Source organism: Alligator mississippiensis, chromosome 2 (assembly GCF_030867095.1).
Source record: "Alligator mississippiensis isolate rAllMis1 chromosome 2, rAllMis1, whole genome shotgun sequence".
Taxonomy (NCBI): domain Eukaryota; kingdom Metazoa; phylum Chordata; order Crocodylia; family Alligatoridae; genus Alligator; species Alligator mississippiensis.
This window is the reverse complement of record NC_081825.1, coordinates 41,096,513-41,240,691: the sequence shown is the minus strand read 5'-3', so window position 1 is coordinate 41,240,691 and position 144,179 is coordinate 41,096,513. Positions and strand designations below refer to the sequence as shown.

The following is a 144,179-nucleotide window of genomic DNA, read 5'->3' as shown; positions in this document are numbered from 1 at the left end:
AGATGCATGCTACTGCAGCAACTACTGAAGTCAAGTCAAGTTCAAAGTTTCACCTAAATGTAACAGCCCATTGGGCAAGTGGAATTAAGGTCCACCAATTTCTATAACCAAAGGCAAAATGTGAGAGATGTGAAGATATTTACAGCTAGATTAACTAGGCCTAGTATTTCACACAAGTCTGAAGTGTGGCTCAAATTCCTGCCACTGGCCATAGCAAGATGCTATAACTGCTCTGTCATGACTGTTTCCAGGGAATTTTCCTCCTAAACCCTCAGAGTTAGGTTGGATTATGCCCTCCACAAATGTAGCTTATAGTAAAACAGCTATACTGAAACTGTGTGTGTTTCCACTATAAATCTGGATGTCCTGAATGCTGTCAGTGCACAGTCATGATGGGTGACTTCAATCACCCTTGCATCTTATTGGAATATCATTCAGCCAAATCTGATTGGTTGTGAAGCTTCCTCACTTGCACTGATGAGCTCTATTTAACTCAAGAAGTTTACGGGCCAACAAGGGGTAAGGCACTGCTGGACCCCTGCTGAACCAAATGGGGCAGCTGACAACCAACACCCAGGAGAAAGCTAATCTCCTCAATAATTACTTGTGTCCATTTTCCATCAGCCCAAGTGGATCACCCTGTGTGACAGGACACAGGATTACCAGCGTAAGGGCAACCATATGCCTACCATTGGTGAAGACCTTATGAGGGAACACATTGAAAGGCTGGACACCCACAAGTCAGCTGTCCCAGATGGAATGCACCCAAGAGTGCTAAAAGAGTTGGCTGATTTCATAGCACTGCCAATGGCAAGGATATTTGAGAACTCATGCTGCTCAGGAGTGCCCATCTTCAAGAAGGGAAGGCAAAAAGACTCAGGAAACTACAGGCCAATTAGTCTGACCTCAACCCCTAGAAAGATCCTGGAAAAATGTATTAAACAATCCATCAACAACAGGCTAACAGAAGGCATAATTCTGAGAGATAGCCAGCACAGCTTTATTATGGGTAGGTCATGCCTGACCAACCTCATTTCTTTCTATGACCAGGTGACACCTCACCTGTACAGGGGATGAGAAGCTTATGGCATTTACTTGGATTTCAAAAAAGCCTTTGACTTGGTCTCCCATCATATCCTCATGGTAAAATTGGGGAGCTGAGGCCTCAACAACCTTACCATCTGACAGCTGGGGAACTGGCTCCATGGTCAGACCCAGAGAGTGATTATCAATGGAACTGAATCAACGTGGTGCATGGTGACCACTGGCGTCCCCCAGGGTTCAGTTCTTGGACCAGTACTCTTTAATATATTCATAAGTGATCTGAATTTGTGTGTCAGAAATGGACTGGCTAAGTGCACAGACAATAGGATTCAAGCCGACTTGGAGAGGCTTGCAAGGTGGGCAGTTCAAAACCAGATGACATTCAACATAGAGAAATTCAAGGTGCTCTACCTCAGGAGAAAGAACCCACATCATACCTATAGGCTTGGCAGTGTTTCACTCAATAGCACCATGACCAAAAGACACTCGGGGGTCATGATTGACCACAAAATGAATATGAGCCACCAATGTGATGCCGCAGCTAGAAAAACAAATAAAATCCTGGTTTGCATCTAGTAATGCATCTCGAGCAAAACCCAAGATATCATCCTCCCACTTTACTCAGCCTTGGTAAGGCCACAGCTGGAGTACTGCATCCAATTCTGGGCTCCACACTTTAAAAAGGACATGGAGAAGCCATGAGGACTGAGGGAGTCCAGAGGAGACCCACGCTCATGATCAGAGGTCAAGAGAGCAGGCCTTATGAGGAGAGGCTGAGAGGCATGGGACTCTTCAGCCTGGAAAAGCATAGGCTCAGGGGGGATTTGGTGGCAGCCTCTAAGTACATAAGGGGTATACATCAGGATCTGGGAGAACATCTGTTCCCCAGGGCACCCCAAGGGAAGACAAAATCAAAAGGTCACAAACTGCTGGACTGATCAAATGGTCACAAAACGGTTACACTGGACATAAGAAAAAACGTCTTTACCATCCGAGGCTCCAGAGTCTGGAATGCAAGCACCTACTCTGGACACATTCAAGAAGTTTTTGGATGATTATCTTGCTGGGGTCATCTGATCCCAGCTGACTTCCTGCCCTTTAGGCAGGGGTCTGGACCCGATGATATCACAAGGTCCCTTTCCACCCCAATATCTATGAAATCTATATGTCTAAGGTCTGGTGTTTGGAAGAAATAAATGGAGAAAGAAAGATCTTGTGGGGAAAAAAAAGAAAAGCATGTTAAGTCAACATTGGAACTGATGTAAGTAGGTGAAAAATAAATTATTATACCCATGTATTAGTCTAAATTAGTAGTAAATTATTCTAATAAAATTTCCTATTCTGTTCATTTATTATCTGTGATGATTAGAAAGAGGAAGGCATTAAAAATCCTCTGCAGTTGCAAAACTTACACTTTATTAGTCTTACTGGTTTTATTGCTAATTATGATCACTTATATGCCAGTGTTATTAACTGTCTCACTTCCAAGCAACTTTCATTTAGAGAATGATTTTGCCCTCGTTTCTGCCTTGTATTATAAAACACAGCCAACATTTTACTCACTGGAATAAGCAAATTCTACCTAAGACAGATCTGTGCAAGAATAGTAAATACCAATAAAATAATATATTAAGGAAGATAAAAACAAATAAACAAATAAATAAAAGCCAGTTGGTCCAGCCAATGCCATCAGCCTCTTGCCAGTGCAGGTTTATTCAGAAGAGTACATTCTCCATTACAGACCATTCTGAAGCACTGAGTACAGGCAGTCTTCAGACTTACGACATAATTGGTTCCATGTCTTAAGTCAAAATGTTGTAACTCAGAACCAATTTACGAATGGGGGATTGGTTCCTGAACCAAAGCCCGATACCCTATTTTCACCAAAAATAACCCAGAATTTTGTACTCAATCAATTATCGATGAGTAATATAGCTACATTAATGTATTTATATTGTAAATAGCAATCATATTGATTTAGAAGGAGTTCTTTGAGGAGACTTTACTGGGCTTTTTGAAGGGCTCTTGGTTGAGCTTTTTGAAGGGTTCTTGGCTGGAGTCGTCTCAGGAGTCTTGGCTGCAGGCAGATGGGTGACGCAGCGAACTTGTTTGCTGGCGTGTCTTGGCATCAGATCAAGTGTTATAAGTCGAAACTGACATCAGAAAGTTGAAACAGGGTGTCAATTTATAAACTTTGTAAGTGCAAAGTTTGTAACTCGAAACGTTGTAAGTTGAGGACTGCCTGTACTATAAGCATTAATTAGAATGTATCTTCTAATAAGTTATACTTAGACCATAATAAAGACACTTAAAATGTTAGCATCTGCACATTACAGCTCATTAATTTGTGCTAAGTGTCCTCTGAGCATCTCAAAGATACACCACTTCAGGCAAGAGTTAAGTTCAGGCTTACTACCTAGCTTGTGTTCGAGTTGCACCCCTTCCAACCCCCACCCACCCAGAACAGGGATAGAGCTCAAATGTCCTGGCTCCTGCTCCACCTATGCTCACCAGCCTTCCAGTGGCAGGAAATAGTGTTAATCCTTAATGTGTGACAGCTCACAGCAAATTCTAATGTTAACATGGCTTAACACTCCACAGGTTTGGTATGGTCTAAATGTAACATGTAACTTCACCCACACAAAGATTTTGCTAAGGCATTGACTACAGTAGGTCTCACCAGAGCTGTAACTGATGCTGAGCTGCTTACAGAAAGTTAACGTGGAATATTTATACATAAGGCTCGTACAAGATGACAGAGAATGACACAAGATGTACAGTACTTTCAGGTAAGGAAGCTACACAGGTTAAGGGAAAAGAAAGCACCATGTGTTGCAGACAGTTACATCTCTGAGACTTTGCCAGTGAACCCTGAGTTCCTTCTTTGGGTGTTCTGTGATCTATCCACAAGAGACGAGCAGACACTGACCACACATGAGAGAGAAATTTTCCATCACTTAATCTAGTCTAGTATTAATTCTCTTAGGTGACAGGGTTCACTTTTCTAGCCATGGAATAATATCAATAGAAGTGAAAAGAAAAAAAAAAATAGACAAGTGCATGCTGTGAGGAGGGAGCAATGGACCCACCTCCTTATACAGTCCATTCAAGGATTTCCTATCCCTGCCCCCCCACCCCATTGGCCATGGGAACTAGATGTGAAGATAAGGAAGCAAGGCCATCTCTGCTTGTTCTTCTCCCTGCAAAAAGTACATCTGGTAAGCAATTTTTTTCCTTGCAATTATTTTTGTTACTTTTTCTCATTTGTTTTAGCTTTTGGGGTTTTTGTAGCAACTGTAAACCACTTTTCCTGGAAAAGCTTTCAAATGTTCTATATTCATTCACATTTTGGTAAAGATTTCCATGCATAAAAAAGCCATGTTTTCATTTTGAGAGTTTTAATCTGAAAATATTATCCGCTGCACTATAGAACAGGTGAAAGTGCAGAGTGGAATATAAACAGCAGCTTCCTTATAGAGTCCCAATGGTATACCCTCCTAGTTCTCTCCAGATTGGAGCTCTGTGGCATTGCATATTATCCCTATTATACTACATCCTATCACACAGAAATTGGTCCTATAGATGCCCCTTATTTGTCCATGTCTAAACAATGGTAAATATGTAATTTCAAAACTTGGGGTGGGTTATTTGTGAACAAGAGCAACAATATCTTAATAGTATAAGCGAGGCTGCCCACAACTTAGAGAGAGGGGGGAACTATGGGTCTAAATGTTAGAAGTATTTAAAAATAAAAATAAAACTGTTTTCCATATTATCGCTGGCACAAGTTAAAATTGATACCTTTGAGCTACTAGGACTGAAAATGCATGTCTTATCCTAATGCAACTGAGAATTGATAACACCGTGACCTTATTTCTAGAGTTAGTGAGTTGATAGATATTGGATATTAAGATTGTCTCTAGTCTGGGACTGAATATTGATAGTCCAGGACTTTCTGCTAGCTTAATTTGTAGGAGAGAGTCCCATTTGGGAGGGAAGTAAGAAACATTTGTCACAACATTTGTCGGGTTGTTAAAATGGCAGTCATTTGAAACTGCTCAGAAATTTGCATGACAGATTAAATTTCTAACCTTTTCCAGAGTTTTATTAAATATATTATCTAAATTAGTATGCCTGTTCACTCATCCATATTGTACTAATACATTTTATAATAATTAATTTTCTTCCTTCAGAGAAAGTGAAGAAATTTTAAATTTTCTCCCTATTCTGTCTTAATTTAAATTGCTTATACCTAGTCGATATTTTTAGTTTGTATGATATGACTATTTTCCTTTAACCAAAAACCTAAAGAACTAGATAAAAACAAGCAATAACAGCTGTTCTTTAAAGGGTATGAATGATATATTTGTTTTATCATGTTTCAATATATACTAAATCATTCATTGTACATTTGTGTTTCTTTATGGAACATTACACATTGGTGTCCCAAATTGTAAATTTTTCTGCATGTTTTACAAGTATCAGAAAGTACAAAATTGAGCCTTGGAAAGCAAACATACGTTGAGATGAAAGTCAATGTGAAAACCTAAGCTTTCCAGCCAAAGTGAACTTTTAATTTTCTTGCTCTCCCAGCAGCTAATGTTCATTATAAATTGACTGCATAAATTTATCCTCAAATGCTATTCCACATGTGTACAATGAAGAGATGGGGATATTTGGGATAAAAATGTTAATATCATGTTTTAAAAAATAGCCTTGACATATGGCATTAAGCAGTCATATTTAAGTCATAATAAGAAGTCCCTGACCTTTCAGAGATCCTTCTATTCATGTTAGACGCCCAGGATTCATTTGCAGTTTATTACTCCTTTGAAAGCAACAACTACATTTAAGACTTTCACTCCACCTTCAGTTCATAACCTATTTCACTTATGAATCATCTCTTGTTGCACTGTAATAAACCTAGATAAAAAGAAGCTGTAATTGCCAATCAAATGCTGTCAGTCTTTAATGGCCATTTTTCTGGTTAAATCTCAAGTACAAACAGAATAATTAACATCTGAGTACATTAGCCATTTACTAATAAACAATTTTAAGAGGAACTGTACTGCACTGATAAACCTCATATGAATAAATGTAACAACAACAGCAGCAGGTTTTATAAATGGATTTTATATTAGACATTTTAGAATGAACCAGTCATTTATTAATTTTCTCTTTCACTATTGTGCTCCAAATCCTGTTTTTTCATGGCTTAAAATATGGCCCATAATAGAGTCTACATGGGGTGAGAGCTGCAGCTCTTCTGTAAGAGAAAGGATGTGGGCTTGGAAGGGACATTGTGGGAAGATTGGAGGATCCCCCCTGGGGTGGATGTGGGGTGGTGGGAAAAGGCGAGCAGGGAGTGGGATTGGTATAGGGAAAGATTTTTTGTAATTGGATGAGAGCGGTGGAGGTATCATTGGGATTGCAGGGTGGTAGCAATCAGGCAGGGAGGCTGAAGTTGGGGGGAAGTGGGGAATTAGAGTTCTTGGGTTTGGGGCTGTTTGGTAAATCCTGTCTGTAAGTTGTTTGTTTATTATAAGCTGCTCTGAGCCTTTTTGATAGGGACATAAAACTAATAAATAAATGGTTTTATGGCTTTATCTTATGACACCTGGATGATGGTGGTAGTGATGATTATATTGATGGTTTATTTACTATATAAAGGCTTACCCAGACAATAAAGACTATGAGGTGTATATACAAAATAAGCAGTAAAACTATAGGAAGAAAGGGTTGAGACCATAGGTAGAGATGGAAGCAGTGGTTGATGAACACATTTTCTATGCCAGAAGCAGCCCTAAAAAGATTACCACTTCAAAGGCACTGATTACCACTTTTCCTGCTTCCATCCATGCTCAGACAATTTGCTGCAAACACATTATGCCAGAAAAAAGCCATATATGTGGTAAAGCAACCCAGTTGTCCAGGCAGGCACACAGTAAGGTATAATCCAGATATCAACCATTCTCCAATTCCCTACTCCCTTCCCCCCACTTCTCCCTCCCTATTCCCTGCCAACTTTTTTCTGAAGGGTACATTAATGTATGCAGTATTTCGCACTGTATGCTGGCACCCAGGGCCTAGATAGCCTGCATGTGAATATTGTGAAGGTCTGATTCCCACAGCTCCCTTGTCTGAGCACATATTGCAACTGATAACCTAATCCTAGTTATTTATTAATGAATCTTCTGGGATTCTGCCATTGTGCTAAGTTTGCAGACTTACATGCAGACTGATAAGCTTTACAAAATTCATTATTTTGTTTTTCTCGAAGACGGATTCAGTATCGAAAACAATGTTTTCAAACAAATGAAGGCTAAGCAGGTGGGCAGACTGCCGGAACAGACAACAAATCCAAGCTATTGCAAACTGGGATGGTTATTCCAGAAGAAAAGAAACCTGATGAAGAGTTGAAAAGGATCCAAGGTTTTGGAACTACTAATACTTTTCATTGTTACAATCTGGTTCAGAGATTGAGGCATTTTCTCAAGATAAAAACTTCAGAGTAATATGTTAAAACTAATATGGTGAACTGTAATTATTTGGTCCTTTCCAGTGTTGGAGTCAGCTCTGTGACCTAAAGCTCCAGAGTATACTGACTTATGGTTGTGTCACATGTTACATTTAGTGGGTGCATCTACTCATGCAATTATAGATTTCATAGATTTCATAGATTTCATAGACATTAGGGCTGGAAGGGACCTAGGAAGATCATCCAGTCCAGCCCCCTGCCCAAAGGGCAGGAAGTCAGCTGGGGTCATAGGATCCCAGCAAGATAAGCATCCAGTTTGCTCTTGAATGTGTTTAATGTAGGTGCTTGAACCACCTCCGGTGGCAGGCTGTTCCAGACCTTGGGGGCTCGGACAATAAAGAAATTCTTCCTTATGTCCAGCCTGAAACAGTCTTGTAGTAGTTTATGCCCAGGACAGCAGCAATTTGTGTGAGGGCAGAGGAGTTTGCACCAGGGCCTGGGCCATGGAGGGGGTCAGCCCCAGGCTCTGGGTGGTGGCATTGTGTAGTAGAGGGGCTGGCTGAGGCACAAGGGAGCTGAAAGTATGAAGCTGTGTGGATAGGTGAGAAGCAGGCTGGGCTGACAGGGCACAATTTACACTTGCAGTCAGCATTTACACATGCGTTTAATCACAGTTAATTACCCCAACATAAGCTAGAACTCTCCTCTATAGTAAGTAGTTTACTTCAGTCTAGTAACATCATACATGTAGATAGTGATGCTTTACTCAGCAGCTAATTAGTCTACTGTGCAGTTAAGCACACATGTAGATATGGCCAGTATGTGTTAAGTGCACTTAAAATGCAACCAACCAAACTGTGGTGGAGTACCAATGGGGTTCTCACAACTGAAGGGCTGTTGCAGGTAGTGAGGGAGCCTGCTTTGTGAGCATCAGGGAAAGCCTCCCCCAGGAACCATTTTAAGGGGGGAGGTGGATGGCAGAGCACCTTTGGTGTCTACCACTTCAAGGAGGAGAGCAGGCAGCAGACAGGTTCCTGCCAGCCCTGATGAGGTGGCCATTTTAAGATCCTGGCTTTCAGGGCTGGGGCAGCAGGTTGCTGCCAGCAGCCAAGGAAGGAGCAACACCTGGCTGCACTGCTGCTCAAAGAACTTCTTGGAGGAAAGGGCAGGAGCTATTGGGGATGGCACGAGGCTTCTGGTTCTGGGCATGACTTGAAACTGCAACCTGCTGGGGTTGGGTGGCTGGGTGGGGCTGGTTGTGGTGGGACAGTCCCCCAGAAATGCCAGGACAGTTCTCTCCCTGGTGAAAGGTGAGGAGGGATGCCATCAAACCCCAGCCCCGCACCAGTCTGGTGGGTTATAATACCAGAGGGAAGTAGGACCAGGCACACCCAGGGAGGGACACTTGAGCCCAGAGTAGGTAGTAGAGACAGGCACCTCCATGGGTGGCACATGAGCCCATAGGGGTGTAAGGCCCCAGGGATTAGTGGGGCCAGGCACACCCATGGGTGTGGCACCTGATCTAGTGGAGATGTAAGACAATGAAGAGTAGAGGGCCCAGGCATGCCCATGGGAGGCACCTGAGCTCAGGGGGGTATAAGACCCGAGAACTCAAGAGAGGGGGCAAGTTGGGGCCCCAGGAAGGGACCGAGCACATGTAGCCCTGAAGAGGGGGCAAGTCTGTTAAGGCCCAATGAGGAAAGGGACAGGGAGGCCCACGTAGGCCTTTGGGCACCTGAGGCCATAAGTGAGCCTGAGGCTGAGTGAGGTGGCAAGTGAAAGGGGCAAGTCTCTAGTCCCAAATTGAGAACAAGCAGGCTGTGTTACATGATGAAGGGTGGAGTTAGCCCAGTGTTTAGCTAATTGGCTAATTGCCTGGCCACCGCATAGATGAGGGTCACAGGAAAGGCCCAAAAGGCTGCACCAGGCCTGGCCAAGGAGTAGAGAGATGAGCCTGATGGCCTATGTAGTCACTTGAGGGAGCAGGTTGGAGTGAATATGGCCCAGCAAGGGGCATGAGTGCAAGAGGCCTGGTGAGAGCAGGTGGAGTGATAGAGGCCCCAGTGAGAGGGGGGCTGTATGTGTGAGGCCCAGAGCAGGGAAGTATGACAGGCCTAACAACATGCTGAGTTGGGCCTAGCCTCAAGCTGGAGCATAGCATAACTCACGGAAGTCATCTGCAAGGCATGGGACGTGATAAGGGAAGGTCAGAGTGGTGTATGTACCACCCTTTGACAACAGAGTGCTCGAAGGGCAGTCTTCTGCCTAATTGACATCTTAATTACTTTACAACAAGGCGTAGCAAGAAGTACGGTGGGCGGCATGCCTGAAGACAGGTGGTGGGCTGGCACTATGACTGGGCCTGTGGGTTTGCCTCCTGTCACATACATTCAAGAATTAAAAACACAGGGTAAGTGTACTAGTATCCTAGCAAAGATATGACTTCTCATGTGAGGAGTATCTCCAGATTGTATTAAGTAACACATGTTCAGCTATTATTGAGTTCTCCATGGAGATAATATGAGCAATTTGTGGTCCTTACCCAGGGATCCATTTGCTGTACCAATCCTCCTGGTGGGATGAGGAAAACCACATGACAGGAGGAAAGATCCAAGATCTTTCACTTGTCAGGTTCCTCCAGGATCAAGTTACATGGTATTGTTGACTACAGCCTCTAATATGCACAGTTCACTGATTGTTGGTCCCAGCCCCGGCACCGCATCAAGGCTGGTTCAAGACTGGTGTGGTTTTGGGTCTGGGACCAACAGTCAGTGAGCGGCGCACATTAGAGATCATAATAAACATAAATGTGCAATTGTTCAGAACATATTCTAAATGTAATACTGGACAGATTTATCACAAGCTAAGTATCACATGAGACAAGGCCCTTAGAGCTTTCTGATCCCACTGTTTGGTGAAACAGGGAGATGAACAGCTACTGAGTTGCTTCATCTGCATAAACTATTTACTCAGATTCCAGAAGGACACTTTCTTTGCAGGGGAAGTTGCTCTATGTTTCACCTATTAGTGTACAGTGCAGAGTACAACTACAGAATGGGCTTCATGTATATAAGCTTTCTACCTTAAATTCCTCCAGTGTCACTTTTGGAGTTACCATAACTGCACAAAATTTGAGATTTGATTGGGTAATGGAACTGGTGTGCACCAGAAAGATTTCTATTGTTTAGGAATAATTCTGTTTAAGTATTTTATATCATATAATACCAGTTCTCCCTTGCTAGGATGCCTGGTCTTCACTATAGGAAATGATACAGAGGTGGTTCTTTGCTGAAGCTGTAGAAAACAGTATGAGAACAGTGCTCTCCACTGAAGTGCCTGTTACCCAGCAGCTAACTAAAGCTGAAATTTCTATAATTGTATGTAGTGGATCCTTAGGATGGGAACAGACCTTAAGATCCAAGAGATAGTCATGCTCAAGTGTTCCTCAGAACTCAGACTCCACTACATGCTGACAATAAATTGAGGGGGTGGAGAGGTGATGTAGCTATTGGACATTCACCCTGTGTGCAGGAAGCTGAGTTAAGGGATTCTGAAAAAAAAATTCTACACGAGAAAGTGCTTTTTAAACACACATCCCCTCCCAAATTGATACTGTTTCTGAGTTCCCTAATACATTACACCTTATTTCAAACACAGAATCAGTGCTCAGGGCATGGGAAAGTAGTTCATTCTGAGACCATTAGAGAGAGAATTTAGATATTAAGGTAAGGATCTGGGAGCATTTGTTAGTTTTAAGCTGGATGCTAATCATTGCCATTAACCACTATGGAGAAAAAATATTATTATGTACAAATGCTGGTATAGTATTGTGCAGTAATTTCTCAAAAGTACAGACTTGTTAGAATGATGTGTCAAAGATTAATCAAATATATCAAATGTACATGTGAAAAAAAATAAACTTAATTCAACCATGTATTGTAGACTGACTCTCAGATCTGAATAATAATAGCAATAATTCAAATAGCAAAATGTTATATTTTCCTGAAGAAGATATTTGTTGATTGGAAGAATTCCGTTGAGAATCAGTTCAGGGGTTAGGTAAGCACAGGGGCTTCTTATGCTTCTTACGGAATAAGTCAAGATATAAAATAAAATATGAAGAAAGTAGGAGGTTTGAGGGCAGCAGTAGTTGGGGATGGCAAAATTAGATTGTAGCATTAGAGTTAGGGGGAACAAGCGGGAATAATTTTTTGTGGTAAAGTTTGTGGTTTATCAGTGTAACTGGGTTAAACTACAATCATACCACATGCTGAAAAGTGAAAACAATAGTGCTTAATATTTTATTAACTGGAAAAACAACAATAAATAAAAGAAGAATCTGAACCACAGCAACCATAGATGGAACTATATTTGCAGAGGTGCTGAGCACTGGAAACCCCCATTAAAATCAGAGGAAATTGTCAATGTTTCACGCCAGCGAGGGGCAAGTCATTCAAAATTACTTGCCATGGTCCTTCAAGAAATTTGTGGCAAAGTAGGAAATAAAATCCAAGTGTCCAGAGTACCTATCCTTCATGTTAATTTTCAGACTATCCTTTTCCTCCTGCTTCTTACAGTATCCTATAGTTGAGAGCAGTCAATTTGAGAATATATTTAAATGGTTTTAATTCCATGAAGTCAAGTCATTCTTTCAATGAAACTTTGTTCCATTAAAGAAATCTGCATGACTGATCAAAAATAATTCATTTGGAATGCCAAACACTTTGGTTGAACTCATTGGAATAAACGATTGAATCAAACTATAAATTCATTTGGTGTTCCTCACTTATCTGCATTTCAATAAAGAAGTTGTAATATTTCAATTTTTTGCTGATACTTTTAGACCCATTTCAATTAATCAGCTAAATATCATCCAAAAATTACTTGAAAGGTTTCCAGTTAAGCTGAACAAATTCCTATTTAATCACAAATGCTGGAAAATGCTTTCTTCCCATCTTCCCATCAGGGACCTAACAGACATACATTTAAAATAATCTAACCAGTCTGCTGCATCCACTAATATCATGCAGCAGTATAAATATGAAGATTATTAATATTTTAAGAATCTAATTTTCTCTACATTATAGTTTTAATGAATTTTGATATTACTTAGGTTTCTCCAACTACCAGTTGTGACATTTCAAACTCTGAGGAATCAGCACTGCTGATTAGGCATCTTCTAAGTTTGACTTTATCTGGAATAGATTACTTAAATTATATGTAGTTCCTCCTGTAAGTACTGCAATATAACAATTGATCACAAACTGTATAGAGATTCACACGCAAAAAGATCTTCCCTTCTCTGCAATGCAAGTGTTCAGTCATCCCCTTCTTGAGCCATCACAGACAGCTCTCTCTGTAGTGCTGGATGAATACCAGAGTGGGCAGAGACGAGGCAAAAGAGAGACACAGCACACAATATCCTGCCCCATAAAAATTAGGGAGTTATATCTTAGCTGAATATATTCCCTCTCTCCTGAAGTAGTAAATCTCATTTATAAGATTTCCTGGGAGGGAAAAAGTGAAAGTGTCCCTGTCTTTACAATTAAAGCAGAGAAGAATTACAAGGCATGTGGTGATAGGGTCTGGTTTCTAGAAACTGTGCAGAGGTATGAAACATCTGAGTGGCCATCCTTTGTTCCTGAAGGATCTTTAAGCACATATGCAAAACTGAAGATATGTGTAGGGCTTGGGGACAGATCTGCAGCTCATTAACATGAAGGATTTAGGAGAAACTCTATGCAGAGAGTATGTGGAGGTTTACTCCTCTGGCCACGTCCAGATGAGTGCAGCTGTGCAGTATGTGGTGCTGCAAATTTGTCTGTAGAGCCGCATACCACACATTTAGATGTTCTTCAGGCTGCAAGGGTGCACTTCCAATGCTGCTCTTTTTTTTCTGTGGGTTTTTTTGACCCCTAGATATACAAGGGTCAAAAGCCCCTCAAAAAAAAAAACAAAAAAAAAACTCAGCAGCACAAATACAGACAGCACACAATGCTCAAAGGCAGAGCTGAGCAGAGAATCGCCACTGCTGCAGCCTCAGGAGAACCCCCACAACTCCTGGTAAAGTTACTGGGGCCAGCCCAGTGCTGGCCCCAGCCACCCCTATCCCACCCAGGGTAGCTTGCTGCACGCCAAAGTGCGCGTGGCACAGGTGTTCCCCGGGGACAAGTAGCAGTGGTGCTAGGTGCATTGACTACTTGTCCTTGGGGAACCAAACATCCATACTTGTCTGGATGCACCCTCTGTGTCTCTTTGCATGGTCCTTCTGCCTCATCATGCCCTCCCTTCCCCCACCAAAAACAAAAAAAGGAAGACAGAATGCTCTGATATATACCTACCAGAAAGGGGGGAGGGGGGAAAGGAATTTTCATCTTGGAAAAAAAACACTTTGCAATTGTAGCAGGCTTGCCCTTTGGAGCTTGGGTTCAGTCCCAGGCTTGACATTTTGCCATTTTGATTGGTGGAGCTCATCCACCAATCAGGAGGAAGCAAGAGGAGTTAAGTCATGCCCCTTTCCTGAGGGGAAGGGGAGAGGATCCCCCCCGCCCCCCGGACCTCATTGAAGACTGCAACATTCAAGTCTGGAAGACTTCAGGGGCGGAGCCCTGGAGTATATAAAAGGAGCTGTGTGCCCACCATGAGGAGAACACATCCGGGACAGAGAAGAGAGAAGAGCCCTGTGAGAGGGCTTTATTGCAGAGATGGCCCCAGAGAGAGAGAGGGCCACGGAGGGCCTGAGCGCCAGAGCGGTGTAGGCCAAGATATTGTTGTACACGCATAGCCCACAAGGCTTGGGTACACAGAACACCCGAAGCAAGAGAACTGTAGCCAAGCAGAAGAAAGGTAGCCTCCCTATAAAAAAACTCATATACCATCAAAGTCGTGGCGGACGAGAATAGGAGGGTGCAAGTCAGAAGCTTGGAACAGTAAAGGAGGTGACAGGGGAGAGCACAGCATCCCTGACGTCACTCCTGCCACAGTCAGCAAAACAAAGATGCTAGATTTCAACAAGGCAGATTTCATTTCACATCAGGGCGTTAATAGAACTATGGGTACTATGGGAAGACAGACTGAAGGATCAAGGTGGTCAGGAGGGTTGGGAGCTTCAAAAGGGCACAGTATTGGAAGCTCAAAAAGAAGCTGTTCTGACATGGTAGAATCACAAGAATGGCAAGAGACTATTGTGGCTGCACAAGGAGCTTTTAGGATGCCTCAAATGCAAAAGAAAAGCATTCAAACAATGGAAAAATGGGTAGGTCACCAAGGAAGCATACCGGGAAATAACAAGAACCTGCAGGGACACAATCAGGAACACAAAAGTAAAGAATAAGATGCACATGGCAAGAGAGGTTAAAGATAACAAGAAGAGGTTCTGTAAGTAAATTGGTAAAAAAATAAAGACCCAAGAAAGCTGTGAGTCCACCACTAAGTAGGCTAGGTGAAGTCTTAGAAGATGCAAAGAAGGTAGAGCTATTCAACAGCTACTTTGCCTCAGTCTTCACAAAAACTGGGCTGCAATCAAACAGCAAACAAAGATTATTTGGATAAGGAAAGGGACAAGGTGATAGCTTAAATAAAAAGAGACATTCAGATAGCTTTTTCTGGGTCTGAATGAATTCAAATCAGCAGGGCTTGTCCCATGGTACTGAAGGAATTAGCAGATGTGATCTGGAAGCTCTTGGCAATAATATTTAAGAAGTTGGAGGAAGACTAGAAACAGGGCAATATAGCTCCCCTCTTTTAAAAATACAAAAAAGGAGGACCTGGAGGACTACAGAATGGTAGTCCTCGATAATCACCGTGATACCCAAGAAGTTACTGGAGCATATCCTACGTAAATCCTTTGGCAAGCATATGAAGGAAAGATTGCTTGCAAGCACCCAGCATGGATTTACTAAAAACAGCAGTCAAACAAATTTGATCTCCTCCTTTAACAGAGTAATTACTTGGGTGGAAGAAGGGAATATTGTGGATATAGTGTATCTGGACTTGAGCAAGTCTTTAAACAAGGTCCTGCATAACTTTTTCATAAACATATTGAAGAAAGGTGGGGTGGACAAAACTACTATGTGCTGGATAAACAATTGGCTTAATTGGGTATTTATAAATGTAAGTAGGTCACAATGGCAGGAGGTTTCAAGTGGAGTCCCACAGGGGTCTGCCCTGGGCCTAGTGATGTTCAATGCATTTATTAATGGTTTGGATTCTGGCACAGAAAGCTTCTTGAGCATATTTGCAGGTGACACAAAACTGGGAAGGATTGTGAACACATGGGAGGACAGGAGCACAATTCAGAAGGACCCTGACAGATTGGAAAGCTGGGCTAATGTTAACAGGATGAAGTTCAGTGCTGACATATACAAGGCGTAACACCTTGGGCAGAATAATCAAAAGTAAAAATACAAAATGGGAGACACCTGGTTGGATGTCAGCGTTATAGAGAAGGATCAGAGATTCTTGGTCGATCACACACTCAGTATGAGTCTCGAGCATGAGGTAGCTGCATAAAAGGTGAATGTGTTGTTGGGATACATCAACAGAAGCACTGGGTGCAAGACACAGGAAGAGACAATGCCTCTACTCAACACTCTCTGGTTAGGCTTCATCTAGAGTATTATGTGCAGCTTTGGGCTTCACTTCTTAAAAAGCATGTGGGGAAGTTAGAGAGGGCCCAGGGCAGGCAACCGAGATGATAAAGGGCTGAGAAAGCAAGTCATACAAGGAGAAGCTAAAGGAGTTAGGCATGTTCAGCAGGCAGAAAAGGCACTCTCGAGGAGCTGCAGAGGACCAATGACTTGAAGTTGTAGCAAAGTAGGTTTAGATTAGATATCTAGAAACATTTCTTCACTGTTAGAACAGTGAGGCAGTGGAACAGACTCCCTAGGAAAGCTGTAGACCCTCCATAACTGGAGGTGTTCAAGAAGAGGTTGGATAGCCACTGATCAGGGATGATCTAGGCATAGCTATGGCTATGTTTTACAATTGGTATTTCTTATGCTTCTGGACTTTTTTGTATGCTTCAGGAGCTTAATTAGGCTTAATAAGTAATAAATCCTCCTCCCCACCCCAGATCCTTCCCCCCGCTCCTCCTGGACTGCTATGTGTGTTGGTGGGGGGGAAGGGGGTGTTAAACCTTCCTCAGAGACATTGGGTGTTGGCTGCAGCCAAGACTGGGGATTTTGACTGCGGTGCGCCAGTGCTGCTTCTGGGACTTAAACCCAGAGGTTCCCGGCTAGAGGGTCTTGCCTCTCCACTCAGTTTCAGACCAATCAACATATATGAGGTCAGAAAGAAAATTCATGGTCAGATTGGTATGGACTGAGGGGGGTTTACCTTCCTCTCTTACAAGAGGATTTCTTGAGCATATATTAACCGTCTTTTACAGAAGCAAGATATTGGCTGCCATGGTCCCCCTACTTTATCTGTGGCAGGTTTTTATGTCTTTATGTAGTGTGAGATTTGACTGTAGATGTACTAAGAGGTTAGGTTACAGATTTGTATAGGATGGTTAAAGTATGGGATAATCCTGCCTCTGGGACAGTGGGGGGCAGGATTGTACAATTGTACTAGATGACCTATGGAGATCTCTTCCAGACTTACTCCTCTATGATTCTATGATAATGAAATTCTGTAAACCTGTAGAATTCTTGTTTTAACTTCAGCATACGTTATACTGAGATAAGGATGTTAGAACTTGTAGATTTTAAACAAAACAATTAAGAGCTTTTATTTGATTAAGAGGATAGAAACTATCTTAGGTTTGATTAAGTAACCTGTAAGAAAAATGAGTCTTTTTTCTATATCAGGGAGAGACAAGAAAACACAATGAAAAGTTTGATATTACTATGGACAAGTATCAGGGATATGGGTTGTAGCTATGTTGGTCTCTACAACCAATATCTCTGAAACATGGAAGATATCGTATTGTGCCATTTTGAAATGGAAACTGCACAACATGAAAAAGAAAGAAGTCAAATTCTACACTCTGCCAACCATCTGATACCTTCAGGTAATGTAACTGCTTCAACCACTGACTGCTCCTAATTTGCATTCTCACAGAGCAGCTTTTTATGAACTGGCTTTTCTACCTAGGAGAAATCCCACCATGGCCATGTCCAGATGAGCATAGCCGTGCATTATGCGGCACCGCAGACCCATCTGCAGTGCCACATACCACACATTCAGTTGTTCTGCATGCTGTAAGGGAGCAGCACAGAGGGTTTTTTAGCCCCTGTATTTCCAAGGGTCAAAACCCCATGGAGAAAAAAAGGGGAACAGTGCACACACAGGCAGTTCATACTGTGCACAAGTGGAGCCAAGGTGCCCAGACCCATGTTGCGGCTGCTGGCCAGGCTCTGCATGGCAGAATCACCACTACTGCAGCCCCAGGAGGCCACCAGGACCCCTGGGTAAGGCTTCTGGGTCAAGCCCAGTGCTGGCCCAGATGGTGCATGGCCTGGGGACAACTAGCAGTGGTGCAGTGTGCCACCAGCTCCCCTCCCTGCTCTAGGCAGGAAGATAACTGAGGTTAGGTGGCCTCAGCAAGGTGACTGTCTAGTCTCCTCTTTACAAGATGAAGTTTCTTTTCTACTTGGGAGAATTCCTAACATCTGTGATTTATTCTTTGACTGATGAAGGGTGAGTGTACACAAACGCTTTCAAAGAATTTTTATTTATTTTTTTTTGCAACTATTTAGTTGGTCAAATAAAAGATATCACCTCTGCCCCAAGAGTTTTGTATGCCTATGAACAAGTATATAACTACAGGTTTAAATCTGTCAGTGCCACACTAATGAGACAAAAGCCTGTTTGTAGTGAAGATGCTGTTAAAAGCAAAATAAAGATTTTAGTAGTGTTTTTGCTCTAATTGTATTCTATAGAAACTTAGCGTAATTCACTATAATTCAGTATACTTTTATTTTTAGGCCACTTAAAGAAATTCCAGAAAAAAGTTGCAGTAGTGCTGTGTTTTCATGTGGAATCAATCAGTTTATTTTACCCCACTCCTGGAATTCAGTTGGAAAAATCTAAAATCCAATATTTTTCATAATCTGGTTCACTTGTTCAGTCCCCTTCAGCAATACCAATTAGAATTTTATCAGTCATTCTTATAGCAATAATGATAATCCTTTAGCATCTATCTGGATTAGGGCTCTATTTTATTCCACTAATGAATACTCTGGAGAGGTCTGGGCAATTTTATAGAACAAATTAACCTTAGAGCATAGCCGTTTAAATGTTCATTATACTGGACACCTGCACAGTGTACTGGACTTAAATTCAGTTTAATAGACCCTCCTAGGCCTGCTTTAAAGCATACAGAAGATAATATGAATATGCTGATAATTAAATTAAGATTGTTAGAATATTCTAGAGTTATGGATAAACAGATGTGGCATAAATTAAATATAAGTTATGGAATATATCAAATAGAAACATTTAGGATAGGGACAGATATTACACAAACACTGGTTTAAGTAATCAAAAACTGATTTAAACCTGTAACACAACAGAAATTCAGTGCACATGAACCAGTTTCAAAATGACCCAAACTGGTTTAATATAGACCTGCATGCATGTAATATCAAAGTTAACTAATTTAGGTTAAACTGGCCTTTCTAACCTCTGTCCGGATCCCCTCCTGAATTAAGTTGACTCATACACCCCCAGTATCCCAGAATGTGTTGCACCTTCCCTACAATGCCACCACCACCCTGCCCCTCACTCACTGGGTGGGCAAGCTAGCCTTATAGATGTTAGGGTCGGAAGGGACCTCAATAGATCATCAAGTCCAACCCCCTGCATAGGCAGGAAAGAGTGCTGGGTCTAGTTGACCCCAGCTAGATGCATATCCAACCTCCTCTTGAAGACCCCCAGGGTAGGGGAGAGCACCACCTCCCTTGGGAGCCCATTCCAGACCTTGGCCACTCGAACTGTGAAGAAGTTCTTCCTAATGTCTAGTCTAAATCTGCTCTCTGCTAGCTTGTGGCCATTATTTCTTGTAACCCCCGGGGGCGCCTTGGTGAATAAATCCTCACCAAATCCCTTCTGTGCTCCCGTGATGAACTTATAGGTAGCCACAAGGTTGCCTCTCAACCTTCTCTTGCGGAGGCTGAAAAGGTCCAGGTGCCCCAGTCTCTCCTCACAGGGATTGGTCTGCAAACCCTTAACCATACGAGTGGCCCTTCTCTGGACCCTCTCCAGGTTATCCTCATCCCTCTTGAAGTGCGGTGCCCAGAACTGCATGCAGTACTCTAACTGCAGTCTGACCAGCGCCCGATAGAGGGGAAGTATCACCTCTTTGGATCTATTCGTCATGCATCTGCTGATGCATGATAAAGTGCCATTGGCTTTTCTGATGGCTTCGTCACACTGCCGACTCATGTTCATCTTGGAGTCCACTAGGACTCCAAGATCCCTTTCCACTTCCGTGCCACCAAGCAGGTCATTTCCTAGGCAGTAGGTATGCTGGACATTTTTCCTCCCTAGGTGCAGCACTTTGCATTTCTCCTTGTTGAACTGCATTCTGTTGTTTTCTGCCCACTTGTCCAACCTGTCCAGATCTGCTTGAAGCTGTTCCCTGCCCTCCGGCGTGTCCACTTCTCCCCATAGCTGTGTGTCATCCGCAAACTTGGACAGAGTACACTTCACTCCCTCGTCCAAGTCGCTGATGAAGACATTAAAGAGTATCGGTCCAAGGACCGAGCCCTGCGGGACCCCACTGCCCACATCCTTCCAGGTCGAAACCGACCCATCCACCACGACTTTCTGGGTGCGACCCTCTGTCCAATTCGCCACCCATCGAACTGTGTAGTCATCCAAGTCACAGCCTCTTAACTTGTTCACCAGTATGGGGTGGGATACCGTATCGAAGGCCTTCCTGAAGTCTAAGTATACGACATCTACCCCTCCTCCTGTGTCCAGGCGTTTCGTAACCTGGTCATAAAAAGAGACTAGATTAGTCCGGCACAATCTGCCTGCTACGAACCCGTGCTGGTTTCCCCTCAGCATAATTAGTCCTGCCGGGCTCTTGCATATGTGAGCCTTGATAATTTTTTCAAAGACTTTGCCAAGAATGGAGGTGAGACTGACTCACCTATAGTTGCCCGGGTCCTCCTTCCTCCCCTTCTTGAAAATGGGGACCACATTGGCCCTTTTCCAGTCCTCCAGGACTTGGCCCATGCACCACGAGCGTTCAAATATTCCCGCCAGTGGCTGTGCAATGACGTTGGCCAGTGCCTTCAGTACCCTCGGATGGAGCCCATCCGGGCCTGCAGACTTAAAGGCAACCAGTTCTTCCAAGAAACTCTGCACCATCTCGGGGTCTATGCATGGTAGTCTGGTGCCTTGCTGCTACCTCTCTACAACCCCAGTGAGAGACTTTTCATGCCCCTCTCTTAGGAACACTGAGGCAAAGAACTCATTGAGGAGTTCAGCCTTGTCTCCCCTGTCCGTCACCAGTTGCTTCTGCCCATTTAGCACGGATCCTATTCCTCCCTGGACCTTCCTTTTACTCCCTATATATCTAAAGAACAATTTCTTATTGTTCTTTACTTGGGATGCCATCCTCAGCTCCATGGTAGCTTTGGCCTGTCTAACTGCCTCCCTACAAGCACGAGCAGAGGAGGTATATTCATCTTTGGTGATCTCTCCCTGTTTCCACTTTTTATGTGCTCCCCTTTTGGCCCTTAGGCTGCCCTGGATTTCTCTGGTCAGCCAAGGAAGCCTCCTGGCCCCTTTCCCTCTTTTTCCTTGCATCGGGATCATCTCCCTTTGTGCCCGAAGGATCATTTCCTTAAGGCACAGCCACCCTTCTTGGGCTCCCATCACTTAAAAACTCCTACTCTGCAGTGGGTCCTTGACTAATCGCCTGAGTTCATTGAAATCAGCTTTCCTGAAATCTAGCACTTTCACCCTACTAGTTACCTTACCTACTCAATGTTTTATGGTGAATTCTATTATTAGGTGATCACTGTCCCCCAGATGGCTACCGATCTGTAGGTCTCCTACCATGTCATCCCCCGTTGCCAATACCAGATCCAGTAAGGCATTCCCTCTAGTGGGACTGTGTACCTCCTGTGTCAGGTGGAGGTCCTGTACACAGGTAAGAAACCTGCGTGAACAGTGGGACTTTGCCGTCTGTGTCTCCCAGCAGATGTCTGGGTAGTTTAGGTCCCCCATGACTACTGCCTCTTTAGCTTTTATGGTCTCCGAGAGCTGCCTCAGGAGCCCCAAATCTAGTTCTTCCCCTTGGTGTGGGGGTCTGTAGCAGACCCCTACCACCAAATCCCTTTCTCCTTGCCCCCCATGTAACCTAACCCACAATCCTTCTACTCCCTTATCCTTCGATTCCGTCTTGATGAGGGTCGATGTATATTGCTCATTGACATAAAATGCAACCCCTCCCCCTTTCTTCCCCATGGTATCCTTTCTGTATAGCCTATAACCCTCAATATGTACCGCCCAGTCATGGGATGAATCCCACCAGGTTTCCGTTAGCCCTACTAAGTCATAGGTGTTTTCTGCAAGCAGGAGCGCTAGTTCATCCTGCTTGTTCCCCATGCTCCTAGCATTAGTATATAGGCACTTGAGCCCTGTGACTGGTGCCTTTGCTGCCCCCCCACTCCGAATCCCAAGGGGCCCCTTATTTCTTACCTTTTTGTTGCTTACCTGTGCTGTACTGCTGGCTGCCCCATGGCTTGCAGGTTCCCAATGTTCTCCTTCTTCCGGCTGGGCTGTCCTTGTGGGTGCCACATAGTTTGGTGGTCCACAGCTTCCCCTGCCCTCATCTTCCCCTCCCCCCGACGAGGGTCCATGCTGTCTGTTCCAGCTGAGCAGTGCTAACCCTGCCCTACCCACAGGCTCTCACAGATCTGAGGCAGCAAAGCCTTTGTTCTGTAGCCCTGGTCCTATGTGCACCTCTCATCCTGGTGGGGGAATGGGGTGGGGAAGGCAGGGGAACAGAGCCCTCCTCCCCAGCTCCAGTATAGGGCCCTGGTGGGCAAGGGTTCCTGCCCCCCCAACTCCATACAAGTCACTAAGGCACAGGTTGGGAGTGGGCAGTCCCTCTAGACAGGGGCTGGCCCACATCCCCAAGCCTCAGTGGGAGTTTTGCCACCCCAGGCAGAGTCCCCTAAGCACTGGTACAGAGGTAGAATTCTCCCCCACACCCCTCAGCATGGTCTGACACTGGCTCAGCCCTGCCTCCACAGGTGTAAGCAGGGAACAGTTTCTCTAGCCCAGGGCCAAGCCAGAGATGGACCATGCAGAGGGGTTGTTGGTAGGAATTCCCCCTCTGCACCAGCAGCAGGGCTCAGGGAACCCTGCCTGGGGTGTGGGACCCCCCACTAAGGTGCAGTGATTACCCCATTTGGGCTGAAGAAAGGCACTGGCTAGGTCCTGGGCTGGAGGAACTGTTCCCTCCCCTGAGGGAGAGCAACAGGGGTTGGGGGCCATGTGCTGGGCAGCCAGTTAAGGAAGGATCCCACTCAGGTGCATTTCGATGCCCTCAGCAGTGGGGCCAGCAGGCTGGAAGTCATGCTCTCATGCCCCCATCCTGGGCCACTTCAAGCATTTGGCTGCCTTTCCAGATTCAAAAGTGAGCATCAGACCACTTCATTATTGGTTCAATTTATGCAGCTTAGAGTAACCTGTGCAAATTGAATCGATTCAGCTTCAGGCTTTTTGACTGTCTGTACTTAGCCTTAATTTTCCGATTTAGTAAAATTTAAAATGGAGACAATTTCAAAGGTACTATTTACAATACTGAAAACTGTTAGCTTCCAGTAGCTAATTTGTTTCTGCACTGACAGTTTTATGTATGTGTTCAACGTGAATGTCGTACATGTGGTATGTTTCGTTCCTTCTACACAGGCTCAAATCATTGCAAAATATGCTAATTGTAACTCTGAAATAGGTCTGTTAATGGAAGTGAGGATGGTAGAAATAGAGAAACTAATTGGTATTCTCTGTTTTCAAATATTTGTATCCCCAAGCTTCTCTACATTAAGGAAAAAAAAAAATCTGACAGAGTCTCTTCATTATCTCATTATGCTACAATTATAGCATACTCCAGTGCCAAGGCCCAAGAGTAATTCATTTACATTGTTCATCAGTCTAAACTTTTGCCGCTAGAACTAAATGCAAACCAATTCTAAAAACATCAGGCACTGATGGCATGGCTATTAGTCTCATCCTAATTCAGCAAGCAAATAATGTGGTCTTTATTAAGAGAAATAAGAGTTAAAATGGATATACTTTGTATCTGAATATTTTAAAACAGTTTATATAATTACGAAGAATTTTCTCCATATAAGACCAAATTCTGGTGTATTCATGTCAGGTCGTGCTGTACTAGGGTCAGGCTAGATTCAAGGCCAGGACAGAATGCTACAAGCAACAGCCACAAGTGGAATGCTTTCTTCCCACTGTGAGCGCTAATACATCTCCCACTTCAACATAGTACAAGCAGACCTTAAGTCTCACATGACAAAGCTCAAACCCATGATTTTAAGCATATGCTAAGTTGCATAGAAATCTAAGCAAAACTTATATTTGAAAGTTTTGATTGATCTGAGCTTCAGTAATTGTTTCTAGAGGACAATGATGAGGTTTGTTCTTGGGCGGAGCCTTCATTATACAAATTAATAGTAGTGCTGCAGGTGAGACTTAGGACTGAAAAAAATTAGTCCAGACTCTATGCCTGGGGCATTGACTTGGTTCTGAAAAATATGTTTTGACCATACCAGTATGAACCTCTGCCCTGGCTAGTCATGAAATCTCAAACCTCATAGCTTGGATACCACATACTTTATTGCATTCCTTTTTCAGTGAGTCTATTACGTTAATTATGTATATGTTAACAGTGAACTTAATATCTGTCACTTAGCTGGTTCATGTTCTTGAAATTTTAAGAAGCTCTGTGCTACTGTTTCTACCATCAGAAAGTTGACCCTGGTTCTTTGTCTAAGAGGAGTAATAATGACTCAAGGTCCCTAAACATCCAAAGCAAGCAAAAGTAAAAATGATTTCCTAGAGAGGCTGAACATCTCAAGAGTATGCCTGCAGGCCACAGAATAATAAAGAGCTTAGTGTTCCATAGTCCCAATAGGAATACCATGTACCATACGAGTACTTGATAAGGCTTAAGCAGAATTGAATCATGTGCTCCAAGGAGATTTTCTGGAGGCTGACGTAGTAAACCCCAGGGCTACGGTGCTGATTGCATTTGTGTGTGAGAGAATAGAAAAAAAGAAACTCCAGACACAATGAGAACAAGCATAGACAGCATGGCACTGAAGGTATGGGCATGCAAATGAGTCACTGAGATATGTTAGGATATGGTTTCCAATGCGTCAACTACTCTTGCAGTCTAACATGCACACTTCTACCCTGCTGTAAATCTGAGGACAGTGTTGAGGATAACTGCCATGGACAGTGTTCTCATACTCTGTGGAAAAGCTAATTGAAAGAGGTTTGTTCTAAGTGCTGGTCAGAAAGGGAAATGAAACTATAGGCAAAGAAACTGCTTTCTGTTTGATTCCTGCTATGATAAGGGAAATACAATTTTGAACATTCTTTTAGATTTAAAAAAAAATGGTATATATCATGATTCCCCCCCTCCCCCCCTCTCTGAATGGAAATAACCTTCAGAACCCTGATGCTGACTAGATGTACAGGATGAAAATGGGTAACAGACATACCTATGGCCCCTGCAGGAGATAGGGGTTTCTTTCTTGCCATAATTTGCTTTGTATCTAATGAAATTACAAATTAACACCTGTTTCACATTTCCATCAATTCTCCACTTTCCTATGCCCCGGGGGAGAGCGGGGGAAAGAACCCCAAACAATGAACGGGGAACCCCTGGGGTGCATGCATCACAAGAGAAAAAGTTACAAAAATAACTCAAAGAAAATACTTACCAGCAGCAGGACCCGTGGCACAGCTGGAGCAAGAAAGGAAATCTGCGCAGGTCATAAGCTGCGCCTTTATCCAGCTGAAACTGGCTGGTGACATCATCGACAATCACCAGCCACCGGGGAAGATAGTGGGGGGAGCAGAGCAGAGTCAGGGAAGACTCCGACACCAGACACCATCCGGGATATCCCAAGGGAGAGAGAGCGGGCAGGGGCTCTCTACGCCAGTGGGGAACAGCGTGGTGAGGAGACAGGGAAGCCAAAAGAGGCTTTCCGCACCGACAAAGACAGAATCAGCAGTGGGACAGGAGAGCCAGAAGAGGCTCTCTTACTCCAACAGTGGTGGGAGCATTGGGGGAATGCGGGAGGCAAAGGAGGCTCCCCCTCTGGGTGGAGACAGAAGGGAGCAGCAAGGAGAGCTGAGGAGCAAAACGGCCAGAGGCTGGGTGTCAGCCCATAACATAAGAAGTAGCTGGGTACGTGAGGAGATGCCACAGGACACCAGAAGCTGGACATTTCCAACAGTGGAGAAGGATGCCACACGGGGAAGAGTGAGAGCTGAAACGACCCGGGGTGAAGGGCCACGGTCTACGCTGACCATACGATGGGCCAAGCCCCAGCAGGATCATAGGGAGTGAAGGTTGCTCTGTTACCCTAACAGAAGAGCAGGGGAAAGGACCGGACATGTCCTTCCACACTTAGTTTGTGTTTGGTTTTTCCTTTTTTTACTTTCCCCCTTTTGTAGGGGCTGAGAGGTAGGGCGAGGTGATGCAGGCAAGATAGCACTGTATTGTATTTTCTTTGGTCCTCCATCTTTTATTTGAGTCAGGGTAAATTTAGAGTCCCAGGCAGGGACTGCTGGGAGACAGGAGGGAGTGATTTTTCAAAGCCCTACTTCTGTCTGAGTTAGTTATCCCGGGAGGCAGGAACTAGAACGTGATAGGGCTACGAAGGCCATCGAGTTCTGGGGATACAGCATCATTAGGGGTACCAAGAAGATCTGGTGACCCGCAGGAGATTGGCATGAGGTTGGGGTATAGGGGAGGTGGAGCCCCACGGACGACCACTGGCCGGACTCCCTGCTACAGCAGAGCCCTGGATGGTTTGCCCCCCCACTAGTATAACAATCAAAGTCATGGCAGGAAAGATTGGGGGAGGCCACCCAGGTGATATATGGTTGCCCACCGGCCTACAGGAGACCATAGGACGCCCTCTACTGGCCACCCAGACCAAGGCCGCATGCAACTGAATGTTCAAAGCCTGGTGGGTACACCCTAAAAACTTGAGTCTGTTGGTGCTTGTGGGCTATCTTTGCTGGCTGTGGCATGTATAGCTCAGGCACATAGAATTACTCTGAAAATTCTTTCTGCTTTCTCTTATATCTGTTAGTTCCTAATACTATCTTGCATCCTTCATATTAAGATGTGGAGAGCTTGTATTGAACACATAAATTATGTGCAATTAAATATGCCATGACTAAGACATAACAGAAAACAGCCTGGCATTGAATTCTAGCTTACAGGTCCTTACAGAAGCAATCTTTGCCTTCCAAAATGGGGGATACTTTTTGTTAAGTAAGTTCCATAACTTTACATAAAAATTGCAGCTACTCCTGCTACCACTCCCTTTATTCCTATGAAAACCAAGGTAGAATGTGGCCCTTGCTGAACAAGGTTCCTTCTTTTGAAAAAGAGCAATGAATTATGGTTATGCACAAGTCCATGAAGAATAAAAATTAGAAACTCAAATGTACTAGAACTGGATTTTACCTTTTTTTACACTTTGAGGTTGTGATTCAGTAAATTTTCTAGCTAGCATTTGTGTCAAGAACCTGCAGGTCCAAGCTATTCGGTGTCAATTTCTTTTGTGGAAAGTGGTCTGCTGAGGCACTCAGCCAAGAAATAGAAGGCTTTGTATGTGACTCTCAAAGAGCTCATAAGAATGGTGAATTGGATTTAGCCCTCTAGGAAGAGGCATTCAGGAGTTGTCACTTGGCTTAGTGTTCTTATTGAAAGTCAGTATCTGAAAACAGAAATCAGAGTTTCCAGTGCTATTTTGTCTTTTAGTAGATAGTATTTGTATCCACAAGATATGATACTAGAAATATTTTGAGGATTGCTCTTAAGAATGGTGTAGGCATTTCCACTTTTAAGTACCTGGGCCCTGGAGTGGAATTCAAAACCCTGAGTAAGGGGCTTAGACTTCCTGTATAGCTCATGGAAAGAGTTAGGTGCCTGAGAAAGGTAATGCAGACTTGCAGATAGACATGCTATGAGCATTTCTGCCAGATCTGGCCTCTCAGACTGGTGGTGGTACTATTTATAGTTTCTGATTCCAAATGGATTTTAAAAAAGAGTAATGAACCTAGCTGATAAGTCCATGGTAGTTCTCGACATGCATAGAAAATAAAACGGAAGGATCCTAGAGAGTTTTTAGGTCAAGAAAAGGTGCATGCCTAGTGAATTTAAGCACCTCCTTTGTTTGTCATTTGTTGAGCTGGGGTATTTTAGATCATAATTATTAATTTAAGTACTTAAAATCCACCTAAGTCCCATTACAGGTACCTAAATCCTTTTTCTGGATCTGGTCTTTGTTCCTGTATGTCACAATCTAAACGTATAGTCATAGCATAATTACCTTAAAATATTACATAACAATAGGGGTGCCACTATATGGCTGGTGCTCACCTTAAATACTTGTCACCAAACAGGAATGCCAGAAATCCTCTACCAAAATTATGGAAAAGGAGACTAAAAATCTCTCACATTTATTGAAAGCAAACATAAAAGAAGATAACTGTTGGGAGTATAGTAAAGTCCCGGATTTGTAGATATATATGCTCAAAGATTAAAGAGCTTTTGAAATGGAGTGTGCACTAGAATGAATTTTACTTTAAATGTGAATACTCATCTTAAAAACTAAAGCATGTATAGTAGGATTGATACAAATAAAATACAACATTCCAACATCATTTATGTTCCAGTTCCTTTGGGGTGCATTTCAGGTCAAATAGCATATTTTACAAAACTGAAAATCTTGTTCACATCCAGAGATGAAAGAATGCTATAACAATTGATTTTCAAGATTCTTTTTTTTTTTTCTGGCCAGTAGCAAATATGCTAAAAAGGTAGATTTATGTGGACCAAAAGTTTGCTAATTTGATTCTAACTTGGAAAAAACTTTGATGACAATACAGGAAACATTGATAAGGTTTGTTTTTTTTCCAATTTTTAAGATAAATATTTAAACTTTTCGTTTTCAAGATGATTTTCATTTTTAAATTACCTTTTTAAAAAGTTTAAAAGGGGTTAAATTATCTGAAAAGAAAAAAAATAAATTTCATACTGAGTAAAAAAAGAAAAAAGTGTCAGGTTATCCGAAATAAAATTTTTCAGGTTTTCATTTTGCCAAAAAACCCTGAAATGCTATTGTTGTTGCTATTTAGCCACTGAACTAAAACATTATTTGTCTAGCTCTATGTAACATTTTATTGGAAATAAAAATGTATAAATGAAAACATGAGCTAAAACATATTTAATACATAGGCCTGGATTTTCCACAAGTGTGAAGGGGACATAGATAGAGACAGCTGCTATTTTTTTGTTTCTGGTCTATAAGACCTTAGTATATGGTGGGGTAGGACCAGACCTTTTATGCTATTGTCATAATGACCATAATGCTAGTGTAGGATCGGTTTTAAATGTATTGCTATTTACTCTGTTCCTAGACCACCTCTATCATAAAAAGTAGCCTTAATGGACAATAGAAAACTCTGTACTCTTGATTGTAGCGTTGTAATTGTTTTCTTTTGTTTGAAATTCAGTTGATCCCTTGCTTCTGGGTTTTTTGAGTAGGGATTATGTTTCCTTGAATGTCTGGAAAGTGCACATTATGCTTTGAAGAGTCTTTCCCTCTCCAAATAATAATAATATATTTGGAGAGCCTACATTTTCAAAATGGAGTAGTTATAGTCCATGCCTCAATTTTTCTTTTGAGACATGGTAAAAATGACTGAGTTTTAGATAATTAACACTCTAGAGTTTTCTAAAAATGAGATAAGATAAATAAGATACGTGTAACCCATCTCAAACTTGAGCAGCTGAAACTGGGGAATACTAAACACTGATTATATAGGACAGGAATGAAGTTTTGTTTGCTTTCATCTGTCTATAAATATATAAAAGAATAAAATATCTAGGATACTGCAGACAATTAAACTGCCTATAAATTAATTATTTCAAAATGCTAGTCTTTGGACCCATATCCTCCATTAAAAAACAAAAAACACTCCAGGTGCTGAGCTAAGATCCTATATCACTGTGCTTCATTATAGATTTATGAAATAATCCCCATCTGCCCAAAGCAATAAATGCATTTGGAATAAAGTGATTACCCATTATTGCCTGATTTGTGATTCCTCAAAATCTAATAGATTTAAATACTCTACTACTGGTATGAAATATCACCGTAACATTACATTGCTGTCATTTAAATATGTTCAAATGGTATCTACCACACAAACTAACACACATAATATAAAATATGACTATTTATGGAGCACAGGAAGAGCTACTTGAACTAAAATGTGCAAAAATATTAAAACATATTGATTCTTAACAGATGGGAAGGCACAAGGGATTGGCTATAAATGACAATACACTCTCCACAGCTTTACATGGTGTTTTATATTATGCATTTGTAATGAAGAGCAATCTGAACTGCCAGCAGAGTTCACATTAATGTTATATGGCATAAATAGTAAGATAGATTGTAGGTTTTAAGCCATAGCTTGGGGTAGTGGGCAATGTAGATCCTCAAGAAGAACAACAGAGAATTTGTGTCTCAGCTGACCAATATCTGCTAACTTTTTTTGCACAAAGGTTGAGAACTGAGTAACCTGTTCTGTGCATTAGATTTCATACTCCTTTCCTCAATAGCCTGGATCCACTCCATAGGTCATTAAGGAGGAGGACAAGGGTCAAGGCCCATTCTCCATTCTCTCCCATTTTTACTTCCTGACGGATAGTAGGGACTACTTCCTGTGTTCCCCAGAGTATGGGGTGTTTAGTAGGGGTGCGCAAAGTGGGTCCTATTCGATTCAGATTCAGCCTGAATCAGAGACAGTGATTCGATTAGTTGATTCAGATCACTGTCCCCAATTCAATTCAGCCACATCCAAATCTGAAGATTCAATGCTGATTCAGAGAATCAGCGATTCAGACATGGATAGAGCTTTAAATGTTTATTCTATGTTCCTCAAGGTACCAACATGGCTTGTGAATGCTGTGATGTTGGGGCGCCTGGAGCATCCCACGGGAGTGCTGGGGAGGCCTCCACATGCTTGGCAGCAAACCCAGAAGTGGACCAGAAGTACTTCCAATCCACTTCTGGGTCTGCTGGGGAGCATGCTGGGGGGGGGGGGGGGCCCTGCACCCCTTCAGCTCAGAGATTGGTTGCAGGGCGAGCCCAGGTAACCCACCCAGACCCAGGAGGCACCAGTTGCCAAGTTGGGAGGGTGCGGGGAGGGGGGCTATGTGCTCCCTGCCACACCCAGGAGTGGACTGGAAGTGCTTCCAGTCCACTTCCAGGTCTGCTGCTGAGTACACTGGGGAGCCCTCCATGCTTCTGTGGGACAGTCCATGCATGCCAGCATTGCAGCATTCATGAGCCACTGCTACATAGAGGTATGTAGAAAAAAACATTTAAAGCTGTCTCTATGTCCAAATCTCTGAATCTTTCTGAATCTCTCCGAATCGATTCGGAGGGTTCTGATTCAATTTGGAGATATTAAAGGGTCCTCTGATTCAATTCAGATATTCAGCCACCAAATCAGGCCAAATTTCCACTGAATTGAATCAGGGACCAAAGCTTCACACAACCATACTGTGTAGGCTTTGCTATTATGCATGACCCTTGTTTCATACTAGGGCAGGGGAAGCTTCTTCCTCACTCCCCAGCCATTTGTGCTTTTTCAAGGATCACTATCTAGTTCCATTAGTAATGTTACAAAAGGAAGATGCCTAAAGCAATACTTGACAAAAGATATACAATTTACTGTGTTATTAAATAATGCTGAGTTACAGTTATACCTGACCCCGGATTCCATGTAATTGGCAAGAACTGGGATAGTGATAAGACCTAAGAAATGAAATCTCCTTCCAAAGTGTTTGCTGAGCTAAGATATTAAAGAAGGACAAAGTATCTGTGCTGTGCCTTGAACACACAGCATGCTGCTTTGCACATGCTACCTGTCTCAACTGCAAGCAGCAGTGGTAATGAGAAACTTGGCACCGTGACTCAACAGTGTTATTTAGCCAGCCCTTTGTGCCCTATGGATTTGGCAATATTGTTTCCAATACAGGGTGGAAAGGAATGGCATGTGCAAAACAGACAATAGGTGTCCATTCTAATTTTGCAATCTAGATATGGCCTAATTTATGCACCCAATTCCCAACATCTTTCACATAATATTTTTATCAGGAAATATATAAGCATCCAATACTGCAAAGGTAAAAAATCAGTGCAGACAATACAGTTAGTATCTGGAACTAAGGGCCATCATAGACCTCACTACCATCTACCACAAGTGCAAGGCGCAGGTCTCTGATTCTGCCTTCTCTACCATAAATATAATGACAGGTATACTATTAATTTTAAAAAGCCTACAAAACAAGATGCTCCTCTGCACACTTTTCCCTCTAGAGGGAAGACAAAGAAACATCTGACAGACGTATTAATCACTTGGCCAAATGCTCCCATGGAAAGTGTTCAGATTCTATGTTGATAAACATGGTATAAGGACCTAAATTAAACTGTTAATTAGACGTGTACAAATTTGTATCTAAGGCTTATTCCCATTGGCCTTCATTACTTAGGTTCAAAGGGGTTATGATTTTTTTTTCATGGAAAATGTTTATCTTCCTCTCTTTCTGGGAACAATAGAATGACTCCACACTCAGAAAAGGAAATACTTATGCATTTTTCTTTTGCACATTATGCAGGTGAGCTCTGCTGCATGCATTTTAACTAACACACATAAAATGCATTTTATGTGTGTTAGTGTTAAAGGTTTCCTTCTCTGTCAGTCCACAAAGGATCTGAATTGTGACAGACTCTACCTACAGGGCTGTAGCAATTTAGCTCCAGCTATAACAGTTTCTGGCTTTCGCTCTGGAAGCCCCTGCTTCAAGAATCAGAAAGGCACTTGTAATGGCTCTGTATAGTGCACACAAGGATGCTCTGTACCTAGAGCAGAGTTGTAGAGTGCTTCTTTGCAGACCCAAGCCACTTCTTGGGCAGGGTGCTACTGTCACTTGAAGGCTTTAGCAGCAGAAGGGTAGTGCATCTACTCTTGCTTCAGGTAACAGGAATTTTTCTCTGAATAATTCAGAACAGTCTGCTTATTCTGACACTACCGTTTTAGCCTATGTGATTATTAGAATAGACTTTAAATTCTAATAATTTAATTTCTTGGTTAAATGCTTCTTAAAGTGTCTCGAGTAAAATAGCACAAAGTCATGAAAGTTCCATATTTTTCTCCAGAGCTTGTTCTGCTTCTGTCTCTCTCATTCCCATGTTTCACACATCTCCAATGAAATACACACACACATACGCATACACACATTTCCACATACTGTTCACAAATCGAGCTGAATTATTTTAAACCACTATTCTCTTTTTGAGACTTTCACATAAAATATTTTTATTTCAATTAAATAAAATATTTGATAAAAGTGAATGGACAGGATGGACTAGAACAGTGTTTCTCAAGTAGTGGGACATGTCTCAACCAGTGGCTCTCAACCAGTGGGACTCGAAGGTCATGTAGGTGGGACTTCAACTCATTGCCCGATTGAAATAATCAAAGTTGCTTGCACTTCAAATAGATGATTCAATGGATATCTCAAACAGTGGGGTTTTGTTTTTATCATGGTGCAATCAAGGCTTTTTGATAAAATGGTTGGTGGGACGTAATATGCAAAAGACTGAGAACTGCTGAATGAGAACACCCAAACCTAAGAAAGAATGGAGCTGCAGCTGGGGCTGATGGATGGAGAGGGGACAGAGGAAGGAATTTGCCTCAGGGGTCATGGCAGGCCAGTGTCTGGCCACACCCTGCCCCTGCCCCATCTAGAGAGCAAAGGGAAGGAGCCAGCCCAGCTCACTGGAGAAGAAAACACTGCTCCACACATCCCAGAGAGCATGCTGGGATGCTGGGGGAGTCTGGTTTATCTTAAACCAGCAAGGGGTCTGGGACATACATTGCACAAAATGGCTTGAGCCAAATCAGTTAAGTCTGATTTAATTTTATTAGTGGATGTTAAGAGTCATGAACCAAAAAGATGACAAAGCCAGTAGGGAAATACAGAGTGCCCGAGCAAGGGATTAACATAAGAGGGATGTGGGTGAGGAGGGGAACACAATTAGGTTATGGAAAATACAATGTTAGCCAACTAAGTCCGGGGGTGGGGAGAGTAGGGGTGGGGGAAGGGGAGGGAGGGCATAGCAAAAAAAGATAAATGGACACAAACCCGCACAATGGTCCACAATGGTGGAGGGTGTAGGTTGGAGAAAGGTCGTCAGTCTATATAGATTCTCATCATGGGGATCCTCCTCATTCAACCAGGCTTATCTCAAACCAGTTTTGGCCATTTTCAAACTGGTTTATGTTCACTGGTTTATATCTCTTCTGTTACAGGTTTAAACTAGTTTCTGATCACTTAAACCAGTCTATGTGTAATGTCTGTCCCTAGGCCTATAAGATTGCTCCCTATGTGGTTCTGCCATGTTAGAATATGTAAAGGTCTAAAATTGTACCAAAATAAATTCATGAGTGAACAAGCATGCTCATTTTTTATTAAAAGCAAGAACTTTATTGGGATTGGGATAGGCTGTAAGGTCCAATGGGTATGTGCAGACATTTCGGAAGACTAAGAGAAGGTTAGACCAAGTTAAACATGCTCACTCAGTCTAAGGTAAGTCAGAATGGGGGGGTTAGTGAAGAGGTCTTGGAGGGATTGGGGGTGCAAGCAGGATCTGCAAGGGGTTGGGAAGACCAGGGGTGCAAAAAGTCTGTGGGAGGGCTTTGGGGGATCAGGGAGCTAGCAGGGTCTTTCAGGGGATCCATGGGGTCCAGAAGCATTTGGTGGGATTGGGGGTGAGTTAGCAGGGTCCATGGAGAGGAGTTGAAGAGATTGGGGGGAAAGCAGGGTCTTCATGGGGCGACTGGGAGGATCAGGGGGTCTAGTAGGTCTACGGGTGAGTTCCTGGGGTCTGGGAGGGTTTGACAGGTTCAGGGGGGCTAGCAGAGACTTCAGGAGGTCTTGGAAGGATTAGGAGGTGGCTCTCTGATCCTGCAAAATGCCCCCAAAACTTCTTGATTTTACCAAACTGCCCCCAATCTAGCAAACTGCTCATAGGTCTGGTTTTACTGGCATTCACTGGTCCTGGGAGCTTGATTGAAGTAAGTTAGGAGAAGGGGAGAGGTGGGCAGATCAAGGGGGCTGGCAGCTCTGAAGAGGGGGTTGGTGAGATGGTGAAGCTCTCTCCCCATGGGACCAGAGGCTATCTTTAGCATCCCAACCCCCCACCCCTCCCTCCACTTTGACTTACTTCCATCAGATCCCAGAATAGGCATACGCTGGAAAAGCTGGCACCATGAGTGGTTTGCAGAATGGGGGATTTGGCAGGCTTGGGGGAGCTGGCTGGTCTGCAGAGGGGGTGTCCATCTGGGGGTGGGGCAAGGAGCCAGGAGGCTAAACATAGCTTAGTGGTGAGAGTGGGGAAGGAGAAACCCAGCCCCAGGCCTGGGGGCAGGGAATGGTCTTTCCCAGCCCCAACTGTGCTGGGAACTGTACTTCAGTTTACTTTAGGTCCTTATACCAGTTAGATTGGTCTCATTAGACTCAGTCTAAGTTAGACTACATCAGAACCATTTTTTGACCAATCTAACCTTCCTGAGCTTCTGTACAACTCACACTTGGATATTTGTAACTAGGGATCCAAGTGTAAGGTGCACATCTGGATGAACTAAGTTAGTTCAGGTGGCCACTTTTAACATGATTTAACATTCAACTAACCTCCCCATATGTTTGTACCTAGGCTATCACTCTAAAGTCTTGTGAGAATTTTTGTCTGCATTAATGCTTTTCAATGGACCCAGATGCTAGTTGGGCTCCTCATTAATATAGACCGTATCATCACTAGACCAGATAACTTGAATTATGACATCTGAGGTTAATTCACCTGTTACCAGTGTCATATACAACATCACCTGCTACAGTTCCCCTCTGCTGTTTACATTAGACAGATGGGTTAATCCAGAGGCAAGAAAAATACAGCCCATGGGCCAAATCCAGCCCACCAAGCCATTCTATGTGGCCCATGGGCTCCCACCAAAAAAAACATGTTTAACAGCGTGTGGCTGCCTCTTTTGCAGTAGGCAGGCTTTCAGAGGTGGCATGGCATCAGATTGGGTGAGCTGTTTGTCTACATCCATGGGACTTGCAGCACTCCACCTGGGAGCCCCATGTAGAGGCACTGAGTGTGATGGCAAGCGACTGGCCAGCTGGTGCATAGGGAGGGGAGGTACTGCCTGCAGGGGGAATAGGGGTGGCATGGAGCCCACCTGGCCTGGTCCATTGGCACACACGTTTGAACCAGACTGGGCTGGCTCTGTACCAGAACATGGGGCTTCCACTCCAGCACTCAAGCAAGAATCTGTGAAGCAAAACCCCCAGTTTTTCTTTTTTTTTTATATATTTATTTTAAAATGCATTCCCTCCCCTTCCCCAACCATTTCTGACTTTTTCTCTCCCTCTCTACTCCTTATAGATAAGTATAAGTGTGCTCAGACTTAGGATAACCTTTAAACATTTTTTATTTTGGTAGCAAGTTTTTGGTTTTGGATATCCACCATTTTATATTGTATTATTATTAGGTTTGTATTAATTTCTACTGTGGTATATTGTATTATTATCATTTTCATATTGATTTTTATTGTTTCATATGGATATTGTATGGTTTAGGCCACTGTTTGTAAGTGAACCAAAGTCATGTTAAGTTTCCATTTTATATGTCAAGTCTCCATCTTCTGTCCTCTGCCTGGGCATCCCATGTTGCGACTGTATGAGTCACGTACCCCTCCCATGTAAATTGGTTCCCCGATGAATGAGTGTGATTGGGAATGATTGAAACACAATGGTAGCAGGCCTCTACTGAATGGCCTGTAATGACTGGGCCATCACCTCACATTGATTCACCTAGGAACCACGGACCTCACCCAGGAACAGAGACAAGACCAGCATTTGAAAGACAAAAGACCCTGCAGAACCAGCAACTCTCACCATTACAGACACCCGAAACTGCACATCCCTGCATGGAGCACACATGCTCAGTAAGCCAGGGGATGACCCTTGCCTGGGCATGCCTCCTGTCACTAGGGTCACACAAAGTCTGCCCCCCAAAAAACAGGCAGTGAAGACAGACCCAGTGGGAAAGCCATTTCCACCTGGGCCAGCACCATGCCACACCACCTATCCAGCTAGAGGCCCTGCCGGCGACCCCCCTCTGGACAACACCTATGGACAAGGACCCCTTCCAGCCTGGATAGGTAGATATTCCCTGCACACCTCCTCCTACAATTTGGACCCCCTCTCTCTGTCTCTCTCTCTCTCCTCCTGGATTTCAGTGGACTTCAGCCCCTGCACCAAGCTTCTTTAACCCCTGCTGCCATTGTGTGTGTGTGTGTGTGTGTGTGTGTGTGTGTGTGTGTGTGTGTGTGTGTGTGTGTGTGTGCACAAGGGAACCAATTTGGAATTGTGTCACCATCTCCCCTTTTCAATAAAACCACTGTCATTTGCAACCCTAAGTTGGGTCATGTTTTACTGAATCCCAGTCCCTTCCTTATCTTAAATTCCAGCCTCATTCTCTCTCTCTCTCTCAGCTCCAGTTCCCACCCTCTCTGCTGGTTTCCCGATCTCCTCCCAATTCCATCTCCCCTTTTCTGTCACCTCTCAGCCTCTCTTTGCTTTCTTGCTATCCCTGTTGCCTGCTGCTTTTCCTGTGATTTTCTGCTGTCTGTCTCTCTGTTTTCAGGCTTCCCCCGCACCTTCTGTAATCTTCCCCACCCCACCCTGCAGCTTCCCAGCTCCTATTAGCTGTCTCCAGCTTCCAGCACCTAATGCTGCTCCCTGCAACTTCTCCAGCTGCCCTGGAGCCATCCTCTTGCTCCCACACACCCAGAGCCCCTGTTTAACACCCACACTTTCCCTTAGTCCCATTTTCCCTGTCCCCATCTTCCTTTTCAGCTCCCCCGTAGCTCTGGCTCCAGTCCCAGACTCTGTGCCGGCATGTTTCCCTGTTCTCCAGGCTTCGGGCATTGTCTTTTAATCAATTAAGATCAATTAACCTAAAGTTACCCCTGAGCCTCAGTTCTTGAGCCCAGGCCCCTCTAGTCTACTGGTTCTAATCCCGGTCCCAGTGATTTTCATCTCCAGTAACTTTAACTCCCTACACTTCTACTTTCTTATTTTAACATTTCCCCAGGTATCCCAAGTACATCAAGCACATGCATATATACACATCACAACACCCAACTTAGGAACTCACCTGTGTGTATGTGTAGGTGGGTGGCATGTGTATGAATTAGTGAATACATACATACACATACACATACATATATATATATGTGTGTGTGTGTGTGTGTGTGTGTGTGTATCTCACTGCGTGTGTGTCTGGTATATGAATTAGTAATCCACGTATGTGTATTGGATGTGCAGGTGTTGGTAACTGGTAACTGATTCTGTCTAAATCTGGTGTGTGTAGCGTGTATGGGCTTAAACTGGTGATAGGTGTGTATGAACCTAGACTGGTTATTTTGAACGTGTGTGTATCTGAGTTGCTAGTGTAAGTGTGTGTGTGTGTGTGTGTGTGTGTGTGTGTGTGTGTGTGTATGACATGGTGTGCATGATATATGAATTAGTGATCTGTGTCTAACTTTTGGAGTGTATAGTATATGTGCTTAAATTGGTGATAGGTATGCATGTGCCTAGGCTGGTTTGGATGTGTATGTGCCTGAGCTGGTAGTGTGTGTGTGAGTATGCACCTAATCAATTTGTTTGTGTTTTGTATACGAGCAATTGTGTCACATCCTCCTGTCTAACAGCACAATATTGAGATCCTGAGAGTTGGCCTGACCCCCCAGGGCAACAGCTGTACATGAAGGCATAGAGCCAGCCTGGCCTGATGGCATGCGACTCCCTGTGGCTCCTGGTTCACATGCTACTTGGCCAGACATGCTCCATGCCTCCACATAAGGCTGCCCACTGGAATGCTGGAAGTTCCACGTTGAGGCACAGAGCCAGTCCAACCCAATGGTGCACAGCTTTCACCTGGAAGCCCCACATGGTGTCATGAAGCCAGCCCAATCTGGCTTGGAGGTACTCACCAGCAAGCCAGGCCAGGCAAGCTATGTGGCACCACATGCAACTCCTGGGATTCAGCTGAAGCCACATGCCGCTGGGGAACTCGGCCTGCCAAGAGCTATAAGCACCCTAAGGGCCTTCTGCCTGCTGCTGCCGCCAACAGTGGAGGCTGTACACCATGGAGGGGAGCATATGGTGGAGGGCTCCACACCCACCGGCACACCCCCACACCTCACACACACCTCCAAAGACCCTACACTCACCCACACATATCCACACTCCCCCACAAACCCCACACAGATCTACCCACAACTCCTTCACAAACTCCATATACACCCATAAAAATTCCACACACACTATACAAGAGGAAGACTTTATTTTGAGTTATTTTACAGTCACCTCTATATATACTATGCAAACAAACATACATCAGGACAAAAATATTTTTTAAATAAAATTAAAATATGTTATAGTAGATGTTTGATTTTTAGTATATGTTTTGTTTATTTTTTCCCTGGTCCAAAATGGCAACCTTTCTCCCCACCTCCCCCCCCCGCCCCTACTTCTGGTAGCAAAAGATCAGGTGTTGGGGGAGGGACTTCCAGGCCCAGTATGGTGATCAGGGAGTGGGGCACATGCCAAGGGGTGGGGGCTACCCTTGTGGTCCTCTACAGCTCACCAGAAGTCATTAAGCAGCCCTTCAGCTGAAATAATTGCCCACTCCTGAGCTAATCTCTGTGTGTAAGAAGGAATGAGCATGGATCAGAAAGACACAGAAGCCTGTGGCAGAACACTTTACCCTTCCTGGATGTTCCATCATTGACCTCAGGGTAGCTGTTTGTAGCAAACCTGAAAAACCTATTTGAACAGGAAATTGTGGATCAAGAAATCAACCACAGATTGTGTTATGTTAAGTATGGGCTAAACAGAGATATGGATTATTATCCCATTACCTGGATTAGCTATTCTGGCCCCTTTAGACCCTATGGATTTATTGCTTGTTTGCCTCTCCCAAAACTGCCCCCACTCCCTCTGCTCCCCCCATTCCCACCCCAATGCCCTACTTACTGTCTTTTTTTATTCTGTCCTTTCCATTCTTTCATTCTTTTGTATCTTCCTATCATTCTTTCCATTTTGTACACTGCTCTGTGCATGTCCCTTCACAGCATCTGATGAATTGAGTTCTGCCCCACAAAAGCAGATACTATATATAGAATCTCCATGCTATATACCACTGATTATTTAGCCTATAGGGTGAAAATCTACTCTGCCTTCTGCCTGCCTTCAAACTAACATCACTAACTACCTGTCTCTGCTCATGGGAAATATTCCTAGCTGGCATTGCCATTCAGAGATTCATAGATGTTAGGGTTGGAAGGGACCTCAATAGATCATCAAGTCCGACCCCCTGCATAGGCAGGAAATTCCAAAAGCTATTTTCCTGATGGTGCTTATATTGCCTGGTCTATAGTAATTTTTCTGGCCAGGTCCTTTTATTAAAAGGCAAAGTATAGTTTTTGTCATACACCATACTTTAATACATGTTTTTATTCTGAATCTGAATATTTTATAGAGGAAGATGAATGAAGAAAAGAAAATTGTTTAAGAACCTCCAAGCTGGCTGCAGGATTGCTAATAGACATTGCAATTTGTATTTGGGGATGTAACATTCAAATGTATTCATATCTCCAAGTGGCATAATTTTAAAAATAGCATAAGTTCCATTAAAATGAAGAAGAAAGATGATGATAGTCTGGCGCAATATTTTAATTAATACTAGGCTAACCCTGGGCTATGGAAAATGTCAGCTGCAATTGACTATATCATGCTGAGCCACAGATGTGTGCAGTCCAGTAACAAAAATGATGATAATTAGAAGAAAGAAAAAAAAGGAGTAAAACAGAGCCCCTCTCACCCCCCCCCCCCCCACATGAAAGGTAAAAGAAACAGAAGTATCTGCTGTTGTGTTGTACTCAAAAAGCCTCTGAAACTGGCACTAAGCTATAGCTGCTGGTAGAATTGGATTGGCTTAGCTGAGAGGTCTTCAGCAAATTGAATTGTAAAAGCAATGCATATTTCTCAATGTATAATTTTAATAGGCCAGACCTGGCTTCGTTTTGAGTGTTCTTTCAATGCATACAATGAATATACATATTTAAAAAACTCCCTCTTCAATGCACAAGATTGGTGTCTGAAATTCAACTGAAGCAAGTTCATTTTCTACAAGTAATACTATCTGCTGTGTACCATTCTTTAGCAGAAAAAGTGCTATTCAAAGTTCTCTGCAGGTTTAAGAAACATTTTATTTATGCTGTAACATTGCAGCTTCCACCCTACTCTGAACACGGTCTACAGGAAAGCAGCCGCTGAAAGCTAAAATGCTATCTTCTAAATAAAGCATTTATCCATCTTCTGAATAGTGTTTCCTTCCTGAAAATGAGGTATGCAGCAGGTAAATAACATTACCTAGAAGGGTATTCTGTGCCAGACTGTTTATTACATTTGCAAGTTGAACTTCACAAATGCAATGCCCTTTTGTCTCACTTGGACTGAAAAAGCCCCTTTCTGGGCTAAATACTGTTACTACATAGTACACCATTTGGGGTGGAACTGTATTGTCCTTCATTTGCTGTATGCAACTTCAAGGTCAAGCCTCGTGCAAAAATTAATTTTAACTAAATCATGTCCTAAACATGTGGAGGACTAGACTTTTTTTCTTTGTCATAGCTTTAATAGTGAAGAGGGGGAATTATGCAACTGCAAAGCCCCCGGGAGATTACTGGAGAGATTACTTCTCAGGGACTGTAAATGCAGTTCCAGAGTAGACATGTAGTGAGACTGAAACAGACTGAAACTAGATAATAATGTTTATTTCTCTTTCCCACTTGCATATACAGTGAACTTTTGCTCAATGGTATTACTAGGTTTTGCCCCTTAAAATATGTTTTTTTGTTTGTTTTTTAATGCCTCAATGGATTTACCATATTGTATCAGACTCCTTATTACTCCAATCTGATATCATAGACTCAAAGAAAAATAGAGCTAAAAGGAAACTCTGGAGGTCACCAAGACCAAGCTCCTGTTCAAAATAGGAACTTTAAAAAGCTTTCAATGCTGGAGATTCTACAACCTCACTAAGTAATTTATTCCTGACTAAGCATAATATAGTAAATAGTTATATTAGACAGTTCTTTCTAATATCCAATGTAAATTTCCCTAAATTTGTTAATGTACCCATGCATTCACAAAAGCCCAAGCAATATATACTCAGTACAATGAGATAATAAATTATAATTTGATCATCAGGAAATATGCTGAAGTTCAGTACATAAGAAACAGGAGAAATACCATTTATAGCATCCACTACTACAACATCTCTGCTGTAGTAGATTCCATAACATTCTTTTTTTGAACATGGAGAAAAAGAGATTAATAACAGTACAATTTCACTATGTATATAGCCCAAGAGAGAGAAAAGAAAGGGTTACTTTTGTTTAAATGGGGATTGGTATTGCATAATTCACCTAAGAAGGGTGGTGGGAAAGCTTTCAGGCTGCAGATTTCCTCTCAAGAAAAATACTTTTGCAAGTCTCATTTTTTTGTGAAATGTCATGAAAAACAATATATTTTTCTGTGAAATTCCCCCTGAAGCAGAGCTCAGCATTTTAACATTTCTTTACTATACAGCTCTGTAGTCAGTGGTTACTAAAGCTCCTAAGTATCACCTCACAAAATATTTACTTTGATAACTACCTTTGCTGATTTTCACCCAAAGTTGTCATCTTTGGTTCCAGGTATAATTTTTCAGCAATTCTAATGAATCTCACAAAGATTTCACAAAATTCACATTTTACATGATTTCTGTGCATGAACCCTTCCAAGTTTTGAGTTGCTTTGTGATTAAGGATTCCAAGCTAGAAAAGAGTTCTACCAGCCTATTTTTAAAACAACCCCCCCAACCATTTTTTGCCTTTAATTTTTAAAAAAGTTCCATGATATAGTTGATAATGGCACAATTTGTACTGAAAATGTAAATGTTTGATTTTTCCAACTTTCCCCAATTGTGAACATATATATGCACACTTAAAATTAAAGAAATACAAATATATATTTTGCACAGAACCAATAATAAATGTTCCTGTCCTATGAGACATGTGTAATTAAAGTTAATTATTTTTACTGACTGACAATAATGCTTAACATTTCTGTATAAAAATAAGTCTGCCATTTATTCTTGTTCCCATAACAACAATGTAGATTAGTTGTCTTGTCTCTCAAAATATTTTTGGAGCTTTGCATCATTTTATAGTTTAATTTACTTTGATAATAGGATTTAGTGTTTTGAATTTAACTCGTCACTTTGTTCTTGAAGAGATTTTTTTCTTGCTCTCAGAAATATGCAGTATGACAATAAGAACATCATGAGAAATGAAGATAAATTGTGACATGTTCTCTCAGAGGGAGAAGCAATGCATGTTGTAAAACAAGAGAGCTTTGTCAATCTGGAGCAATTACCACTGTCTCCTTTTTAAGACAATGGTGAAAGAGCCACCCTCTAACACTTATTTTAATCAGATTTGTGGGAGAAGTTTGTCTTTAAACCCACTAATGATCATCTCCATAACTGAAGCACCCTGAAATGAAGAACCATACCTTTCCACACTCTGACACAGACATCAGGAAAAAGCTCATTAAAATGGGAAAGAGAGGAACCAAATTGGAGTGATTATATATAAAGTTAAAGATCCAATGTGCTGTACAATTTAGTGGGTTTTAATAAGCCATTTCAGAAGGATGAAAAGTTGCTGCTTCCATCCATGAAATTATAGTCTCTCTTCTCATAGGGCCATATCCAAACAAATGAATAGACTTCTAATTTTAGGTATTACAGTGACAATTTTTAGGTTTGGATGCTGTGTTCCTCTAGCAGAATTCAGAATTTTGTGTTAGATGCTTATGCTCTTCTTCATTCAATGCATGGGAGAATTAGGTATAGCAGCAATAAATATGGACCCACCTGAAGGAGCAGGCACTAAAGAGCTGCCCTGCAGAGGGGCAGAGTGTGAAGAAGCAGAGTTTGTCCCAGTAGGGTCACCATATGCAGTGAGGGTGAGTGACGCAGTTTTGGAGGCAGCCCTCTTGGAAGTGGGAGGGGTGATGTAACCCCAGCAGGGGTGGAATGAGAGACATTAGTAAAAGCCCTGGAAGAGTCCTGGCCGGGGATTGGCCAAGAGGCTTGGTTAAAAGAGGGGAGCAGTTTTCCTGGGGAGAAAGAAAAAAGTAGTGGGAGATGAGATACAGGCTGGAGACCAGGGAAAGGATCTCCCCACGGCTGCCCCGAGAGCCCCTGGCAGAGCCCTGCAGAAATAGCAACAGAGACTGCAGGGAGAGTGCTGCACTGTGTCTGTTCTCCCTCCCTTCCCCTCCAAGCTGTGTTGGGGTCGGACAAAAGAGGAGCTGACCCTGAGGAGACTCTGAACCAGGGAAGACTCTCTTGCAAGCCCCCATGTGGCTGGGTAAGCACAGCAGGGGAGCAGGAAGCAGGGCCAGAGGGAGGCTGCTTGAGACTGCCCTGGTTTTTCCCCTGCGAGTGAGAAGGCCCCAGGGAGAGGCAGGCTCAGGTGCTGGAGGGAGCCCTGGGCTGCAGGGGCAGGGACTGCTCCAGCCACCAGAAGCCCCAGGCCAGGCAGGGTCCGGGAAGGAGCTGCATTTGCCCGGTGCTGTGAGGCTGTGCTGGGCAGGGAAAACTGTTACAACCTACAGCCCAGGCACTGCTACCTGCTGGGCAAGGGAACGGGTCGGGGCAGGAATCACTCTCTTGCAGAGGAGGAGCCACTGCCTACTGCTCTGAGACACCTGGAGCTCATGCGAGGGATGCCAGCACCAGGGTTGCCCACAAATCCTGTGCCGGGACACAGAGTCCAGCTCCCTGAGACACCCAGCCAGGGGCAGCGCACACAGGGTCCTCAGTGTACAAGTTATAGATGTGTAAATAAGTTCTTGATGGTTTATTAGTTGGAGTATTAAAGCATTTATTTATTGGTTCCTTATTTATTGTGAGTAATTTGTATACTTTCCCCTAGTATAATGTGTATACAAGAAGGATTAAGCCGTAAGTCACCATCACCAGGTCATGCAGTGTAACATTTGTTCTATTGCATTGGTTATATGTTAACTTGTAATAATTAAATCCTGTATATAGTTGTATAGCAGTCTGCAAGGTTGTTTGATTGTAAGGGGAGGCTCGCCACTTGGGGACCCTGCAGCAGCTACCCAGGAAGCGGGGTGGGGGCCACTGACTTCTGGGTACCCCAGGATCCCACTAGTCAGGTGAAGATGCAGATAGTGTCGCACCCAGGGTTACATAGCGACCTCAGAATATAATCTGTAATAGTGAATGGACTGATTGTCTGAGACAGGAGGTGATAAACTGACCAGTAACTAATGGTAAAAGATGGATGGATGTATTCTGAGTATGCATGTGCAGGAGCACACGGTTCCTATGGGACAAAAAGCAGTAGTATATTTGTGCTACTGTGAACTGTCCTTGGGCATGCCCTTGCACACGGGCTCCGGCATGCAGCAAAGTGAGATGGGAGAGGCAGGGGAGGCTGGAGGAGCCTTACCTGGAGTCCAGGGGTCTCCCAGGGCAGCAGTGGCACTGAGCTGGCCACTCAGATCCTGGTCAGCAGCCAGCTCCAGTTTTGGCTGGTGCACTTTGCTGCTGTGTGTGCTGTGCTGCAATTTAGCAGTGTGGTAAATGGGTGAATGTCCTCCATGTGTGGTTTGTTGCACCTCAAATGGGTTTGGGACACCAAAAACTGCATGTGTGCACTTGTCAGAATATGGCTGAGGTGTTTTATTTGCTCCTTCCTGAACTTTGATGCATAATGTTGGGCTGTAGAAAGTGCCTATGTAAAAGTGGAATTTACAGACTAAGACCATCTGTGGGGTTAGGTGCTTAAATTGTTCCTTAAAAATGTAGTGAGGGCCACTTCTTTTCCTTTAAAATGAAACCAGTAGCCATGCCACCTCCCTTATGCAATAACTTAGAGAATATTAGAGAGGGGTAGTTGGACATATTATTCTGAAGTCAGGCAGAAAGCAAGGTGGTATGGCACCACAGGGTGCATATAGTCATTTGCCTCACTCAGTCCTCATAGCCTGGGAGTGGCATGTGCAGCCATTTGCTGGTGCTGGGAGCCATGCAGGCATGCCAGTATAACCAACTTGGGTGGAGGAAGGGGCAGGTGAGATAGGTGTGGGACTAAGGCGTCCATGGTGGGAGCTGGCAGGTCCATGGGGGAGGTTGTCCATCCAAGGGATGGGGGGTTGAGGGTCTAAAAATAACCCAATCAGAGTCAGAGGGCAGGAAGAGCGCAGGCTGGAGTGAGTGGCTGGGCTTTGCCAGCCCTGGGGTTGTGTTTGGAGCATGTGCAGGCATTTGATAGATTGGGTTACCCTGTTCCTGATCCAATTTAGTTAACCTCCTCTGGTGAACTTAGATCAGGCCTGTCATTTTTTGCTAATTTAACCCCTCTGAATGCCTGCACAGATGGACATTTAGATTGACCTAACCCTAGTTAGGTCAATCTAAGTGTAACAGCTGTACATTCCCACAAAGATTAACTTGTTCAGAAAGACATAAAATCAAAGTGTGGATAGATCCCACATTTATGGAGACACCATGCTGACTGTATACCCTCTGATTCTTGTGCTGTGCATTTCATACCGTTTGCCCTTGATTTCTTATGGATAGGAAGAAAAGGCCCACAGCTTAAAATTTCTCAGTTTCCATCTACCTTTTGCAATTGTGTTGACTACTAACAATCCAATATTTGGTTCTACTATATTACTTAATTTGAGGGTAATTTATGTGAATGTAAATAGTTGACCTCAAATTTTGTGGGTAAATATGGAGTATTTGCTGTTAATAGATATTTCAGTTCTGGTACATTCTGGCTTAAGGATGAAATTTTTAAAATGTTGTTACTATGGTACCATATTGATATATGAATAGTTCAGTTTAACACTTATTTCACAGAACTAGAACTGTAGCAATTAGTTGAACTTTAGATACAAATGTGACATTTCACATCTTGGTTAAAAGAATTAAAATTAAAAGAATGTTTTAGGTAATTAATTTTTTTAGTCACATTCTGAATCATCAAGATTTCAAACAATTTAAAAACCATTTGTTGGCATGGAAACATCGGCTTCATTAAAAATGGATTAAACTAATTAACCTAAAACATATCATACTATTAAATGTTTGATTTAGTATAAATTAAAGAAACAGAACATTTTTCATTATCATTTTGTGTCTTTCATCTATTGAAAATGTTTTTGTTAGCAGAAAGTATTTCTAACTGCTATAATAACTGAGTAGTTACAGAAAAATAAGGACAGCATTTAAGTAGTGATAAGGGTTCCCTTTCTGAGTGAAGTACATTCCCCTGTTCTGTACAGATATCGAACCTCATATGTACCATCTATACTAAATCATGGATTTGTTTGGGGTTTTTTTAATTGTCAAAACCTCATCAAGCTGAATGTTACATGAACTATTTTCATTTCAGCTGCAAAGAATTTTATGATTTGTTGTGCAGACACAAAGAAATACTTGGATAGTGTATGAAATGATTATTAGAATGACAAAATAACCTGTGCTCCTAGGCTAAAATGTTAAATTACAATATAATATATGAAAATAATTAGAAAAAATAATAGCTTTAATACCTACAAAAAAGAGGGAAACATCTTTGAAAACGTCTTTCAGTACCCTCCATCATTTCATGTCAGACTTCTTTTAAGCTAATGCCTTGTTCACCAAACAGTTACTTCTGCATATGCACCTTTTGTTGACTGAGGAGATTAAAGTTGTAGGTGACATTTTCAGTGAGTTATTACAATGAGCTATTCCAGGCATCTAAAATGACATCAGCAATTACAACATTATTATCTTTGTATGTACGATATGTTTCAATGGAACTATGGATGGATTCTGTATTTGCCACACTGGCTTCTTAGGAATTTCAGTCTGTTTTGCAATCCTGCAAATTGATCAACATGGAACCAGACACACACAACAATGCATATCCCCTCTATGACACTTAGTGCAGCTAGACACACAGGGGCAGGAGATCAATCTCCTAGACCATTTTACAGAATTAGCATTTTAGTCAGGAGTATAGACTCAGGTCTCTCATGAATGTAGAAATAAACTTGTCTATTTTATTTTATTTTAGTTTATTTGGAATGGGAGAGTTTAATAGAACACAGTGAATTAAAACAAACTACAATCTGTGAGGTGAGTAGATTTTACCTAATGTTAAACAGCAGTTCTTTATAATAGAAAACATGTAATCCAGAAAACGACTGCCTTTTCATTCAAGTACAGAACTTAGCTAATGTCAAAATGTCATATCTTTAGCATGTAGTATGACTATAAATGCAGAGTAAAAAGGGGGGAAAAAAACCCTCAATGCTGGCTGAATTCTTGGATTTCACTCCCCGATTCTTCTTACTTTTCTTATTCCCAGCTGGGGGTTGTATAGAGATAGAAGGCTGAAGTCATATTTAAAAAGTATAAATATTGCAGTACTCTCTGGGGTGGTTATAGATGCTTGTCCCGAAACACTAGGGTTTCATTTATAGCAGGATGTGAAAGAATCTTCTTTCTTCCACAACTCAATGTCAAGCTTGCCATTCAGCCCTTAATGTGGCACGTAGTAAATGCTGCTGTGCCTAGCAGGTGGCCCGAGGGTTCTCTGTCAGCATTTTTGTCATGCACTGCAGGAACACTTAAAACCATTCATACAATTCTGAGGACTCAGAACACTTTAATATTGCTTTGTGACTCTACTTAGAATATAAATACCAGTGACCTTTTCAGGAAAAGAAAACTTTTTAAAAAACATTTTCACCTTTCTGTTCCATCGGTGAAATGATGTAGGTACTAAAAAAAATGTTTTAGCCTAATGGTTCCTCTCCCTGCTAGCCTAAGACTTCAATGGCTTCAGCATACATTGTCTGAAGGCTCATAAGAGAAATTCAACTGGCAGAAAACAAAACAAAAGCATATTCAAAAAGGCATGGGACTAAGCAGCAGCAGCGTAGCCAACCTTGTCAAACCCTAGGAAAGTTCAGATCAGGATTCAGGCAGCCATTGTGACTCAGGCAGCCATTGTAACTCAGATCAGGATTCAGAACTGAACATGATGACTGCTTTACTCTTCTAATTGAGGAATATTACTGATCTTTGGAAAAGCTAAAATTGCACATAGGACCTACATGTCAATATCTGTAGTAAAATTTTCAAAAATGCTCAAAAGACTTAGGAGCATAAACCCTACCTTTGAAAGGGCAAGAATGTAAAAAGATTTTTTTTTTTTTTAGTTTAGGTACCACAAGGTACAGATGGGCACCATACTGGATCTTCAAGCATACTTAAGTAGGTTTAGATGCTTGTCCATCTGGTCCTATGTACCTAGATCGTATTAACATTAATTTTTGGTAGAAGGACTTATGCTCCTAATCTTTTAGGTGATTTTGAAAGCTGAGGTACTGGAGTGGGGGAAAAAAGGCCTTTTGGGTATATCTGAACCATGTCCTGAGCATGTCGTAAGTAAAAGGGTATCCCCAGTGGAGCTTTACCAAATTAAGCATTTGTGAACAAGAGTGGGTAAGCAGGGCATGCTCAGGATCATCTCTCCTCTGTCATTCTTGAGCTCATCCTCACACTGAAAGCAGAGCAAACTCTTTTTCATGATAGAGAATCGAATGCTAATTCTAATTTTGGAATGGGAACTTCAGGGATTTCATAATGGTGTACATTCAATATCTGTATCCCTAAGAAGTGACTGCATGTTTATAAAAGGTCACTGAACACATTTATGTCACTGTGTGTTTTAAGGCTCTGTGCTTCAGGGAAAAAATGTTTCTTTTTCTGGCCAGCAAAATAACTGCTGAGTTGTTAAATATCTTTTGAATACACCTCAAAGTTACTGGGGCCAAATTTCTTGGCAAACAGTTAGTGGATAGATGTGGTTTCTGCTAGATAACAGGCAGATTCTGAATCTTACCCATTGTGGGCGTGCTACAAGGATACCATCTTCATAAAGGGATCTTTTTTATCACTGCATCTCAAGTCTGACCTTTCTTTCCTTTTGGATATGAGGTTATGAGTGAAGGAAGAAGACAAGCAGAAAGTTAAAAACAACAATATAATGTAAATCTATTGTCCCTTTAGCTTTTCAGACACTAACATTTAATCAGAGGTTAAATCTCCATAATTTAAATATTTGAAAACATGCTTCCTTTCCTCCCAAAGGCACCAGCTCAGCAAGGCACTAAGCTTAAGCATGTGAATAGTCCCATTCCCTTCAGTGTGGTTAGCCATGTTTCAAAAATGGGGACATGCTGAGATGCTTTGCTGACCTAGGCCTTTATCCCATATTGTTTTTATTCTATACAGGTACAACCTATAATAAACAAGTGAAATGGTGTTGAATGTTTGTAAGTGAAGACTATCATAGATTTTACTCACATGGTATGAGTCAACATACTATTCAAGAACATACTATTCTTTATCTTTGATAAGGATAATTCCTGCTTCATTATATTAGGCATGGTACAATTCATAGCAACAGACTCTCCTTCCTATGGGGTACTTTACAATCATATAAGATGTTGAAATCCTTATGTTATGCTCCTAAAGCCTTTAAACTTTAGGAATGTATTTTGATATGAAAATGTTATGTGGCTTAATAATGCCCTCCTCCTAAGCTGTACAATAAAGACTCATTCCTCTATGTGACTCCATGGTCTGTGTTAATAACGGTAAAATATGGAGGTTTCATTCACAGCAAACCACTGGCTGAACCCAAGCAATTTCCACTAGTCATCATCAACATAAAAGGGAGGGGTAAGGTGGAGTGAAAAGCCTAACTGTTTCAGAATGCACAAACATCTGGCTACACAGTCTCTTACCCTTTAGAGGTAGATAATAAATTACGTGTCATTCTTTGGGTGCAGATGAGAAACTCTGGGATACAATATGCCTCCCTAACACAGAGTACTTCCCAATACTCCCTATGCATTGCCCTTATTCTAGGCTCTGTGCTAGAAGCTGTTATTAATAGGTTAATAAATGTAGTGCCTTGACAATTCATTAGTTTGCACTGACATTGCACAGGTTCTACTGAGGATATAATAGGGATTAACGTTTCCCATTTTATGACATTTGAAAAATCTGCTCAGGCATACATATTCAAGACCAAAGAAATAAATACCTGTGCTTTGGGGAACAAATCTCAACCCCTTTGAAGTCAAGAGCCAAACTTCCAATGGCTTCAGTGGCAAAAGAATTTAATTCTTAGTCACTTAACTACATATGGAAGAGAAAGCACAGTACAACTTACAAGTAGCATTATTAATCAGTCAAATTTGGTCAGAATTTAGCTGTAATGCATGTTGCTCTTTTAAGGGGAATGATTTGCACAGACAACTGCAAGGAAAAGACATAATGTTGCCAGAAGCTTACTGTCTGATGTCAGGACAAATTTTATGTTAGCATTTATGGCTGACAATGCTGGGCCTTTTGCTGAAAAGTCTATATATTCTTGTACAGGGGTTGTCTTTTTAATAAAATGTCACTGTGCTGAGGGAAGGAAATCTCTTTTAAATTCTCTTACTTTATATGGCCTTACTCTTTTTTAAATGAATTTAATATAACTGAGCGGGGGGAGGAGTTTCCCTTCCTGAAGTCCCTCATTTGGTTATTTTGTTCATTCATATCCCTTAGGCAAGTAGGAGACAGTCAGAAGTAATCAAAGGATGAATGGAAAAATGCAAATTACCATTTTAGAAGTCTTGCTATTTTCTAAACTCTATCTTGTAATTATACTTTTGTTCTGATTTTATGATAATTTTACATTGGTATTTTTTTCTATTTCAGTGGAGCTATGCAAAATTGACACAGGTCTCAGTAAGGGGGAAATTTAGATGTCTTGCCTGCTCAGACCATTTAGAGAACCTTTTGCTTTTAGGTGCTGAGATTTCAAATGCAGTTCCTATCTGTCAGTCTTGCAATTGAACATTTGAAGTCAGTTGGCAAAATGACTTGCAATAATTGAAGAAGAAACGACAGATTTCTAGATTTCTTTATGTAACTTGACTATTCCGGAGATCATTATTCAATCTATCATTTGTTTATCCAAGTATTGACAGTTTTCTACATAAAATACAAATTGAACACTTGAAGGATATAAATGGATCTGCTAATCTTTCTTGGAATATAAGAGAATTCTGTGTTACAAAAATCTGAAATACTAAAAAATTGCATTGGTGAACAATGAATTCTAATGCATTGTGTGCCACTCAAATTGCTGAGGTTTTATGACACAAATGAAGCCAATTATCCTATATCAACTACCCTATGCCGGAGACGGGCAACTATTTCGGGCAGAGGGCTTCTTACTGAGTTTTGGCAAGCCTTTGAGGGCTGCATGGCAGGCAACCAGGGACAGCTAAATATTAATTTTCTAAATTTTTTAGGTGCCCTGTGGGCCGGAGAGAATGGCCTGGTGGGCTGCATCCAGCTCCCTGGAGGCAGCAATGCCAGCACAGAGGGGGCAGGGGGGATGCCAACTGAGTGTGGTATCCGCCAGCAGACAATCGCCGAGCTAGCAGCAAAAATGGAAGTGCACTTCTGGTGGCATTTCTGGTTTCACAGCTGGCACTTCCAGGGGATGTATGGCTGATCTCAAGGGGTGCATGTGCACCCGCGTGCACACCCTATGCATCACCACTGACTGGCCCTTACTCAGGTGTTTGATGCAGGGGGGATGATACTAGTCACATACTGCTTACCTCTCTCCACCTACCTGATCAAGGGGAATCCAATGCCCAATCATAGGCCAGGTACAAACATTACACTTTTACCGGTATAAATAATTAGAAACTAGTCTATACCTATAACAGAATAGAGGTTCAGCACACAGACTAGTTTAAAAATGGTGGAACACAGTTTCAGATTTGCTCCCCACCCCCACCACCAGAGGGCAAATATGTGTTCTGTTTGATATCAATCTAAACTACACGGCTTAGAAAACCATATAACTTAGATCTATTCCACCTGGGGCTTTTTAAATGTCTGTACCTAGCCATAAGGACACAATAGGAGGAGCAGCAACTCGCTGATCTTTGTATCCTTGTAAAAGCATGTATTTGAGTCGAAGATCTGCCTCTGAGTAAATATACAGAAAAGTTATGTGATTTATTGTTATTAATTTACACTAACGTGATTTCTGCCATTGTGACATTTGTCACATCTGAAGGCACTTTATATTCCTGAGGTTGGTTCTACTAATATCTCTAAAAATGGTGAGCAAAAATAAGCTCAGTTGCAGAAATATCTAGAAAAAATAGGAATGTAACATGCCTCCTCCCCACCTAACCACTTCATTTAAATTTTATATTTTTAAGTATATTTACTTACCAGATAGAGCAGGTGTCACAACCCAAAGTTGTGATTTTTTGTTTGTGTGCGCGCTTCGGCACTGCTAAATTATTTCCCGCCAATTTGTCGATTTCTTTGCACATTAGAGTTCTCTGCTGCAAGAGAGAGCTCTGGTGCAACAGAGGATTTCCCGCCAGCTTCTTTGCAGGGTGCATCTCTTTTGTATCATAGTGATACACGCTGCAAAGAAGTTCCCGCCATCTGTATTAGGATTCACGCCACATTATTGGCCCATTCCTAATGTAGGCACACGTGGCGGCTAGCGATTGGCTTGCTAGCCGTACAAAAGGCTTGGGTAGTTTCCGCCCAAGTCGGAGGACGGAAGACGAGAGAGATTCTGTGTGAAGATCTCCAAGCGCTGCAGACCCGACGCACCTCCCCTAAGCAGGCAATAGATGCAATAGAACCGAGCCTACGGAGCTTTCGCTTCTAGCCTCTCCCCGTCACCGAGTGCAATCCTAGACGTATCCCTTTCCTGTAACTTCGGACCCGCAGAGCCTAAGTAACTCCAGGGAAGCTTTTCGAACCTAACCAAACCGGACCCGCGGAGCCTGAACAACTCCGTGGGAGCAATCGATTTGTTGTGTTCCTCTAGTGAGGATCCAAGCAGGAGCTGTGCCTGGAAACCTGTCCAGCCTACACCAATACCATCTTTGGGTGTAAGTAAACAATCTTTTCAATCAACCATTACGCCTCCGTAACTAATTCTAACTCATGTGCGCTAAACCGGCCAGTGGTTCTCTCAAGCCCTGTGTACCCGGGCTGCTGGCCACAGCCTGTGTGCAACGAAGACGGGCCCGGCTCGCACATGGCGACGGGAATGAGATCGGAATCGCCGCCGCATGTGGCGACAAAGGTGGGATCGGGGTGCGGCCCGCACATGGCAACGAGGATGGCATCGGGAGAGAATGCGCATGTAGCAACCCAGACGGGATTAAGAGAGAATACGCTAGAGTTAGAATTGGTTCGGAACTGCCCTTGGCGCGATAACCAACACCAGGTGAAAAGCTTTGAGGATCTGGAGGTGCATATCGCTTACCACCAGGCGGGCATAATGGGTGAAAGATTTGTAAGCGGTCGTCTGTCGCTAAAGGGAGAAGAGGGAATCTCCGAAGACGGAGCCCCAGGAGAAAGGGAAGTGTACTTGCTCCCTGCGGCGTTCGGGTGTATAATGAGAGATAAGCGGGTCCTGTTTAGGCCCCTCGATACTGTGTCCCTCGCCGAACCCAACCTGGCGGGCGAAACGAACCCAACTTTCACCCGGGAGTGTGCCCAATGCCTATGATATGCTCGGGAGAGTGAAGAACCGGAGCCCATCGGCCCGTTCCCCCCTGGGATGATAATGTCTAGATTACAGGGTCGTGAGCTTCCATCTGAGCTCCACGAAGATCTGGAGACGGAGGAACGCCCCACGGATGAAAGAGTGGCCTTGTGGTACAACAAGGGGGGAGAAGGTAGTGCAACCATTCGTGCTATAATGAATCTAATGCAGAAAAATTTAAGTTTGAAAACCCAGCTGCAGGTGGCGATCCGATCGGTCAAAGAAGTGGCTGAGAAAAAGGAGCCTGAAACGCCAGTCCAAGATGGCGCTGAGCAAGAGGGAGGCTGCGTGGAAGAACCGGAAAAGAAGGGTGGAGCTTCTAACGAACCCGCGAGAGTTCGGTCAGCGACTCCGCCCATCAACGCAGCGTCGTCGCCGGCAACCCCGCCTAGCGACGCAGCAGCGTCTCTGCCGACCACGCCTTCCTGCCGACGAAGGAGAGAGTCAAGCAGAGGGGAGCATCCGCCCCTCCTGCCTGAAGCAGCAACAGCAGCAGTAACCCCCGCGGCAGCAGTTCAGCCTATGACAGCATTATCTCCCGAAGAAGCAGCTTGTTCTGCAACAACAACTAACCGAGTTGCTGCTACTTATTATGCTCGCACCAGAACTGAGTTGCAGGATTTATGTAGAGCATCAAAAATTCAACCTGAAGAGACTCTAGCTGTATGGTTAGGACGTTTAGTCATAGAACTTGGATCCGACCTGCTGAACCAAGAAGAAGCAAGCTTCTTAGTTAGACAAGCTTCGTGGAGTAGAGGACATGTCACCGACATCGACATGATAACATGTAATACTCACTGGCCTATTCCACTGCCAGTGCTTGTTGCAGGACTGATTAGTCAAAAAGCCCACGTGTGGCATGCAGGACGGCCCGAATATATCAGCGCAGATCACCTTATGCTGGCAATGATTGGCGTCTCGTATTGTGCTTGGAACCCGAGAGCATGTGCGCTGGGACTGACATCGCTCCAGCGAATAAGACCACGGCCTCACCGTCATTTGCGAGATCCTGGGACAGTTCCACTAACCTCTCACAGTCTAGACAGTTGTCTCGAGATCTACGGACAAAAGAACATCGTCGTTCTTCGAATTCTACTCAGTCCAATGGTAAACCAACCCGTGAGTAATCTTCTTTGTCAATTGCCAAGACTGCGTATCCTGATGAAGCCAAGATTGTCTTTTGATCGGGACTGTCAACACCCAACCAAGCTCCAAGGCACCAGACAACGTGGATCCGATCTTCCACCACTGCCACCGAGAACCCTAGAGGAGCGATACATGTTTGGATTTCTCCTACAGCATTCTGGACTTAACAAGCGGCAGCTTCGGATTTTAGGGGATGCAGGCCAATGGCAGTTAGCTTATGAGTTAGGTTTCCGGTATTTGGAAGAACCAGATGATGAATCTTCGACGATTTCATCTAATTAAGCCATAGGAATCATTTAAAATTGTTTAAGTTTGTTAAAATAGGTTATTAATCTGTTTTGAGAGTTTTCTGTTTACAGAACCGGGATTCAGAGCGTATGGCAAGGAGGAGCCTTAAGAAAGATGACATCACTGAGGAGAGTGAGGAGACGTGTGACTTCGTCATGACGCCCACTGAAGCCCTGATCGTGCAATTTTGTTATGAATCAGATTATGTGTTTATGTTGATTATTATTTCTTGATTGTTATGTAACTTGATCCCAGGACAGCGAATTTTAGGTTTGTATATTTGTTTGTTGGCTTGTTGACTCGTTTGATGATCACGACAAAACTCTAGATTGCTTGGAAGAGTATGGCATAATTTAGCTATGCTCTCAGCAAGGGGGGATGTCACAACCCAAAGTTGTGATTTTTTGTTTGTGTGTGTGCTTCGGCACTGCTAAACTATTTCCCGCCAATTTGTCGCTTTCTTTGCCCGGTAGAGTTCTCTGCTGCAAGAGAGAACTCTGGTGCAACGAGGGATTTCCCGCCAGATTACAGCTTCTTTGCAGGGTGCATCTCTTTGCATCATAGTGATACACGCTGCAAAGAAGTTCCCGCCATTTGTATTAGGATTTGCTCCACATTATTGGCCCATTCCTAATGTAGGCACACGTGGCGGCTAGCGATTGGCTTGCTAGCCGTACAAAAGGCTTGGGTAGTTTCCGCCCAAGTCAGAGGAGGGAGGACGAGAGAGATTCTGTGTGAAGATCTCCAAGCACTGCGGACCCTCGCGGACCCAACGCGCCTCCCCTAAGCAGGCAATAGAGGCAATAGAACCGAGCCTATGGAGCTTTTGCTTCTAGCCTCTCCCCGTCGCTGAGCGCAATCCTAGACGTATCCCTTTCCTGTAACTTCGGACCCGCGGAGCCTAAGTAACTCCGGGGAAACTTTTCGAAGCTAACCGAACTGGACCTGTGGAGCCTGAACAACTCCGTGGGAGCAATCGATTTGTTGTGTTCCTCTAGTGAGGATCCAAGTGGGAGCTGTGCCTGGAAACCTGTCCAGACTACACCAATACCATCTTTGGGTGTAAGTAAACAATCTTTTCTATCAACCATTACGCCTCCGTAACTAATTCTAACTTGCGTGCGCTAAACCACCCCGCGGTTCTCTCCAGCCCCGTGTGCCCGGGCTGCTGGCCACAGCCCGTGTGCAACGAAGACGGGCCCGGCTCACCCCTGGCTCGCACATGGCGACGGGAATGAGATCGGACTCGCCGCCGCACATGGCGACAAAGGTGGGATCGGGGTGCGGCCCGCACAGCAGGAAGATAATTTTCCTTGTGTTTTTGACAGTGATCATTCTTGAAGGCTTTATTAATGACCATTCATGCAGTGCATACTAGGGATGAAGAAACAACATTTAAATACCAGGAGAATAAGTGCAACAGATACAAGGATAGACAAATACATACATGCAGAGGGGCTACTGGTCTGCTGTGTAATGACTTTTCTTAAGGTTTTGTTGTGGCCAGATTAGAGCTTCTTGGATACAGAAGAACTTAGATACTTTCAGGGTTAGGTTCCTTATGCCTCTGCAAAGATAAGGGTTTTTGAAGTAACTGGATATATACAGAGGTGCAGCAAACATCTGCATGGAGCCTTTAATGATTTCCAGCTGACTGGAGAAATGACAGATTTTGAAGCAACGGCAATCACAAAAAGCTCTGACGCTCTCTTTCATTTGGCTGTCCTCTACAAATTAAATAGAGTGAGAGTCACACAGATATAAATGATCCAGTTTCTGCTATACTAGTGACAAACAGAAAGCAGATTCCTTATCCCTTTATGGCTATGACATGCAAAAACTTGCTCTTTTGTTCTGATCTTAGCCTATTAGCAGGTACAGATATGGTCCCACTTCCTCTGCATTTTTCCCTGCTCCTTTTCAGGTACTATGTGCAGTTGGGGGAGCATAGAAAGAAAAGTTCATGCACTCCCCTCAATTCAGTAACTGCATTAGCTCCAAAGTGGGCTGTTCAAGATGTGAAGGAAGGCTCCTTGTGTTCTCCCCACCTACTATACACCCAACAAAGAGTTGTTCTCAATCTGGCCCTTACTGATTAATGCTATTTTACAGTGTACAGTGTCCAATTACACTTATCAAAATATTTGAAATGTAAGACCCTACATATGCTATTACAATACTTTCAAAATCACAAGTTGATGAGATAATTAACTTGACTGCCATGTCTACCACTTCTTAAATCCAGTTTATTCAAGATAGCCTCTTTTTAATTAGTTCTTGGCAGACTTTGTAGCTGTGACAGTAATTTTAAGCCATACTCCTTGTGAAGTATTTCAGAAAATCTCCATATTCTTAAAGCTACAGCATATAACTTTCAGCTGGATACATTGCCCAAATGCTGTAAAACCAACTGTTATGAGTAATCTACTGAAACCAAGGATTACTCCTATATGCAAATTTTGCAGGGCCAAGCTCATAGATTCTAGATAAACTAAAATTTATTTTTCTGAATACTTCAATTCTGGCAATAATACAGATTTCTAGACAGTTTAAATATTTTAGACAGATTCTCCAGTGCACTCTGGATGATTTTTTATCATTCTAATGGTACACAGTAGCTGTAAGCCCATAGTAATTGGCTTTCTAAACCGGATTGTTTTTGTTTATGTCACCAAAGTGGGGCAAAGGAGCCAGAATATAAATGGAGAATTTGGCAATCAAAAGTACTGGAAATCTATATTCAGAACTAACAATTTCTTTTAAGGGTACAGCCAGACATAATGATGATGTCAATAACAAGTATTATTGATATAAGCTGTTTTAATGTCTTAATGCTTCTGTTGTAACACAAGTATAGCAAAATCATTGCAACTTTTAACTGTTCCATTCAGCATTAAAGTTGCAGTGATTTATCTAATTTGTACTATTACAGAAGCATACAGATGTAGCAATTACATCATAACAACTGAAGCAACAGTTCCCTCTCTTTTTAAAATAGTTAAGGAGTATAATTATTCATAGCCTCCATTTATTGATCTTTAACAGGCACCAATTTGTGATAGATCAGATGAAGCAATCTCTGAAATTCCTAAACCCTAGTTCACTGAGAATTTACAAACAAAATTTGGTTCCAAAATAAAATAAAAACAGGCACAAAATAGTATTGCATTTTTCCAATTCATTGGTTCCTCATGTTTATTTCTTTTCCATGCACTCACCAAACACCACCACCTGCACTAATATACCTGCCTCAGTAAAACTCATACTGGTAAGTTTATAGCTATGTACCATTCAGATCACCAAGAATTTCCTTTCTGCTGGGGCACACCAAAGCTATGGGATATGCTGGGATTTCAAGGATGCATTCATTCACAGCATTTCTCAGACTTTCTCTAGAAATAAAATCCTCTGAATCTTTAACCACGAGGTTAATAGCACCCTTTTGCAAATCTCTAAGATCTCTGGAAGTTATAGATACATGGATTTTCCCAAAGCTCAAAGATTCCCTGGGCACATCCAGATGAGTGCACATGCAACATATGCAGTGCTGCAGATCTGCCACACATGCAGGCATTCCCTGCACTACTAATTTGCAGCATTGGGGGTGGGGCAGGAGTTGACACCAGGAGATCCCAATGTCAAAAAAATTTGCAATGGAAAACTGCTGGGCTGTGCACGTGGCACGAGAAACCTGAAACCAGAGCCTGGCTGGCCAGAGCCACACTTTGGCTGTTGGTCAGGTTCTCTTCTGTTGGATCACCATAGCTAGAGCCCCAAGAGGTCCCCAGGACTCTAGGTAAGGCTGCTGCGGCCAGCCCAGGTACCAGCCCCAGCCTCCCCTACCCCACCCCAGGGTAACGTGCCACGTGCCATGTGCCAAATCACGTGTCCCTGAGGAAATGCACGTGCCTGCATGTCTGGATCCAGACAATGAATCCAACTCCATGACTAAAAAGCAGCCAAGGAAAAGAATCACAAATCATTGAGACTCATCCCTGTTATTGATACAAATCTAATGACTACATAAGGGTAATACAGCAAAAGCTGTGTTAACCGGCACTTTTTTAGCCAGAAAACTCTATTAACTGGCATCCGAGGGACACAGCAAAAGCAAAGCCAGAAGTACCACTTCCAGGTTTTGCTGCTGCTGCAAGCAGAGTTCTTGCCACTTCTCCGGCCCACGGCCCAGCGCAAAACATCCCGCACAGGGCAAAGCAGTCTGTGCAGGACCCCCCTCCCTGTCGCCCGGCACACTGATGCTGGGGAGTGCACCAGATGGTGCACATTTAATTAACCAGAATATTTGATTAACCAGCATCCGCCATTCCCAGGGGTTGCTAGATAACAGAGCTTTTACTCTACTCAGATAAGGACCCTCTCACATAGTTACATGTATGTGTAATCTACACATGTATACATATTTTACTGGTATGTAAAAAATACTAAAGTAGCACCATTGAATACACTCACATTAATATGCCAATGATGTTTTATTTCCAAGTAAAACATCAAAGAATACCATTGTCATTTTCTATGTACATTGTGGCCATAATAAACTCTAATAACTCTGATGTTTTCTGCTATGGCACAATTGTCTTTTCACAATAATAGGTCCACAATATTAAGAAATATTGTCAAATTTTATATCATAGTAGAAAGCATTTCAACAAGAAATTTGCCAAGTTCCATCAGTTTGCTTCAGTCTTTTTCACTCTATTCCCTTGACCCAATTTTGACTCACTCAGATGATAACTCATTTTGATTTTAACTTACTTTGATGTCAAGTCAACTTGATTCTAAAATCCTGTTGATTTTAACTCATTTCAATGTTTCCTGGTGCAACATTTTTATATTCCAGCAAATACAAAAAGTATCATCCCTGGATACATTTGTTTTCCTGGCATAGAATGGCATTACCTAAAAAAAACCTGATCTATAAAGTGTTTGAGGTAGTTCTTTTTCCTGTTAGTAAGATCTGCAGTCAGTTTTAACTTCATTTCTAATTTACAAAAAAATACTTCATTCTTCACTGCCATTTTAATTCATTCTGGCCTAGGAAAAAGCAAGGAACCTTTCCTGCTGCTGCACTCCCCTCCTGGACTGGCTCAGGAGGGGACTGAAGCAGCCCCTGCTGCTCTCCACCCATTCCCCAGACCAGAGTACCTAATCTGGGGAATAGGTTGGTGTTCCCTCCACTCTAATTTCAGATACCAGAAGCTGCTCACTGCTCCGTGCCTACTCTCCAGACTGCTGGTCCTCCCCCACATCACTCCAGGGTCTTTCCTTGCCACTTCATCCCCCACCAGAAACCGGAGCAGCAGAGCAGCCACTGATCCCCATGCTTTCCCCAACCCAAGATTACCCCAGTCTGGGAGAGCCCTAAAGAGCAGGAGAGAGGGGAAATTGCGGCTGAATACCTATAATCCTCCCTTTCCCATAAAGATTTCTAGATAGAAATCTAGAACCGCTAGAAATAAATGCCTGTTCACACCTATTGAAGACATTAAGGGCATGAAGTTCCAGCAGTCTTTGCAACTCCAGAGCCTATTAAGGCTAATCCTGGCTAGATAGAGGTGGTCTACAGTCCCTTGGAGTCTGTGCCTAACCAGGCAGAGGAGCCAATCCCAGCCTGGCAGAGGCAGTGTGAGGCCTCCACAGCCTGATCCTGGCTGGACAGAGGCCCAATTCTGGTGTATGGGGAAGATGCAGAGCCTGATCCAGCCCATAGACTGGCCCTCCCCTGTTCCCCTGTTTTGTGCAGCCAAAACCATGAGTACATCTCATATTTTGTATGTACACTGTATGCTATAATAATATAGTTTTTTTATTATTATGCATGCAGTATGCTTAACTATAACACAGTTTATAAATGAAATAAAAATTGAAATAGTCCTAATTTTAAAAAAGAATAAAAATCTAGTTTTGTGCATGTTACACACAAAATTTTGAAATATCAGCTGTCTGTTCAAAATCAGAACAGTTTTCTTTTAAATGTCAGGATTTCTCTGAAAGCAGAAAGTCCACCTCCTGATCAGCCCTATAAATGTCCTATTTCTGGAAAGTAAATTCCAGGAAATGGTGAAGCTAGAGGCAGGTAGCAAGTTAACCTTCCCTCTCATAGATCTATAAGATATATTACTTGAAGGGAAATTAACTGTCTTTTAGATTGCATCCCAAGGGAAGCAGTAGGAAAAACACAGTGCTTTCCAAGATTATTAATAGATTTTAAGGCCAGAAAGGACTATAGTGAATTGCAGCTTCCAGTATAACACAGGCCACAGGACTTTCCTAAATTAATTCCTGTGTCAAGTCCAATAGCAGTGGCTGAAATAGAAGATGCCTTCTAGAAATATATCCAATCTTAATGTAAAATTTCCAGTGATAAAGTATCACACCTAACCCATCACACCTAACCCTACCTTAGTAAGTTCCAATTGTTATCTTTTAAATGTTGTACTTATTTTAATTGGAATGCATCCAGTTTCAACTTCTAAACCCTAATGAAATACTCCCTATCTCTTAAGTAAGTTAAATAGATTTTTATCTCCTTGACTACCTTATTATAAAGTATGTTTCTTAATCCTTTAATCATTGCCTTAACCTCTCCACTTCCCCATGGGTGCAGCCTACCCAGCTAGTGAAGGGTGAGCACGTGTCAGAACAATGTTGTAAATGCTATGACAGATTTAGAATGACAGATTTTTGCAGGCAAAAAATTATACTTTAATTGAATTACATTTTATTAAAAAGGATGAACATCCTATTTGTCCAGGAGTTTCAGTTGTTAGTTGTTGCTAGGCAAGTATTTTGTCACAGTCTTAGAAAATAAAATATCCCTAAAGTCCCTAATATCCCTAAAGTTTTTTGGACCAGATTTTCAGAAGTGTTCTGTCTTGGTTTACCTCAATTTCCTGTACATTTAATAGTTAAATTCATCAATCAGTTTTTAAAATCTCATCCTTCTTGTATACAAATCAGTACATTATTTATATAGGGTTTGTTCTTTCTCAACATATTTTACTGATATTAAGAATTATATTCATAAGCAACATGAGCAAAGCATAAAAGAGGAGATAAAAGAATTAAAAAGGAGATATATTCTGAAATGTAAATATTATGTAATTGTCATAGGATGTCATGTTGGAAATTAAGCATTCTGGTCCATACCACTTGATTCAATACCATGAGCCAAGGCTCTGAGAAGTTTATTTGAGAGAACTGCTGTGTTTCCTGCCATGATCCTAGGGTTTGTTGGTTTGTTGGCCTAGTTTGTTTTGTGCCAGGTGTGACCTACAACCATAGCATTTACAACAAAATATGCATCATGAACTGTCAGGGGTGTCTCTCACTGCAGTTCTGTTAGTGATACCATATTGTTACTATTAACTATTAGTTGTAAATATGTTCAGCAGCAGTACATCTCACTTAGGAGACCGGTAGCTAAAGCAGTGAGTTAGAAGTTACTCCATTGCCAATGTCTGTTTGTGCTTGTTCCTAGCCAGAAGGGTACTGGCAAAAGCCTGAATCAGAACAGCAGTAGGCTAGATAAAAGCTTGCCAGGAACCAGATACTTCCCTGTAGCTACTGCAATGAGAACATACTTCAAAGATCCTGGCTAAAGGGTTATTAGAAGAAGGGCTTAGAAGATACTCTTTAGAAAGGGACCTGAAGACAAATAAATGCATAAGGGTAGAATTGCAAATATAGGGCATGTTAGCCATTGCCTTAAGTAGAAGGGACTTGAGCTCCTTTATACCTCATCTTTCCAAGTGAAGGCAAAAGATTACTCAGGAGAAGAATCCAGAGGAGGTGAAAAAAATGAAATGCTGAACCTAGATGGGGCAGGAAGAATGGCTTGTTTAGAGGGACTTTTGTTTGCCTCTTTGCAAAGAACCAAGGCTTCTAGATCACCCTATAAGCTTGATGAAGACCCAAAAAATGAATAGCATCCATATGTCAAAGGCAAGTTGCACATTTTCATGGAATCACTGAAAGTGAAGATAGAAATTAGACTATAAAGTGCAGCCTCCTCCTAATGCATTTTTCCCAAAAGCCTGTCAGGTCAACGTATCCTCAACAGGAACTACAGGTTATCATTTTGCTGGACATTATGGCTGTATTGTAGAATTATCTGAGATAAACCTGATTTTTTCTGTTTCAAATAGATATGACCCCTCTAGCTCTGAGCACTGAGTCCTACTGCTAGTTCTGATTCTTTCAGTAAAACCAATGGTACATACACTTGTCAGGGTGTTCATTACAATAGTCCTGAGTGCTTTGTGACTTGAAATCTATATCTAGAAGCAATATGAATCTTTTGGGTCAAAAACTTTTCATGAACAGTAAGATGTAACCTAAGAAAATAACTAGAAAGATCACCTCCCACACCACACAAATAAAATATGGCTCTACATCTGCATGAAATGAAAGGATAAAGTATTGCACTTTTTGAGTAGAAGTTCTTACCTCAGTCATTTCAGACCATGCTCTGTTTCTCCCTCAAAGCCATCATTCAACATGCAGCACAGCCACTTCTGTCTCAGTTGCAACTGACAGCTGCAGCCTGTCTAACTTTGATAGCAGAAAGCAACATTTCTTCTCTTCAGCACCTAACTGAAACATTCAGCTAAACCACAGAAAAGTGTAAGGCAAGCCAGGTAAAGGTGTAATGGAAGAAAATGGAGCTCATGTGTTGGAGTTTGAATCTCAGAGGTGTCTCTCACTGCCATTCTAATTTACCAGTTTGTTTAATTTCAAATACATCTATGAAACTTTATACCCAATTAGTTCCAGTAGGGCTATAAATCCATATATTTAAATAGCCTACATGTACAGCTTCCCTGAAAAATATGACTCATCTGTTTCCAGACTGCAGCGCAATAGCAGCTGTTTTTAAATTCTCATCTGGGGCAGCAGTTAAAAGTCCTTGAAAATTAAATGGAATTCATTCAATTAAGCTAAAGAAGCACCTAAAACAAGTATTATTTTAGTAGATATTTAATTACTTTATTTTGATGAACTTGGAGTTTTAAAGGGAACGTCAAACTTTACCAGAATTACTGTTGTTACGAATCAAGGCGGAAAGTTTAATTTAACTCTCCATTTAGAGCCCCACCTATTTTCTTTTATTTTCTTTTATTGTATTGGCAGAAGCAAACTATATATAACTCTAACAGTAAGAGTTGGAAGACAGCCATTTCAAGACTATTCACATATACAATATTTTCTATAGCTACAAAACCTATTCCATGAGGCTGACTTTTGTACACTTGTGTGTCTTTTCTGAGGACTGATTGTTTCATATTGGCAATACTTCCAGGTACTTTGAAAGTCAGAAGGAGGCATGGAAAGGAAGTTCCTAGTTATTTTCCCCCAGAAAACAAAATCCAATTGTTTGCATTGAAAGAAATTAAAAGAACTTATAATAGCCTAATCCAGCAAAGGATAAATACACTGTGGCTAGGACACTCTACGTTTTCCTCTCAGATTTTCCTCTTCCATGCTAACAGCTGTCTTCCAAGTCTCAGACTCATCTGGATGTGGAAAAGGGTATTAACTGCTCTATCTTTATTGCATAAAAGAGATAGACATTATTTGAGGGCTGTGTGTTTGGCATAAAGCAGCACTTGGACTGCTTCTCAGGATTCCTGTTTCATCCCAAGGAGCAATTTAGGCTACACAACCCTCAAGAGGCTTTTTCAGCAACTAGAAATTGCTAGAGCACCTGCTTGCTTTGGATATACCTCCCCCGCCCTTTTTTTTTTTAGCCATTCCCCTTACACTGTGTGTGGCAGAGGTTTGGGAAATGAGGGAAATGATAACAAAAGCGGTTGCCAGCACCTGAAAATCTCCCAGCACAAGCGAATCTCCAGGCAGTCAGTTAAACCAGATTAGAGGTTAGTTGCTACTATTAAAAACTAAAAAGGTACAATGCAGCCCTAGCTGAGTGCATAATCTTGACCTCGGAATTGAGTCTTGTCAGCATACTGAATGCTGTCCAGTTTAAACCAGATATAACTGCATAGCATAAAAGCTTCTTGTATATTTTTTAACAGAAACAGAGTAGAAAATACAATTCCAAGGTCTGTATAAGAGTATCCATGGGACAAATCAGCATTCAATTTCTCAATAATGTAATTTGAGTCCATAAACAGAGGAAAAAGAAGGAAAATCATGACTTGTTCCATCTATCCCTGCCAGCCTGAATGACTGTGTTAGGTGTATTTCATAGTAAAAAATATTCAAAGACAGTTTAGAGACAGAAATTCTTTCTTTCTTTCAAGATGGTCGCTGACAGGTGAAGCCCTTCTGAGCTCCTCCAGCTCAGGTCCCTTCTGTGCATTCCCCCCACTCCCTGCCCCTCCTCCCCATTCCTACCCCGCCCCCACTGCAAACCTTGCCTCTCCCCAACCTGTGCTTGGGGACCCCCTCTCTGCCCCCTTTCCCCGTTTTCTGGGCTCTTTCCCCTGGTCTCTGTCATCCTCATTTGCCTCTGTCCCTCCCCCACTCCCACCTGTGCTCTTCCTTTCATTCCTGCTGCCTCCCTTCTCCAGAGCCTCTTACTCTGGACTATGCCACCTCCTTCTGCCTTAGGGCTTGCCTTCAGCCCCTGCAGGACATTTCTGCTCCCCTGGGGCCAATATTGGAGCTGTTTTAGCTCCCTCCCAGTCCCCAGCTTCAGTCTGAGGCTTTTTTTTTTCTTTTTCCTTGCGGCACCTCCTGTGGGAGAGTTAACCCTCTCCTGCCCAGGATGGCTGCCAGCAGCACATGGCACAGGGATGTCTCTGCAGACCTGGGTACATGGCACAGGGATATAATCTGCCTGGCCAACTTTTTGCTTGGTTAGGCTAAGATGGCCATCCTCAAGAGCCACAGGAACTGGTTCACTAGGGCGAGCTCTGATGATGCCCTGAAACTTTTCCAATTCTTGGTCTGGGCATGCCTGACACTGGAATTTGAACATGCAGTCCTCCAGCAAACAGTACCCACTTTCCAGGCATGTTGGGCCATTCAGGGGGTGCTCTGCAGCATCGAAGGCATCCGTTTAGTCCTTAGGCTGTGATACTGCTTGCCCCTTCCTGGACTCTAAGCAGGCTGTTGTTATACTAGCTGTTTTTGTTTTTTAGACTGTGAGGTCAGGCCTTGCAGGTCATATCCCTATGCTCTGTCTGTTGTACCTGGGCCCCTGCGTGGGCAGTGTTTTATTTTTTTCTTCAATTGTTACCCCCTTTTTTCCCTTAATAAACCTTTATAAAAAGTCAAAAGTGTTTCTCTCTCTTTTTCTCTCTCTGTCTCTCTTTCTTTCTTTCTCTATCCACACCAGTCTCTGGATGTGTATAGTAGGAACTTCATAGTTTCATAGTAGCTAGGGTCAGGAGGGATCTGAACAGATCAGCTAGCCTGACCCCCTGCCACAGGCAGGAATGAATGCTGGGTTCACAAGACCCCAGACAGGTGATCATCCAACCTCCTCTTGAATTTGCCCAAGGTAGGGGCGAGGACCACTTCCCTGGGAAGTTGGTTTCAGATTTTGGCCACCCTAACTGTAAAATATTGCCTTCTGATTACTAACCTAAACCTATTCTCCATCAGCTTATTACCATTGTTCCTTGTCACCCCAGGTGGTGCTGGGGAGAAAAGGGCTCTGCCTGTTTGCTGTTGATCTCCCCTGATGAGTTTGTAGGCAGCCACCAGGTCCCCCCTCAGCCTCCTCTTGCTGAGGCTGAACAGGTTCAGGTCCTTCAGTCTCTCCTCATAGGGCCTGTCCTGCTGCCCTCTCAACAAGCAGGTGACCCTCCTCTGAACCCTCTCCAGGATGGCCACATCCCTTTTGAAATGTGGCGCCCAGTACTGGATGCAGTACTCCAACTGCAGCCTGACCAAAGTCACTTCCTAATATGTATAGTAGAAACTTCCACAATAAAATTCTATGAAATCTAGAGGAGGGATAAGAATGAAAAGGAAGCATTTGGCCATCTCCTAAAAGAAGTGAAGTACAATCCATGTCCAAGTATTTAACTTCATTCAGAATTGTTCACAATTCACAGAACTAAGTACCTGCTTCAGAAATTCAGAATAAAGGAATTCAGTATATGTTTTTAGAGTTTGATATTTCCAGGGCTAAAAGCATGTGGACACAACAGTCCACCTTATTGACTTTCAGAGTACAATGCATGAACCATATGTTCTCATCTTTTATCTGGGGGACATTTAATTAGGAATCAGTAACTGAGGTGAGTACATTAAGGGAAAACAGATTTTTTTTTGTTTGTACTTTACAGCCATGTTAAAGTAATAAATGTTGACAAGTGACTTTGTAGTTTTGTATATCATTAAGTTTGATTTCATCTAAACCTCAGGTTCGAACGAGCCCATTTTATATGAATAAAAAATAAATGAAAGTCAAACAACTGAAAAACATATTTAAAATTCAAAATAGCAAAAATTAAAGACTATAATTATATGCGTGTTGACTGGGGAAGGTTGGTTGATGGTGTGGAATGATTTAGAACAGTTGGATATGATAAACTTCTCATTTACAACAGAGAATCACACACTATATCAAGAGCAGGTTCTAAATAGCTCAATATCCTAGCAATATTATCAACATGTTGTACACCTCTGCTTATTATCAGAGTTTCTACTTTTATAATTTAATTTCCATAAATATGTATTATAATTGAGATCAACTAGAGCCACTGATTAGCATTGTGACCTATTTATTACTGCTCAGCAACTGAAGAGTTTTCTATACAGTAGAAACTCGCAGGTTACAAAGGTTTGTTTTTCAGTTTTGCATCTCCCAGGGCAAGAGGCAAGGACTTCTTAGAGTGAGACCACCTATGCAGTTAGAATAAACTTAGACAAGCTTTCAAATAAACTACATTCTTCCTTAGGTCTCTAATTATAGGACTGAGGAAGAATATCTTTCATTCAAAAGTCTGTCTAACTTTATCCCAATTATATAGTTGATCCAATAACATATATCACCCTATGAAATCCTTGCCTCTTGCTTAATTTTTGGACCATCATGGCTACAATATCACTTCTATTCTACCATAACATGGAGGATATCTTTTAGGGCCTCAACTTGAATGACATCTGGATGAAAGTTGTTTTTTAACTCTTCTTCAGCTAGTTAATTAACAGTTTACTATTAGTGGACCCTACTGAACTGATGGGCCATACAGGGTGTGCTTGTAACCTCTGTAAATATACTCAGAACTTTCAAGGATAGGAAGTTTATTCTCAGATTCAATTCAGTACAGTTAGAAACAGTGTAACCTTCCTCAAGCTGTCTGTCTTGCCCTTGAACTTATCAAGGCCCATCTCAGGCCCCATCTACACATTACACTTAAGATATAATTGTCCAGTTAATCACACTGTAAATGTCCATGTGTTGTTTTAGCTGGACATTTTCATCATGAGGTGGGGTCTTCTGCACGTTCACCCTTATGACTGGACAGTTTGACCCCAGGTGTCACCAAATGCTTATGGTGCAAACCCTCTCTTTGCCCGCCACTCTTGATGTTTATGTATTGAAGAGGAGGAAGGTTTCTCATTCCTCTGCATCAAGATTTGTTTGGTCAAATGATATTCCTTGGGGCTCTGCCCCACCTACACCCTGTCCCAGTGCCAACCCAATGTAAGTAACAATCAAGTAAGTAGAGCAGCTAGTGCACTGTGGCAGGGCCACCACCATAAATAGAAAATTACCTTATGGATGGGAACAGAGAGTGGCGCAGAGCTGGTGGGACATCACCAAGGACCAGAGGCATGGTGGGAGAGAGGCCACCAGAGGATGGGCTGCATCAAGACCAGAAGTGGGAAAGCTGAAGTGGCCTCAGTGGGCCATGGGGGAGCTGGTGTATGCACCCACACCAGCGTGAGCACACTTTATGGTGCCATACTGATGCCAGTTGGTTGGCCGGCCCTTGGAGGGGGTAATAAAAACCCCTCCAGACTACAGTTGGGGAGGACCAGAAGTGGGTCCTTCAGAAGGCCCAGAGAGGCCAGGATCAATTGGCAGGCCTGATGGGGGCAAGTGTTGGCAGCCCCAGGAGGTGGCATGTCCAGACAATGCTAGCTCGGCAGAGCCTGAATTCTTACCTGGGATGGGAACATGGATCCCGGATGCAGCCGGTGTAGAGTGGAACACTGGCGAGCCTGGGGAGAGAAAGAGAGGAAAAGCCATCAGATTCTGTGAGTCAATACAGGGAGAAAAGGGAGAGCACCTGGAAGCAAGATAACCAGGGGCAAACAGAGAGACAAGTCAGACTGACATGAAGCCTGAAGCCAGACGATATACCATCCAAATTGGACTGTGAACATATAAAGGCTAAAGTCCTTACCACGGCAAGTGGACTTTATCTCAGTCGTGGCCAAGAAACAACATCTTGGTTGGCACAAGGAGGGGTGTAGGAGAAGCAGAGCCCCAATATAGGAGGCCAAGCAGGAGTGCCGAAGGAGGGAACCAGGGAAGGCAGGACTTAAAAACTTTCTCCCGACTATAATCGATACCAACAAGATGTGGCAGGTGAGAATCCCTGGGGACATTTCAAGGTATCTGTCCAGATGACAAGCTGTCAACCCAAAAAGAGACAGCAGCACCTGAAAGGCCAGAAATTGCAGAGTGCACTAGCGAATGACATGGGAGGTTACATGCACCCACAATGTCTTCAAGTACTTGGTGCACCCTATGTCCAAGCCAGAAGCCTCAGTTAATCTAAATCCAGAGGTAATCTGGCTATCTCTGTGCACAGTCCTATTCCCCTGATTGAGGTTTCCCTATACCATCCATAAATAAAAGAATCTCCCAATCTTTCAGGTTCTTGAGGATGCAGTGGGGAAGAAACTTCTTTTCTCTCCCCCAATCCACTCATGGTTAGATGTCTTATTTTCTTCTCCAGGTTGGCAAGTGCTCCTCACTCCTCCACTGGCTCATCAGCAGCTCTGGATCCCCTTGTCGTCACTCTCCAGGTAAGTTTGACGACTCCTCCAAGTCTTCACATGAAGCAACTGCAACCAGTCCCTTCCACTTGCCCCTACTGGGCCATGCCACTCTGGAAGCTGGCTTATTCTCTCCCTGGTTTCCTCTTCTGGTCTCCTCCCTTGTCAGCATTGGGCACATCTTCATGATGTCTCCCGGCCCCCACCTGGCCAGCCAGTGCCAGCACATGCTGATAAACCATGGTGGCAGCAGCACCAGGGTTTCTCCCAGTTGTCTTGCCATTGGGTGTGCTAGTAAGTCCCAGGATTGAGATTCACCTGGCACTTCCAGGTTTCCGGTGATCATGGTGGCTTGCGTCTTGCCAGCACACACACCTTAAGTGGACATCTGGCCATACATTCAATCAATTAATGGTATGATGAAAAAGAGGAATAAGCTACAAAGTTATTCCACAAAATATGTGAAATAACTTTGTAGCTGCTTTCTACCATGCTATTAATTGAATGTGTGGCCAGGGGCCCCTATGGCTGGAAGCCCCATCAGCTGATCAGAGTGTCCATCTTGGGGGAGGGAGGCATGTGCACCCCTAAACCTGGGAGCTCTCAGCTGACAGGACTCCCAGCTACAGGGGAGCCTCATGTACCCTGCAGCTGAGATACCACAGCTGATGCTGGCTTCCAACTGCAGGGAGGGGTGAACAGGGTTCCCCCATAGCTGAAATCCCCATCAGCTGAGGGAAATTCTAGCCATGGGAGCTTTGGTTTTCCTGTTGCAGGAGGAGCCCATGGTTGGGCTCCCCCTGCATCATCAATAATGAGTGATGGGATGTGATTCATGATCCCACAATCATGCTTCCTGCCATACATGTGTGGCATACAGAAGGTGCAATTGTGTGGATCATACATTAGATTTCTATCACATCTTTACCTACACCTGTAGAGGGCCCTTAACTATAATGAAAAGAGAGCAACTGTTGGGAGAAATTTAACCAACAGATGTGGCCTCTTTGTTGGGATAACAGTAGAAGAATACAAGGCCTTTAAGCAATTAACCTGATATATGCTCTAGCAGGAGCTGTGGGGAAAGTTAAAATCACAAGCAAAAGCTATACTAGGGCATATCTGATGAATGAAAATGTTGTGATGAGAACTAAACTCTAATGGTAATTTCCAAAATTGTTCAAATATGCTGTATTCATGAATTCAGATTGTCTGCATTAAAAAGTGGCTTTAGACTATGTATCCCACCATTGACTACATATCCCACCATAACATAAAATAGTTGCTTTATCTTTACTTCTTTCCTTTTTTGTTTGATTTGTCTTTGCTTTCATCTCAGAATTAGTCATCTAATACACATAAGGATTGCTGAACCTTAGGCCATGAAAAGCATCATGTCTAAATTATACTCTTGGGCATTCTGAGTTTAGTCTTTGACTCTTAAGTTGTTATTTTTAGAAAATCCAGTCTTCCTGGTTCTTTCCAGATGTTTAAAAGGGATGGGCTCTCCTCTAAGGAGCTCACAGGAATAAAAAAAAAGAATGGGTCATGGTATCTACTGATGTCACAACTGATTCCTGCCACTAGGAAAGATGAGGAAACTTCATCTGACAACTAGCTTTGCCCTGCCAAATAACCTTGTGCAGATCATATTTGACCAAACTGACACACATGAAGTTGATTGGAATCACTCACTTAATACTGGATTGCAAAAAGGAGTATCTCTTAGTTCTAACTCTTGTTTCTTTTTCTTTAAACTTTACTTACTGGAGAAGATTGACTCAGTGAGTAGCCTTGTATGGTACTTGACCAATATTTTGTTTTAACAAGATTTAGTTGATATTTAAATTAAATATGTAGTTAGATTTGGATGACTGGAGAGAACTGATATAGTTGTTTGAAACTCTTCCTATTGCCTCTTCCCTGTATTTATTTTTTTTTAAACCACCCAAGTGTTAATCAAAAATACGTCAAAATAATATAATTGCTTAAAAACTTACTGTATTCATGGGCACATTTTTCCAAAAAAATCAGCCCTTCAAAATTAAAGTGCATGTTCTACATGGGGAAAATGATTTCCCCACTGGAATTAAAACACAGTGATCCTGTAACAGATGTATAGGGATGCTTTAATGGCTGCCCAGTCTCTGCTTCTCATCATGGCTCAACCAAGGGTGGACTGTAAGCCTCACAGTTAACTTGAATGCTTTCAGAGCTGCTGCCAATTTGGCAGCAGTTATGACACGGTACAGCCTAAACCAGCTTTAGGCTGAACAGCTCCACAGCTCCAGTCACAGCTCAGCCATGGGTTGAGGATCCCTTGAAGTCAGCCATGACTCTGGAAATACTGTATTGTTTTTTCTTCTTTCTGCCTTCCCAAAACAAATTATGTCTCGAAGGTGGGGGGGAAGGGTGTTATTGGAGATTTTTTCTCCTTTTTTCAAAATCATATTTGTTTAAGAAAAAAGTCTCTAAATTTTCTTCCCAGAATTCTTAAGTTCATAAAAGAGAAGGTTAACTTCAAATGTGACTGTTAAGAAAACAAGCCATGGATGCTGAGAGAAAACTCTGATATCTGATATTAGTCTATGTAATGCACTGCATAACAATGAAATACACCATAACCTATAACGTATCTTTAACGCTCTAAGGGTAAACAATTTATAATGTTCTGATATAAAACCCTTGTCAGTTTTTGTACTCATTCTTTGTAGCTAGTTAGTACCTTTATTATACACAGAAGTTTTATTGATGTTCATAAGACAATGAGAAATGTAAACCTGAAAGCTTGAATTAATTAAGATATGCTATGGTTAGGTTGTGTTAATTTTTCATTTTTCTTCCTATTTTTTTAAGCTTCATGGCTTTATATAAGTTTTTGTTAGCAGAATGTGTTTTATATTAATTGGAATTTGCTTTCCATTTAATAGAATAACTTCCTATTTAAGTTACTACCATATATAGAAGAAAAATATGGTGATACCACCACAGTGCGGTATGATTATGAGTGAAAGATGTGGTCTACTAGGATGGCAATTTTCTAAACTTCTTCCAAGAAAATTAGTATGCATAAACTGTAACCTTCACCCAACCACTCACACAGACACACAAGTATATAAAAATACGAACTGTTTTTGACTGCTATGGGCAAGGTGATTCCCCCCCGCCCCGCAACACTCCATGTTCTCATCTGAATAATATCAGCATGATTAAAGCCTACATGAATGAGTGACTGACTAAAATGTTACAGTAATTAGATGCTTAGTATGGAATTTTTCATGTGAATTTTAGTGGCCTTTATTATGGGCAGTAAATGTTTGGAAGTTAAGAGCTAAAACTTTATGTGTAGACATAATGTAAAATAACCATTACAAAAATCCACAATAACAAACAAGAAAATATGGGTAAGCACTCTCATTAACACAGAAAACATCTAGCTCAAAACACTATAATACACACCATATTAGGGAATGATGATAATCTCTGTGGCTGCATTGAGACTTGCATGGATGTTTGGTTCCCTGGGGACAAATAGCACTAGCACACCTTGCACCGCCATTAGTTGACCCCAGGGAACACCTGTGCCATGCGCATGCTGGTGTGTGGCAAGTTACCCTGAGTAGGGTAGAGGAAGCTGGAGCCAGCACTGGGCTGACCCCCAGCAGCCTTACCTGGGGTTCTGGGGCCTCCCAAGGCTGCAGCAGTGGTGATCCTGCCACACGGAGCCTGATTGGCAATGGAGTGTGACTCCAGCCAATCAGGCTCCAGCTTTAGGCTGCATACACTGCTGTTGTGTACATTGCCCCACTTTTTTCCTTTGTTTGACTTTACTGTGATATCTAACAGGGATGAGAGACTGAGAGCCTAGTGTCAGTTTGGCTCAGGGACAAAATCGGGGGGGGAAACTATAGCTGAGTAAAATTTGGGGCTTCAGGTCTACCAAATGCATTCCAATGGCAGGCAGACCTGTTGTCTAGGGAGCCCCAATGAGGCTACAGGTCAACCCCATGTGTTTGGGGGCACATCTTGTTGATTCTGGGGCATTGTGGCCACTCGCTGTTATGATTAGGCCACTCTTCAGTTCCTATGTGTTTTAGTCTGTATCTGGATATGCCAGCAGTGAGCAAAATAGGTGGGTCTCCTGAGAAACATTAATCCAGGATTGGATTTATTGTTGTCAAAGCAAAGGACACATTTCTTGTGGGGTGTTTTGCTAGTACCATGTGTTCTAACAGTTTGCTGAGATCTCAGATATACATCAGATACAGAATTCTCCCTGCACCTACTCACATTGTCAAGAAGACACAACAGCAAATGTTATAAGCATATTGCATGCCCCCACCATTATGTATACTATTCTATGCTAAGACTTTGATCTTTCCTTCCCAATTGGAATATGTGGCACTCATCTTTTGAATATGACCACCTCTACAAATTATCAAGATTATTTTTAGTTGATTTTAGACCACTAATCCAAATTATCAAAATCATCTTGAATTTATGTTTTCCAAAGTGTCTGCAACCTCTGCCCCATCTTAGCATCATCTACAAGTTTTATATGAGTAAAAAACATATATGTGTACTCTGTTCCACTATGCAAATTGTTTATGAAGTTATTGAATGGTACCAGACACCAGATGGACCTATGGGATCTCATTACATATGTCTTCCTGATCATACAGCAAACTATTAATACTTATTCTTGAAGTAATTTTGATTATGGGTAAATAGCACATAAAGGCCTTTTGAAAGAAGGCAGGTGCATCTATTTTTGCCCCTGACTGCACAGTTGTTACGGTGCAGTCATTTAGTACTTGTTACTGCACAGTACCGGCAGCACACAGGTCATTTCCGATCCTACTGCGCAGTAGCAATGAGCTACTGCACAGTAGCGTTGGCATCTCGGTTCATTCCCACTGACGCTACTGAAATATATTAGGTCATGTAGACGTGCCTGGTATAAGTTATTTTTAGTATGCTATTGTACTGAAGAGCAAGTGTTAGAATTAGAAAAACAAATAAATTTAGTTTACGTATAAAGCCATGAGAAATGCAGAAATGTACTGCTTATACAATCCAAATGATGCTTTTGTAGCCCGGGCAGACACGGGTTTGTACTTCCCTCTCCAATTGAGGGAAATTATTGGCAGGGCAGTGTACTATGGAGGGACACAACAGCCCAGCAGCTGCCTCTGTCCCCTGTAGAGTCAGGCCCAGTCAATCAATTACTTAACTATATACAGATTTATTATTACAACAAAACCATTAAAGGGTAAGGATCATAAATTATATATATATATATATATATATATATATATATATATATATAAAATGTTCAAATTTACAAAACAATAAACCCTTATACACACACACACACACACACACACACACACAAATATACACACACCCAGTTATCATTTAAAATACAGATGAACAATAGAACAAACCAGACCAAAGGATATTGATTGGGCATCCTTATAACTCTATTCATATACAAACTATTACTTCAAATTATTCACATAAACTGTAAGGCACAGTCCACAAATATAACCAGAAGTCCTTAGACTACCTGGGTGCCCTCCAGGACAGGGGCCCCACTACAGGAAAGGAGGTGGGGGGAAAGAAAAAGGAGAGGAAGACCCCAAAGACTCCTAAGCTCCCCCACTATCACTCAGAAGAGGCCCACGTGGTGCCCCTTCGCAACCCTTGGGGGGTCCCTCCCCTGTGGGGACCCTCTCTCCAGGATAATTTACCACTCCACAGTCCTGGAGGGTTGCATCTTGTTCTCCAGGTCAAGCTATGTTCCCTGCTGGGTTTTTCTGCTGCCTGACTCTGCTGCTGCCGTCCTGGCTTAGGGTCACATGCACCACTGTATGTAGTGGGTGCTTTGCCTTGTGCTAGGGGTTAGAGGCCTGGAAAGCCCTGTGCAGCGCTGGGGCTTTGTCTGGACCCTCTGAGTAGCATCGTCTGCACTAAGCTGCTGCCCTGTGTCAGCAGCTGTAGACCTGAGCCACCTCAAGCAGCTCCCAGGGTCTCTCACCCTCCGTGCAGCACCTCCTACACCAAGCTCCCAGCCTCGTTCTGGGGGTTGAGGACCTGAGCTGCCCCAGGGGCTCCAAAGATCCTGTTCCGTGCACCGGCCTGTGCACTATGTCTCTGATCACACGCCAGAGGTTGCAGACCTGAGCCGCCTCATGCAGCTCCCAGGATCTAGATGCCATGTGCCATGCTGTGTGCTGAGAGCCTAACCGCTGGAGCCGTGTCACGTTCCCCACTGATAGAAGTCTTCAGGGGCTCTTCCTGGACAACTGCTTAACCCTGCTAAGCAGCTCTCCTTCGCTCTTCTAAGCCATGCTCTTCTCTCTTCTCTGTCCCTGATGCATCTGCCCCTCGTGCTGGGCATGTAGCTCCTTTGATATGCTCCAGGGCTCCACTCCTGAAGTCTTCCAGACCTGACAGTTTGCAGTCTTCAATCAGGTCTGGGGGAACTCTTTTCCCCTCACCTGTTCAGGAAAGGGGTGTGATGTTATTTCTCTTGCTGCCTCCCGATTGGTGGATGGGCACCACCAATCAAAATAGCAGGATCTCAAGCCTGGGATTCAACCCAAGCTCTGAAAGGTAAGCCTGCTACACTTTAACAGTATATTAACGCTAGTGTCTCAAAATGATCTCCTTACAAATGATGGATTATTCAGTAATAAAAAGAAAGCTTCTACTATAAGAATTAGAGATTCCGTATAACACGCTAAAAAGATTTATCTTGAATTTCTGTTTCCAGAAGTCATCAGAATGTTATAGCTTATAAGTTTGCTCTCCTTTTAGAAAAGACAGCAAATGGAAATGGTATATATTCATAACATGGTAGATGGAAAATGAACCTTATCCTATTCTGGAGTTTCTCATAATAATCAATAGAATTCATAAAGATCATAGTCTGTTCTAATTTAAATCTGTATGTTTTAAAAGTGAACATCAGAATGGAAGGGGTTTTTTGGGGGGGAGAGTGGGGGGGGCTAGGTTTGTTTTTTTTTAACGTTCCAGGCACCTTTTCCTTGGAATTACTGCTGAGCTCATATATAATATAATATGTCTCTAAGAGGTACAGAATAAGTCTGATAAGGAATACAGGAGCCAAAAGGTCCTGGTTCCAGATAAACCTACATTTCAAATATTTTTGACATACCAGCAAATTGGCTGAATATTTCAGAAAATTGCAAGTACTGGAAACATTTCACCCTGAAAATTTACAGCTTTTATACTTGATGAAATATAATCAGTGACAATCCTATCACTCAAATGCAAATTATTAAATTTCCCAAGAAGAATAATGGTTTCTTCATTTATGATAATAGCCTGCTTCAAAATGTTCTGTCTATACCTGAAGCTGCAAGTAGGCAGGATCACCTGAAATTACATTCCTTCTCACATGATTTTTTATATTTTTTGAAGCAAGACACCATAATAAATGATTATTTAAATACACAGACACATACATGAGGGAGACATAAGAAGAAGAGAATCAACCATGAAGTGAATGGCCCCTTTTGATCAATACAATACATTGCATTCTTAAAGGATGAAATTCACTGTAAACTGAAAGCCCAAGTAATCACTGTATGAGGGGAAATGGTCTGGAAAGATACAATCACACTCTTCACACTAGAAGAAAGGGCTGCAGGACTATTTTCCCTGCAGCCACAGTTTTGGCCTATGTCAAGCTACAGATTGAAGCACCCACTATATTCCCACTGTGCCCTTTGACAGTTTTTGTAGTTTGCCAGTTTGTTAACTGACTTCCTCTTTCCATGTCCTACAACAGTTTTTTCCAGGACCAGATTCAGAGAGCTTTCTAAATTTGTGAGCTCCCTTTTTTATGCTGGTCATTCACACATCCTTTATGCAATACAGCCTAAGATTTAGTTTAGATGACACGTTCTGGTTACTTTATTCTGAGGTGATCATATCCTTCTGCCCTTTAACAAACCACCATTTCTGTGATGGATGCATACAAATGAAAATCAAGAGAGGATGAAGAACTGTAATCGCTTATGAAACACGATCAGGACATAAACCCAGAACACTGAAAATACGGACAGTGAAATATCCCAATGCATCACTGGATCAAGTTCTTCAGTATAGACAGATTGGTTCTATCTTGTCAACCAAGCACTGTCCTTACTTTTACCTTAGCTGTCCCACTAACCAATTTGGGCAGAATTTGACTCACTGAACATTAATGTTCTCATGATGACTATATGTAAAAAATGGAAGCACTGCATACATTAGTTTAGGAAATTACACTTGTCAAAAAGTATTTAGCTATTTTGGGGTGGGGGAGGGGGAGAGTTGAAAGCTGTTTGTTTCACCATTCTAGCCTTTTGCTTTTTTTCCTCTTTTATTTCTTTTATGCTTCCTTAAATGAGTACTTTGTGAAGAAATCAATAGTACACAGCTATAAGACATCTTCTAAACACTGGAGCTCAATGTTTTCCTACAAAGCTCTCTTGATCCTTATAGTATTTGTTATATACCTGATGCTGAGGATATGTAATCCCCACTATTACATTTAAAATTAAAGTGACAGGTGTTCTCTGATAATGTCACAGAAGTCTTTATATCAATGTTTGGATGTAGGTTGCTTTTGATCAACAGTGATACAATGAAGCAGGGAGTATTAAGTAGGGTAAAGAGTCTTCCTTGTTTTCTCTTGGTGACTAGTTAGAAATGATTTGTTCAGTTCAGAGGGCTTCTTTTTCCCATATTGCAAATTTGCAATGCTGTGCACATTTAAACACAGGACAGACTTGTACCAATTACACACTGTCATGCCAGTACACACTGTACTAGAAATCTTAATTATATATAAAGAGACAGGCCTTATAACCAGCCTTGGTTACCGCCAAGCTAATCCAGTGTAATCTCACTGAGTTCTATTTCTATAGACACATGCTCCACCCTGGAGACTGCTCACTGGAGACTGATTTCTTGCTTTGTTGCAAATAAGGATTACTTCAATATCATGTGAATGTCTCTCACATGACTGAGAATGAATGATGAGTGAGTAGCTAATTTACCATCAGTTTCTGAAGAGCAGATCATGGCTAACTGCCTAGTGGTTGGCCAACAGATCAACCTGCCATAGGAGTGCATGAGGTTGACCTAGTACCTGTGTAGGACTTAGAAAATATTTCCAACTGCTCAGAAATTTGCATAAGAATGCATGGGGTTGACCTGTAGCCGGGTCAGGGCTCCCTAAACAACAGGTCCACCTGCTATAGGAATGCACTGAATTGACCTGAAGCCCCAAATTTTACCCAACCATAGTTTCCTCCCTGATTTTGTCCCTGACCCAAACTGATACTCACAGGAATTTAATGTTCACCTAAGGGAAAGGAATCTTAATCCATCTAAAATTATCCTGTCCCAACTTAATCTTCCATAAAACCTGCCCCTCCCCACCCACTTCAATGTCTCACCGAAACCCATGCACACCTACCTCTGCCTGACTCCTTTTGAGCACGGCCTTTGTACCTCATTGGGAGGAGGTCCAGGATCCACCCCATGCACCCACAACCCCTAGTACCTCTCAGCCACCTACACCAAGAGCCAGATGTTCCACTGCATTTCACTGACACCAGGGGTTCCAGCGAGCCAATCCTGATTTACCAATAATCCCCAGAGCCTGCCCCCGAGCAGTCTGGACAGCCAGCTGCATTCCACTGGCCTTGGAGTCCCAATCCTGACCAACCAAGTCTCTGGCACCTGGCCCCAGAGCTGGCTAGGCTGCTAGCTGAATTCTACAAGCATTTGAATATCTCATTCACTTCAACCAGGTCTCTGCCAAAAGTTTCAAGTTTCCCTTCATCCCCACACTTTTCCCCACCTCACTTACACATACACACAAAGATCAAAACTCAAGAAAAAAAAGAACTAGCACTAACTTTGCCATAGTAATAAACCAAGAACTTTCATTAAAATACGGAAAAGACAGATGGATATAAAACACAAATGGAACTGAAGGATGCCTAGTGAGGGTTACAGCAGTAAAGGTTACAGCAGTTAAATCGCATAAACTTAAGCCTACAACTGGAGGCCTTATTTTAGTTTATCAAATAAAACCATCTTATGGACTATTTGTGTAGCTGTGCTGCTCCACACATTTTAGGGGTCAGAAGTAAACCTCTATCAAGAGTCCATCTGGGGGTGGTAGGGTCTGGTCAACATCACATTGATGGGTGTTTTTATCAGCCTAACCTTAGGTAGATTGATTTAAGTGTACCATCTGCACATACCCAGGGCAAGTACTTCCAGCAATACCCCATGGTATCTGATAGATGCAAGCAAAAGAGTGCCTTATGTCTACTGATTCTCTTACCTTTGCATACAGACACGGGTCTCAGTCTGACATTTTATTTATTAAAATGCATTCCTCAAATATTTAATATTTCTCCTATCAGAGGCACCTGAAGCAATACAGCAAAAAGGAGAGATGGTCAAACTCTAAATTTCTGGTTTGAGGGAAATGTTTATATTTCAATTTTTTTTCCTGTGAAATTCAGAATGAAAATATATTTTTAAAATATTCCCATAAAAAAATGTTTTTTTTTTTAAATGGTTTCAGAGATATTTATCCTGGAATTCCATTTCAAAATTGTGAAATCTTTCAGAATTATGAAATGTTATTTCATATTATTAAGCCTACATATTATTGTAGGCTTTCTCACTTTGATATTTTTATTATTTTTACCTGCTTTCTGGACATGTTTTTAGTAAAAGTATATTATGTGTGTCATGATATAATATGTTAAAATCATTTTTATTTGATTATTAAATAAGGCAGCTGTCACTTAGTGATGACTGAAATGTCTAATCTTTTCCAGATAAACAGGAGATATGTTGTTCTCATTGAGTGTCTAAGTAGAAACTACCGTCTGTTATTTTTAAAGTAATCCATCTATTATACTGTGAGTGCATCTACACATGCACTTTACTGTGTATTAGAGTAATTTAATGTACAGTAAAGCATCACCATCCACATGTAGACAGCAGTTAGTACACATTAGATTAATGTAAAGTGCTGTTGGCTAGTACCAACAGATACAGTGCTTTAAATTAATATGCCTAAGTGCATGTGTAGATGCTGACATCAGAGACAGGTTTCACTGAGTCAGCTGCACCAGTACAGGGCCAGCCTTCTGCTTTCTGCTGAGCCATGTGACTGGCAGCCTCTCCAGCCATGTGGCATGGGCAGCTCCTTAGCTGCCTAATTCTGGCTTCTGGCTTCCTGGCTTCCTGACCCCAAACTCATGGGCATGGTGTCCTGGCTGTTGCTGCTGCAGGGAGGGTAAGGAGCATCCATGGTGTGATGGCACTATGCCCCATGCCATTGGGCATATGCCACCCAACCCTACCACAGGTAGCCCAGGCCTGAGCCCCCCAAGACCCCTGCCAGCCCAAGCCTGCCTCCCAGGCACCATGCCCCGTGCCTCCAAATGCTGCCACCCAGAGACCAGGCCTGACCCTAAGAGGCCCCTGTCAGTTGCTGCCATGTCAGGCTTTCCACCAGCAGAGGCACAGCTCCGAGGGCCCAACTGGACCCACCAGAAGTCTGAAGACCTAATTGCTATCTGGGGAGATGTAAGTGTCTAGCACCAGTTCAGCCAGGTGATGAGGGCCAATGCACACATCTATGTAGCCATGGTGGAACAGATGCAGGAGTGCATACACCAGTGCTCCAGACAGCAGTGCTGAATGGGCTGCCAGAGCCTACGCCAGGGTCTGCTGAGCAGGAGGAATCAGTGGGTGATGGCCCCTCAGGCTCCAGTGCCAGGTCCTGGTGTGCTCCCCACCCTCAGCCTCACCCAGAAGCTTGGGCAGCCTGGGCCACCACCTATCCTGGCTGCTCTGCCAACAGGCCACTGACAAGGAGGACAGGGCAGGAATGACCCTAGGAATGTCAGCTCCAGCTCCTCACTGGAGGTGCCTATTGCCCCTCAGTGCCCTGGGATGCCTTGGCCAGCTGGACCACATTTCTGCTGCCAGGCATGAAGTCAGGCCACCAGGAGTTGCTGCCATGCCTTCTTAGTCAGGCCTACACAGGGATGAGGGCTGGGGGGAGGGGTACCATGGCCACTCATGCCCATGTCATTTCACCTGTTTGCCCCTGGTCTGCATGCCCAGAGCCAGGGGCCCTGAAATGGGGCATGGTGGGGGGGAGGGGTCATAGAATCATAGAATCATAGAAGTAGGGTCGGAACGGACCGTGTAGATCTTCAAGTCTGACCCCCTGCCTGGGCAGGAGGAAAACTGGGTTCAATTGACCTCAGTCAGGTAGGCATCAAGCCGCTTCTTAAAGACCCGCAGGGTAGGAGCCAGCACCACTTCCCTTAGAAGCTGGTTCCAGATCCTAGCCTTCCTGACTGTGAAGTAGTTCTTATGGATGTCTAATCTAAACCTGCTCTCCAACAACTTGTGGCCGTTATTCCTTATTATCCTGGGGGGCACTAGGGGAAACAAGGTGTCCCCCAAACCCTTCTGTTCCCCCCTAGTGAGTTTATAGATGGTCACCAGGTCCCCCCCCAGCCTTCTCTTGTGAAGGCTGAACAGGTTCAGGTCCTGTAGCCTCTCATTGTAGGGTCTGCCCTGCTGTCCTCGGATCATGCAGGTGGCCCTCCTCTGGACCCAATGTTGTCCACATCCCTCTTGAAGTGGAGTGCCCAGAACTGGACAAAGTACTGCAGCTGTGGCCTGACCAGTGTCACATAGAGGGGGAGGATCACCTCCTTGGCCCTACTTGAGATGCACCTGTGGATGCATGATAAGATTCGGTTAGCCCAGCCGACCGTGACCTCGCATTGTTGGCCCATGTTCATCTTGGAGTCAATGATGACTCCAAGATCCCTTTCTGCCTCCGTGCTCTCAAGAAGGGAGTTTCCCATCTTATAAGTGTGCTGCTGGTTACTACTGCCCAAGTGCAGCACCCTGCACTTGTGAGTATTGAAATGCATCCTGTTTTTATTAGCGCACCCCTGCAACCTATCCAGGTCATTCTGCAGTCTTTCCCTCCCTACTAACATGCCCACCTCACCCCAAATGTTGGTATCATCAGCAAATTTAAAATTTGAACATGTTGCTTTTCACCCCATCGTCCAAATCGCTGATAAAGAAATTGAACAGTGCGGGCCCAAGGACCGAGCCCTGGGGGACTCCGCTGCCCACTTCCCCCCAGGTCGAATATGACCTGCCCACCACAACACTCTGAGTACGACCCTTCAGCCAATTTTCAATCCATCTGACTGTGTAGGCATCGATGCCGCAGCCGCCTAGCTTTTTAATGAGGATGGGGTGGTCAACAGTGTCAAAGGCCTTGCTGAAGTCCAGAAAGACTACATCCACGGCGACACCTGTATCCAATGCTTTTGTGACCTGATCATAAAAGGCAATCAGGTTGGTCTGACATGACCTGCCCCTAATGAAACCATGCTGGTTGCCCTTGAGCATCATCTCTGATGCCAGCCCATCACAGATGTGCTCCTTGATGATCTTCTCAAAGAGTTTCCCCAGGATTAAGGTAAGACTGACGGGCCTATAGTTGTCTGGGTCCTCCCTCCTCCCTTTTTTAAAGATGGGGACCACATTGGCTATCTTCCAATCATCTGGCACCTGGCCCGAGCACCATGAGCGCTCATAAAGCCGTGCCAAGGGCCCTGCAATAACCCCTGCTAGCTCCCTCAACACCCTGGGGTGAAGAGCATCTGGATCTGCTGATTTGAACACATCGAGCCCCTCCAGAAGCACTCTAACCCAGTCCTCCTCAACCTTTGGGGGGGTCCTGGTCCCTGCACAAGAAAACGGAGGTGAAGAATTTGTTAAAGATGTTTGCCTTCTCTTCTGGTGCAACCACCAGATTGCCCAGCGCATCTTGTAGGGGCCCCGCATTTCCCAGTGCCTTCTTCATCCTCCCTGTATATTTGAAAAAGGACTTTTCCTTTTTCCCTTTCCAAGGTCCTCTCCTCCCCTCCCCATTCTTCCTGGTCAAGTTATATTCCCTGCCTGTCATAGTCTTTCCTGGTACCCCTCCCCCCTGCAACAACATGCAGGGAGGTGGGAGGCAGTTCAGGACTTGATTGTCAATCCTGCAGGCTCCCAGCTAAGCAACCAGGGGCCCATGACATGCAGAGACGCTCATCAATGACAACAGCACTCTCCTCCCCAGCCATGGAAGTCAGGCACTAATAGTGTAGGCTGAGATACCCCTCCAGGTGGTGACGCACATTGTGGGGAATTGTGGGATTGCCTGGGACACCCTCAAAGCTCAGGACCCCACACCAGGTTCTCAGTTGCATCTGGGGAACCATGGCAATCAGCAGCAGCAAGGCATAGTGGTTCAGGCACCCTACGGTGCACTCAAGCAGTTCATTGTGATGAACCCACAGGACTGAGACCAAAGGCACCCTCACAAGGCCACTAGGGGGAGGGTGGAGTAGGTTATCATCTCTGTGTTCCAGCTGTGTCAGAGCCCCTCACCACCAGAACCTGGGCACCACAGGTCCAGTGACACTGGAGCAAACTGCTTGACTTGTAGGGAGGAGAAGTGGTTAGTTGGTCTAGAGCTGCTGCTGCAGCTGCCAGAAGAGGCCAGCCCCAGCCTGGCCTGGGTAGACTATGGGGAAGGCAGGCTCCCTGCAGCAAGAATTAAGCAGCCTTCCTGCCCCCACTGTGGAAGTGGGGATGGAAGGGTTGGCCAGAGGCAGGTCACCCTCCAGGAGAGGCCTTTGAGGAGAGAGATTTCACCCTCCTGAAGACACTGGTGAAGGTGCATAAGGAGCAGTGTGCCACAGTGTGCCAGGTGCTCGAGGGCATAGAGGATAACTGGCAAGTCCTGGGCACAGTGTTGTCCCTGGTAGTCACATTCATGTCACTTAGCACCCAGGCCCTGGCCCAAGCTCTGGCCTTCTCTGGCCCCTGGAAGCCAGACCAGTGTCAAGTGCCCCAGTGGGTGTGGAACAAGGTTCAGTACTGCTTGCAGCTGCCAGGACCCCCTGCTCCTGCTTCTGATCCTGGTACCCTTGTGGCCTGGGCTGCTGCTCACTGCTCACCCCACCACTATACAGCCCCTGAGTGGGAGCTGGCTATGGTTAGGCCAGCTTCCCACCTGGGCCCTGCTGGCCCCAGTTGCATAGAGGAGGAGGGGGAGAAGGCTGAGCAGGATGGAACTGTGCCTGTCCTTGCCCCTGGCCCAGCCCTTAGCCTGCTGGCTCACCATGACAACCACACTCAACATGGTGTTGGTGGCGGCTGGGTTGCCAGGTGCCATTTCCCATGATCTGCACTGTAGGTGCCTCCACACCTCTGTCCCCTCCCCAGTTGAAAACACACTGTGCATAGTTTCACAGGATGACAGTCTTTTATCGGTGGTGTGTGTTGGGGTTAGGGAAAGGTATGTTCTTGAGAGGGAGGGCTGGAATATGCTGTTGGGGAAGGAGTAGGTGTGTTGCTGGGGAGGAAGGGAAGGAGGGGATCTATTGTTGTGAAGGAGTGGGGCAGGGAAATAAAATATCATGTTTGTTGCAAACTATCTATAGTGTGCATGATCTTGGGGTTGCACTGTAGGCCTGGGGTCCATGGGTAGTTGCCCAGGTGCCTTACTGTGGGGATGGATGAGAAAGTGGTCAGCAAGCAACTCATGGACACAGTGTCCTGGCCACTGCTGCTGGGGGGAGGACAAGGAGCATCCATGATTTTCTGGCCACACACTCCAGGGACTCTGCCCCTGCCAGCCCAAGGCTGCCCCCAGAGTTAACTATGTGTAAAAATATGTTCTCTCCTGTTTCACAAGGCTAAGAAGTTTACTTCTAATGATGAATGAAAAACAATTATTCATAGTTTCATAGATATTAGGGTCAGAAGGGACCTATTAGATCATTGAGTCTGACCCACTACCCTGGGTAGGAATGAGTGCTGGGGTCAAATGACCCCAGCCAGGTGTCTGTCCAATCTCCTTTTAAATACCTCCAAGGAAAGGGACAGCACCACCTCCCTTGGAAGCACATTCCATATTCTGACAACCCTCACTGTAAAGAATTTTTTCCTGATGTCCAATCTGAATTTGCTTTCTTCCAGTTGGTGGCCATTATATCTAGTTACCCTGACAGGCGCCTTGTAAACATTGCATCCCCTATTTCTTGCTGGCCCTCCCTGATGAGTTTGTAGGCAGCCACGAAATCACCTCTCAGCCTCCTCTTGCGGAGGCTGAACAGGTTCGGGTCTCCCAATTGGTCCACATAGGGTTTTTTCTGTAGGCCTTTAACCAGACAGCTGGCCCTTCTCTGAACCCTCTCCAGGCCATCCACATCCCTCCTGAAGTGTGGTGCCCAAAACTGGACTCAGTACTCTAGCTGCGGCCTAACCAATACTGCATAGAGGGGAAGTATCACCTCCCTAGACATGTTTGTGATGCACCTACTTATGCAAGTGTAGCAGACTTGCCTTTCGGAGCTTGAGTTGAGCCTCAGGATTAAAATCTTGCTGTTTTGATTGGTGGAGCCCATCCACCAATCAGGAGGCAGCAAGAGGAGTTAAGTCATACCCCTTTCCTGGGGGGAGGGGGAGAGAATCTCCACCCCCCCCCCCACTTCCCCAGACCTGATTGAAAATTGCAATACTCAGGTCTGGAAGACTTCAGGGGCAGAGCTCTGGAGAGTATAAAAGGAGCTGCATGCCCAGCATGAGGGGAACACACCCGGGAAAGAGAAGAGAGAGGAGTGGGGCTTAGAATAGCTGAGGAGAGCTTCTCAGCTGGGCAAAGCAGTAGCCCAAAAGTGCCTCTGAAGACTTCCATCAGCAGGGAACAGCAGACAAGTACAGCAGCTAGGATTTCAGCGTGCAGCGTGGCGCATGGCATCCATATCCTGCAAACTGCGTGCAGCAGATGGCATGCAGCCAGAGACATGGTGCAAAGGCTGATGCACAGAGCAGGATCTTTGGAGTACTTGGGCGGCTCAGGTCCTCAACCCCCAGAACAAGGCTGGGAGCTCAGTGCAGGAGGCACTGCATGAAGGGTCTGGAAGCCGACTGAGCCTGTTGGTGTATGGGGAAGCCAAGACACCCAACCCATAGCAAAAGGTTGAGTCCAGGGAGCCAGACAGTGCTCAGGCTACTGAGCCAGCAGACACGGCAAAGCCAGAGGCCCCAGAAGCCCTGCATAATGGTGTAGCAAAACCCCCAGTTTTTCCTTTTTTTTTTTGTTGTATTTATTTTAAAACGCATTCCCCACCCCCTTTCCCCAACCATTTCTGACTTTTTCTGTCCCTCCCTATTCCCTATAGTTAAGTGTAAGTAAGCTAAGATGTAGGATAAGCTTTAAACATTTTTATTTTGGTAGCAAGTTTTTGGTTTTGGATATCCACCATTTTATATTGTATTATTATTAGGTTTGTATTAATTTTTACTGTGGTATATTGTATTATTATCATTTTCACATTGATTTTTATTGTTTCATATGGATATTGTATGTTCTAGGCCACTGTTTGTAAGTGAACCAAAGTCATGTCAAGTTTCCATTTTATATGTCAAGTCTCCATCTTGTGTCCTCTGTCTGGGCATCCCATGTTGCAACTATATGAGACATGTACCCCTCCCATGTAAATTGGTTCCCCGATGAATGAGTGTGATTGGGAATGATTGAAACACAATGGTAGCAGGCCTCTACTGAATGGCCTGTAATGACTGGGCCATCACCTCACATTGATTTACCCAGGAACCACGAACCTCACCCAGGAACAGAGACAAGACCAGTATTTGAAAGACAAAGGACCCTGCAAAACCAGCAACTCTCACCATTACAGACACCAGAAACTGCACATCCCTCCATGGAGCACACATGCTCAGTACGCTAGGGGCTGACCCTTGCCTGGGCATGCCTCCTGTCACTAGGGTCACACAAAGTCTGCCCCTATAAAAATGGACAGTGAAGTCAGACCCAGTGGGAACGCCTTTTCCATCTGGACAAGCACCATGCCACACCACCTATCCACCCAGAGGCCCTGCCGGCAACCCCCCTCTGGACAACACCTACTGGACAAGGACCCCTTCCAGCCTGGATAGGTAGATATTACCTGCACACCTTCTCCTACAATTTGGACTCTCTCTCTCTCTGTCTCTCTCCTCCTGGATTTCAGTGGACTTCAGCCCCTGCAGCAAGCCTCTTTAACCCCTGCTGCCATTGTGTGTGTGGGGGTGGGTGCAAGGAAACCAATTTGGCATTGTGTTACCATTTCCCCTGTACAATAAAACCATTGTCATTTGCAACCCCGAGTTGGGTCATGTTTTACTGAATCCCAGTCCCTTCCTTATCTTAAATTCCAGCCTCATTCTCTCTCTCTCTCAATTCCAGCCCCCACCCCTCTCCACTAGTTTCCAGATCTCCTCTCAATTCCTACTGCCTTTTCCCTGTGACTTTCTGCTGCCTTTCTCTGCTTTCCTGCTGCCCCTGGTGTGTCTCAGTCTTTTTTGCCCCTTTTCCTGTTATTTTCTGCTGTCCCCCTGCTTCCCACGCTCCTACTGCCTTTTCCCTGTGACTTTCTGCTGCCTTTCTCTTCTTTCCCATTGCCCCTGCTGCCTTTCAGTCTCTCCTGCTGCTTTTTTCTGTGATTTTCTGCTGTCCATCTCTCTGTTTTCAGGCTTTCCCCCCTCACCCGCAGCTTCCTGGACTTCTCCAGCTGCCCCAGAGCCTTCTTCTGGCTCCCCCACACCCAGAGCCCCTCTTTAACACCCACACTTTCCCTTAGTCTCACTTTCCCTCTCCAGCACCTACCTTTTCACCTCCCCCGTAGCTCTGGCTCCAGTCCCAGACTCTGTGCTGGCATGCTTCCCTGTTCTGCAGGCTTTGGGCATTGTCTTTTAATCAATTAAGATCAATTAACCTAAAGTTACCCCCAAGCCTCAGTTCTTCAGCCTAGTCCCCTGCAGTCTACTGGTTCTAATCCCGGTCCTGGTAACTTTAACTCCTTACACTTCTACTTTCTTACCTTAACCTTTCCCCAGGTATCCCAAGTACACCAAGCACATGCATACATACACATCACAACACCCAACTTAGGAACTCACCTGTGTGTATGTGTAGGTGGGTGGTATGTGTGTAAATTAGTAAATACACACATATACACACATATATAGATATCATTGTGTGTGTGTGTGGTATATGAATTAGTAATCCACGTATGTGTATTAGATGTGCAGGTGTTGGTAACTGGTAACTGATTCTGTCTAAATGTGGTTTGTGTAGTGTGTATGGGTTTAAACTGGTGATAGGTTTGAACCTAGACTGGTTATTTTGAACATGTGTGTATCTCAGTTGCTAGTGTGTGTGTGTGTGTGTGTGTGTGTTTGTATATGCCATATATATACATATGGCATTGTGTGCATGATATACGAATTAGTGATCTGTGTCTAACTTTTGGGGTGTATAGTGTATGTGCTTGAATTGGTGATAAGTATGCATGTGTCTAGGCTGGTTTGGATGTGCATGTGCCTGAACTGGTAGTAGGTGTGTATGCACCTAATTAATTTTTGTGTGTTTTGTATATGTGCAATTGTGTCACACCCTCCTGCCTAACAGCGCAATATTGAGATCCTGAGAGTTGGCCTGACCCCCCAGGGCAACAGTGGAGCCCTGTTCCAGGGGACAGTGACCGCCCCCACCCCAAAGCCCACCACAGGTGAGAGGGCAGCTTGGCACACAAGACAAGGGCCACCCTTCAGGCCTGGGAGCTATGAGTTTCAGGGAAAAAAGTTTTCCCACAGAGGAGGTGGAGTCCCCTCTGGTTTCGTTCAGTGCTCCTGAAAGTGGTGGTCCCACTGGGAGAGTCCCCCTAAAGTTACCAGCTTCCTTGTAGGGCTTGGAAAAAGCCCAAGGGCATTGAGGTTTCCCCTTGGAATTAAGTTTATCTTTGGGGTTCTTGTACCATAAGTGGTGTGATGTCATGCCTTATATTTTGTGAACTCTCATGTTTGTAAATTAGTAGATAAGTAGAGCCCTAGGGCTCTGCTAGGACCCCCTGTTGCTATTATTTCACCTGTTGTTTATTTGTATTTATTTGTGGCTTATTTATTGTTCACTGTCCAATGGTGGGCTTTCACCCCAAAAGTCCCCTCCCCCCCCATCTGTGGTAGAGGCTTGTCTCTATCAATAAAGGTGTCATCAATCTCTGGAGCTTATCACTTGTCTGAGTGGCTTTTTTACTTTTTTTCTTTTCTTACCCTATCTTCTACACCAAGACAACTTTAGCACCTCAGCTAACAAGTCAAAGTCCACCGTGATGTCTTGTTGGCCCCTCCCACATGTCCATGATTTCTCCCACCACGACTTGTTTTTATAGGAGAAAATAGAATGCCAGGGCGTGTGGGTCTTGATGCTTTGGCTCTTGTAATTTGTCTTAGTGTAGTGAGGGTTCCACCAACCCCTAAACCCTTGCCCGTTCCACCGGGTGGTAGTTCAGTTGTCTCTGCAATCTACCTTTGAGCAGTACAAAAAAATGCTCCTTGAGTCTTTAGGTCTGGCCAATCAGTATCCCCAATGGGCCCGGTTGTACCTGCCAGTAATCCCAGCCAGTCTTTGCCCTCGCTTATTGTCCTGATAGTTGTAAACACACTATCTAGGGTGACTTTCCTTTCACCCTAATGAAAAGAGAACAAAAAACCAAACTGGCACTTCTTCTGCCCTTATAGTCCCAACTTTGCGGTACCCTTTTTCTTCAGCCCTGCTATTAAGTTCTTTATGGTACCTTCTAACTGGCTCATGCAGTTTCTGTTTCTCTCTGGGCATTTCCTTCTCCCAGCAGTTTCCTCCACAGAGTTGCTTCCCTTAAGCCCAGTCTTCCTTGCTTCCTCAGTGCCTCCAGCTCTCCCTGCCATCTCACTGCCTGAGTCAGTCACTTCTGATTTCCTGTGTCCCCTTTTTACCTGCCCCTGGTCTCCTTTTATTCTGGAGCTCCTGCTGACTCCCCCTCCCCTCCTGAAACAAGTGAAGAAGGAGTCCTGCAGAGTTCTTTGCAATACAGGTGGGGCCATTTTACTTCTCTGGGGCTCTTCTCTTTCCCCACACCATCCCTCCAGAGTCTTGAGATGGTCCAAGGTCTTTGCCACAGCCCGCCGCTTCTCCATGCAGAAGAGGAACTTGGTCAGGGTTTCGGCCTCTGCCAGGTCCTGGCAGTGAGCACACACCCTCACACCATGGGCCACACCCTCCTTCAGCTCCCACAGGAATTTCTTGTGGGACTGGAGGCTCTTGAGGAGCTCCATGTCATTGCCAGCATGGAGCAGGGCTCCCTCAAGCTCTGCCACATCCTCCTCCAGCTCCTGGGTGTGGCGGCAGATCTCGCTTGCCACCAGCTGGTCATACTGCTGGCAGAATGCCTGATCCTGGATCTTCCCCACGTCCTACCACAGCCACCAGGAGTAGTCTGCTCGTTCAACCTCCCAACTCCTCCAGAGGTCGATGAAGCTGTCCCTGAAGTGGACGTCCTGTAGCAGGCTGATGTTGAGGCACCAGTAAGGGACCCGTGTGCATGCCCTGCCAGGCAGGCTCAGTTCACAGCAGACTCGGGCATGGTCTGAGAGGCCTGATGTTATGATGAGGCTGCTGCACAGTAATGGCAGATGGTGCTGGGTGATGTAGAGGTGGTTGAGGTGGGCCATAGCATCCCCACTGGCACTCATCTTTGTCCAGGTGTATTGGTGCAGGACCTGCCAGGCTTTGACAAGATCCGTCACCTCCAGCACAGTCCACAGCTTGCAGCCTGAAGGCAGGTGTGGTTCTGGCCCCATCCAGTCTAGCAGTGCATCGACAGTGCAGTTAAAATCCCCACCCGCGAGGAGCAGGTCATTGCTCTCACTGACATCATGAAGTAGGTCACCCAGGGTCTCTAAGAAAGCCACCCTCTCCCTCCCCTCAGTGGGCACATAGACATTAACAAGGAGCAGGTTCTGATGTTGCAGGGTGATGTGGACGGTCAGCAGCCAGCTGGGGATGACCTCTTGTGCCACCGCCGAGTTGTACTGCAGCTGCGGTGAGAGGAGGGTCACCACCACTGCGTTGAGGTTGGTGCCATGGCTCAGAAACAAACAGCCTCTCCAGGCAGCATGCCAGTCAGCTTGATCATGCACATCACTGTGCATCTCCTGGAGGAAGGCGACCGCCAGCCGCTTCTGCCACAAACCCTCCAGGATGGCCATCCGCTTCACTGGGTCTCTGCAGCCATTGGTGTTCAGCAAGGCAATTGTGGTAAAAGCCACGAGCAGGAGAATAGAGAGGAAGGATAGGCAGGATATAGGCAGGAGAGCAGGTGATAGAGTAGGGCAAAACCACAGAGACAGGGGAAGGCCTATCCTTGCCCTACTCTATTCCATGGACCTGCCCCAGCCCCACACCTCCCTCACCCAGGTCACCAGCTTCTCAATCCAGAAGGCATGTTGACGTGTGTACCCAAGTCCCAGTGCATGAGCCTTGCCGTGTCACTGGCACTTCGGGCAAACTGTGCAGGGTATGGGCACCACTGCTGGATACTCTCTGCCACATTCCTCTGGCCTCCAGGGGGAATTCTTTAGCAGGAGCTGGATGCTGCTGACTGAGAATTGGTGGGGCTTTACCCTGGGAGGGGTGAAAGTGCCCTCAGTGGTCAGGCTCCCTGGCAAGCCTTCCTCAGCATCTGGGTTGAGGACCATCTCTGGGACATCGATCCCCATCTGCTTTGGGGACGCAAATGTTGTCCCACTTCCGGGGCTGCTTGCAGTGCTCAGAGGGCATGCACTCCATCTCCTCCTCATTGGCCTCTGTGGGCAGGGGAGCGGGCGGGTGGGGGGTAGCGGGCCCCTCCACTGTCTCCTGTGCCAGACGCTGGAGAGGTAGGCACTCTAACTCTGCCTCACCGCTTACAAGTCCTATGAGCTGGGATTGGGGTGCGGGATTGCCAGACATTGCTAGAACACCCTCAGTCATGGCCTGAGGTGGCAGGGTTTCCAGAGGGGCAGACAGGGTGGGGTCAGGCTCCCTGGCTACATTCTCCCCGGCACTGGCAGAGGTGGGCCCCAAAGGGGCTGGGTCTCCTTGGGAAGCTCCCTTTTCCCTCTTGTTCTTAACTTTCTTAGGAATATGTGGCACCTCCCCTGAAGGGGATGGGCCAGGCTGCTTGGGGTTCACCACCTCCGGGCCCACCACCTCGACTGAGGCAGGGGTGGAGGGAGGTGGAGAGGAAGTCTCGGTTGTTCCACCCAATGGGGCCCCAGCACCAAAAATGCTAGCCACCCTGAGTGGAACTGGGACAGGGGGGGACTGGGAGGACATCCCAGCTCCTCCACCAGATGAAGCTCTGCACTGGGGGGTGGGGGCAGCCCCATCAGGAGGGTGGAGGGAGGATAAGAAGGGTCTATAGTCACCTCACTCAGTGGGGCATCAGTGCCTGAGGCACTAACCACCCCAAAGGAGACTGGGGCAGGAGGGGGCTGGGAGGAGTCTTATCTTCTCTATAGTTTATCCCAGCTATCTATGTTTATTTTGGGGTTTATCTATTTCAAGTTAGATACCTGTATCTGGAGCACTGGTGTAAGGTTTTATAGCATTTACCCAGAGGGTATTATTTATGTCATTTGTTTATATAAACACACACACACACATATATATATATATATATATATATATATATATATATCCATGTTTCTTTTCCTTGTACTAAGTTAATGTAAATAAATTTGTATATAGTTAAGTCCCCTGACTGTCCTGGACTGGTTCTATAGGGATGGAGGGAAACTGAGTGATCTGCAGTTCCCCCACAGCACACCTGCCAGCTAACAATTCCCTTCAATTGGAAAAGGGGAGTATATACCCAAGTTACCTGGGCTACACAAAAAAAGGTGAGGTTAGCTTTACTTATTACCTCATCACATTGGTAACTCACGTTCATTTTGGAGTTGACTACGGCTCCGAGATCACTTTCCACAGTTGTGCTACTTAGAATGCTACCTCCCAGGCTATAGGAGTTTTGATAGTTCTTCCTCCCCAGGTGCAACACATGACACTTATCCTTGTTAAACTGCATCCTATTCTGTTTGGCCCATTTCCCCAGCCTGTCCAAATCAGCCTGGATTCGCTCTCTGCCATTTAGTTTGTGTACCTGCCCCCCATAGTTTGGTGTCATCAGCAAACTTGGGCAGAGTGCTTTCTACTCCCTCATCCAAGTCACTAATGAAGATATTGAATAGTACTGGTCCCAGGACAGAGCCTTGGGGGCTTCACTGCCTACATTTTTCTCCAAGTAGAAACTGACCTGTCCACCACCACTCTCTGGGTGCATCCCATAAGCCAATTTTCTACCCACCGGACTGTATAATAATCTACATTGCAACTGTTTAGTTTATTTGTAAGAATTGGGTGTGACACAGTGTCAAAGGCCTTTTTAAAATCTAAGTAAATAACATCTACCTCTATTCCTTCATCCAAGCATTTTGTGACCCGGTTATAAAATGAAACCAGTTTAGTCAGCCAGGATCTGCCTGCTATGAACCCATGCCGATTGCCCTTTAGCATCATTTTACCTGCTGGCCCCCCACAAATGTGATCCTTAACAATTTTCTCAAAGGTCTTGCCAAGGATGGAGGTGAGACTAACCGGCCTATAGTTACCCAGTTCCTTCTTCCTCCCCTTCTTGAAAAGAGGGACCACATTGGCCCTTTTCCAATCCTACAGGACCTGTCCTGAGCACCACAAGTATTCTAACAGTTGTGCCAGGGCTCCGCTATGACTCCAGCTAATTACATACGTACCATAGGATGAAGATCATCAGGACCTGTTGACTTAAATACATTCACCCCTTCCAGGTGCCCCTTTACTAAGTCAGCACGAACAGTTGGTGGGTTGGTATCTTTACTAGGCTTACCTAAGGTCCCAATGGAATTTGTATATGTATTCGTGTCCAGGAACACAGATACAAAGAAATCATTTAGATTTGGCCATTCTATCTGTTAACAGTTGCCCTAGTTCATCCTGAAGGGGCCCTAAGTTAACCTGCACCTTCTTTTTGTTTCCTATGTACTTAGAAAATGACTTTTTGTTATCCTTAACTTTTGTTGCTAGCTGAAGCACCATTTCCGCTTTGGCTCTCCTCACTATTTCCCTGCATGCTTGAGCCAAGAAGTTATACTCCTCCTCGGTAGCAGCCCCCTGCTTCCACAGCCTGTAGGCTTCTTTTTTTCCCTCCAGGCTCTCCTGGATTTCCCTGCTCAGCCAAGAGGATTTCTTTGCTTTTTTGCCCCCTTTTATGTGTACTGGGGTGGTCCTTTTCTATGCCTGCAGGATTAGTCCCTTGAGAAACACCCACCCTTCCTGGACTCCCATCTCTCCAAGGCTTTAACCAGTCAGTCCCTCCCTAACTAATCTCCTGAGCTTGTTGAAGTTGGCCTTCCTGAAGTCTAACACTTCCATCCTACTACTTATCTTCCCCACCTTTCTTCAGATAGTGAATCCTATCAATCGGTGGTCACTAGCCCCTAGGTTATCTTGCACCTGCAGATCGCCCACTAAATCCTGCCCTGTGGCCAGTACCAAGTCTAGTAAGGCATTTCCCCTAGTGGGAACACATACCTCCTGCAATAGGTGAAAGCCCTGTAAGGAGGTTAGAAACTAGCGCAAATGGTCAGACCTGGCTATTCCTTGAAATGTCTTTCTTTCAAGTGAATCAATGCCTAATTTGAGGTTTTCCAATCCCCTCTGGGAAGGCAGGGGGAGGGGGGGTTAGAAATTCTTGTTTGGAGTAAGAAACTCTAGCAAAGTCAGCTCTGTTAAACTAGATCTATTAAATTCAAACTTGGTGTGGTCAAAATTCAAACATAAATGTTTCAGAACAACAAGTTACATTCAGAGAGGTTAAAAAGGCTTGAAATAAATTAGCTCAGGATTTACCAAATGAAATGTCTAATTTGCTTTTCTAATATCACTAAGTGATTTTTTCATTGACTCTCTTCATTTTTAGATCAAGTAAAACACTAAGTAAAACTGCAATATTTTAAAAATATATGACAGTCTAACTCACAGACATGTGAATGCTGTTGTCATGCAGCCCTTTTTTTTTCTGTACTGCACTTCAGAAGGGTCAGAGTGTATGCAACTAAACTGATGTAATTTGAATAATTTATTTGCTGCATTTAAGTTAATAAATCAGGCCCCTAATAATTCATACACATACACACACACACATATACATATGATTGCACTTATCCCAGAAGGTCTGCAAACTGTCCAAATGGACAAACAAATGGCTAAATACTATATTTTCTTAAACACTGAAACCAGTATTTAATTGGACTACAAAACAGTGATTATTTGATTTCTACTTGAATTTAATTGTAATGAATTTACTAGGTTTTGAACCCTTCTTTTAATGAAGGTTCATCCCTGAATAGGTAATGTCAGGGGCTACCTAAAATACTTATAATTTATTGTCGTAATTGTGAATTTTTAAAAACATTTATTTTTTTCTATATTTTTCAGCAATACTAAATAAGGCCAAATTAAAAGGTTTCTGAAATAAGTTTGAGTCTGTCCGTCAGCTTAAATGAAAACTGGACCATTCCCTAGGTTATAGGAAAAAAAAGAAACTTGTATACAAAAGATAGTAAATCAGAGTTCAAAATGAAACCCCAGAAAAAGAAAAAAAAATGTAATAATTCAATAATTACAGCTAAGAAATGACACAGTTCTAATATAAATTTGAGGGGAAATAAGAGGAGGTAAAGGAAGAAGGGGAGGAAATTAATTACAGGCATATAATTTAATAGTATTATTCAGATAATAATGCAGTAAGTCCAGCAAAGCACAATGCTGTGCTTCTTAAGATTTAAACTTCTACAAAACAGAAATGCTGAAAAGTGAAAAGAATAATTAAGAATAAGGCATGTAAATTCATACATAAACATCTCAATATAATTCAGTATCAGAAAGCATATGTACACATTTCTTTAGGACCTAATGGAGTTCAGTAGAGAGAGAGAGAGAGTGTGTAAAAAATTGTATTGTTTAGAATATGAATGTTGTGTGTATTTCTCTACAGTGAAATATGGAGGGTGGGTCTTCTGAGATTTAGTGTTTAGCAGGGAAAAGAAGCCTGGAGACTCAAAAGACAGAAAAATAAATCTTTGCTTTGCAGCTGTACAATGTTGACCATAACTGGCATAGTGAGCCCTTTGCATATCACAATTAACTTGGCATGCTAAAGAATTTTTATTTCTCTACTCCAGTCCCATAGTTTTAAAATTTTCCTTCCTAAGACAATACTTTAAGCTGAAAATAATCAGCAGCTGTTTCCCATTCTCAGAGATACATGCAAGTATTGCCCTGAAGTCTGGAATTTAAAATATATTTGGATGTGGACAAAAAGTCCAGACAGCCAAGTCCTAGAGAGATACTTCAGTAGTCTACTTCCAAACAGAAGTTTGTTTAACCCTCATCATTTTCTCAAGGTACTTGTCTCATTGTCATTCTTTGAAAGGAGAAGTATCTGACAGTGACTGAGAAAGTGATGGTTTGTGCTCGATTTGAGGCTTACAGCATCACTTTATTCTGTTGTTTGTTCCAGAAGTTTCCTCCACATTAAAAAGTTAAAAAATCAATAGCTATAACAGGAGTTTATTGTACTATTTCAGTTCTTAGGTATAAACTGATGCACAAAACATAGTCTCAGATTATCATGAAAAACAACTATGGCCAGGTACAGACATTACACTTTCAGCAGTATAAGTGATCGGAAACCAGCATATACCCATACCAGTATAGATGTTTGGTGCACACAGACTGTTTAAAAAATGATGGAATGCAATCTAAGATTTACCCCCCACACCAAAGGACAAGTGTATATTATGTTCATATGTTACTAGAACGCTCTTTGTCTTTGGGTGAACACTTACCCTGCCAGTAGCCAAACACATATTGATTTATATTGTCCCTTTTGGTTCATAAATCTATTCTTTCTTCAGGTCCTGTCATCCCACTCCCAGATTCTATGTACAGTTCTATGTAAAGCTTATTATGGGAATTCTTCTATAGGGTTCTTAATTCTGTGGAATGTAAAATTTGGGCATTTATCCCTTCTATACATTTCCTTAGAATGTTAAAAAAATGTAAAGGAAATCACCTTTTTTTGTTAATTTCTGTATTTGTTCAAGAGTCACTATTCTAAATTGTCACATGTAGCTTTATGGTTAAGCACCTGCTTATGTAGTCTGCTACTTCATAATCATACTTCTCTTCTAAATAGGATGATAATATAGGTTGGTGCACACACCTGTAAAATATTATCAGTTCTTAATTAAATCTAGCATCAAGATTTGTCTCCATGGCAATAATTTTCTTATGACTCCTCTAAGAGGCTCTTCAAATGGCCTGTAAGTTTCTATAATATTTACTATCTGAAAGTGCTGCTGAGTCTGACATCTGCCACAGGAAGTCTCCATCTTAGGAAATATAACTCAGAATGAGAGAGGTATTTTGATTTTAAATTTGTCATATGGTAATTTTATAGACCAATCAACCAAACCCTCCTTTCTTCTTCAGAATCTGAGATGGTCAAGAAGGGAGCCCTGATTAACTTGTCATGGAATGCTTCCCTGTCAATATTTTATTTTGGCACATAAATCCAGCCATTTGGATGCGGTAATTGACATTATTGCCAATATGCTGCAATTCCTTTTCACAATCTGTTCTGCATTAAAATGCCTTATATTGGATTCTCACATAAACTCTGGCATTTGGAATTTTGCTGCCAATTGTGAACCTTTGATTAATTTTTTACATAATTTGTAAACATAAAAATGTAATTGAACACCACATTATAATTCTATAATGTTCAAGGGGTGGTGAAAATGACCAAGTCTGGGTGTCCTGTTGAATTGTTCTCTGTAGTGAAGCAGGTGGATTAGATCATGGATGAAACCATGCAAGCTCAAAAATTTAAGTGACCTTCTTGTAATATTGGCTCTGGTGTGAGATTAATCTTTTTTTTTTCTTCCTTTTATAGAGTAGGGCATTGGGAGGATTTAGAAGTAGCAGAATATATGTGTGTATGTGCTTTTCCTCTTTTGAAGGCATATTGTGGGTTCTTAGAAATGTATGTAGGAGTTTCAGATGGCTTGAGGGTCTAATTCTTCAGTGTTTCACCAAATTATATAGCTTTTTTTCCACAAAAGAAGTCTCATTGGCCCAGATTCACAAAAAAGATTTTCTTAGGGTGACAATATTTGGATCTCGGGGAGCACTGGATTTGCAACTGAATAAAAGCAGAGCTGCTGACTACAAGGCAGAATGATATATTAAAAGTAACATTGCAAGATGCCTAAGCAAGCATTTTCCTAACAATGGAGAAGTGTTGTAAAGATATAGAGTTCATCATGTAAGAAGTACAAGATGCAGCCCACCAGCTATCATCAGGAGATAAAGCAGCAGCAGGACCTTGGTGATGAAGGAATCAGCAAGAAACAGCAATTGACCAAGAAAAGCCAGGTTCACTGTCTTATGCATGCGCTCATAGCAAAAAGACATGCAAATGAATGAAATGCATAAGCAATCCCACACTAATGAAGTAAACAGAGACAGAGCTTGAAATAGGAGGAGATATGGGTGGAGCAAAAGTGGGGCAAAGGTGGAGCAAATGGTAATGAGCATGAACCAAGATGTATAAATGTGAAAAGAACTAATGGTCAGTGCAGGTCCCCAGTTTGTTGGTTTTTTGGGACCTTTGCCCAAAGCTGTCTCCATTTTGAATAAAGCTATTGCGAGCAATGTGTGCTGGTGTTTGCTCCCTACTTGCTCTGGCAACTGAGCAACTGGATCCATGGGCAATTGGATCATCATCTCCCTAGTCATTCAGCGACTCATGGAGTCGGGGTCTAACAGATTTTATGATGAATTGTTCACTAATTATTATATAGAATACTTGCTCTTTTAAAAATTGTAACTGTGTTTGTCTTCCCAGGCACCATGTTTGTTTTCAGTGTGGCCCCTGTTTAGAACAATAAAGTCGCCACCCCTGGTAGTCTCTTTCCTGGACTAGTCTAACTCCACATAACAGACTTACCTACCTAAACTATAATTTAGACAAAATTTAGGAACATAAATCTCAGCTCTGGTGCTCCAAATGCTTGTTCAACTCTCAACCCACAAGTTGCTTACAATTTGTAGGTGCCTTAGATTTAAACATTAAAGTTTCTATGTGTCTAAAGTTATTTTTTTCTCTGCTTACCCAGGATTGCTTGTCTTGACTAGTCTAAACAATTTAATATGTCTAACATCTAAGCCCCTGGCCTGTCTCAATTGCAGGACTTGATCTGATAGGCATCTATCATCTTAATAAGCCTTCATAAAAATGCATAACCAGGCACTGGGTATTTTTTTTTAAATGTTACTGTATTAGTGGTCATGTTTCCTTTTCTCCGTTAACCTGGAAGTTAGAACACTAACCCAGGATGTATGAATCCATTCCCTCCCCTACATGAAAGGGTTCAAACCAACAACTTCCACTTTCTAGAAGAATACCAGAACCACCAGGCTATAGGTAGGGGTCAAATTAATTGCAATTTCATGCATTTCACAGAAACCACGATAAACAGCAGTTTCCACAAATGCTGGGAGAAATAAGCTGTCTCCATCATTTTGCAGGGAATTGCCAGAAAAAAAGTTGCTAAAAATAGACTGCTGCCTCCCTAGTGGGGGAAGCCACTGTCACGAAAGAGAGCAGCGGCTCCGTCTGCCACTGATTGGCCAAGAGGACTGCCTCTCTTGTCATTTTGCCCCTCTCTGCAAGTCAGTGGTGAAGGATGGGGCACATGTAGACAATCCCTCTGAGCCAATCAGCATCGAGAGTCAAGGTCACTGGGGCCCCTCAGCCAATCAGCCGTGGAGGCGTCTTGCCATGGAAAAAATGTGAGAATGGTGCTGGGCACCATAAGCAGCCCATGGTTTTTCCTTCTCCTTGGTTTGCTTTAAGTAGATCCTAGCTATAAGTTGTTCTATGTATTCCCAAGTCAGGAGAAATGTTTCTACTTTGCAAGAAATATTTCAAATTTCACTGAGCCTAAGAGGGAGTTTGAGAATGAGAATGATTCACTAATGTGAGGGCAAGGACACTAATTTTTCCTCACAGAGTTCACAGAGTTAAACCAAAGTCTCTCACATTCTGGCTGACAGCTCTAACAACTGAGGTATTAGATAAGGAAAGGGACTAGCACTACCCCTTTCTGTAGCTGGGTTTTAAATAAAAGTATGAATTCTGCTCCAATTTTTCAAAGAAAGGATTTAGGCACCTTTTTTACTGGCTGTGAATCCCAAGTGAAGGGAGTTGTATCCCAGCAGCCCAAAATAAAATAACGACAGTAATGAGAGCAAGAGATTTAAGGCAGACTCCTTTCCTTAGCATTTCCCTGTTAGCTAACTTAGGCAACTCTCCTCCAAATATACCCTTCTTGTGGATGTCGTTCTGATACATCTAATATTCTTATAACACCCAAGCTTCTTTGCAGATCTGAGTCACTGACTTTACTGAGAGCTCTTAAGTCTCAGAGCAGTTATACAAATATTGAAGAATCCAGCTCTGAGCTAGACTTTAAATTTGATTCACATCTCTGATTTACAGACATTTTGAGGACAGGCACAAGGCAAAACAGATTAGTAGTATAAGTTCCCAGTGTATATAATTCACAAGGTCTGCTAAATTTCCTTCTCCCTGTCCCCTTCCATTGACTGATGACTATATAGTGTTTTGAAGGTAGAAAGGCTGCATCACTGAATATTTCCCTAGTTTATTTAATATTGAGCAGAGACTGGAACCCCCCTTTCTATAGTCCCACATGTTTGTTCAAACCAATAAACTATGGATTTAGGCTCACTTTTGCTCCCTTTCTCTAGCAACTCAACAGTTAATGCCATGTAAAATAGAAACAGCTTTAAATGAGTAAACTAAGAAGACCTCCCCTTCACACACACGTCCACTGACTAATAATTTATTTTTCTCAGACACAACACAGGTTTTTTTCCAAAAAAACAACTCCTGGAAATTGTAGTGCACTTTACCGTATTTACCTAGTTCCAGGACAAGATTTTACTTCTTCCCATTTAACATGAGAAAAAAAAGCCCTCTCCCCCATCTTGGAATTAAGTTTGAGGCTGCAGGAGGGCAGGTAGCTGCTGCAGCTCAATTAAACCCCAGGGTGGTGCCAGAACCACAGCTGCTGCCTGCCCCCATCCTCACTGCCTCTGCACCCCTGCCTCTTTCTCTACCCTCCCCTCCCCCTACCTTTCTCCCCTGTGCTGCTTCTGCCTTCAAGCTGCTTCAGGGTCCCACCCAGAATCCCCCATTTTCTCTTCTCACAGCCTGTGCCCCCTCCCCTGCCTGTCCCTCTCCTCTTACTCTGCTGCTTACTTTTCTTCTATCTCCAATCCAGCCTGGGACATGGCCTGGAACACAGCCCAGGACCAACCCTGTGCAAATGACATGGAGCTGTCACCATTGCTGTAGAGCTGGCACCATTGCTGTGACCCAGGCTGGAGTAGGGACAGAGCCTGCCAGTGTGGAAATGAGGCTTTTTGGCAGGTGTGCCACAAATTAGTCCCCATGTCATCCTCAAGTTTCACTCCAGTCATCTGCCTTCTACTCCCTACCATGTAGTCCCTGCTCAGTTTGCTGCTCTGCTTTCTGTTCCCTGCCCTATCTGTCCTGTGCTACCCATCCCCTCCCCAATCTGGTGTGTGCCACACAGAATCTGCCCATGCCACTTGTGCACATATGCTGCAGGTTGGCCACCCCTGGGATAGAATGTGTCTATGTTATGAAAGAAAGGATTCCTTATTTTTTCCTTCCTTATTTTTTTTTTAAACTAAAGGCTGAAGCACAGTTCTTGGAATGGAGCAAGATTTATGCTTCTCTCTCATCAATGTTTTTATTACTGACTTAGGTGGCTGTCCATTCAACATGTGGTTTCTATTCTTAGGTGCTTTAAGTGTCTAGTTCTCACCATACATCGCACATAGAGCATAGGCACCTACGTTGGAGGGTGCAAATTCTAGTAGGCAGCTAGAAACTTAAAATGTTCTGTGAGAAATGCAGTTCACTTGTAGAACTTTCTTGGTAAGCCTGTGATAGTCATAAATTAAACTGACATTTCCTGAGACCTTGCCTAAAGCCTTAGCTATAGGCTATGTTTTCACATCACACAGAACCATGTATGCAATATTTTGTAATTTATCAGATACCTTTCTTATAATTTTACACTAGCTTGCACATAAATGCCTTAAGAAAGGGCTCATTGAAATGAGCAGGATTTTTGCCACTCATTTCAATGTGAACAAGATCAGGCTCAAAAACTGTGTGGTAAGTGAGAGGTTAGCACATGTACATAACAAATTTCTGTCTTTTTCCTTAAAAGATTGCTTACGATGATGACTGTAATCTGAGAATATAAATATAATACAGCAGATACAATACAATAAATTGTAAAATGAAATGTAATAGATATGTTAAATTGTACTTAATAAAATGTTTCTTTGCACATGGTGGAAGATAAACCAGAACTTTAAAATATGTGTGATGAAATTTAAGGGAATATAAAAAATAAGACCCACATATAAATCACAGTAAAAATTAGTGTGATATGGTGGTCTTGACACTTGACTAGTTTTATTATCTTAATCTTGTGATATAAACAAGGAAATCTATCCCTGAGTGCAGAAGACATACTAAGAAATATTGCTTTTACTTAGAATAAGGAGTTAATGAGCTTTTCTCCTCTTTATGTAGCGTGATTGCTCATAGTATTGAAATCCCATACTATACAGGGGTTTAATTGAAATCTTTTTATACAGTTTAGTGGATACTTCCAAAAAGAAATATGAGCAATGTTAGCTACCTCTTCCTGTTCATATAACTGGGATATTGAAGCACATTTTATTTTGCTTCCATTAGAACCCTTTTACTGAATATCAGACTCACACTGATGAAATACGTGCTACTGTTCTGCCTTTTCAGGAAGCAATACAGAGTCAGACTAAGAGGGATATATAAAGCTTGAGATTTAGGTCCTATTAATAACTGCTCAATGTCTAAATCCTTCTTATAACAAGCATGTGGACAAGGGGGATCCAGTTGACCTAATATATTTGGACTTCCAAAAAGCTTTCAACAAGGTTTCTCACCAAACTCTTTTAACAAACTGAGTCCCTTGGCAGACATGTAATTAAAGGCATGATAGGATAGGGCCTGGGGGGTCAGGCTGCCAGCCTGGAGCTTCTCTGACTTGGCTCAATATGCTGCCTGGCACACTGCACCAGCGGGCCTCCACCCCAACACCAATTTGTGGCACCACAGTGCTGCTCAACTGCCAGGCCCGCACCATCCAGGACTGCAGGCTGCTCCAGGCTCCTGACAGATCAACAACCAGGCCCCGCTGCAGGCAGCTCCTGGCCACTGGGGCGGAGCCAGCTACAGCTGCCCGCAGCCCACCCCTAGCAGCCTGCCTGAAGCCTGCAGGTGCTGTGAGGCATTGCCTCACCGGGCAGCTGCCAGTCCCATGCCATACCCCTCCACTGAGGACTGCAGGCAGCTTCCCAGGCCTAGCAGCACAGAGACCTCTGTACGGAGGTCCAGTGAGTTGACATGGGAGCCCCACTTCGTCATTGCCAATGCCAGTGCCCACCACCCAGGGTCCCAGCTTGTTGCAGGAAACTGGTGACCTTGTGGAGCTGTGGGATGAGGTCGTGGCACAGTACCAGTTCACATGGAGTAGACGCTCCAATGTCCGAATACATGTAAGAGGGGCTATCAGGCCAGGTGTGGGAGTGAGGGCATGACTGGTCAGTGCATCAGAGCTGCATAAAGGTCAAAACTTTGCAGGCATAGTGGGCTACCATCACTGACCACAGCCATCAGCTGGGGAGTGCCTGTAAGTCCATACCCTTTATGTGGCAACTGACAGAGATCCTAGTGCCCTAGGACCAAGGCCACAACCATGCTGTGTACTGCAGCATGGGTGGCCTGCCTGATCAACCCTGGCCTGGCATCTGTGGAGATGTGTCAACAGGGATGGGCACCTCAAGGTGCCAGCAGCCTGTCCCGCCAAGCTCTCCACCTGCAGCCTCCACCAGCAGCTCGGGGAGCCCAGGCCAGTGCCTGCCCTGACAGCTCTGCAGCCTCAACTCCAGCCACAAGGCATGGCCAGCAATGTCACTGCTGGCCACCAGCAGCATCAGTTCCTTTCAGAGGGGCCCTGCCCAGGTGGCTGCACACTGTGCACTACCATCTGGAGAGTCAACCTGGAGATGTACACCATCACTGTAAACCAGGATTAAGTAGAGCCACTGGCCACAACAGCCCTGGCCATGTGGTAAGCCCTGCACTGGGACAGGGCCCTCCCTGCCCAGCCCATATCCCTTCCCTAGCCTCTGCCCCTTCTCCCCCTCCCTGCCCAGCCCAGGTACATTCCCCTTGCCCCCAGGTTCCCCCACCCCATAGCACGCAGGGAGGTGAGAGACGGTACAAAACTTTAATGAGCAGCCCGTGCCCCTGCAGTTAGGCAGGCACAAGCCTCTCACACACTGAGGAATACATTGATGCTGGCAGCGATGTCCTTCTTGGCAAGAGGGGACAGGGACTTGTAGTGCAGCCACAGGTACCCCTTTAGGCTTGCCCCCTGTGCCATTGAAACTCAGGGTCCCACTCAAGTTGCACAGGTGAGCCCAGAGCACCATGGCAATCAGCATCAACAGGGTGTAGTGGGTTGGACACCCCTCAGTCCACACAAACAGCTCCTCACACAGTGCCTGGGACACATGCAACAAGAGCACACTTGAGGTGCAGTGCTAGAGTTTGGGGGGGGGGGGGCGGGCTGGCCCTGGTGCACCTCCTCAGAGAGGTCCCTTGTGGGGAGGGTGGGGGCACAGGCAGCTACTCACCCCAGTTATTCTGTAGTCCTGCACGTCCTGAGCATAGGCACTGTGGACTTGGTGGCACCACAGGAGAGTGGATGCTTTTCAGAAGTGGGGCTAGTGGGCTCTGGAGCCATGGCAGTAGGTACTGCTAGGAGCAAAGCCTGTCTGCCCTACCCTGGGAATGGGACAGGGGAGGCAGGCTATCTGTGGCTAGCACTCAGCAGCCTGCCTGCCCCTGCTTAGTGAGCAGGAATGGGGCACTCAGCCAGTGGCTGCCTAGGTCTGGACCTGCCTGGCCAACTTACCATGGTCCCAGGGCACCAGTGCACACCCAGCCCTAATCTGAGGCTGGGCAGTGCACGGCCCCTGATACAGAGCACCTTAACTCAGAAATGATGCAACTCTCACAAACAGCTTCTTTCTCATGTCTCTGCAGTTTCTGCAGCTGCACATGGGGGAAAGGCCACAGTTGGCAGCTGCGATGTGGGCTTAGGGTCACTGCTGCCTACAGCCAGGGCCCTGTGGACGTACCAGCTCTGCAGGAGAAGGACCCAGGACTGCACTCTCCTCCTGAACCAGCTGGTGATGGTATCAGAGGACTCTCTTGTGGAGGCATGGGCCTAGTGGGTGGAGGATGGGGCCCACCAAGACAGATAACAGGCAGAGGGCGTGGCCCATGAGGATGCATTGGACCAGTGTGAGGAGGCACAGGACAGGGAGAACCAGGAGTTCCAGGAGCAGCTCCTGGCCCTGGAGTGTGAGCAGGTGGAGGCCCTGCAGGAGCAGACTGTGGTTCTGGGCAGGGTAGTGCAGGCCACGGACAACAACTTCTGGGTGATGGACACCACTGTGGTCCTGGCATTCACCTTTATTCTGCCTGCTGCTTGGCCCCTGACCCTAGCCCCGCCTTCCTCCTAGTAACCACCCAACAGCAGGGCCCCTCATGGGCCTGGGTGGAGGTCCAGTGCTGCCTTCACCAGCCAAGGGCCCCTGCTGTGGACTCCGGCCTGAGTTCCCCACCACCCAGCCCCACCACCTGGTCCCAAGCCCACCACTTGTCCCATCTCCAGGTGGGTGCAGAGCTGGAACTGCTTGCAGTGGGGCCAGGAGCACATGCCAGGCCTGCTGGGCCTTGGTATTGGCTGCTAGCAGGGGAGCTACCCACACTGGGGATCACCAGCCACCATCATCCCTTAGCGAGCCCCCCACCTACTTGGCTCACTGCAACATGCACACCCAGGGGGGAATGACCACAGGCTGGGGTGCTGGCCGCCTGTCCCTGGGCTCTGGTCCCTAGGTGCTCCCACCCCACAGTCCCCCACCCTGGGACAGTTCACAAACAACAGTGTAAATAGTTTGCACAGGTAAGAGTTTGTTTTATTGTTGTTGGGTGGGGTGGATGTTGGAGGGGTTCTGTTCTTGGGGGGAGGAGTATGAGGGGCTCTGTTTCTTGGGTAGGGTCTCTATGATGTGAGGAGAATAAAAATTGTTGTTCTTCTGAGACATGTCTGCAGTGAGCATGGTACTGGGGTTGGGGAGGTGTGGGTGGGTCTGTGGGCAGCTGTCCAGGTGGGGTACAAGAGGGAGTGCAGGAGGAGGTGGCCCCACGGGGTGGTTGTGTCACTTACCTGGGGCTTCAGCAGGAGGTGCCCACTAATATTGCTGTTACTGCAGCTGATGCTTTTGCTGCCAAGCATCCTCCATCCACCAAGCCTCCTCCACCCAGGCCATTTGAAATAGCTTCTCCCAGGCCTCACAGATGTTATGCAGCATGCTGACTGTGACAGTGACCCAGGGGAGGCTGTCCTCAATGAATTTGAGGTATGCAGTGAGGGTGCATCAGCATCCCTTGAAGTGTCTGAAGGTGCACTCCACCAGGGCATGGGTCCAGGCCAGGCACCAGTTAAAGTGGGCAAGAGGGAATCCAGCTGAATGGTGTAGAGCCACATGAGTCCATGCAGGAGCAGGTAAATGGGGTCCCTGATGAAGAGTGGTGGGACCACTATGGCACCCATCAGCAAGTCCAGCACCCCCAGTGTGAACTGGTTGCTTTTCACAAGGGCTGGCAGGGCAGAGTTCTGAAACACGTAGGATGATGGCCTGGAGTACAATAGAGTGAAAGCCCCTCCAGCTATAGTAGGGGTGGTCACTGTGGGGCAGGCAGGTGATGGAAATGTGGGTCCCATCCAGGGCCCCCATGCACTGGGGCAATCCCAGGACATGGAACCCTACCACCACTGCCAGGGGGTCATGCACATGGAGCACTGTGTACCCCAGCATGTCCTGGAGGGCACTGCACACCTCCAGAATGGCCTCCCCAGCAGTGGCCTTGCTCACCCCAAAGAGATGGCCTACATAGAGGAGGCTGGTGGGCATGGCCAGCTTGAGCATGGTGAGGGCCATCCAGGTGTCTGCAGGAAGGGGTGCCCACATGGCAGTGTCCTCCTGCTCCAAGTGTAGCCAGAGTTGCTCCAAGAGGTCCTGGAAGGTGGCCCGGGTCATCCAGAATGCCCCTAGCCACTACTCTTCATCCCAGCTCTGCTGGATGATGTGCAGTCACCAGTCCTGGTTGACCCAGCCAGCCCAGAGGTGTTGGGGCTGGAGGCCCAGGAAGGTGAGGGCAGCCCTGTCAGTGGCATCCAGCAGTATGTGATTAGTGTCCCTGCTGGAGTCAGGCCAGCTGGACTAGGTCCATGTGGCAGCTGCACAGCGATGGCAGCCCTGGGATGGCACACTGTGTCCAGGCAGGCAGTTGGTACATGTGGGGGAGCCAGGAAGGCCCAGAAGTCTATGGGCCAGCTGGTGGTCAGCACATTGGGCCAGAAGGGCTAACATGGTGGTCAGCAGGGGCCTTGAGTAGTGGTTGTCACTGCCAGGGGTAGGGGCAAGGGCTGGAGCAGCCATGGCACAGGGAGGCAGAGGTGGAGGAGAGAGAGCTGCTGCATGCTGTCCCTGCACTGTGCATGCTGCTTCTGGCAGGGGAAGTGGCTGGCCAGAAAGCAGAGAGTGGGGCTGGCTTTTCAAGATGACTGCCAGCTGCTGGCAGCTGCAACCAGAGACTAGAGCTCCCCTGGTGATGGCAGGGGCCCATTACAGGGCTGCAGAAAGTGGGAGCAGTTTACTTCTAAGAGTAGCAAATCTTCTGCCATGTCCCTGCATGTGTAGATTCCTGCCAGGGAGCATTTACTTACAAATAGTTTACTTGCAAGTAAACTGATTTTAGATCAAATGCATGTGTAGACGTGCCCAGTGGTCCATTTGCACCTGCTGCAACATTGATCCTTTTTAAAGAATTCCTCTTAGCTAATGGTGCTATTATCATCCTCCTAGCCCAGATTATATACACTCCTCTGGTGTGTGCAGAGTCTTGTAAAGTGCTGGAATCCATTATAATTCTTCCATCTTTTTTGAAAATTCTAGACATTTTCTTGATATGTATTTCTGTTCAGAGCACAGGCAGCTCTATGTGTTGTTTTGAACTGCAATTGCTTTTCTGCCTTATGTCTTTATTCTTGAAGTATTTTGGGATTCCTAATAATGTTCAGTCAGAACTTTATCCACTCACCTTGTCCACCCACTGAACCTGAACAGGATGTTTTCCTTTGATTGGCAAATAAAAATTGCTTTCTCAAAAGTTAAGTCAGGGTCTTCCTGCAGCCTCTTTCTGAGTTTTGTTGTTCCACAGCCCAGTTACAATCCTGTCTTCTAAAGGACTCAGCATCACAAAATTGCAGAAAAAGCTCTTCATCTTTAGGTTATTCACAAACACTTCCATTTTTTTCACCCTTTTTGCTTTGGCTGTTTTAAAACATCTTTCTTGTATGATGACTTTTAGAGGGAGAGTAGTACAGCTGCATAGATTGAACTGAAAAAAAACTGAACCGACATTCAGTATTTGGGTGGCCAAGAAAGGCAGAAACCTAAACTGGCCCAGGCCAGGAGCCTGGGGGTGTTCACATGCACCACACCTCATGGTGACACTGGAGAGGAGAGCCAGCAGACAAGTTCTCCCCAACTCTTTCCCCTCCCCAGCTGCTGCCTCTTTGGGTGGGGGACCATAATGCACCCCAACCCAGGCATTCCCCCACCATCTGGGTTCTTTATGGCATGGGGAACAAGCCCCTCCACCTCTTCCTCAGCCACCTGCCTCTGAAAGGCAGGGGGGAAGTGCACTCCCCCAGCCAAGCACCACTCCCCCCAGCCAGAGTCTGCATGGTGCCAGGGGGGAAGACCCTGCCATGAGAGCTTTTCACCCCCACTGGAGCCCTACACCCTCCCCATCTGCCCACCTCTGACGGGGGGAACACAACCCCCAGCCCAGCACCAGACCCTCTAGCTGTAGCCAGCTGGGGGGGGAGGGGCGGTGCTGGGTCAGGGGGTATGTTCCACCCTAGCCCTCCTACATCTCAGAGGTGGGTGGCTGGGGAAGGGGTGGGACCAGTTGCTGGGCTGCATGGAGGCAAAAAGCCCCTGTGCCAGGCATACACAGGTCCTGGGGGTCCCACCAGGCAGATAGACAAAGGCAGGAATCAAGCTAGGGAGTAGACTCTGTACTGCCTCAGCTCTGTGGCAGCTGAGGGTTGGGCCAGCGCTCCTTCACTGGAGTAGATAGCACAACCCAGAGTTGCAAAGCATCCTGGGATGCTGGGGGACTGTGAGTTAACTTGAGTGGGGGGGGGATCTGGGACAGAAGTTCCACAAAGTGGTTTAACCTAAATCAGTTAATTAGGATACTACATCCATTCAGGTTTATCTTAAACCAGATTCAATCATTTGAAAGTGGTTTATGTACACTGAACTTCTGTGTACATAAACCACTACAGGTTTAAACCAGTTTCTGATCACTTAAACCAGTTTATGTGTAACATCTGTATCTAGCCTATGACTTGTGACAGAAGTTACATATAAACTGGTTTAAGGGATCAAAAATTGGTTTAAACCTGTAACAGAACAGAAGCTCAGTGCACATAAACCAGTTTCAAAAAGGCTGAAACTGGTTTAAGATAAACCTGCTTGAACGTAGTATCAGACTTAACTGATTTGGGTCAAACCAGTTTATGAAACTTCTGTCCCAGACACCTTCCTGTTTCAAATTAAATCACAGTTCCCCAGCATCCCAGCATGCTTTGCAGCCCTGCAGTGGGCTGTGCTGTCTGCTCCAAAGAGCAGGGCTGGCCCTGCCCCTCTGCTCCCTAGCTGGAGCAGTGAGGGCTGGCTGACAACAGGGTGGGATGGGGCAAGCCTGGCTGGGGATGTATCCCTCTACAATGGAGGGGGATGGGACTGCCCCAGGCAAACTCCGGCTGGGGTCTGGAGCCTGGGGCCAGGGAGGGGCTTAAACACCCCTTCCCCCACTCAAACTTACTGCTGGCCGTGACTGTGGACTACAAATCCCAGAAGCACCTGGAATCAGGAAGAGGAAGTAATGAGCAACCCTGCAGAGTCCTGCTGCCATAATTCTAGGCTGCAAATGCCAGAGACATCGGGGGCAACATGAAGAGGAAGTGAACACACAGCTAGAGAGCCATGCTGTAGCACCCCCCAGCTTCTGGCCTGAGTCACTGGAAGCATGTGGCTGCATTTCCTGAGTCAAAGCTGAATGTCTGTTCACTTCTGTTTCAATTTAATCTGTGCAGTTTAGACTAACCTGCAAAGACTGAATTGATTTGGCCTTAGGCTTTTTGACTGTCTACCTAGCCTGTATGTTTGGCATGCCTACGTCTGGATTAGGTCTTACAAAGATGCTCATATTGGCATTGTTGTCTGCATGCACAAAAGTGGAATTCTAGGTGCCTAAGAAACCTGAAAGTCAAACAGGGAGGCAAATATAGCAAATATAGGCAGCAGTTAAGGCAGGGTAGCAGTGGGGAGGGATGGAGTTCACTGCAACTTTGCATGTAGGCACGTTAATTCCATCTGGGTAATCTTTAGGCACCAAAGTCCTTTATTAAACATTCAGCCCTACTCCTGTAGAATAGAAGCTTTATTTGCAGTCAGCACAACATAAAGCCCTAGATGTTAACAGATCCATAGCTATTCTTTGTTTCATGTTTTAAAGTTTAAAACTAATTGCTGACTTTAAATAAGACTGTGCCCCACTTCCACAAGAATGATAAGTTATTTAAAATATTTACTTTGTAGACTGCATTCATTTGGATTAAACATCTCTTATGAATCTGCTGGAACAGAGACTCAAATAGTGGCTTTTCAACTCTTTCTTCTAAAGAATTGGTTTTTAATAAGTCATTATTTTTAGGAGCAATATTGTTTGAAATGAACAGCTATTACTTTATGTCCATGCTTCATAGTAAATAAGAAATTAAATATAAGATAGAGACAGCAGAATTTTTTTCTTTTTTAACTTTTACAAGGACTTTAACCTTGCTTTAATGTGTGAAAATTACCCAGCCTTGAAACTGACACACACTGCTTCTGACAGATAACATATAAATCAGATCACATTGTTTAAAATAATTAAATTTTACCGTTATGCTAGGGTTGTCACAATTAAGGGTGAGATGGCACTGGAGATGGCTTTACCACATGGCAATATGTTCTTGTCAGTTCCAGAGTGTGATCCTTTTCTACCCAGGATTTTTGGACAGAAAGAAGTCCTTCATGTGGCTCTCCAGTGATCCCCACTTGTCTACCAGAGAGAGTAGCACTGACACTGACATATAATGTTTCTTTCATAGAGAGAATGTTCATTTAATACAGGAGTTTTGAGAGTTCATGGGAAGTAAATTATGGGAAAGGTGTGAAGATGTAGGACCTTTAAAAAGGATTTTGGCAAGAAGAAACAATTTAAGCTATATTTAGCTGCAGCTGTTAATCATTCACGTGTTTTGACCCCAGGATTTTAAAAAATTTGAAGAATTCAAAATTCAGTGCTTTGGAAAGCTATATATTAAACAGCTTTCTAATATTATGAATGTGTGCTTTCAACAAATATATGGCACCAAATACATGGGAGCTGGATCAGGTCCTTAGTGTCTTGTTTGGACATGCATATGCTTGCATAATAAATTACTGCTATGTGACCCAGGGCTACATACATAATGAATTACTTCTAAACATGACCCAGGATTGCAATATGGATGTCAGTGAGACTGGAATAGATGCTCGTTTTCCAAATGAGGATGAGCACTTTAGGAGAAGGATATAATAATAATAAGTGTTTCACCACAGCGAACACTAGTGTAAGTCCTTCATAAACCTCAGGCTGAACCTTTTTTTCTCTCTTCTACACTGTGATAACTTTAGGCTTATCTTCACCACACTGCTGATACCAATTGTAACCCACATCATACTACTACATAGCATGAGGCTTTGTAAAGTAGATTTTATGTTATAAGGTACAACCACCATAATCTGTTAAACTATCTGATAACAGTTTAATCTCTCTGCCCTTCTTTTTATACATCTGCCCAGGAAAGATGCCTTGACAGCATCTTATTTTATTTCCTTTTCCTGCATCCCTACCCTTGCTGTGTTTAATCGCTTATCTTCTTCCTCCAGTTTTCCTCGACCCCCCTCCTCCTCTCCCTCTTTTAATCTTATCACTCCCTTCTGCTTCTGTGGATGAGGTCCAACTTTGCCTTATCCTAATAATTATACAGACCATATTCTGTTATCTAAACCAACCCTTTTGTCTCCTAAAATGCTCTTGTACCTTATCATTAGTTTCTCTCAAAGTCATCACTACCTGTGCTTTGCCTTCCTTGATTATTTGCTCACTGATGACAGAGTATAAGCTGCCATTTTTACTTTGTGGGCCATGCAGTTGTTAAGTGATTCCCCTTCCACCTCTAGCTACTACTATAAATACTTAATAATCTTAAGATGAAATGTCCTTGTTACTTTTCATTTAAGTAGCACAAGGCACCTGAACTTGGATGATTTAAAGTGCATTATAAAACTGTTTGGATTAAGGGACAGTTCTGATTGGCTGGTAGATTAATGTTAAGGGGTGGATTAATTTATGTGAAGTACACAGTTCAGCATTGCTGTTCAGGATTTCAAACTGCTAACCTCATCTTATTTCAACACTCAGATGCATGTTTCACTCAGAATAAAGCTGTTAGGGAAAAAAAGTAATAAGGCACATCTAAGTAGGGTGTTTGGTAATCATGAGATAACACTCCAGAAGGATTGAAAGTGTGCAGCTGTGTCTTGCAGTATCATTATCCTATGATAACCCCACTCCTTGTCACACCTGACTGCTTAATACTCATCCAATTAAATATAACTTTTTCTGTGAGCTAATAAATTAGCACGTGCACTCCGTTATGATCCTGTGTGAAATATAATACCATGAGATTATCAAGATCCACTTTTCTTTTGTATTAGGTATTAAAGGAAGTATCTACATAAAGTCATACCCATTTTAGGTTTCAGGTTTTTTCTATAATTAGGAAGATAGAGATTCAAAGAGAGATTCTCCCCGGAAGCTGGGGACAGAATGGAAAATTATATGCACTGATCTATGCCACACAGTAAATGATTGAATAATGGTTATTCCATCATTTCATATTTGTAGGTCACCGTTCTAAACTTCAGCCAGTCAATACTGAGAGCTATATACGTTTTATAATATTTATTATTCTTAGCTCATTCATCCTCTGAAATTAACAATTCTGCTTCTCTGTGATTGGTTTCAGAAATAAAGTCTAAGTCTACAAAGATGTTTTATAGTTTTTATCCCTAATATCAGCTGTTAAGCCATATGATTAGTTTCTCATAATGTGCTTTCTCTTCAGAATATTTCTTCTAATTTCTCATCATATAGAATTCCCAGGCCTTTCCTCTGTTGTACTGTAATCTTACATCTTTTCTTATACATTTTTCTCTTATTTAGATTATTAGCTCTTCTGAACAGAAAACATGCCAAGCATGCATTGTGGAGAGCACAGAATATAATGTGATTACTTTTTAAAATATTATTTCTATAATAATAGATTTTCTAAGGATCAAAAGAATTAAGATTCTAAACTCTACAGAACCTAGTCAATTACCCCATCCTTTATTCACTTTATTGCTCACAGACCAAGGTAGAAATATGATCCTGAAATACCAAAATGTACAAATGTTAATACTTATTTTTCCCATTCAGTAGTCATTTGGATGTCCAAAAGTGTTAATTTTATTTTATCCAGATTTTGCTTCTGGCTTTCAGTTATTGGTTCTTCTTCACTAGAGATTTTTTGGAAGAAACATTTCCAAAGCAATCAGTCATTGAAACAGTCATAGCACTGTTCAATGAAGTAAGTTTTATTTATTTTTAATTAGGGAGTTTAAGTGATGCTACTTTTTCATTCTGCAGAAATGTAAATCGGAGAAAGGATTTTTTTTTTTTTTTTGTATTCAATAGTACTTCAGGCTCAAAACTAACTTCTAATAGAAAATTGCATACACAACTGTCATAGCCTTGGAGTTACAAAGCAGATAGTCTAGGACTAATGTTCCATATACAGCTAATAGACCTAAGATTTTACATTACCTCACATTTTACATGTACAAAAATGCCAATACAACTCATACAAAAGATAACAGATGGATTTTACCTTTAAGACGCCTAGGTGCCAATTGTTTGGCTTGTAGGCATTAAAGTCATTAAACATGATCCTCTTTTACCCTCACCTATAAAACTAGTCATATGTCTAGATTCCTTATGTTCTTCTCTCTTAGCCTGAAGAATTTCATAGGAGACTAGATGTGGGCTACCACATGCATTCTGAAGTGAGCCAGAATGGTGACTAAAATCTAATCTAAGACCCATTGCCATTTAATTCTATTTAGGAAGTTCCTGAAATCTACACAGGTCCCCACTTCCCTGAGTAGAGAATAACTGTTTAGCATGATTACGGTTCCCACTTTACCAAATAACAGGGGTGCGAACTGTCTGTAATTTTACAAGCGAACCATAAAAATCCAGCCAAAAATGTCCGTCTGTGACATCTGTAAGAAAAAGTAAGCCATCTCTAAAGAGTGGAAACACAGAGCTCATTTCAAGAGCCATGCTAGAATGAAGGTGCATTCTAAGCAAGTGGTGATGCTGAACAGAGCAAGCAGGGCAACGCCTCCTGGTGGCGAAGCAGGAGTGCTGCACAGAGCACTGTGATAAACTGAATCCATAGCTTTTTCTCCTTTCCTGCCCCAGGAAGTGCTGCTGCTGAGTGTCCTGGTGGTCACTAGCCCAGGTAGGACAGGGACGGAGCTGGGGGAGGGAGAGGCAGCAGGTTGGGGGTCTATGTTGGGACGGGGGGCGAGTGGAAACAGTGGCAGCAGAAGCAGAACTGTGGGGGCGGAGGGAGGAGGAAGTGAGCAAGGCATAAACCCTGGGTGCTGACTTGGAAGGGGTACCCATATAGCCCCCTCCCCAACAGGAATCTTTTTCCATGGAAGAGGCAGCCCTACACAGCCTGGCCATAGGGAACTGGACAGGTTTAGCCCCATGTACTATGTGGTGTATCTATAGGATAGGGGGTAAGGAATGCACCCCGCAGGCTGTGCTGTGGAAGATGTAGCCCATCACCCAGAAGTGTATCTGGGGTAAAGGTAGAGGGAGTAGCCCTGTGGCATCTGTACCAGCCAAGCTGCTGCAGCAATGTGCAGCAAGCCCATCCTCACCTATAGCAGCTAAGTTCAGGCTGTTCCAGCAGGAGCTGTAGCAGCTGCTGCTCAAGTGTAGAGAGAAGGAACAGGTAAGAGTCTGCTCCACCCCACCACTCACCATCTTTCTCTCCAGTGGTCAGAATATTCCTGCCTTCCAGGGCTGGACACAGGCATGGGTGAACTGGGCAGCTGTCCAGGGCACGGGCAGAAAGAGGGCCTAAAAATGGTAAGTTGTCCAATTATTATTATCTTTATCTCTGGTGAAGGAGGGGCCAATACTAAAAGTTCACGCAGGGCTGCCAGGAATCTAGGTACAGTGCTACTGTGTCCACCCACCCACCCACCCACCTCTGCTTCAGGTACTTAAATATCTAGCTAAAACTTTGGGCAGGGGTCATGCTAGGGGATGAGCCGGGGCGGGGGGGCAGCATGGAGCAGGTGGCAATTGAGGGTACTAGAGTGTAGGGATGAATAAGTAACCCCTGTAATGGGGTGTAGAAACATTACTGTAGCCATTCAGGGTTGCCAGCCAACATTTATTTATTTTTTACTGACAGCAAAAACAAATGTTAATAAAAAAGTTTGTCTGCCAATAAGAAGTTTGCAGGTTGTCGGTTAAAAAATTCCTTGGATTGGCAAGCCTGCCCAATAGCTTAGGGCACTTCTACATGTGCTCTGGGGCTTGGCAGCAGCACTTTAAATAAAGCAACTCCAAAAGCCGCTCTAATTAAAGCACCACTGCATCTCATGCATCAGCATCCCTTCGATTCAAAATGATGGTGGGGGTGCTTGAACTAAACCTTTGGAGCAGGCTCCATGCTTGTGTACAGGCACCCTTAGTAATTATTCAAATTGCTCAGGAAACAGAGAGGTGAATTAAAAGCCCTCTTTTACAGTAAAATCACCCTAACCACTAGGCTATGGGCTATGCAGTATACATGGAATCCTCTATCTCTCTTGTTGAAGCTAGGCCACTGGGCACAAAGGATTGCAAGAGCCATGACCAGAAATAAAACAAGTAAGGAAGAGTCCTGTGATGCGTGCACTCTGCTACAATGGACAGAGCCCCGTATTCTTCCCGTTTATGTAGATTACTGACTGACTAATGGCAAAGAAATAACCACCACTGGGGACAGAGGTCAGAACACAGCTTGAAAATGTAATTAAATGTTGAGTTGACCAGTCATTTCCTTTCATCCCAAACTCTTTACTTTTTAGCCCCCCCCCCCCAAAAAAAAAAGTATGTGGAGCTTATCTGAATTCCTCCTTCTCACTTCTTCCTTTTCCCCCAACTCCATACTCCTTCCCCCAATTTTTCATATTGCAGGTGTGTTGGAAAATAATTATTTGTAAATCTATAGCTGGGAATAAGAATTGAGATTGATGGTGTTATCAGTCAGCTAGGTTGTATAGCATTGTGACAACGCATACACATCCTACACAGCATCAGTTCAGCAGGTGATAATGACTGTTCTAATTGCCTCCCAAAATGTGGCCAAGCTGCAGATTAGGAAACAATTCTTATAAAAGATTACAGAACAGGAAGAAGGCAAAGACTACAGTCTGCCCTGGAGAGGTTTCAGAGATGCTGATGGAGAAAATATTATGAAAAGACCCACATGAAGAAAAGGCTGACAAGCAAGAGGTTTGGAAGCAGCCCAAGGAAGCAGTGGTGGATAGGAGGAAATGGTTCTATGTTACTTAACACAGTGTCCCATAATGGAAGACAGAGAACAGGGTGGATCTGGGTTCTCCTACTTCTTTATGCCCTATGGAAGGACACATTTGGGAGGTAAAGAGGACAAAGATGAATAATCCTAGAATGTACAAAATCATAATCCCAATAATCTGTCAAATTTTCCATTACTCTGGTGGGATGGATGAACACTAAATTGCACCGAGAGAATGGTCTGTGGGTATCTTTCATGCCACACCTGGTCACTGAGGGGGCCCCATTAACACTTCTGAAGATGTTTGCAAACATTTCTGAGAATGAAAGCAGTTTCTAAGAGTGGAAGCAGAAGTTCCACCAGCTCACAAAGTTGTCGGATTGCTTTAGCCATGAAATCCTATTGTGGTCAGCAAAATGATCTCCCTTGAAAATACTGAAATGGGTAGTTTTTAGCCCATAGCAGAGTTAAGTGAATAATGTCAAAAAGTATTCACAGATATACATTCAAATACAACTGCCTTATTCATGACAATTTTTATTTTCTTCTGGAAGGATTGATGTGACCATACTAAAGTTATCAAGAATTTTGCAGAAAGAAAAAAGTGTCACTTATATCAATTCATGTGAATGACATTTGTGAAGCAGTTCTGAAAGTCTTTGGGAGCTTGGTAAAGGGAGAGCAAAGTGATAACCAGGGCTGGTCGTATGGGTGGGCAACATGGGCAACCTCCCAGGGCACTATGATCAAGGGGACACCACACACACACACACACACACACTCAGTGATGATAAGGAGGCATCGCTACCGCTGGACAAGGCAGAGGAGAAAGGTTATGAGCAGCACCCACTGCCCAAAACCCATGACTTGTTTTATGAGTCATGCCACTGCATGATGCAGCAGCACCCACTCCTCATGTTCCTGTTGCTCATCGTGATGGGCACCTCCCTGATACTGCTCGCCATCTTCACCTCGGTGCTGGTAAGAGACAAGCCCTCTAATCCCCTCCCTTTTTCCCCTTGCCCTTCTTGGTCACCAACGGGGGATGCTGTGGGGAAGCAAGTCTCCCCCTCCAGCCCAGCAGCTCCCCCTGGAGCTTTATTTCTGACTTTTTTCCTAATACTACTACATACTTATACTCAAAGAAGGGGCACCAAAATACAAGTTTGCCTAGGACAGCATTTTTCTTACCCAGGCCCTGGTGATAACCCATGACTAACCACACAGAAGTAGTGAATTACAAACAGTAAATACTCAAGGCAGCTCAAGGGGAAGTGTTCATAAACAGTTGATAAATGGGAATATGTCTGTTGAAGCGATATGCCGAAAAAATCCATTTAACCAACTGATTTTTTTAAAGATAATTTGCAAAGAAAAAAAAGAGAGACAGCCTAAATTCTTCTAATGAGTTGTCTTAGTGTACCTTTTTTATCACCCCATGAAATCAATGAGTTTTCACACTCTTCAATGGGAAGAAAATCAGACCCCTTTTTCCCAGGTCTGAGCCCTGATTTTCATTTACAGTAAGGAAAGCCTCTTATGGTAGCTTCTTCAGTGTGAAGCTGATATTTCCACATATAGATTCATAGATTCATAGATGTTAGGGTTGGAAGGGACCTCAGTAGATCATTGACTCCGACCCCCTGCATAAGCAGGAAAGAGTGCTGGGTCTAGATGACCCCAGCTAGATACTCATCTAACCTCCTCTTGAAGACCCCCAGGGTAGGGGAGAGCATCACCTCCCTTGGGAGCCCATTCCAGACCTTGGCCACTCAAACTGTGAAGAAGTAATTCCTAATGTCCAATCTAAATCTGTTCTCTGCTAGCTTGTGGCCATTGTTTCTTGTAATCCCCGGGGGCGCCTTGGTGAATAAATACTCACCAATTCCCTTCTGTGCCCCCGTGATGAACTTATAGGCAGCCACAAGGTCGCCTCTCAACCTTCTCTTGCGGAGGCTGAAAAGGTCCAGTTTCTCTAGTCTCTCCTCGTAGGGCCTGGTCTGCAGGCCCTTGACCATACGAGTTTCCCTTCTCTGGACCCTCTCCAGATTATCCGCATCCTTCTTGAAGTGTGGCGCCCAGAATTGCACGCAGTACTCCAACTGCGGTCTGACCAGCGCCCTATAGAGGGGAAGTATCACCTCCCTGGACCTATTCGTCATGCATCTGCTGATGCACGATAAAGTGCCATTGGCTTTTCTGATGGCTTCGTCACACTGCCAGCTCATGTTCATCTTGGAGTCCACTAGGACTCCGAGATCCCTTTCCACCTCTGTGCCACCCAGCAGGTCATTCCCTAGGCTGTAGGTGTGCTGGACATTTTTCCTCCCTAGGTGCAGCACTTTGCATTTCTCCTTGTTGAACTGCATCCTGTTGTTTTCTGCCCACTTGTCCAACCTATCCAGGTCTACCTGCAGCTGTTCCCTGCCCTCCAGCGTGTCCACTTCTCCCCATAGCTTTGTGTCATCTGCAAACTTGGACAGAGTACATTTCACTCCCTCGTCCAAGTCGCTGATGAAGACATTAAAGAGTATCGGTCCAAGGACCGAGCCCTGCGGGACCCCACTGCCCACACCCTTCCAGGTCGAGACTGACCCATCCACCACGACACTTTGGGTGCGACCCTCTAGCCAATTCACCACCCACCGGACTGTGTAGTCATCCACATCACAGCCTCTTAGCTTGTTCACCAGTATGGGGTGGGATACCGTATCAAAGGCCTTCCTGAAGTCTAAGTATACAACATCCACCCCTCCTCCTGTGTCCAGGCATTTCGTAACCTGGTCATAGAAAGAGACTAGATTGGTCAGGCACGATCTGCCCGCCACAAACCCATGCTGGTTTCCCCTCAGCATAATTTGCCCTGCCGGGCTCCCACAAATGTGAGCCTTGATAATTTTTTCAAAGACTTTACCAAGGATGGAGGTGAGACTGACTGGCCTATAGTTGCCCGGGTCCTCCTTCCTCCCCTTTTTGAAAATGGGGACCACATTAGCCCTTTTCCAGTCCTCTGGGACTTGGCCCATGCACCACGAGCGTTCGAATATTCCTGCCAGTGGCTCTGCAATGATGTCAGCCAGTGCCTTCAGCACCCTCGGATGGAGCCCATCCGGGCCTGCTGATTTAAAGGCATCCAGTTCTTCTAAATGACTCTGCACCACCTCAGGATCTACGTATGGAAATCTGGCGCCTTGCTGCTGCCTCTCTACAACCCCAGTGAGAGACTTGTCGTGCCCCTCACTTAGGAACACTGAGGCAAAGAACTCGTTGAGGAGTTCAGCCTTGTCCCCCCTATCTGTCACCAATTGTTTCTGCCCATTTAGCAGTGGTCCTATTCCTCCCTGGGCCTTCCTTTTACTCCCAATATATCTATAAAACAATTTCTTGTTGTCTTTTACTTGGGTTGCCATCCTCAGCTCCATGGTAGCTTTGGCCCGCCTAACTGCCTCCCTACAAGCACGAGCAGAGGAGGTATATTCATCTTTAGTGATCTCACCCTGTTTCCACTTTTTATGTGCTCCCCTTTTGGCCCTTAGGCTGCCCTGGATTTCTCTGGTCAGCCATGGAAGCCTCCTGGCCCCTTTCCCTTTTTTGCCTCGCTCGGGGATCGTCATGCTTTGTGCCCGAAGGATCGTTTCCTTTAGGCACCGCCACCCTTCTTGGGCTCCCATCCCTTCAAAACTCCTACTCTGCAGTGCGTCCTTGACTAATCGCTTGAGTGCATTGAGATCAGCTTTCCTAAAGTCTAGCACTTTCACCCTACTAGTTACTTTACCCACTCGCCGTCTTATGTTGAATTCTATTATTAGGTGATCACTGTCTCCCAAATGGCTACCGATCTGGAGGTCCCCTATCATATCATCCCCTGTTGCCAGTACCAGATTCAGTATGGCATTCCACCTAGTGGGACCATGCACCTCCTGTGTCAGGTGGAGGTCCTGTATACAGGTTAGAAACCTGCGTGAGCGATGGGACCTTGCTGTCTGCGTCTCCCAGCAGATGTCCGGGTAGTTTACGTCCCCCATGACTACCGCCTCTTTAGCTTTTATGGTCTCTGAGAGTTGCCTCAGGAGCCCCGCATCTATTTCTTCCCCTTGGTGTGGGGGTCTGTAGCAGACCCCTACCACCAAATCCCTTTCTCCCTGCCCCCCATGTAGCCTAACCCACAATCCTTCTACTTCCTCAACCTCAGATTCTGTCTTGATGAGGGTTGATGTATATTGCTCACTGACATAAAGTGCAACCCCCCCCCCCTTTCTTCCCCGACCTGTCCTTTCTATACAATCTATAGCCCTCAATATGTACCGCCCAGTCATGGGATGAATCCCACCAGGTCTCTGTTAGCCCCACTAAGTCATAGGTGTTTAGTGCAAGCAGGAGCACTAATTCATCCTGCTTGTTCCCCATGCTCCTAGCATTAGTATATAGGCACTTGAGCCCTGCGACTGGTGCCTTTGCTGCCCCCCCGCTCCGAATCCCAAGGGGCCCATTGTTTCTTACCTTCTTGTTTCTTACCTGTTCTGTAGTGCTGGTCTCCCCATGGCTTTCAGGTTTCCAATGTTCTCCTTCTTCAGGCTGGGCTGTCCTTGTGGGTGCCACATGGTTTGGTGGTCCGCAGCTTCCCCTGCCCTCATACTCCCCTCCCCCCAACGAGCCTAGTTTAAAGCCCGCCGGAGGAGATCCGCCAACCTAGTAGAAAACACACGCTTACTTTTGGGGGCCAGGTGAAGCCCATCCCAGCTGAGCATGTCCCTCGTCGTGATGTGCGGGTCATTGTCCAGGAATCCGAAGCCTGCCTTGAGACACCACTGCCGAAGCCACCAGTTGGTCTCTCTGATGCAGTTCTCCTGCCATCTTCCTCGTCCGGTCACTGGTAGGATGGAAGAGAAAACCACCTGTGCACCGAACTCCTTCAGCACGCCACCCAGATTTATTGTTTTTAGCTAAATCTAAAAACAGTCTGCAAGGCTATGAAATATAACAGGGACATTACCAGGACTAGCAAACAACATTTCAGAAGGAACGGTAGCTTGATTAGTGGCATATGAAAGCCATCAAAAAGAAGAAAATGCCATTAAAACCTGTAGAGCAAAGAGAGATTAGTAGGAATCATATGGGTTATAGTGAGCCATCTTGAGTCAATTAACACCCTCAGCACTTCCTGAATTCAAATACAACTGTTGTTGCTCCTGGGCAATTGGTCTTAACTTTAGGTGGGGTAGGAATCAAAAGGGGGTGAGACTGCATCACCCCCCTATTCTCAGATCCACCCTGATAAGCTATTATACAAAAGATGTTCAGCGATGGCACTATCATTTGCCTTGTTTTCTGAGTTACAAGCCAGTAGGAGTTGTGTTTTGTATCAATATCAGTGTGAGACAGAACATACCTAAAGGTTGGCCTTTCTAGAAACTCAAGCAGAATTTAAACACCATCCCAAGTCTAGTCTGAGGACAAGATTGCTTAAGCAGAAGGTAAGCCATCTCTTCAGACTGGGGTGCTTCTAAGGTTGAGTCTTCATATTTTTTTTCAAAATTAAGGGGGTTTGGTGGCTACTGGAACAAACATTTTTAGAGTTGCTTTTTAGGGTTTGAACAATAGTTAGGCACCTAGTTTGCCTCTTTGGATGTGATCCTTATCTTCATTGTGAGTCAGTTGATGTTAGGTGCCTAAGTGTTACATTTGTGGGTATGAGACAGAGAGAAATGCAAAACTCTAAAAATCTTGGTTCAGAGATGATACCTTTGATGAATACCTAATGAAAGGTATCACCTCTGAACCAAAATTTTTACAGTTTTGTATTTCGCTTTGTCTCAGACCAACACAGCTACAAAACAGATCCCTGAAACACAGAAGATACTATATCTTAGCCATTTTTGGAATGATAAACTTGGTTGCTAAACAAGAAAGGAAAGATTTCTATACCGCCCTGCCTTTCGGACATCTGACACCACTAGGGAAGAGAAACAGCCTTATCATCAAGGATCAACTCACACAAAGGGACTCTCAGGGACCCAGAGGAATATACATCCACCTTCAGCTTCCTCTGTGCAAAATGAAGTTTATTTTCTTCCTAAGGGGACTTTTACAATCTTTGATTTCACCTCAGCCTGAAGAAGGGTGCATGTGCCCAAAAGCTTGCAAAGAAAGATATTTTTTTCTATTTTTAGTTGACCTAATAAAAGGTATCACCTCTGAACCAAGAGTTTTAGATCTTTGTATTTCTCTAAGTGCTACATTTGTACCTTTAAATCTCCCCAGATATAGAAAGAGGAAAGAAAAGATAGAAGAAAAAAATCAGAATGAGAGGAAATGGGTGTAATTTATATGAAGAACATTATTATAAAATAGAATAACTTAAAGTATATGGGTAAAAGAGACGGGGGGGTGTGTGTGTGGGTGTGGGTGTGTGTGTGTGTGTAAAAGCATTTGAGTGAGTACAAAGAAATCCCACAAATATCCTGAAAGATTTGGAAAAAATGTCTTATAATGTAATAACTGAAGTGCTCCATCTGTTTAGTTTATTAAAAATGAGATTGAGAAGTGATTTCAGTACAGAGTATAAATATCTTCATGGTGAGAAAATACAGTCAACTAAAGGGCTCTTCAATCGAGCAGAGAATGATATGATAGCTGGAAGTGAAATCCAGACAAATTCAGATTAGAAAGCTGGTGCACATTTTTTTAAATGAGAGTGACTGACTCCTGAAACAAACCAGCAAAGACAGTGGTGGATCCTCCATTTCTCAAAATCTTCAGATCAAGCCAGAATATCTTTCTGGAACACAAATTTCTGGGATCAGTATAGGTGAGAGTGTAATATTCCTTGGCCTGGGTAAATGTTGGCTGTCAAATTATTTGATTTAACAGTCCTTAAATCAATTAAATTAGTATAAGAGCTATAGGCAACTTATAGGAAAAATACCAAAGACACATAGGGCACATCCAGACAAGCCCTCATATGCAGTGTCTCAAACCCCTTTGGGACACTGCAAGAGGCACATGCAGGAATGAGAAAATGTTCCCCGCACTGCAAATTTGCAGCACAGGGGCAAAATTAGACCCCTGGATATCCAAGGGTCAAAAAAACCTGCACAGAAAAAAAAGTGGAGCAGGGCACGGTCCTGGACCATGGCCAGAGGCAACCAGAGGTGGGGTCCTCAATAGAGATGCTCTGGCTGCCAGAGCATCTCTATGGTTAGCCCTTGCCCTGGTGCTGAAGCATGCTGCGTTCCTGTGCAGGGCAGGAAGTGTGCCAGCAGGGAGCTAGACCCAGGCTCCTGTGCAGTAGGTAAGGGATGGGGGGGCTGGAGGAGAGGGGAAGGGACTGTGGGGGGGGACCCCCACCAGCCCCACCCACTTCCCCAGCCCCATGAGCCCCCCTTGATTCCTGCCCCCCCCCAGCCCAGCATCCAGGGGAAAAAACAAACAAACAACGCCCCCCCCCCGGCACTTACCGGCAGTTCCAGCTGCTATCAGGGTCACTGGGGCCCCCCTTGCACAGCGCAGGGCAGGGTGACAGCCCCAGCAGCACCAGCCGAGGCCCTGCTTCCCCCCACTACTCTGTGCTGCCCAGTGGGGCTCTGCCAGGAGGCCCCAGAGCCCCCACAGCCTCTGCTCCTGAGATGAGTAGAGGATTTTTTTTTTTAAGTGCCAGAAGCTGGAGTGGGAGGCAGGCATCAGGGGCTGGGGGTGCCAGTGGAGGATGGGGCCAGGCAGAGCAGGCATTGGGGGGTCTGGGGAAGTGGGGGGATGGGTCTGGGTGGGGCAGCAATCCAGGGGGCTGTGGGAGCAAGCGGGAGTGGGGCATGTGGGCCCTGCAGGGTGGGGTGTGGCCCCTGTGGGGGGGCTGTGGCCCCTGAGGGTGGGGCTGTATCCCTTGTGTGAGTCAGCAAAATATATATTCAGTATTCATGAATTAATGAAACATGTATTTAGAATTCACTTTATTATCATGATAGAGACACTGGTAGTCTTCCAAACTGCTTTAACACTCTAGATACATCAATAAAATACTGCCCAACTGATCATGCTTTCTCTCTCTCTCCCTCTTTCTCTCAAGTGGTCTTTTGTTTTAATTGTGGAGGAACATGGATGTTGGGGTATTTTATGGAGTAACTTTGGGATATTTTATCAGAGATTTTTCAGTTTTCCAATAAGGAACACCAGAATTCCTGCTAGGGAGGCCAGTGCTCAGAGCACCTTGGACCCAGCTGGCTGTGGCTGACCTCCTGGCCAGTTGGGACCAGGAGGATATGCTTTGACAGTTCAAAGCAGGCCACAACACCTGGAACATCTTCCAGGCGGTAGCTGCCCAGATGGCCAGGCAGGGGACACACATGGCAATTGTGCTTCACAAAGGCCAACTCTGCAGCCACAGCCCACTGGAAGCTGGCCCAGAGAGGCAGAAGCCTCATCTGGGTCTGGCAGGTGCGCAGCAGATCACAGCCAGGCAGCAGCCCCCACGGCCAGACTGCTGCAGTGGGTAGAGGGTGCAGGGAACTCTCAGGGCTGCTTCAGCAGTCCATCTAGCATAAGGGGTAGTGTCCCCAGGTACCAATTGGGTGGGCCCCAGAAGCTCCTGAGAGCAAATAACCCTGAGCGACTTGCCAGGGCAGCTTTTTGTAGTGATGGGGGCAGGACAGGGCAGCTTTTTATACTGCTGGGGACAGCACAGGTACTGGCCCTGGGCTCTGGCTCCCCTTGGCTGCAGATCTAGGAGGAACCAGGCATGGTTATTTTGCCCCAAGTAGCACAATTTGCTCCAGAACAAAGTGCATGCACATGCACTGAGGCAAAAAGCCTCGGATCAAATTTGCACCGCTTCTATTTGAGCTGCTGCAAGCACACATGCTTACATGTGTGGATGTGCCCATAAGGAGGAAAGAAAACAAATATAGAAAGCCCCTTCCCAAGAAGAAGTAGAAAGAAGAGGTGGAGAAGACTAGAGAAGCAGAAACAGCAAAAATTCAGTCTTTTCTTCTTATTCCCACTGCAGTAGTAACTGAGAATCTCCCATGGGTTCAGGGTCCCATTGTTTTACATGCAGCACAAATAACAGAATGCCTGTTCCAGAATGCTCACTATCTATCCTTTAGAGAAAATATTGTGGTTGAACAAATAGGCAACTTGAGGCTGCAAAGGAAGATAATGTTATATAGTGCATTTGGATCTGTATGCATGTATTAATTGTGACAGCAATGTGACATGGTCATCATCCTTACCAATGGCAACTGTATTTATTATAAACTTATTGCATTACATAATTTATCTCGCAACTAATAACAGAGGAAAAAAACAGTTATAAATGCATTGTATTTTTACATTGCCTGACGTGTAGGAAAATTAAGTGCCCTGATGTCACCCTTTACCCATCTCATGGTTATTAGTGTAAATTAAATGTCATAATCAGTTCAGTGTGACCAAGTTATGAAATATTATAAAAATAGTATTTCCTCTGATTGTTGTTAAAATGTTTTCACTAAATAACTTCATAGTGGCTGCCCAGTTTTCTCTATTTTTGCTATAATAGCCACTGCCAGCTTTGAACACCGATCTCTGTATTTACCAATTGTGGTCTCACAGTAAACCTGATGAGATCAGTTTCTGAATCAGTTCTCCATCCTGTCACACTACTTAATGTATGTGATACACCATTAACAGAATTGCTTGTGGTGAAGTGAGTGAGATGGTAAGAGGGGTTAAAATTTCTTCAGGGGACAATATGCTGAAGTGAAACAAAACTTCAAGTTACCATGTCTGTTTTAGAGCTGTGAAAGCAATTAGCACAGATTAACTAGTTAGTAGCACTTGATTTGAAGATAGGTTTCTACCAATAATAACTAAACAGAGTAAAGAATGAGATGATATTAAGCTGTAATAACAATTATTGGTAACTTGAGGGTAAACCTTCTTATCTCTAGAGCTATATCCCACTGCTTCTTGTGTCAGAGCTCTTAGACTATCACCTAAATAATGAAATGCCTTGTGTACATAATCAAATCGAAGTCAGGCCTTCCAGCACTCAAGTGTATCATAATTGCTATTTGTGTTAAATATATGTTACCACTTTTATAATATTATATTCATAATATTAATAAAAGCAGTGTTAAATATGACACAAATATACTGGAATTAATTTTAGAAGTTTCATGGCATACTACTAATAGAAAAATAAGAAAAAATTTGGGCATGTCTACATGTGCAATTAATGTGCCTGAATTTTTTATGCAAAAAATTCAGGCTTGTTAAAGAACTTCAGGGCACACATCTACATGTGTACTCCCATCAAGAGCAAATTGCACTGAAAAGGAGCAGCCCAGTCCAGGGCTGTTCCTGACCTGCTCTGCCCTGCTACAGCAACCAAAGGGAGCTCCAGGCTCCCCCAGGTGCCAGCCCCAGGGCTGGCAGGAAGCACAGGGGCCAGTCCCAACAAATTGCTCAAGCTCAGCATCTACATATGCATTGCTATGCAGTAGCTAATGCACCATTAATCTAGTACATTGGAGTCGCATCTTATGTGGGGGTTAGGTTCTAAAGTCAGCACATAAGGCAAAAATCACATATAGTCAAAATCACACTAAGCGTGGTGAGATGCTCACACTATGAGAGGCACGTGGGAACTGAGACCAAATGAGGGACCAGAAGATTTATGTCTCCCATCTCACGTTCACTCTGGGAGTGGAATGGTGGGTGGAATCGCCTACACTATTTAAATTATTTTTCTCTTTTTTATTTTTTTTTGCTGAGCGCATATAGTTGAATTCGCGTAAGTTAAATGCGTATATGATGCAACTCCACTGTACCTGTATTTTTTGGTACTAGCAAATGGTGCATTAGCCTAATTTACTACACAGTAAATCCCGTGCACCTGTAGACAGTGACACTTTATTCCATTTTAGATTAGGCTAATGTAAAGCAAAGCATCTTGTGTAGATGTGCCCACTGTGTCTGAAAAAGTGGACTCCTTTGTTATATACAACGGATTAAATCACTGATTCTTTCCATTCTACTGGTTTCTCCAAGGTTCTACATTAGGATCCACTGAATCAGAGCTTCAGTTTATGCACAAGAATACAAGGACTTGGATCAATGTTAGTGAATTGTGACATATAGGACTAGGGCAATGAATATATGATTCTTTTTAACACACCAACAATTCCTCTCAATACATATTTGTGTTGATGTATTATTTCTGACAAACCCATCAGAATAGGTGACAAAAATAGAGATAGGGATTTAAGGCATTGCAAAAACTACTTGAAGACAAGATAAAAGAAAACTGCGTGCTCTTTGACACTCACATTTGACCACATTATATAAAAACAGCAGGAGAAAATTATCCAGATGTAATGTATATGCTAATCTAATCACAAATACTTTGGATAGCTTACTGTTATATTCCACAATATATTTAGTAAAACTTTTATGTTAAGCTATTAAAACATTCAGCACCTATTTTTAGAGGCAGAATATTTGCAGTTTCACTCAAGTTAATGCATTCTGTTTTTTCCTACTGCATTTACAACAAATCTGGGTTTTAATGTTATTCCATCATTACTCACAAGGTCACCTTTAGTTTTCTTATGGTTAATATATTTTATATTTTCTTAGTAAAATACACTAAACATAATTAGGATTAAGGTTAGGTTAATAGGACTTTTTCTTCTTTTTTCAAACCCACTTTCCCTTCAAAAGAGTATAGATGATAATGTCAGCGGAAAGGAACCTGCCTCTTCTGTTACTTTGACTTCTGTACTGTAACTTCATGATAAATAATACTATTTTGGTTGAATTTTGAGCAAGGATCCTGAATTTTGTATCAATTTTCTTTGTCTTTCCAAGATGCCCAGATATCCCCAATGCATGGGAATTTACTTTTTGACACCTGTGAAAAGGTACTGTAACCAGGTTTTTTTAGGTCACTTATCACTGGATAAAGGAAGAGAAGGGTGGTTATAAAGACCAGCTTGGTATCACTTCCATTATCCCCATTTTCTTCCAGAAGAGAATCATAGGTGTAGAACAAGACAATGGCCTTTCTCTATGAAGCACAGATATTTTCCCAGCTGCACTAAACTTAGTCTGGAGCACCAGAAAACATAAGAAAGAGGTAGACATATGTTCATTCTTAGGATATTATCATAAACCCTTTAAAACTGTTGTCCATAGCTTGAGAATTGTGTTCTAGGCCACTGATATTTTGCTAAGAATGTCAGAAAGAAGTCCTGTAGGATGGAATAAGGTTCTATAGAAAACTTAGTTTGCTGCATCTGAGACAAAAGATTCAAATAGAAAAGCCTGTCCAGTCTAAGCACTTCTAATTTTCTTCACTGTTCCATTCACCTGGCTTGTATAACAATGCCATTAACTGTAGGGCTACTAATGAGCAAGATTTGTCCATGAATTATCTGACTTTTTAAAATGCAGATATTTTAAGCTAAAGATCTGCAACTCGTGGCCTATAGGACAAATCTAACCCAGGGGTGCACACACTTCCAGACATAAGTTGATGAGGGGAACTGGTAGCACCATTGGTGAGGGCAATGGTGGCTCAGTTGAAAGCACTGGTCAGTAGCATGCTTCACGCTGCCACCCTACCAATCCCTGCTCTTCTTCACATGCCCACATACTGCATCCTCCACTTCTCTCATGCCAAAGTATTCCTTGTTAGCAGTTGACCCAGAGCTCAAACTTTACTACTTATGGTAGTGAGCTGTGCTAATTTGGTGTGCTGATCCTAAGTGGTTTCTAATCCTTTCTATAGGGGATATTTTGATGACATATTTAAAAACTTTTAAACAGAATTTGCTTCAACAGAGGGTCTATACTTTTAAGTTCCTTGAGCTGAAAGCTCTCAAACAATTCTAGTATTCTCATTGCTTTCATTTACAAAGGGGCAGTGATGACTCTAAAGACCAAGTCAAAATTAAATAGACAAGTATCATCATAAAAAGAATCATTCAAGATAAGTTGACTAATAGCTTTCCTGTTTCTAGAGGTTTCTGCTATGATGGATAATTAGACCTCAAGTTGCATGGTCACAGAAACATGACAGGAAAATGCACCAAAAGTTGTCCAATTATTTCTTCAACTCTTCTGCTTATTATCATATCAAAAGATTTTAGTCCAAAGTTTCCTTGTTAAAGAACCAGACAGAATAAATGGCTTTTAAACTGCTGAAGCTGGTCATCATAACTTTAATTCAGCCTAAAATTACATTGATCCCAAGTCTGCTACATAAATGGAAGAAGTGCCTAAGGAAGCTGCAGGCTCAATGACTATTTTTATGTAAGCTTTCAAATATGGATACAAAGGGACAAGCTTTCCTTAAGAAACAAGAGCTTTTTAAGATCTGAGCTTCAGTGACCTGAAGGCCATGCACACATCCTCAGGGATGTTTTCATGTAAATAACATTGAAGTGGAACTGTGTATTTCAAGAAAATGATACTTCAACCACAAATTACCAAATGGCTCCAGTTCTATTTGACTAAATGAAATTTGAAGATGCTTGTTTTTTCCTAAATGAGAAATTCTTGGACGTATCTTAAGTGGCAGAAAATAACTTATCTTTTAGACTGTACTTCTCATAGGGCGTGTGTAGACGAAACAAGGGGCATGTGTGCATGACATTTTAAAGTGATTTAAATGCTTTTGCACCACTTTAATGGTGTTGGTGTTTGCACACATCAGTGGCATATTGCACATTAATTCCAGCCGCTATAGCATATTTAGTGGCGTAATGCAACTTAAATGACTTTGGGTGTAGGGAACCAAAACACCTCTGAGGATTTTTACTTTGCTGCTCTACAGCCATGGAGTGAAGCACTGGGCTCTGTGTGGCTCAGGGGCTGTGCAGGCAGCTCATGTAGGCAGCTTGGCAAAAGCTGGGGAAGGCAAACTCCAATGAAGAAAAAGAGAAAAAAAAAGGCAACAAGCCTGAACTTTTATTTTCCCCAGGAGCTTGCCTGCCAGCCTGAGCTGTTCAAGGACCTGGTCCTTCCCTCCATGACTGCAGTGCCCTCCAGGACCACGTAACCCAGGTACCTGCGGGTGGGTGCCCTCTGGGGGGGCCTCCGCTGCTGTGGAGGGAAGCACAAACCCTTCCCTTCCTCCCCCCAGCAGCCCAATGAATGCTCTGCCTGCCAGCAGCTCACCCTCCTCTCCTCACCACTGGAGAGGCAGGTAAGACACAGGTGTACATGACACAGGGGTTTACTTCACCCTAAATTGAAGCAGTGTTTTTAAAAACCCACCACTTCAATTTAGGGCTCCTGTTTCATCTACACACGCCTATAAGCAATAAGCAATTCAGAAATATTTTGGTTGTTTGCAGTATGCAATTTAATACAACTAATACTTCAATTATGGTGTATGTTCACTACTTGATATTTAAGGACAAGATTAATAGCTATATCAACAAATGTATCTACTGGTTTCTCTATTGCTTTTTCACTCTCTTTCAAACCATTATGGTTGCTTACATAATGTCTGTACTATAGTTCCTTTAGATGAAAGATTGCATTGTGTTGCAGATGTTAGTCTTGTCTGCTTCAGCAGAGGAATTAATTTAAGAAGTCCTGCTCATAAGTCTTAGAAGGTCTTAGAATCATAGGAAAGAAAGGGACATCAGGAGGCCATCCAGTCCACCCCCTGGCTCAAAGCAGGATCACCCCTATCTAAACCACCCTAGGCAAGTGTTTGTTTAACCTGCTCTTAACTATTTCCAAGAATAGAGATTCCACAAGTTCTCCAAATGGTTTATCACCTTCATCGTTAGAAATTTCTTCCTAATATCGAAATTAAAAATCCTTTGTGGCAGTTTAAGATCACTGCCACAATTACCATCCTCTTCAGATACCTGAAGTGTGATTATGAAGAATGTTATCAAGGCTCGATCAGGTTTCTCTTCTTCAAAAATAATCTCAGTATCTATAACTTTTTTTCTCAAAAGTCATATTTCCTAGACGACTAATCATTATTTTTACTCTCCGCTGGATTCTCCAATTTGTCCACATCTCCCCTAAAGTGTGGTTGCCAAAACTGTTATGACATAGGAAAGGTTTGGGAGTCATTGTGGGCAGTTCACTAAAAACATCATCTCAATACTCAGCAGTCTTCAGAAAGACAGACAAATTTTTAGGAATTATTAAGAAGAGAATAAGAAACAAAACATTGAGTATCATCATGTCCCTTTATGAACACATGGTGCATCCACACCTTGAATACTAGACCCAGTTTTGGTCCCCACACATGAAAAAGGATATAGAAAAAATGGAGAAGGTACAGAGAAAAACAAGGCAGGATGATAAGTGGTATTGAGGGGTTTTCATATAAGGAGAAACTAAAAAGACTTAGCCTACACAGTTTAGAGAAGAGACACTTGGGAGAAATCATAAGGGTTTACAAAATATTAAATGTTGAAGAGAAAGTAAACAGGAACACATTGTTTATTATCACAATACAAGAACTAGGAATCACAAAATGAAACCAGTAGAAAGTAAGTTGAAAAGTAACAAAAGCAATTTCTTTTTCATACAACAGGTAATTAAAGTGTGGAACTCATTGCCACCAGAAGCTGTGGAAGCTAACAGTCTATCCAGATTGAAAAAGAGATTGGAAAAATTCTTGAAGGAAAGGGGCATTGATAGCTATTGGCATGGGAGTTAGGACTATAGACTCTGAATCAGAACTCCCTAAACACTAAATGCTGGAGGCTCCAAGTGGAAGAGGAAGCATGGAAAAAACCCTGGTCATACCCTGTTTAATCGCTCTTTCAGCATCCACTCTTTGCCAGTGCGGATACTAGGAAAGATGGACCTATTGTCTGGCCCAGAAAACGGTAGCTCTTATGTGCTTATAATCCCAGATAAATGCTTTTCAAACATCTATAAATTGCTTTGTATTGTTTCTCTGTTCATATTGGGTTTTATGCCACTCTCATATTTGGGATTTTTTCCACACACAGAAATGTCATGAATTCAAACTTATTTTCAGCTCAATAAACTTGTTTTAAAACACTAATCCATATGCCCTCCCATCTGCACATGCCTCAGAAAATACTGGCTATCATTACTCTTGGTTTGTGGTCTTTTATCCAGTGTGGCGAATCAATTATTTAATTTTAACTACAGATAGGTTTTAGTCCAATTTGGGATAACAGTTCAAAGCTGTGGCAGAGGCGATGGATACCTTATGGCTCAGGCTGAGCCACGCTGCCCCCCGCCGTGCAGGGGCCCAAGAGAGCAGCTGCTGATGCTGGTAAGCTGCGGGAGAGCTGCAGCTGGGCAGGGAGGCGAGCAGGGAGTGCCAGTCCCAAGTGGGACAAGCAAGCTGAGCTTCCTCTCACCAGGGTACAGATCCATGGGTTCACACCCCTGGGAGGGCTGCCGAGCTGTGCTGGACTCTTCCCAGGAGTGCGAGCCCCCGGATCTGTGCCAGATGACAGGAGGCTCAGGCTGCCACCTGGGACCGGCACTGGGTGCAGCCTGTGCCCAGCGCCCAGGAAGATTGCTACTGCTACTGGTCCCAGGTAGCAGCAGCAGCCTCTTGTCATCCTGCGTGCAGATCTCAGGGCTTGCACCCCTAGGAGGAGTCCAGCACAGCTCCACTGCCCTCCCAGGGGTGCAAGCCCACGGATCTGCACACCAGATGACAGGAGGCTGCTGCGCTGACAAGTGTCAGGACTTTTGGTTTGATCACTTTGAGGTGCAGTTTCCTAGAAACCTCTGCACCTATCTCCTTGAAACTTGGCAGGCTTCATGCCCTCAGAGCTGGCTACCACCTCTGCAATGTTCACCCAAATCAGGCAAGCAATGACAAAGTTTTAGGCATTTTCATGATTCCCCATTATAGCCTATGGGCGAAATGTCGTAACTTGTTGGAATAGTGAAACAGTTTCAATGAAACAAAATGGGACAGTGCTTTGAAATGAAATGAAATGATGAAACAAAACACTATCCCTTTGAAATGGTGAAATGAATGTTGAAACAAAATGATGGTGTTTCACACAGCCCTATTATTTAGTTGATTTCCAGTAAGATGGAAGTTCCTGGTACCATACAGTTGCCCTGTGAAATTGATACTCCTTCATTGTACAATTTTTGAGCTGTATGGCGTGATCCAACAGTTTCCTGCTTTGGGCAGGGCCTTGTAGCTTCCAAGATTCGGGACCCATGAACAGATGGAACAGGAATCCATGTAAATCCCTGACTTGGATGCAACAAAATTCCATTGATCCTGAGATGTTTCAAACCAAATACTTTAGACTCAACAAATCTGCATTATTGATGGAATTTTGCTTTCTCTTAAAATTTCTGACCAACTTCGGCTTTCAGTAGAAGTTGAAGGAAGGGGAACTAACTAATTTCAAGATGAAATTCAATCATTTTTTAAATAATTGTAAAATACCTGTCTGCAACTGCAGAGAACAAGGTTCAGTGTTCGAGGACTTCCATTTCAGTATTATATACTGTGTTAGCTACTGATTTATTCTAGCAAGCACTGTTTTATGAGTTCACAGTTGGGTTTACAAGCTGAATAGTTCCTGAAGAAGCAAGGGGTCATGCGCCACAAACATGAATGAATGCCTCTTTTCTTTCCACACTGGCACTAACATTAACATATGATCCAAGTCAGCCCAGGTCATAAATCCCACTGCATGACTTTTCCTGTTAAGTGCAGAGCAACTGAAAAGTCTCTGCTGGCAATTGGACTGCCAGTTCAGTTAAAGAGATGTAGGGTTGTGGTAACCTGCCACAATCAACTGTCAGACAACATGAGATAGAGATTCTGTCAATGAGGAAGAGGGGTTTTATCTTCACCAAAGTTTTATTTTCCCTTCATGTGAAGCACTTGTCATTTCACTGGTTCTGGAGAATGTTCAAGAATGCTTTATAAAATTGTCTTTAAGCACCCAGATGAGACCTGGAAATTAATGCTAATTAAATATACTTAAACATTGTGTTGTACAACAAAAGCATTTCTCTAAAAGCCCCTTGATATTAAAAAATGATACACTTACATTAAGGTACTTAAATTATCCCTTCAAGCTTTCCTGAATTATTACAGTAAGGATTCTGAGTCTTATGCATTTAAATGTCAGAAATGTCGTTCTAAATCCAGAGTGTACCATGTGTAAGAGGTCCCTAATATGTAAATTATGTAGAAGATAGTGAGTTAAATCTACCATAGCACCATAATAAAGAAGTTTATATCAGATTAAGTCTATTCTATCCTTGTGGTTAATAGCAGTTGAGCTTAGAAACCGATGTTTATTTTGCACTTGTGCTCATAAAAGCCATGCCATTAGAACCTTATTTATATGTGCAAATGTTTATGTATGTTTATACTACAAGTGGAAGGTCTCAATTGATATGGCCATAGCCAGGGTCAGACTATTTCTCAATCAAATGACTTTGTTGAATAAAACTAGGATAACATTAACACAGCCCTTCATCCAGTTCCTTCCTCCTCTCTCCAGTTATCATTCAGAAGAATGAAAACATCATGTACTGCCTAGTCGAATTCCAAATTCAGGAACACACACAGATCCAGGCTATTGAACCTTAGATGAGACTGGGAAAGTACAAGGCAGTCTTTACCATCCCAGCTCAATGGCCACTGAAAGAACCTCTGGAGATATTTTCAAGATATTTCAGGAAGAGGAAAGTGAAAAATACAGGCTAGTCTTTGGACAAGTCTGTACTACTTACATGACACTTGTGGAAGTCTGCCAAACGGTACAACTCCACCCACATATTGCAAAAGCAGAATTGACTCAGTGAAGTGACCCTGGAAGAGTCTCAGCTCCCCTGATCTTGATTTCTCTCTCTGGAATGCTCAAAAATAGTGGCACAAGAAGCCCCAGGGTGGCACCAGTACCTCATTTCTAGGTTTGGTGAATGCTGAGAGGAAATGGGTGGGTAGGATCATGTTTTTTTGCAGCCTTCTACTGTGGAGGTAGATGATAGACTCTTAGTCACTCAGAGAGGGGCCAGCAGCAAACACATACAGATACTGTGCTCCTCCATTGAGATGCTTTTTCCATCATCATTAAATGTCTGTTATAGACTAAACTGTGATATACAGCTACAAACCAGCACAGGAGTTGGCATATACAGCTCTAGAATGAATTTTGATTCTCTCCTAGGAACTCATTGTGGATAAAGAGCAGATTATTTTTTACAATATATGCCGAAGAAGTGTTCATAGCTCTCCATCTTTTGGAATGTGGCACGTACTCCCCTCTCTGCAGTCAGGCAAAAGGGAGAAAGATATGGTCCTGCCTTTCTTCTTTCCCTTTAGAGTGGCTTACATCTCCATGAAGAACAGATTTGTTCTCTTTCCTGACCAACATATGTATAGACCCTCTTCTTGTCCTTAGCTTGCCTTGTGTCTCCTCATCACAGGGTGTCTCTACATGAGACACCCACTGTTCAGTTGTTACTGTACAGTCATTTAGTACTTGCATAAACAAGTGCTAAATGATTTCACAGTAACTGTAGTTACTGCTCAGTAGTGTCCAGCATGATTGCCTAGTGATGCTTATTGCATAGTAGCTTGTTACTACTGCACAGTAGTGTCGCATCATGGTGCATGCCCAGCAACACTACTGCACAGTAGTAATGAGCTACTGCACAGTAAGCATCTTGTGTAGGCACAGCCACAGTAGAATAAAGTGCAGTGGAGAAAATTATGGTATGAGTCCTTGAATTCTACTACTAAATATGTGCTCCATAGGATACTGTGCTCCATTAAGGAATGTACATAAAGATTTCTCCAAATTTTCTGTAACGCTACCAATTTGCATAGAGGAGAGTATGAATTGATTGTCATAAGAACATAGGAAGATAAGAAGTACCATATTTGGCCACACAAATGGTCCATGTACCCCAGTAACCTGCTTCTGACAGTGGCAGAAGTGGATGTCTTAAAGAGAGAATATTGAACTGCATAGCTTCAGAATGATCTATCCTGTATTCAGTACCCTCCCTGGCATCCACCGTTATTGGTTTAGAGATACCAGAGGAAAAATTTCCAACCATTCTGTTCAATAGCCATTAACAGATGTATTATCTATGAATGTATCCAATCTCTTTTTAATCTGGCTATGCTACCTGCCTCCACTATATTGTGTGGCAATGAATTCCACAGGTCAGCTATGCATTACATTAAAAAATCCTTTCTCTTGTTAATTTTAAACCTGTCACATACTAATTTCAGAATGTTCCCCCTAGTTCTAGTATTCTGGAACTTAGTAAACAAGTTACCTCTTCACTTAGTCTATGCCCGTCATGATTTTATAGTCCTCTATTATATCCCCCCTCAGCCTTGTCCTTTTCAAACTGAGGAGTCCCAGCCTTTTTAGAATCTCCTGAAATGGCAACTGCTCCATTCCCCCTGATCATTTTGATTGCCTTTTTATGTCTGGTACATAGAACTATATAAGATCTTCTTTGTCTAAAGAAATACAAAGTGAGGAGGACACACTAAATGAAGGAGGAAAGTGAAAAAAAATGGTTAAGGAAGTAGAATTTCTTCTCAGTGGGTGCGTCTACACATGCCGCTATGGTACTGTTGTTACTGTGCTGTCATTTAGTACTTCCTTTTGGAAGTACTAAAAGATGGTTCAATAACAGCTGGTACTACACTGTGTGTACCACACATGGTTATTTTTAGGCACTATGTTACTATAGCAATGCACTATAATGGGGGAGCACATCACTACAGTGACATAGCTGTGGTGTCACAGGTTTTGCCTACGAATGCTAGGTTGCCGAAGCACATTGCTACAACAGTGTAGTATCAAGTGTAGATGCAACCAGTGAGTCCATCTACACATGCAATTAATTCAAAGTAATAAACTCTAAAGTAGTTTAAGCTGGAGTAAACTACTCCAGAGCACATTGTATACATGTGCACCCAGGACACCAGCAATTTGAGTTGGAGTGGAGCAGTTTACATGAAGGCTGCTCAGCCCTGGGCTCTGGGTGGAAACGTCAGGTGGTGGAGAGGCTGGCTGGAGCAAAAGAGTGCTGAAAGTTCAGATCCATGTGGCTAGGTGGCAAACAGGAGTCTGGCCCTCAGCTGGCTGGACTGACTGGGCACAATTTATACCTGCAGTCAGCATCTACACATACATTTAATTGCAGTAAATTACCACGACCTGAGAGCACTGTCCCCGAGGCTTAATACCATCACATGTGTAGAGGGTGATACTTTACTCCACAGCTAATTAGTCTGCTCTGTAGTAAAATGAATGTGTAAATGTGACCACCATATCTTTGGAAATTTCATTTTAAGAGGATCTCAGCAGAAAGCTTTATACTGACAGGACAACTAAGATTTCTGGCACTTTTCTTAAAAAATAAGCAGAAAATGCAATTTCTGGAGTGGCTAGTGTGCGGGCCTGGCCCGGGCACGCGGGGTCGGAGAAGACTGGAGGCGAGCTAGAATTAGTCACGGATGCATAGTGGTTGATTTAAAGATTGTTTACTTACACCAAAGATGGTAGTGGTGTAGGCTGGACAGTTTTCCAGGCACAGCTCCGCTTAAATCCTCATTTGAGGATTACGAAAATTGGCTCTCTCTAACGGAGTTGTTGAAGCTCCGTGGGTTCGTTTCTTTTGTTCCAGGAAGGGATACGTCTAGGAATCTATCGGTGACGGGGAGAGGCCAGGGGCTGTTCAGGCCTCTGTTGCCTTTTAAGAAATACATTGGGTCTGTAAGGATCTGCAGCGCTTAGAGATCTTCACACAAGGCGAAGGTTTTTCTCTCTCTAACTCCAATTTCTCTCCAGCTTGGGCGGAAACTACCCAAGCTCTTTATACGGCTAGCAAGCCAATCGCTAGCCGCCACGTGTGCATAATTTCACGTGAACCAATAATGTGGTTCGAATTCGAATACTAATGGCGGGAACTCTTTGCACCGAGCATTTCTTAGATGCCAAAAGAAATACACCCTGCAAAGAAAGCTACAAATTGGTGGGAAATTCTCCGTTGCACCGGGATTCTCTTCTGTAGCAGAAAACTCCACCGTGCAAAGAAGCTGCAATTTAGCGGGAAAATAATTTAGCAGTGCCAAAGCACACACAAAACAAAAATCACAACTTTGGGTTGTGACAGCTAGTATAAACCCTACTCAGTTTATCCACAAATGTCCATGACAGGGGCGTTCTCTGATGGGAGCAACTTTGACAAGTTCAGCTTTGGGCACTTGCTTCTCATATTAAATCTCAGCGAACGGGGGTGAGGATTTGGTAAGGAAAAGTACAGTAGCATAACTCTGCAGGTTCTGCACTGCCCAGCCATAGCAACTGGGGAGGCACAGACCTCATACCCAGACTAGTGTATCTGGAGGATCATGGTTAGAATGGCATCCTCCCACCCTTGGTAGGCTCTGCCATGGGAGAAATAGTCCTGTGCCTAGGGTTGGGGACACAGAAAGAGGCATCAGGAGAGTCCCCCAGGGAGCCTGCATTGCTGCTTATTTCTCAGCTGCAGCAGCCTGAACCCATGCTGCTATTGCAGCAGCCCCCACAGCAGTAGTTGCAGACTGAGGAGAAGCCCATCAGGTAAAACTCTGCTTCTCTCTTCTGCACTTGCTCTGCAGTGGTCACAATAAACACCTCCTTCCCCCATCCCCAGTGTTCTGGGAGCTGAATAAGATCACTAAACCTCTGGAGAAGTCTACAGTCCTCATCTGAAAGTCTTCCACTGATGCAAGATTCATTCAAGAGCTTAAAAAACTTACAACTAAGACCTGTTTCTGGGCATTTCTAAGTGAAATCAGGGCTACCAGGTAGCCCTCAGCTTCATACCACGGTTGTCTGGTCCTGCACACCCAGCACTCTGAAGCAGAGTGCTAACACACTGAACTTTCCAATGTGTATTTTTACAAGACCTACTGCACTCCCAATTTAAATGGAGATGTTTATTATACTTTTTATGTATGTGTAATATTGCTTGGCCCATTTATTTTAATTTAAACAGCAATCCCCTTGAATTCAGTGATGAATGAAAAGGACATTGTTCCCTTCATCACTGATTTAACTATACATTAAAAATGAGAAAAAAATCCTCAGAGGATTCTGGGAAGCTAGTTGAAATAAGATACACATTTATCTTGTTTCAGCTTCTGTCCCAGGACTTGGTTCAATGAATTCTCTCTTCCTGTTAAGAAATGAGAATGGGAAAAGATGAAAGTTACCTTCATCTCGATAAATTGACAGAAGTACGTAACAGTGAAAGAGAAAAGCAATATGGGCACATAGTTGTGGGTTTGCAAAAGAAGATAGGGAAAAAATATTTCAGGTGAAGTACTATTCTGTGAAAGACAGTGATAATCCAGAGCAATTACATTGACTTCAGAAGACTTGCTCTGGATTTATACTGATCTCTTTCTCTCTCTCTCTCTTTTTCTCTCTCCCGTACCACTCCTTTCTCTCCTCTCCTGTCACACATACATAATAAAACAAAATCATTAAGGTTGCAAAGTCAAAGGGTAAAAAAAATGAAATGTATGGGTTGTGGTTGTCTAGGCACTTGTCTTCCTTTGGCAAGAATGAAGCAGGGGTACTATACGCAACCATTTCTTTCATTACACAATTTGTTAGGAGAACAGATAAAAGTTACATTTTTCATACAGGGGTCAATTCTTTCAAGGGAGTGAAGAATATGCCCTACCTTGCAAGAGTATACATTTCATACAATGTTTTCTTTCAGAGCTGTCAGTACACTTGGCCAAGAGCTACTTTATCTAGGGAAGTCTGTGTTCATGCCAGGGTTGATCTGTCAACACAGACATGTAGGAAATCTGATTCTGTGGACCTTGCCATGCCAGTTCTGTTCCCAAACCCTGATCTTTGCAGTGTCCCTCAGAGTGTTTTATGAAACACTGTCTGCATGTGTATGAAGAATTCACTTATTGGTATGCCTTAATTCTATGCATAAACCTGACATATAGGCCTAGGGGGGTCATAGGGCAGGCTGTGAGTATTTTCTGAAAGGTGTACTACTTGTCATGTGAAATTAAACCATTTTTTTTTTACTAATACTCTGCAGAGTACTCCAAGCACACGTAGGTAGAGCAGTGAAGCTAGAATAGGATGCCACTATTGTTCAAATCTAGTTCTTTGTAAATTATACATATTCAGAACTGGACTGTTTTGAGAATTACTTCTTAAAATATTCAAAGTGTTTCATTTCCTTAAGAAAGCCAGTTATTCTAAAGGAAAAAAAAAAGAGAGGAAAAGAAAAACAATGTATGGCTTTAAATGCAATTCTTTTAACAGCTGTTTGGTGTTGTTTTTTTGGCAACCATTATCTTGGAGTTTCTTCTCAGAACTAAACCAAAACTGTCTTGAGCCACCATTGAGAAACATGTGAAAACTACAGTTACTTTCTTTGGGTACCCTTATAATCAGTACTTTCCCTGCTCACAAGTACTGAGTCTAAAAGGTTTAAAACAAAGATAACTTGAATCTGGTTATGAAAGAGTTGAGACAGATTCTCACCACTCACGGTGCTTTGGCAGTATCCTTATGACAGCCATTCTGTCACAGATATGAATGGCTAATGAGGCAATGCATTCAAACTCTTAGCTTCTCTTCTTCACCTCACTAATGAGGGCAGTTTAACTTTCAGCATCCATTTTTTAAAGTCTTGTTCTCTATAACATCTGTTTTGGACCTGAGGGCCATGGTCTGTTGAACTAAAACTATAATAATCTATATGAAAAATAGCTTATTTCATATTTTGGTATTGTCCACCATTGTCTGGGACGTTCAATCATCACAGAACTCAGCCAGGTAGAAGGGGACATGGAAGGGGCTGGTTATAGCACTGG

General features: G+C 43.7%; 1 long non-coding RNA gene across 2 annotated transcripts; it reads left to right on the top strand.

The window, feature by feature from the left end:
* The first annotated feature begins 48,114 nt into the window (after positions 1-48,114).
* LOC109281393 (uncharacterized) lies at positions 48,115-135,530 on the top strand. 2 transcript variants are annotated; one of them, XR_002088024.2, is made up of 3 exons: positions 48,115-48,177; positions 71,053-71,122; positions 134,877-135,530. It is a non-coding gene; the product is annotated as an uncharacterized LOC109281393 (long non-coding RNA). The 2 variants fall into 2 exon arrangements; XR_002088025.2 differs by lacking the exon at positions 134,877-135,530 and adding an exon at positions 88,851-89,459.
* The last annotated feature ends 8,649 nt before the right edge of the window (positions 135,531-144,179 follow it).